Genomic DNA, 144,179 nt, shown 5'->3' with positions numbered 1-144,179 from the left:
TATAGTAACCAGTCATTTAATCAAACACCAATTTAGATGCTGATGTGAAGGTATTTTGTAGACATGATTAAGAGAATAGAAAATTCCAGGCAGCAGTTTCACATGACAAAAAGGAAACTGGTGAAATTGCTGCATAAGCTAAGGGCCAATAAAATCCTAAAAAACAGGATGTGGACTATGCTGGCTGGACCAACTGGACTGAATATGGCACTAGAATTAACCTAGGTTTCACCTAGAACCTCATTATATGCTCATTAACATACTAAACCGCTTATCTGCCAGCACCATGATTGTTCCAGGAACACTCATATTTGGTGCAAAAACGGGTGGCACCACAGTTGAGAAATCTTAACAGTTTTCCAGAAATGTTCATGAATATTCCACCCCACAGTTAAAGAAACCCATAAAGATAGAAACCTCAAACACTGTTGGTGCAACTCACTCTCTTGAGTACTCTCACACTCCCCTTTTTTGAGTGTGTTTTGCTTTGCAAAAAATCTCCATACTTTCACTATTTTCTGACTTGTCTTTAAATTCCTTCTTGCAAAGTTGTCAAGGACCCGGACACTGGCCAGGGTTGAGGTCCCACCAGTGTCTGGGGACCTCCTCTAGCCCACCAGTATCATTAAGATATAAAGATATACAGGTATAGATATGGATGTGTACGTATCATATTAGTTCTGTTTCACTGGCAAACCCTGACTGATACAGATCTTGGTATTGGGAAGTGAGGTGCTGCTGTAACAACTATCTAAAAATGTGGAAGTGGCTTTGGAATTGAGTAATGAGTAGAAGCTGAAAGAATTTTGAAGAGCTTGATAGAAAAAGCCTAGATCGCCTTGAAGAGATAGTTGAAAGTAATATAGATGTTAAAGGTGACAGGGTTCAGAGGGAAGTGAGGAGCACAGCAGAGAAAGCTTCTATCAAGTCAGAATACATATATCATCATGAATAGAATACTAGTAGAAATATAAATGTTAAAGGTACCCTGGTAAGGCCTCAGACAAATGAGGAAAATGTTTTTGGACACTGGAGAAAAGGTGATCTTTATTATGAAGTGGCAGAGAATGTGGCTGAATTGTGTTCTAGTGTTTCGTGGGAAATAGAATTTGTAAGTAATGAACTTGGATATCTAACTGAGGAGATTTCCAAGCAAAGTATGGGAAGTGTAGTCTAGTTTCTCCTTGCTGCTTAGAGCAAGACTCTAGAAGAAAGAGATAAATTGAGGAGAGAATTGTTATGTAAAAAGCAACCAGCACTTGATGATCTGGAAAATTCTGAGTCTATTCAGATAACAGCAAAACGTGAGAGAGTATGCTCTGGAAAGAACATCAAGGATGTGACTAGACAACCGCTGGGTAAAGAGATTATGGATCCAATCAACCATCTCAGCAGCAGCCAAGAATATTGATAGGGGTATCCAGGAAGGATCTATGAAGAACACTCATGTCTAATGGCTCGGAACCCTGTGAGTTTCATGGAAGGCCGACAAACTGTTGAAAATTTTAGACCAGCAGAAACACTGTTAAACTGAGAGGGACAGACAGGAGAATGCCATGTGAAGACAGCAACACACAGAATGTCATGTGAAGACAGAGGCAGAGATTGGAATGATGCATCTACAAGCCAAAGAAAGCCAAAGATTGTCAACAACCGCCACAAGTTAGGAAGACACAAGGAAAAATCCTCTAAAGCTTTCAGAGAGAGAGAGAGAGAGAGAGAGAGAGAATGGCTTTATCAGTACCATGACTTTAGACTTCTAGCTTCCAGAAATGCGAGAGACTAAATTTCTATTGTTTTAAACCACCCAGTTTGTGGTACTTCGTTACAGCAACCCTAGGAAACGAATACAGGAGATATCAAAAACACACATTGACTAGCTGAAGTTTCCTCTTGTATGGAACCTAGTTTGTTTTTCTAAGACCACCAGAGCGGGCACAAAAGAACCAGCGAGTAGGCAAGTGTAGGAGCAAAACTGCAAGTTTATTTTGGTCACCTAAGGTGTGGGGAAGAGGTCTGTCAGCCTCCGGCAAAGAAGGCTGACAGAGTCCCCCGGTGGGGCTCTCGGACGGAGTTCCTGCAGTCCTGACATCCCGACAGGAGTGGAGGACTGAGGAAGGCCGCGCGTGGCGTCCCTCCGGAGTGGCTTTTCTAGGAGTGGGAGGGCAATAGGCGGGGCACGGGCGTGTCGGGGGGCGTTCCGCAGGTGCGACCAGGTAAATCTTGGTCTCTTCGGATTGACGTCACCTGGTGCATGCCCAGTTGGTCTGCACCTTCCCAGGCGCAGGCTGCATTTTCGCACGCACGGGAAAAGTTGGTGAAGAAGAACCCGGAAGTGCACCATCTTGCCTCCGTTCGTCCAAACAGTCCAACCTTTTATTGGTAATAGTGATAAGGGGCGCCGTGGTCTGTCTGGCTACTTCCTGCTGTTAAGGGGCGTCGTTAAGGTCGGGGCCCATGGTTGGCATTTGGACGTACGGATGAAGAATAAAATAAGGCACAGTATTAGTATAGGAATGAGGAATGGAAGCATTTGTTGGAATAGGGGCAAAACCCAGAAGGAAGGTCCCAGCAAGGTTGAGGAGTATGAGATAGTTAAGAAAATTTAGTAAGTTTGAGGCGAATGGGGGAAAGCCAAACTGATTTCCACTGATTGCTTTCGGTAGGGGCCCTTTTTAGCTGGGAATGAGGAACGAGTGTGCAGAGTAGTTGTTGGCCAGGCATCAATTAAGGAGTGGAGTTTTTTTGTGGAGTGGATGGCTTTCCGTCTACTCCTACTACAGAGATATTGGATAGAAGGCTAGGTCCAGAGAAGGATGGCAAAACAGAATAGGTAGGCTCGCTGTTGATTAAAAAATTGTCTTACCCGCTACCAGGAGAGTTACCCGTGGCTCGGCGAGGGTGATGGGGGTCCCCGAGTCTCGGCACCTTCAGTTGTCGTCATCGTCCAGATGTAGGAGCTGGAAGGAGCTCCCAGGATCCTGGGAAAGGGGGTCACGTGGAGACGCAGCACCTGTTCTCAGGGTGGGGCAATCAGACTTCCAGTATCCTCCCTGCTGGCAAGCAGGGCAGGGGGTTGCTGGTGGACGAGGGTTAGGACATTCACTGGCCCAATGTCCTGATGCCTTGCACTTATAGCAAGGCTGCGTTGGGACTTGGGGACCCTGCGGACACCTGTTGGCATAGTGTCCTGCCTTGCCGCACTTATAGCAGGCTCCTTTCGTAGCCTTGGAGTCTGCGGAGTGTGTACTCTCTGGCCTGGGGTTACGACTGGGCTGTAAAGCCGCTGCTAGGAGCTGTAACTTCTGTTTGAGGCAAGCCTGCCGTCTCCTCTCTAGAGTTATAGACCTTAAACGCTAATTTAACCAGGTCTTGTATTGGTGTCTGAGGACCATCCTCTACCTTTTGAAGTTTTTTACGAATGTCAGGAGCTGATTGAGAAATGAAATAAGACGCCAAAATGGTGGCCCCTGTGGGGGAGGCTGGATCTAACCGGGTATACTGGGTTAGAACCTCAGTCAGTTTAGGGTAGAGGTTAGGATAACCTGGAGGTTATGCCAAGTTAAGTCATAGGCCTGACAAAGGTATCTAAATTCCTTTATGTATATGGTAGGATTAGCTGAGAAATCACCTAAACGCTTCTCAATTTTGGAAAGATCGGCCAATGAAAAAGGGACATGTACTCTGACTACCCCCTCCACCCCAGCCACCTCTCGCAAAGGTGCTAACACTGTAGGAGGGTGTGGGCAGAGATAGGGGACTCAAGACAGCCAGTTGGGGGCCCCAAAGGAGGCACGGGACTGAGTGGATTACTAGTAGGTAAGGAAGAGGAAGGAGGAGGAGTCTGGGCAGGAAGGGAGGGGTTGGAGAGAGCGGGGAGAGAAGGAGGAGTATAGGGACGAGAGCTTAAGGCCCAAAAGCCTTCTACGTAATTAATTTCAGACCACTCGCCTAGCCACTGGCAGAAATTGCTGAGGTCGATCACGCCACAGTGGAAAGGAAAATTAACCGCTTCCTCCTAAGGTCTTGTTCAAGCTGTAAGGTTTTTAAATTGGCTAGGAGGCACCCTAAGGGGGTGCTCTTTGGAAATTTGGACTGGGGAGTTTCCCGTTTGTTTCCTCTTTACTTACACAATGGACACAATGGAAATGGAAGTGGATCTCTGCCTGGCTTCAAAGCGTCCTTTGGAACCAGCAGAGACAGACTGGAGGCTCATGGAGCCAAAGTGGAGATTACCTTCAGGCGGACGTCTCCATCCTGAACGGGTCTCCCGAGCCACTTGGTGGCTCAAAAGTGGGCCTCGGACGTGCGCAGGATTTTTGGCCGAGGGAGGTAAAGAGGAGACTAGGGCACTTACCCCAGAGAGGCCGTAAGAGTGAGGGAAGCGGGTCTCAGGTCCTGGTCCGTCCGCCGCGTGGGAGCAGGAGGAGGTTCCTCAACCCTTAGAGGCCTGAGGAGGGGTCTCCTCCCGAGTTTCGGCACCAACTGATTTGTTTTTCTAAGACCACCAGAGCGGGCACAAAAGAACCAGCGAGTAGGCAAGTGTAGGAGCAAAACTGCAAATTTATTTTGGTCACCTAAGGTGTGGGGAAGAGGTCTGTCGGCCTCCGGCAAAGAAGGCCGACAGAGTCCCCCGGTGGGGCTCTCGGACGGAGTTCCTGCAGTCCTGACATCCCGACAGGAGTGGAGGACTGAGGAAGGCCGTGCGTGGCGTCCCTCCGGAGCGGCTTTTCTAGGAGTGGGAGGGCAATAGGCGGGGCACGGACGTGTTGGGGGGCGTTCCGCAGGTGCGACCAGGTAAATCTTGGTCTCTTCGGATTGACCTGGCGCATGCCCAGTTGGTCTGCACCTTCCCAGGTGCCGGCTGCATTTTCGCGCGCGCGCGCGGGAAAAGTTGGTGAAGAAGAACCCAGAAGTGCACCATCTTGCCTCCGTTCGTCCAAACAGAACCCACATGTATTCTGTACCTGCTTGGGGAACAGCAGATAAACACTTTAATAAACATTAGACTACATTAATTAAATAATTTAATTGCATGATTTCATTTAAAACCTGGCTTAAGATATTTTGAAAGTTATAGTACTTGTCATTTTGGTCTGTTTGCATCTTCCTTGATCTCCAATTTCCTCACTTCCCCTCTGTCATGATTGCAAAAATACAATATTTTTGTATGTGAAATCCAATGAAATAAACAACAGTGTTCTTTTGACAAACACCACTGCTCATTAGTAAGTGATTTAAATTCTGCTTGGGCTTTGTTTACATGCTGAGCTGATAATTGTCAGTCATTTTGATATGCACAGTGAACGACCACAGCAGTAGAAATTACCGAAGCAGAAGCAGAAGCACCACATTGATTAGATTGACCCTGGGTGTGGCTGCTGGAAGCATTCTCAAATGGTGGTGCCATGGCATTGGCTTCCAAATCCCTGTGACCTAAGTAGCTGGGACCTAACGGTCATCAAAGGTTCCAGTCTCTGAGTTCAGGTTCTGTTAATCAGGCAACTTTTTTCAGCTCTTGGAAGAGTCAGGATTTGGCTACATTGCACTCTTCTTTCAGGTCTTTAAAATGCAAGGAATTCTATTCAGCAGCTGATACTGATCCCACCAACCATTAATCACTCCCTCCCACAAACAGTTGTTTCCTGTTAGGGCCTCTGGGGATGTGGCCCATCTTCAGCCACATACAACGATGCACCTGAGTGAAAGAAGGCCGCTTGGATAACAGGATTCCTCAAACTACAGGTCATTACCCATTGATGAGTTGTAAAATCATTTGATGGGTTGTAAACAGATTTTTCTTAAAAAACAAAATAGAATAGGATAGATTACATGGAATAGAAAATATCAGAATGTGTGCCATAAAGTATTTCATAAATTTTTTTCCATTTATTTTATCATGTGTGTGTGTGTGTGTGTGTGTGTACTGGGTCATGACAAAATTATATGTCCTTCTGGGGATCGTGTTTTTCAAAGTTTGAAAAACATAGCTCTAGGGCATGATCATTATCTCAAAATTCCCTTCCATTTAAAAATGACCACTGGCCCCTTATACATTTCCTGTAGCCACCCTTCTACTTATTCTTATTAACATCATGTCCTCAGGCCATGAGGACTGATGACTGCTAGAAACAATGAATTTTAAAGACTCCAGTCCCCAGAAAACATAAAGAAATAGGCAAATGGACAATAAGAAGAGCTCTGTGACTTAGTCTCCTTTAAGAGCCTCATGATTTCCTTGAAACCTTGGGACTATGGTCACATGATTTATCTTCCTCCCTTTGCTGTGGCAAGTTTAGATACTAAAGATAAATGAATCATGGCTCTTTCTTATGGTGCTCCCAGATGTATTGTGAAGATAGACATTACAGATAATATCATTCAAGGCAATGTTTTAAGTGGTGTTGAGGGTGGGGTTAAGGAAAACAAGGATAAGATGTTCTTAAAATACAACTAGGAGTATGCCAGTCAGACAAGGGGGAGGAAGGGCACTTCAGGTAGAGAAAAAAATATATATGCAGGGTACATGAAATGAATGCCAAGTCCATAAAACTTGGTATATCATAGGATGGCATGCCATCATATGATGCAGCTAAAATGTTGGGTCACACAGCAGAATGGTGGACCATGGGTAAAGAGGGAAGGTAGAGACCAAATTACAGAGGGAAAGTCTTGGAAGTTATATTAAAGAGTTCAGACATTACCCTGTAGTTATGGGAAACCACTGAGGGGTCTAAAATTGTAATAAAGTAATCAGATTTGCAATACAGAAAGATCATTTTCTAAGGAGAGCTGAGTCAATCACTGGGAGCAGGGATGGTAAGCTGTCTGAAGGCAGGAAAATTCAATGGTACACTATTAGTGCCACAGATCAGATGAGACATGGTGGGGACCTAAGGGAAGTGCTGGGAAAGCAGAAGAAGGAATGAAAATAAGAGATTTTTAGAGATAAAAATTTTTTAAAGTGAAAATTGGTGAAGAAGCCAAAGTCTTGCATTACCCCTGATGCTTCTTGATTGAGTGGTTGCATGGGTGGTGGACATGAATATGGGAAGAGAAGTAATATATGAGGACAGATGAGTTTAGTTTGGCCCAGATTGAATTAATGCGCCTATAGGACATCCAGGTGAATTAGGATGTTAGACACTTGGATCTGGCATTCCTTTTCTTCTGTTTTGTAAGTGCTATCAAACAATCCAAGAAATGCACAGGCCTTCAGGCAACAAATTCTTTCCTTTAAAGTCATCAGGCTATGATTTCTACCATGTTCCTTTGAAATGAATTTCAGACAGAGAAAGTGTCAATATGCATGGAATACAAGAAATTCTGAAAAAATTAGAGCACAAATGCTGGTATCTTCAGATCTTAGGTAGTGCTGAAACTTGAATAAATTCTTGTCATTCCAGTATATGACAATCAAGTTTCATTATGAGAGCCAAGACGTTTGCATGGGTGGAGAAAAGTTATCCAGGTCAAACCGTGGTCCCGATCTCACAAATTTGTCTCTAACTCCAAGAAACCAACTAGCTTGTATACACAAAAAGAAATGGTTATGTACAATCCAGGCTCAAGCTCTCCCAAAAGGAATGATTTTTATTCCTAGGGACAAGGTGTACAGATCAACCAGGGATTTCAAGACCTGTATGTTGATTAGCCACAGGCATGTACTGTGCTGGGGCAAAGCAGAGATGCTACTGGGATTTCAGCCATAAATTTGGCATCAGCAAACGCTATTGCAGAACAAGGCTTCAGTTTAATCTATTATCTTAAAAAAACTCAGGAATTCCTTTGCCACTCAGTATTTTTAAATGATCACCATGTGTTTCTTCACCGATGAAGAAATTACATTTTGAAATGCCTTTTGAAGGGAAATTACCTAATAACAACTCCTTGGGTGTGTATGTGTGTGTGTGGAAGGGGAGGGAGATTAAGGAGGAGAAGAAACTCCAGCCAACTTTTTTCTTTCTTCTTTTTTTCTGGTTGGGGGAGGAGCATCACGTAGACATCAGAAAAGTTAAAATGAGGAAAATTAAAGTGACAGAAGTAAAAACTTATTACATCTTCTATCTTCAAATGCCATGCTTGTTTTCTACCCACAGCAGACAGACATAATGAACATATAATTCTGCTGATATGGATTATATTTCATCCTCTTCCAAATTTATTACCTGAATCCCTTCATAGATTGTTAAAGACCTAACCTGCCTCTGCCAATTTTCACAGGCTGCCTTGTACAAAGTTCAGAAAATTCCAAAAGCTAAGGCCTGCTTCTCAGCTCCACCACTTAACAGAACTAAGAAATCAAAGGCTGCAGTTTGGCAAAATGAACCAAACTTATGTTTCCCTGATCTATACCTCCAGTCCTGATACCACCCAAGCTCCAGTCCTGATTTTTCAGTGGCTTTTGGATATGTCCCCTGTATGTCACTCTGTCCCCTCAAACTCCACATGCCTCCATTGTATTTATCATCTCCTCCTTCTCACACTACTAGACACCACCACTTCTCCCTGAGCCCACCATTCCTGACTTCTCCTGATCTCCAAAAATGTGCGTGCATGAGTCGCACTCATAGGCTACATGATCACTCCTAAACACCAATATTTTACCTCTTGATTCACGTTTGTGCTTTAGTGATGTCATGAACCTCAAGAACACTCAAAACCAAGTGTGTTAAAGCTGTGGGTGCCAGTGTCTGAGGGTCCACAGCTTGCTACTCAATATATTTAAGATGGTGTCACACTGGCACTTGAAACTAACCACAGGAATAATTGAACCCATGGGCCTCTCCACCTGCACCCCAAACTATTCGTAATTCCTTGTTCCCTTATCGCGGAGAACACACCATCACCCCTGCTAAACTGCTCAAGCCAGCTTCATTCTCTCACTGACTTATTGGTCCATCTGGCTGCCAACCCCCATCAATCCCACCTTCTCAATAACTCTCAAACGCATTAGGGATGACACTGCTCTGTCTCAGCACAGGCATTTTGTATTTCCTTCTGGACTAAAAGTCTTATAACTATTCTCCCAGACTCCACTCTGCCCCTCTGACTGCGGTTAGAGTGATCTTTCTAGAATGCAGTTTTGAGCACGATGTTCTGCATCTTTCACCTTTCAATAACTTCCTTCTGCCCACATGATTCTTCCCAAGATCCTCCATTACATGGCCCGTTCTGACCGCTCTAATCCCTTTCACTGCAGCTCAACAACATTCCTGTACTCACAAGCTACTCCTGCCCACAAGGATGTCTAGTCCTTCTTATCCTTCTCAAATGCCTTGATACTTTATATTGCTTCCCCTTGTTCTAAAAATTGGTGAGTAGGAGTCCCACATCTAACAATGTGATTGTGTTACAGAAAATGCTAATCTGAAAACACATGTTTCTAAAGGGTATATACCCAGAGTAAATTGAGTTAAAGAGTGGGTTAGGCAAATTGTAGTACATATAAGTAAGAGTAAGGGGAATTATGAGTTTCAAAGGAGTGAAGTGAGAAAAGTTTGACAGAGAGGGAGTGAGGACCCTGAGAAAGGAGGGAAGAGGATAAGTTAGACAAGTGTGAAAATTAAAGAGAGCCCAGTACTGTGATGAGATGCTGCAGCCTGAGAAGAGAGACATGCATTGAGAATTTCCCAGGGATGAGGATGGCCAAAAGATTCTAGAGAACTGGAGTGCCTTTGATTCCATTTTACATGGCTTGTCTTCACTGTTCTGAGTTGTTACCCTCTCTATTACTCCTAAACCTTCTATAAAAATTTGTTTCAATGGCATTTTGTGTTCATGCAGAGAAATGTCCAAGTCAGAGGTAATACAGGTGTACCAAGAGCAGAGCTGGTATGGGAAGAAGACAGTAGCCACCATCATCTAAGGGGTGACAGGGAAGCAGGCCACAGTGTAGACTGACCACAAGAAAGTGAGATGCACACAGCTAAACAGACATGTTAGCCAGGGTGTTAGATTTTTTACAACCTGAGTAATTGTGTCTCAGGGAAGTTTATTTAACAACAGAGGAAAAGGAGACTCAATTCCTGTAAGGCTTAAAAAATTAGGAATTTCCAGACAGCTAACCCTTTGGTTATAGTTATAGCCCATACAAGAAAATCACAGAATTGCTATGAAGTAAATAAATACTTCTGTCAAAGTGAATATACAATGATAAATACATAAAATATACATTAAAATGAATACACTTATTGAAGGGTATTGGGAAAATCATGTCAGACTTGAGAAAAGAATTAACTTCACAAGATGACTAATGATTATTTAAAAATTGGCATTTATTTTCCAGATCCTTAATTTACAAAAAAGGTATATTGCTTCCAGTGGTGCAGATAAATAATAACACGGGTGGATTCAAACGAGAAAGAGAGAGAGGGAAGTGTGTGGAAGAAAAGGGAGAGGTTTATTATCACTGTCCTAGAATTTTCACAAACTCTAAGTTAGAAATTCACGAAACTAAATCAAATTTCCATTATATCTTACATAATAGAATGTATATAATAGGCAGGTAAAAGTCATCAAGCTTGAGATGTCACAATTCAGGACATATTTTAATGCCAACAGAAATCATTTCAGACATAAGGTGCATTTCCAAAGCCTAAAAAAATCTCTTTCACACAGAGCCCCAACAACTATATGTGAGAACATTTGGTACTTACTGCAGAGTCACCAGAGTTTTATGGAGGCTAACATTTCTCTTGGACTTCTATGCTAAACAGAATTTAAGAAAGCAGTGTGAAGAAATATGTATGAGAAATAATATATCATGATTGCTAAAGCAGAGGCTATATCTCTGAAATTTGGGAGTTCAAGGATTCCTGAAGAGTTGTTAATTAATTTTGATGTATTTGGATAAGTTAGGATATGCTGCAGCTATCAAAGTTCTCAGTGGTGCAGCATAACAAGATTATTTATTACTCATACAATGTCTTCAACAGATGTGGGAGACTGGGCAGGACTACTACTCTCCATGATGCTCAGATTCTACGGCTTTTCCATATCAATACACACTCCCATCATGAACTGCTTTTTAAACACATTAATCTGCAACTCACATTGTGGTTACATGACTATACTAACTTTAAGAAAGCCTGCACAAATGAAGAAAACAATATAAAAAAATCAATGAATCAAAACTTGGTTTTTTGAAAAGTTAAATAAAATTGAGAAACCTTTAGCCAGACTCCGAAAAAGAGACAACATACAAATAAATAAAATCAGAAATGAAAAAGGAAACATTACAACTAGGTAGTACAGAAATTCACAGGATCCTTAATGGCTACTATGAGCAACCATATGCCAAAAAGAAAAAAAAAAGGAAAATCTAGAAAAAATGAACAAATTCCTAGACACATACAACCTACCAAGACGGAATCAGGAAGAAATCCAAAACTTGAACAGATCAATAAAGTAACAAGATCAAAGCTGTAATAAAAAGTCTCCCAGTAAAGAAAAGCCCAAGATCCGGTGGCTTCACTGCTAAATTCTACCAAACATTTAAAGGAGAGCTAATATCAATCCTACTAGAACTTTTCCAAAAAACAGAGGAGGTGGGAACACTTCCAAACTCATTCTACAAGGCCAATATCACCCTGATACCAAAACAAGACAAAGACACATCAAGAAAGAAAACTGCAGGCCAATATTGTTAATAAATATTGATGCAAAAATCCTCAACAAAATATTAACAAACCAAATTCAACAGTACATTAAAAAAAAATCATTCATGATGACGAAGTGGGATTTATCCCTGGGATGCTAGGATGGTTCAGCATATGCAAATCAATCAATGTGATACATCATATCAACAGAGTGAAGAATAAAAACCATGGGATCATTTCAACTGATGCTTAAAAAAGCATTTCATAAAATTCAACATCCCGTCATGATAAAACTCCTCAAAAAACTGGGTATAGAAAGAACATACCTCAACATAATAAAAGCCATATATGACAGACCCACAGCTAGTATCATACTGAATGGGGAAAAACTGAAAGTCTTTCCCCTAAGATGTGTAACACAATCCCTCAGTGGACAAGGATGCTGACTTTCAACCACTGTTATTCAACATAGTACTGGAAGTCCTGACTAGAGCAATCAGAAAAGAGAAAGAAACAAAGGGCATCCACATTAGAAAGGAAGAAGTCAAATTATCCTTGTTTGCTGATGATATGATCTTATATTTGGAAAAACCTAAAGACTCCACCAGAAAACTATTAGAACTGATAAATTCAGTAAAGTAGCAGTATAGAAAATCAACGTACAAAAATCAGTAGCATTTCTATATGCCAACATTGAACAATCTGAAAAAAGAAATAAAGTAATCCCATTTACAGTAGCTACAAATAAAATTAAATACCTAGGAGTTAACCAAAGAAATGAAAACTATAAAACACTGAAGAAATAAATTGAAGAGAACACCAAAAAAATGGAAAAATATTCCATGTTCATGGGTTGGAAGAATTAATATTGTTAAAGTATCTATACTACCCACAGCAATCTGTAGATTCAATGCAAGCCCTATCGATACCAACAACATTCTTCAAAGAAATAGAAAAAACAATATGAAAGTTTATATGGCACCACAAAAGACCCAAAATAGCCAACGCTATCCTGAATAAAAAGACCAAAGCTGGAGGAAACACATTACCTGCCTTCAAATTATATACTACAGAGCTATAGAAACAAAAACATCATGGTACTGGCATAAAAACAGATACATAGACCAACGGAACAGAATAGAGAACACAGAAACAAATCCACACACCTACAGAGAACTCATTTTTGAAACGATGACATGAATATGCAATGGGGGAAAGACAGTCTCTTCAATAAATGGTGCTGGGAAAACTGGATATCCATATACAGAAGAATGAAACTAGACCCTTATCTCTCACCATATACAAAAATAAAATAAAGATGGATTAAAAACTTTAACACCTCAAACTCTGTAACTACTACAAGGAAACATTGGAGAAAGTCTTGAGGACACTGGTCTGGGCAAAAATGTCTTGAGCAATACCCTGCGAGCACAGGCAACCAAAACAAGAATGTATAAATGGGAACACGTCTAGTTAAAAAGCTTCTACAGAGCAAAGGAAACAATCAACAAGGTGAAAAGATAGCCCACAGATTGGGAGAAAATATTGGCAAACTACCCATCTGACAAGGGATTGATAACCAGAATATACAAAGAGCTCAAATAACTCTATAGGGGAAAAAAATCTAATAATCCCATCAAAAAATAGATAAAAGATCTGAATCGACATTTCTCAAAAAAAGACATACAAATGACAAACAGCCATATGAAAAGGTGCTCAACATCATTGATCATCAGAGAAATGCAAATCAAAACTACAATGATGGGAGGCCGAGGCGGGTGGATCACCTGAGGTCAGGAGTTCGACACCAGCCTGGCCAACATGGCAAAACCCCGTCTCTACTAAAAATATACAAAATTAGCTGGGTGTGGTGGTGGGTGCCTGTAATCCCAGCTACTCAGGAGGCTGAGGCAGGAGAATCGCTTGAAACAGGGAGGCAGAGGTTGCAGTAATCCGAGACTGTGCCACTGCACTCCAACCTGGGCAACAAGAGTGAAACTCCATCTCAAAAAAAAAAAAAAAAAAAACTACAATGAGATATCATCTCACCCCAGTTAAAATGGCTTATATCCAAAGGACAGGCAATAACAAATGCTGGCAAGGATGTGGAGAAAAAGGAGCCCTTGTACACTTTTGGTGAGAATGTAAATTAGTATAACCACTATGGAGAAGAGTTTGAAGTTTCCTCAAAAAAACTAAAAAGACAGCCACCATATGATCCAGTCATCCCACTGCTGGATATATACCCAAAAGAAAGGAAGTTAGTGTATCAAAGAGATAGCTGCACTCCCATGTTTGTTGCAGCACTATTCACAATAGCCAAGATTCAGAAGTGACCTAAGTGTCCCTCATCAGATGAATGGATAAAGGACAAAGAAAATGTGGTACATACACACAATGGAACACTATTCAGCCATAAAAAAGAATGAGACCCTGTCATCTGCAACAACATGAATTGAACTAGAGCTCATTATGTTAAGTGAAATAAGTCAGGCACAGAAAGACAAACATCATATGTTTTCAGTTATTTGTGGGATCTAAAAATCAAAACAATTGAACTTACAGAGATAGAGAGTAGAAGGATTGTTACTGGAGGCTGGGAAGGATATTGGGGGACTGGGGGTAAGTGGGGATGGTTAAAATGTATAAAAAAATAGAAAGAACAAATAAGACCTACTATTTGATAGCACAGCAGGGTGACTACAGTCAATAATAATTGTATATTTTTAAATAACTGAAAGAGTATAATTGGATTGTAACACAACATTCTCCATGATGTGATTATTAGGCATTGTATGCTTGTATCAAAACATCTCATATACTCCATAAATATATAGACCTACAATGAACCCACAAAAACTAAAAATCTAAAAATTTTTAAAAATTTTTGAAAACCATGTACACTCAAAGAAAAGTTCATTTTTTCTTTCTCTTTTTTTCCTATCTTTTTATTTATTTATTTTTTTTTTTGACACAGGGTCTTACTATCTTGCTCAGACTCATCTCAAACTCCTGGGCTCAAGTGATTCTCCCTCCTTGGCCTCCAAAAGTGTGGGATTACAGGTGTGAGCCACCATGCCCAGCCTAAGAAAAATTCATTTAGAGTTGATTTTTGTATATGGTGTGAGATACAGGTCCAATTTCATTCTTCTACTTGTGGATATCTCATTTTCCCAATACCATTTATTGAAGATTGTCCTTTCTCCATTATGTGTTCTTGGCAAAGTCATGCATTGTATATTTCAAAATTGCTAAAAGAGTAGATTTTAAATGTTTTCACCATAAAAAATAAGTATGTGAGTAGAGATTTAGTTGGCCTAATGTAATCATTCCACATTGTAAATATATATATCAAAGTATCACATTATACCCCATAAATATATAGTTATTATTTGATTTCACAGCCATAAAAGAGAAATCATATCCTTTGTAGCAACATGGATACAGCTGGATGCCATTATCCTAAGCAAATTAACCCAGGAACAGAAAACCAAATACCACATGTTCTCTCTTATAAATGGGAGTCAAACATTGAGAACTCACAAACATAAAGACAATGACAATAGAAACTGGGGACTATTAGAGTGGAGAGGGAGGAGAGGAGGCAAGGGTTCAAAAACTACCTACTGGATACTATTCTCAGTATCTGGGTGATGAGATCATTCATACCTCAAGCAACATACCCTTGTAACAAACCTGCACATGTACCCTCTGAATCTAACCTAAAAATTGAAAAAAATGTGTTTAAGAAGACTGAATAAAATGTACAAATAAAATAATAAGAAAAGAATTTGATGAACATAGATGCAAAAATTTTCAACAAAATACTAGCAAACCAAATCGAGCAGCACATCAAAAAGATAATATATGATGATCAAGTGGCTTTTATTCCAAGGATGCAAGGATAGCTCAACATGTGCAAGTCAATAAATGTGATTCACCACATAAACAGAATTAAAAACAAAAACCATATGATCATCTCAATGGATGCAGAAAAAGCACTTGACAAAATTCAGCAACACTTCATGATAAAAACCCTCAAAAAACTAGGCATAGAAGGAACATACATCAAAATAATAAAAGCCATATACAATAAACCCACAGCCAACATGATACTGAATGGGAAAAAGTTGAAAGCATTCCCCCTAAGAACTTGAATAAGACAAGAATGCCCACTTTCACCACTAGTACTAGAATTCCTAGCCAAAGCAATCAGGCAAAAGAAAGAAATAAAAGGTATCCAAAGTGGAAAATAGGAAGTCAAATTATCTCTGTTTACTAATAATATGATCTTATACCTAGAAAACCCTAAAGACTGCTCCAAAAGACTATTAGATCTGATACATTCACTAAAGTGTTGGGATACAAAATCAATATACAAAAATCAGTAGTATTTCTATACACCAATAACATTCAAGCTGAGAACCGAATCAAGAATTCAATCCCACCTATAATAGCCAGGTACACAAAAATAAAGTACTTAGGAACACATCTAACCAAGGAGGTAAAAGATCTCTACAAGGAGAACTACAAAACACTGATGAAAGAAATGGCCAATGCTACAAACAAATGGAAAAACATCCCATATTCATGGATTGGAAGAATCAATATCATTTAAATGACCATATTGCCCAAAGCAATCTACAGATTCAATGCAATTCCTATCAAAATTCCATCATTTTTCACAGAATTAGAAAAAAATCCTAAAATTCATATGGAACTAAAAAGAGCCCAAATAGCCAAAGCAATCTTAAGCAAAATGAAAAAAGCTGGAGGCATCACATTACCTGACTTCAAATTATCCTACAAGGATATAGTAACAAAAACAGCATGGTACTAGCATAAAAACAGACACACTCATTAATGGAACAGAAGAGAAAACACAGAAATAAAGCCACAAACCCTCAGCCAACTGATCTTTAACAAAGTCAACAAAAACATACAATAGCGAAAAGACTCCCTCTTCAATAAATGGTGCTGGGAAAATTGAATTACCATATGCAGAAGAATGAACCTGTATGCCTCTCTCTCACCATATGCAAAAATTAATTCAAGATGGATTAAAGACTTAATGTAAGACCTGAAATTCTAAAAATACTAGAAGAAAACCTAGGAAAAACTTCTGGACATATGCATAGGCAAAGAATTCATCATGAAGACCTCAAAAGCAAATATAACAAAAACAAAATCAGACAAATAGGACTTCATTAAGAAGCCCTAAAAAGCTTCTGCACAGTGAAGATGGGTGATTTCTGCATTTCCAACTGAGGTACCTGGTTCACTTCATTGGGACTAGTCGGACAGTGGGCGCAGCCCATGGAGGGCAAGCTAAAGCAGGGCAGGGCATCATCTCACCCAGGAAGTGCAAGGGGTCAGAGGATTTCCCTTTCCAAAGCCAAGGGAAGCTGTGAAAAACTGTACCGGGAAAATCGGGACACTGCCACCTACATATTGTGCTTTTCCAACAGTCTTAGCAAATGACACACCAGGATATTATATTCTGCGTCTGGCTCAGCGGGTCCCACGCCCACAGAACTTTGCTCACTGCTAGCACAGCAGTCTGAGATGAAACTGCAAGACCACAGGCCTGGCTGGCAGAGGGGTGTCAGCTATTACTGAGGCATGAATAGGTAAACAAAGCATCCAGGAAGCTCAAACTGGGTGGAGTCCACCTCAGCTCAAGGAGGCCTGCCTGCCTCTGTAGATTCCACAACTGGGGGCAGGGCATAGCTCAATAAAAGGAAGCAGAAACTTCTGCAGATTTAAACATCCCTGTCTGACAGCTCTGAAGAGAGCAGTGGTTTTCCCAACACGGTGTTTGAGCTCTGAGAACGGACAGACTGCCTCCTCAAGTGGGTCCCTTACCCCCGTGTAGCCTAACTTGGAGACACCTCCCGGTAGGGGCCAAATGACACCTCATACAGCCAGGTGCCCCTCTGAGACGAAGCTTCCAGAGGAAGGATCAGGCAGCAATATTTGCTGTTCTGCAGCCTCTGCTGATGATACCCAGGCAAACAGGTCTGGAGTGGACCTCCAGCAAACTCCAACAGACATGCAGCTGAGGGACCTGACTGTTAGAAGGACAACTAACAAACAGAAAGGAATAACATCAACATCAACAAAAAGGACATCCACACCAAAATCCCATCCGTAGGTCACCATCATCAAAGACCAAAGGTAGATAAAACCACAAAGATGGGGAGAAACCAGAGCAGAAAAGATGAAAATTCAAAAAACCAGGGTGCCCCTTCTCCTCTAAAGGATCACAGCTCCTTGCCTGCAACAGAACAAAGCTGAACAGAGAATGACTTTGATGAGTTGACAGAAGTAGGCTTCAGAAAGTCGGTAATAACAAACTTCTCCCAGCTAAAGCAGGATGTTCAAAACCATTGCAAGGAAGCTAAAAACATTGAAAAAGATTAGATGAATGGCTAAAAAGAATAAACGGTGTAGAGAAGACCTTAAATGGCCTCATGGAGCTGAAAACTATGGCACAAGAAACGCATGACACATGCACAAGCTTCAGTAGCCAATTCGAAGGAAGAAAGGGTATCAGTGATTGAAGATCAAATGAATGAACTGAAGCAAGAAGAGAAGTTGAGAGAAAAAAGAATAAAAAGAAATAAACAAACTCTCCAAGAAATATGGAACTATGTGAAAAGACCAAATCTATGTTTGATTGGTGTACCTGAAAGTGACAGGGAGAATGGAACCAAGCTGGAAAACACTCTTCAGGATATTATCCAGGAGAACTTCCCCAACCTAGCAAGGCAGGCCAACATTCAAATTCAGGAAATACAGAGAATACCACAAAGATACTCCTCGAGAAGAGCTACTCCAAGACACGTAATTGTCAGATTCACCAAGGTAGAAATGAAGGAAAAAATGTTAAGGACAGCCAGAGAGAAAGGTCGGGGAACCCACAAAGGGAAGCCCATCAGATTAACAGCAGATCTCTCAGCAGAAACTCTCCAAGCCAGAAGAGAGTGGGGACCAATATTCAACATTCTTAAAGAAAATAACTTTCAACCCAGAATTTCATATCCAGCCAAACTAAGCTTCATAAGTGAAGGAGAAATAAAATCCTTTACAGATAAGCAAATGCTCAGAGAGTCTGTCACCACCAGGCCTGCCTTACAAGAGCTCCTGAAGGAAGCACTAAACATGGAAAGGAATAACTGGTACCAGCCACTGCAAAAACATGCCAAATTGTAAAGACCATCGATGCTAGGAAGTAACTGCATCAACTAACAGGCAAAATAACCAGCGAACATCATAATGACAGGATCAAATTCACACATAACAATATAAGCCTTAAATGTAAATGGGCTAAATGCCCCAATTAAAAGACACAGACTGGCAAATTGGATAAAGTCAAGACCCATCAGTGTGCTGTATTCAGGAGACCCATCTCAAGTTCAGAGACACACACAGGCTCAAAATGAAGGGATGGAGGAAAATCTACCAAGCAAATGGAAAACATAAAAAAAAAAGCAGGGTTTCCAATCCTAGTCTCTGATAAAACAGACTTTAAACCAACAAAGATAAAAAGAGACAAAGAGGAGCATTTACATAACGGTAAAGGGTTCAATTCAACAAGAAGAGCTAACTATCCTAAATATCTATGCACCCAATACAGAAGCACCCAAATTCATAAAGCAAGTCCTTAGAGACCTACAAAGAGACTTAGACTCCCACACAATAATAATGGGAGACTTTAACACCACACTGTCAATATTAGACAGAACAACGAGATAGAAGGTTAACAAGGATATCCAGGACTTGAACTCAGCTCCACACCGAGCAGACCTAATAAACATCTACAGAACTCTTCAGTTCAAATCAACAGAATATACACTCTTCTCACTTATTCCAAAACTGACCACATAGTTGGAAGTAAAGCACTCCTCAGCAAACGTACAAGAACAGAAATCACAACAAACTGTCTCTCAGACTACAGTGCAATCAAATTAGAACTCAGGATTAAGAAAGTCACTCAAAACCACTCAACTACATGGAAACTGAACAACCTGCTCCTGGATAACTACTGGGTAAATAACAAAATGAATGCAGAAATAAAGATGTTCTTTGAAACCAATGAGAACAAAAACACAACGTACCAGAATCTCTGGGACACATTTAAAGCAGTGTGTAGAGGGAAATTTATAGCACTAAATGCTCACAAGAGAAAGCAGGAAAGATCTAAAATTGACACCCTAACATCACAATTAAAAGGACTAAAGAAGCAAGAGCAAACACATTCAAAAGCTACCAGAAGGCAAGAAATAACTAAGACCAGAGCAGAACTGAAGGAGATAAAGACACAAAAAAACCCTCCAAAAAATCAATGAATCCAGGAGCTGGCTTTTTGAAAAGATCAACAAAATTGACAGACTGCTAGCAAGACTAATAAAGAAGAAAAGAGAGAAGAATCAAATAGACGCAATAAAAAATGAGAAACAGGATATCACCACTGATCCCACAGAAATACAAACTACCATCAGAGAATACCATAAACACCTCTACATAAATAAACTAGAAAACCTAGAAGAAATGGATAAATTCCTGGACACATACACCCTCCCAAGACTAAACCAGGAAGAAGTTGAATCCCTGAATAGAACAATAATAGGCTCTGAAATTGAGGCAATAATTAATAGCCTACCAAACAAAAAAAGTCCAGGACCAGACAGACTCACAGCCAAATTCTACCAGAGGTACAAAAAGGAGCTGGTACAATTCCTTCTGAAACTATTCCAATCAATAGAAAAAGAGGGAATCCTCTCTAACTCATTTTATGAGGCCAGCATCATCCTACCAAAGCCTGGCAGAGACACAACAAAAAAAAAGAGAATATTAGACCAATATCCCTGATGAACATCGATGCAAAAATCCTCAATAAAATACTGGCAAACTGAATCCAGCAGCACATCAAAAAGCTTATCCACCACAATCAAGTTGGCTTCATCCCTGGGATGCAAGGCTGGTTCAACATATGCAAATCAATAAACGTAATCCATCACATAAACAGAACCAAAGACAAAAACCACATGATTATCTCAATAGATGCAGAAAAGGCCTTCAACAAAATTCAACAGCCCTTCATGCTAAAAACGCTCAATAAACTAAGTATTGATGGAATGTATCTCAAAAAAATAAGAGCTATTTATGATAAACCCACAGCCAATATCATACTGAATGGGCAAAAACTGGAAGCATTCCCTTTGAAAACTGGCACAAGACACGGATGCCCTCTCTCACTACTCCTATTCAACATAGTGTTGGAAGTTCTGGTCAGAGCAATCAGGCAGGAGAAAGAAATAAAGGGTATTCAATCAGAAAAAGAAGAAGTCAAATTGTCCCTGTTTGTAGATGACATGATTGTATATTTAGAAAACCTCATCTTCTCAGCCCAAAATCTCCTTAAGCTGATAAGCAACTTCAGCAAAGTCTCAGGATACAAAATCAATGTGCAAAAATCACAAGCATTCCTATACATCAATAATAGACAAACAGAGAGCCAAATCATGAGTGAACTCCTATTCACAACTGCTTCAAAGAGAATAAAATACCTAGGAATCCAACTTACAAGGGATGTGAAGGACCTCTTCAAGGAGAACTACAAACCACTGCTCAACGAAATAAAAAAGGACAAAAACAAATGGAAGAACATTCCATGCTCACAGATAGGAAGAATCAGTATCATGATAATGGCCATACTGCCCAAGGTAATTTATAGATTCAATGCCATCCCCATCAAGCTATCAAGGACTTTCTTCACAGAATTGGAAAAAACTACTTTAAAGTTCATATGGAACCAAAAAAGAGCCCACATTCCCAAGACAATCCTAAGCAAAAAGAACAAAGCTGGAGGCATCACACTACCTGACTTTAAACTATACTACAAGGCTACAGTAACCAAAACAGCATGGTACTGGTACCAAAACAGAGATATAGACCAATGGAACAGAACAGAAGACCCAGAAATAACACCACACATCTACAACCATCTGATATTTGACAAATCTGACAAAAACAAGAAATGAGGAAAGGATTCCCTATTTAATAAATGGTGCTGGGAAAACTGGCTAGCCATATGTAGAAAGCTGAAACTGGATCCCTTCCTTACACCTTACACAAAAATTAATTCAAGATGGATCAAAGACTTCAATGTTAGACCTAAAATCATAAAAACCCTAGAAGAAAACCTAGGCAATACCATTCAGGACATAGGCATGGGCAAGGACTTCATGACTAAAACACAAAAAGCAACGGCAACAAAAGCCAAAATTGACAAATGGGATCTAATTTAACTTAAGAGCTTCTGCACAACAGAAGAAACTACGATCAGAGTGAACAGGCAACCTACAGAATGGGAGAAAATTTTTGCAATCTACCCATCTGACAAAGGGCTAATATCCAGAATCTACAAAGAACTTAAACAAATTTACAAGAAAAAAACAACCCCATCAAAAAGTGGGAAAAGGATATGTACAGACACTTCTCAAAAGAAGACATTTATGCAGGCAACAGACACATGAAACAATGCTCATCATCACTGGCCATCAGAGAAATGCAAATCAAAACCACAATGAGATACCATCTCACACCAGTTAGAATGCGATCATTGAAAAGTCAGGAAACAACAGATGCTGGAGAGGATGTGGAGAAATAGGAATGCTTTTACACTGTTGGTAGGACTGTAAAGTAGTTCAGTCATTCTGGAAGACAGTGTGGCAATTCCTCAAGGATCTAGAACTAGAAATACCATTTGACCCAACCATCCCATTACTGCGTATATACCAAAGGATTATAAATCATGCTGCTATAAAGACACATGCACACGTATGTTTATTGTGGCACTATTCACAATAGCAAAGACTTGGAACCAACCCAAATGTCCATCAATGACAGACTGGATTAAGAAAATGTGGCACATATACACCATGGAATACTATGCAGTCATTAATAAGGATGAGTTCATGTCCTTTGTAGGGACATGGATGAAGCTGGAAACCATCATTCTGAGCAAACTATCACAAGGCCAGAAAACCAAACACCGCATGTTCTCACTCATAGATGGGAATTGAACAATGAGAACGCTTGGATAAGGGGCAGGGAACATCACACACTGGGGCTTGTCTTGGGGTGGGGGGTAGGGGGCGGGATAGCATTAGGAGAAATACCTAATGTAAATGACGAGTTAATGGGTGCAGCAAACCAACATGGCACATGTATACATATGTAACAAACCTGCACGTTGTGCACATGCACCTTAGAACTTAAAGTATAATAACAATAAAAAAAAAAAAGGTTGGTGGGGGGAAGAATCCCAAATCAAAAAAAGATGCCATAAAAGGTTAAAAAAAAAAAAAAAGCTTCTGCACAGCAAAATAAATAATCAACAAAGTGAACAGACTGATTAGCTCAATATTGCTAATCAGATAAAAGCAAATTAAAACCACCAGCCAGAATGGGTATTATTAAAATGTCACAAAATAACAGACGTTGGTGAGAATGTGAAGAAAAGGGAACACTTATACACTGTTAGTGAGAAGGTAAATTAGTACAACCTCTATGGAAAACAGTATGGAGATTTCTCAAACACCTAAAAATAGAACTACCATTCGATCCAGCAAACCCACTACTGAGGGTCTACCCAATGGAAAAGCAATCATCTTATCAAAAAGACACCCACAGTCATATGTTTATCACAGCACTATTCACCATAGCGAAGATATGGAATCAACCTAACTGTCTATGAACAGATGACTGGATAAAGAAAATATGGTACATATGCACCGTGAGATACTACTCAGACATAATAAAGAATGAAATAATGTCTTTTGCAGCAACATAGATGGAACTGGAGGCCATTATCTTAAGTGAAATAACTCAGAAACAGAAAGCCAAATACTGCAGGTTTTCATTTGTAAGTGGGAGCTAAATAATGTGTACACATGGACATAAAGTGTAGAATAACAGACATTGGAGACTACAAGAGGTGGGAGGTTGGGAGGTGAGTGAGGGATGAGAAATTACTTAATGTATCCAATGTACACTATTTGGATGATGGCTATACTAAAAGCCCAGACTTCACCAGTAGGCAATATATCCATGTATCAAAACTGCATTTGTATCCCCTAAATTTATGTAAATAAAAAAGAATTGAACAAATAAAATGTACAAATATAAAATAAAATAATTTTAAAAGGAGGATCAGAAATCTTGGCAAATATTAGTAATGTCTACACAGATACATAGAATATTTTTAGATTTTACTTGTAGGCAAAGAAGGACAAATAAAATACAAATGTTATATAGTAAAAATAAAATTAAAATATTTCCAGGTATTTTCAAGGATCAGAAGTTTTTTCCCACCTTCCTCCCACTTGTTTCTTGTTTCAGTCTCTTGTGACCAAGGAAAAAAAGAAATAAAAAATAGACTTCAAACACTTTATTTATTTTAATCCAAGCCATGTTGTTAATGAGGGAATGAGAGCTTTATTTAATCTATCACAGGGTTTCTCAACCTCGACATTGTTGACATTTTGAGCTGGATCATTCTTGGGCACTGTCCTGTGCATTGCAGGATGTGTTAGCAGCCTTTCTGGCCTCTACCCACCAGACTCCACTCCAGCTGTGAAAAGCAAAAGTGTCTTCAGACATTATCAAATGCTCCTGGCAGAGTGGAAACATTAATTCTGGTTGAGAACCACTTTTCTAAGTTTCTTTTGACCAGTAAATCATCTAAAAGGATGAAGATGATCTAAAATATCAAGTGGCTCATATTGAGGTCGAGTAGATCAAAGATGAAAGAAACACCTTCTCCCAGATCTACCACTTATTTCCCTGTGACTTTGGGCAAGTTTCTGAACCACTCTTTACCTTATCTATAAAATGAGAATAATGTTACCTAGCTCAGAAGCTTATTGTAAGAATTAAATGAAACACCATCTACTATTTTCTCTCTGTTTTGGGAAACTATTCCTATTATACACCCAGTTCCTATACAGACACAGGGAGTCTATTTCTGAACTTTCCGTTCTCTTCTATTTGTGTCTCTGCATATTTCTGTGAGAGTTCCCCGCTGTTTTTATTAACCATTATTATTATTAGCCCTCTATTATCCACAGGTGACTTGTCTGGGAAACTCAGCCATTCATACATAAAGAGGCTGGAAACTGAGAAGTGAAGAAAAGGGCATGTAGAAGGCCTGCACTAAAGGTCAGATACATTTCTCTCACCATAAAGCCCCCGAAGTTATTAAGATGGTTTATAAATTATTTCCTCCTCAGCCCCTACATCATCTTGTGCCTCGCATACAGGTATAGACACCCAATAAATGAGAAATGAAATGACCAATTTCAGATATAAGGTAAACAAGATTATCATTATCAGGCTTCTCTATATCACCAAAGAGGTCCCAAATTAGGTAGGATAGGGTTAGGGAAGGTGTTAATACAATCAGGACTGGTGTCAAGATGTCAGTAGTAAGAAGTAATAGGTCTGACATTAAAAGAGTAAATTAAAGGGCAGACATTAATTTAAAAATAAAAACCACATGCTCTGGAGAGTAAGCAGCCATAAACACCACAATAACCCCTTAGTTGCATTACATTGTCAGTGCATAATAACTGACATCCCTAATAATGACTCTGACATTTTGAAAAAAAATGCTAATTTCTGTTCACCATGTTCCATTTAAAAAAAAATCAGGGTAGTGTATAAGGCATTTGAAAAAGATTTCCATCACAGGCTTGTAAAATATGTGATTTGCAATGCACTTTAGGGATTCCCTAATCTAATTGTTTTCTAGATGAAGAAAGTCAGTTCCGGAAAGATGAAGTGCACTTGCCCAAGGTCGGGCACCAGAGAGACAGAAACGGAATAAAGGTCTTAGTTTGCCAACTCCACAGCAACTGCTTTTTCCACTGCTGCACATCTGCACAAACATAAATATATATTTTAAATTTATTAAGAGTACCAAATTTAATATTTGGCAACTCAACAGGAATAGACTTCAAATATTGGAATTTCCCTCACTGAGCTATTAATCAACTGGTCCTTACTGAGCCTTTGTATTGCTCAAAAAAATTAGATCTGATGGGTGGGTGTCAAAGGAGTGAGAAAGCATAATAGTTGACTCAGATGAATTTTTAGAAGGGAGGGTAAGATTGACATGTAAGAAGTCAGAGCTATGCAAAGCAGTAGGGAGAGTGGTGCCCTGGGAATGGAGGGATAGCCAAGGGCAACCCATGGCTGCTGGTCAAAGAAGGTACAGGGGTGGAATGGGGTGGGGCAGATCACCTGGGCTGGACCCAGAAGCATATCTGAGTTGGACCCAGAAGCATATGTAGGCCTTATTAAAAGAAAAAAAAAAGAGAGAGAGAGAGACTGTAGATGTGAAGAACATTAGAAAACACTAGGGGGGTTGGGCAGAAGCCTGGATCATGTTCCAAAACATTCATTCAAACAAACTATTTAATAAGTATGAGTTACTTATGAAGATTGGGGGGGGCTGTTATCGAAAATATTAAAAATTGAGGCTTCCCTGGAAAATCTAAGTTGAAGGGATGAGAGTATAAGGAAAATGGCCCAAACTGCTCTAGAATGGCACTATCTGCTAGAAATATAATACATGCCACACACATAATTTAAAGTTTTCTAATAAACCCATTAAAAAAGCAAAAAGTAACAGTTGACATTTACTTTAATATTTTAACTAACTCAGTATATCCAAAATGCTATTATTTCAATATGCAATCGATATACAAAAATTATGGAGATGTTTTACATTATTTTACTCATACCAAGTCTTTGAAATAGAATGTGCATGTCACACTTAAGCATATCTCAATTTGGGTACTAAATTTTCAACAGAAACACTTCATCTGAACTTAGATATGGTAAAATTTGCAACTGAAAAAGTGAATTCACATACTCAAGTTGTTCCAAACACACTTAAAACTTTTCCAGTAACTGCATCAAATATCAAAAAATCATCTTCCACTAATATTCAAATCCACACCGACGAAACTGCTTCAGTTTTTAAAATTTAAATGCCAATTAACTAACAGTAATTCAAAGTTCAGTTCTCCAGCCCCCCTGGACAAATTTCAAGAGTTGAGTCATACATGTGGCTAGTGGCTACGCATTAGGCAGCTCAGGTCTAGAAGGTGGGTTTTAGCGGTGGAGCAGGGTTGTCCCATGACATAAGGCCCTCGGAACATAGACCCAGAATGCACAGAGGTAGACTCTGTATATGAGCTAGTTCACAAAACAGAGCCACTCTATACTATCTAACACTTGGAGAGGATCAAGATAAAAATAGATTTCTAGGGAGGTTATAATGCAGCAGAACAGAGAAAAAAAAAAAAAACAGGGAAGCCAATGAACAGTTTTTTGTCATAAATAAAATGTGAAGTAATGAGAACTCAAACTGGAGGTGGGAAGGAGAAACGCAGGAGAGCTGAGAATCTGACAGGCAGCTGGATGGAAGAACCAACAAGACTGAAGAAGAGATAGGATACAGAAAAAGAGCCCCCAGCTAAAGACCTCAGAGGAACCTGATTTTTGTTTGATTGGTTGTTTGGGTTTTTTTGTGTGTGTTTGTTTATTCTCTATTCTCTCTTCTACACATATTTGATAGGAAAAATTATATAACCAAAGGAGTGAAGTACTGTAAAGGTCTGTTTCAAGGAAACCACTGCAAAGAGCACCCCATTTAATATCTGCCTGAATAGGCAATCTCTTACACAGCAATGACAAAGTTCTGCCATTTGGATGTCAAAATATTTCTGTTTCATTCTTTTGCCTTACGACTGCCCTGTTCAGGCCACGTCTTTTACCCAGATTGTTGCAGTAGCATCCTAACACTGCCTGCTTAGTATTGCTCCACTCCAACCCATTCTCCAAATGGTAGCCAGAGTACTCTCTCCAAACATAAAGCAGATCATGTCACTTTCTTGGTTAAAACAAGTCAGAGGCTTCCCATTGTCCCCCAAGTGAACCCTTTAACATGGTTTTGCAAGACTTTCATGATGCGGCCTTTCCTTCCATCTCTAGCCTTACATTTCACCATCCCCTGCCTTTCTCACCACTCAACTAACCTACCCATCCCTCTTCCCTAGTCCTATGCTCCTGGTTGGTTTTCTCTTCCTGGAAAACACTAATCTATCTCTCTTTCTCTATCTCCATCCCTCTGACTCTGCCTATGTCTCTCTTATTCCTCCTTCCCCTTCTCTCTCCAACTCTCACTTCCCAGCCTTTCCCCCTCTTGTTCCTCTGCCTGAAATAATCTGTTCTTTACTGGTATGCTTCCTACTTCCTTATGTTACAGTTGAAACCCATGTCATTGCTTTGGTGATCCTCCAAGACTGGGTTAGAATCATGTCTTATATACTCCCACAACTACTGAACTTTATTGTAATGTAATATCCATTGTGTTGGTATTATAATTATCCATGTCATTTTTCTTTTTTGTTTTCCAACTAGAAGATAAGCTCATTAAGGACAAGGACTCTGTAAGAGTTTAGCTGATAGGAGACACAGAATAAAAATGGGTTACATAAATAAATAGAATGTAATACAATTTAATATCAAAAGTAACTCTGACTTACTAAATGCAGAGTAGTGGCAAATAAATAATTTTGTTAGGGCATCAATCCAATTAGACCCAAATTTTACCTTCTTAAAGTTTAAATCTAAAAAAGATAACTGAGAAAGATAGATAGCAATGATCTCAGCTGTCCAGATCTTTATACAAAAATGGTATTTTTATTATTAAAATGCATTTTATTATAGTTATAGATGTTAACATAAGGAAAAGCTGGAGGAATGGTATGCAGGAACTCTGTACTATTTTTGCAACTCATTGAAAGCAAATCTAAAATGATCCCAAATTTAAAAGCTTTTTAAAATGATTTTGGATGCATTCTCTCCTTCTTAGGTATGTAATCCCCTTCAAAAAAGGAATTTCATGAAAATGTGAGGGCAAAAGAATGAAAATCTGAAAGCTTTCCAAAATAAATATTGATCATGGGTCTCAGATATATATTCAGAATGCCTAAAATATTCTCTTCATTGCATTAGTAAACATGTTATGATGAGTCTGGTCTATACAACTTTTTTTTTCTTGCTGTAAAGATAAAAGTAAATATAGAAAATTAAGTTTTTTTGCCATAAACTGCTTTGGTTCTCAAAAATGCTTTGATTCTCAAAATTCCATAATGCCCACAATGGCTAAAATACTATTCTTAGTTAAGAAACTGCCATATCAATTTAGTTGAAACACACTATAATTGTATCACAGTTCAGTAATAGATTATGTGTCTCAATTACAGAAAACCCTTAAGAGAGAAAAATCATATGAAAAGTGAAGCCCCATGCTGAGGGTATAAGTCATAAAAGCCAGTTAAGCAGGGAAAAGAGTCTATCCAATTTCATATTTTAATTATATTTTAAAATATTTGTTCAGAAAATGCCATCCTCTAACAAATTAACCCTCAGTTACACAGCTGACAAATAGTTAAGACATATGACATGACATAGACCCTAACAGAGTAAGACAAAACATTCAATATAATTTATGACATATATAACTAGTTATTTAAACAGATGATTATTCTGGTTCTCTTTCAGTCTGCTACAAATTCACATGGGGCTTTTCTTATCATCTGGGAAGTCCTATTAAGTCCCCAGAACTGAAGCCAATGGGCAACAAGTGTGCATTCCTTCTAAAGTCAGCTGCTAACTTAGTGAGAGGCTGCCAGACTGGTTTAGTAACCACCACCTACACTCAACTTATTTAGGAGAGACCCAGAGAGACAGAAAAATGAGGAGAGGTGATTCTCAAAGTGAGAAGAAATGAGAGCATCCTGGCATTTTGTTTTCTTCCTCACAGGGACATTCTCTCCTCCTTCAAGCTAGGTCAAGGGGACACTAAGAAAATCCTTTGAAGAGATGGGAGAAATGCTTGTCAGAAGGGAAGAAGAGCATCTCACTCTGCAGTTGGTGCTTGCTGAGCTGCACATATTCACAGGTTTGCCCTGTCCCGCCAGACTAGAGGGCGAGATGATTCTTAGGAAGACCTGATAGCAATCATAGACCTTTAAGGAGCACCAAGACTAGTGCCAGACTGTCCTTTGGAGAGGTCTGAGAGCTGCCCCCTGACAGCTGGGAGAGAAGGAAGCAGTGCAAGCAACTGTGCTTCCTGAGATTCAGGGGCACAAGGGTGACTGGTTTCTCTATAGGCCAAATAGATGCTGTGGGAGGTAGGTAGCCAACTCTGCTTGATTGCCTGATCCTCCACTGATGCCGTGGGGGAAAATGGAACAGGGTTGGGGTACCCTTCACATTATCACTAAGGGATTGAACACTTGAAAGTTAATTTCATTTTGACTTGTGGTCTTAATCAGCTGCCCTGACAACTGGCAGCTCAGCTCTCTCTAGCTTGCCTGAGCTCCTGACAGAAACTGAGGCCAATGGAGGCAAAGGAACTGGCCTAGTATTCTTAACTAGTATGTGGTGGATCCCAGATTTGAACACTGGCCATTTTCTTTTTTATTTATTTATTTATTTATTTATTTATTTATTTTTATTATACTTTAAGTTCTAGGGTACATGTGCATAACATACAGGTTTGTTACATATGTATATTTGTGCCATGTTGGTGTGCTGCACCCATCAACTCGTCAGCACCCATCAATTCATCATTTATATCATGTATAACTCCCCAAGGCAATCCCTCCCCCCTCCCCCCTCCCCATGATAGGCCCCGGTGTGTGATGTTCCCCTTCCAGAGTCCAGGTGATCTCATTGTTCAGTTCCCACCTATGAGTGAGAACATGCGGTGTTTGGTTTTCTGTTCTTGTGATAGTTTGCTAAGAATGATGGTTTCCAGCTGCATCCATGTCCCTACAAAGGACGAAAACTCATCCTTTTTTATGGCTGCATAGTATTCCATGGTGTATATGTGCCACATTTTCTTAATCCAGTCTGTCACAGATGGACATTTGGGTTGATTCCAAGTCTTTGCTATTGTGAATAGTGCCGCAATAAACATACGTGTGCATGTGTCTTTGTAGTAGAATAATTTATAATCCTTTGGGTATATACCCAGTATTGGGATGGCTGGGTCATATGGTACATCTAGTTCTAGATCCTTGAGGAATTGCCATACTGTTTTCCATAATGGTTGAACTAGTTTACAATCCCACCAACAGTGTAAAAGTGAACACTGGCCATTTTCTAAAAAGTAGTCTTTACTTTCTAAGAATAATATACATAACTAGCGGAGAGTAATTAAACCCACAAGATTGAGCCCTTTCAAGCAGAGTTCACAAAATGGTCAACTTTAGCAGAAGACTTGTTACTCATTGCAAATAACACAAAGGGTTCTGGTATTAATTTCCAATCTGACCTCTCTTGAAACCAGGTATGTGGTTGAGGGAAATAACTTTCTTCTGGTTCTACAAACCCTAGAAAATTCCTATTAACTTTATTTCTAGATTTGCTTCCCTCTAACGGTTTTGAAAAATGTTTGTTGCTCTTTTTACCTGAAAAGAATTCTCTCACTAATCTGAACCATGGTAGTTTTTTATTTTGAACATGGGGATCACATTATATTTGGTGTTAACTTAATATCTGGATATATTCACTAGTTTTTTTACACATTATGTTTATGAGATTAATCCATGTCTTTGTTCTGTTTTATTTCTAACTAGTATTCCATGGTAGGAACACAAGTTCCACAACTTATTTATTCTGCTATTAAAGGACATTTAGGTTGTTTCCTTCAGAGGCTATTACAAATAAAACTATCACAAACATTAGTGTACAGGTGTTTCTGTGGACAAATATTTTCATTTATTTTAAGTAACTACTTAGGAGTGCTAAGTCACAGAGGTTTCTATTAACTTTTGGTGTTTGACTTATAGATCACAAAACACATTATTGTATTACATTATTGTATTACATCATAATACAAATAATTTTTTCATTTTCCTGATTCTTCTAGAATGTAGTAACTTAAAATCTACTTGCTGTCCTAAATTCTTTTTGAGTGTTGTTCTGCATTTTAGTTCCGCAAATAAAGTCAAGACACGGCAATTACTGTCTTGTAAAGAAATTATTTATATTTACATACTACATATATTTCATGTGTTGTTCATTACCTCCTGCATTTCCATGTTCTGTCCAGTATCATTTCGTTCCTAATATCTCTTGTAGAGGAGGACAGCTGGAAAGGAATTCCCTTGGTCTTTGTCTGAAAATGTCTTTATCTTTTCCTTATTTTTGAAGCAAATTTTTGCTAGGCATAGAATTCTAGGCTATTTGTTATAAGCAGTTTTAAAGATATTAATTCCACTGCTTTTGGGGTTTGTTTCTGACAAGACATCAGCTGTCAGTTACACTGCTGCTTCTTTGAAGGTAATCTTCTCTCACCACTTTAAAGATCTTCTCAATGACTTTGCCTTTGTTTATCTGCTGATTTTCCATGAAGTGCATAAGTCTGGTTTCTTCTTTTTTTGCTACTTGGGGTTTTGTGAACTTCATTCTCTGGGTTGATGTTGCTCATCAGTTTTAAACAAATTATCGGTTATTACCTTTTCAAATAATGCCTTAGCCTTATTCTCTTTCTCCTTTTCCTCTGGAGCTTCAATTATGTTTATCACATGTCTATCATATGCTAGTCTTTTTCCCACTTTGTTTTCCCTCTGTTTCTGTTTAAGTATTTTATATTGATCTATATCTCAGTTTACTAATTCTGGATTCTGCTATGTGCCCTCTCCAGCTAAACTCATTCATTATTTTTAATTTTAGATATTGCATTGTTTAGTTCTAAACTTTCTGATTATTATTTAAGTATTCTGATTGCTTTCAATTTTCATCCTTTCATCTTTTGTCCTTTCCTCTATTTTGAACATATCATTTAACATATTATAACTATCTGCTAACATTAATATCTGTGGATCTGCATTTTTCTCTTTTCATTGTCTTTCCTCTTTACATATCTAGATATTATATTGTGTGCCAGACATTGTATATAGAAGAACCATAGATGTTCCAGATAATTTTATCTTCCACCAGAGAGGATTTCTCTTTTACCCCATTAGGCAATAAGAGTGGCTAATCAACTTAATCCAATCAGAATTTGTGCTTAATCAGAAATATACTGCAAGTTTAGTAAGATTCAAGTTATCTCTGGTATGTTCATGCTCCTAAATCCTGAAGGGTATACATCGCCTTAGCACTGGAAGTTAACAGAGACAGTTCTGTCCTTCAAAAGTTTTCAGCTTAGCTCTTTTGCCTCCTACTTCATTCAGTTTCAAAACTTGGCAAATGTCTTGAAAGGGACACCAGCCATGTGTTTTAAGTAGAGCTCCTCCCTGGCAGCACTGTACAATTTAAAGAAATTTCAGTCTGCCTTTTAGAAGTTTTGGGGCTAGCTCTCCCATTTCTTGTGTAACCACAGAACTATGAAAATATTCCAAAATGAAAATTGTTTCTGCATTTAAGGCTCCTCAATATTTTAATTTGTCATGACAGCACCATACAGCTGCTAAAAGGTTGCTGACTTCTGTTCCCAAGCAGAAGCACTTTCCTCGGACTAAGCCTGATTCACAGCCTGTCCCTAGAGAAACAGTGTAGTTATCAAGTTACTTTGGAAAAATTCTCCCTTTTCTATAATTTTAGCTCATCTAGACCTTATTTTCACAGTTCTCCGTTGCCTTTAAGATGATTTCTGTAATGTATCCAGTTTTGTCTAGTGGGAGAGTATGCCTGTAGCAACCTATTTTATTTCACTCTTAAGTCATTTTTTCAATGTAATTGAAATCTTCATTTCACTTGAGTGAAGTTGCACATGTTAAGAGTTCACTTGCATATCTTTTTCTGTTAACTATTTTTAAGTTTCCTTGCCCCTTTTTCTATTGACTCTTTTCCTTTATCATTTTCAAGACATTTTCTCTGTATTTTGGAGGTTACTTCTCTGAGATAGGAGTCATAAATAATGTTTTTCCAGTGTGTATCTTGTCTTTTGACTTATGTTGTTATTTTTAAATTGAAGACGTTTTGGCTTTTTGTATGTGACTGAACTTCATGGCTTCTGAATTTTGTGACAGATTGATAAGCCTTCCCTACTCCAAGTTAATAAAAAAGTTATCCCTTGCTTTCATCTAATATTTTTGTTTCATTTTTTTAAATTTGAAATTTTGTTCTATTTCAAATTGATCATGCTGATAGGCACATTCTTTCCTTTCTCCCCAGATGGCTAATTAGATTTCCTAAGATCATCTTTCCCTCACTAAAGTGGAATGTCATCATCATATGCTAAATTCCCATGTGTATTTGATCCTATTTCTGAACTTCCTGTTCTATTGTAGCAGGTATCTATTTGCACACTAGAAACAAACTTTTATTGATATTATATATTTTAATATCCAGTACAGTGGATCTCATTTCCCCACATGCTTTTCTTTTTCAGAGTTTTCACAGCTTTCCTGGCTTGCAAATTTTTCCACAGAATTTTAGAATCAGCTTGATTTGTGCCTTAGATGGCTTATTGGTATTTTTATCAGGAGTGGGTTAAATATATAAATTAACATAGAGAGAACTGACAGTGACATTTAGTTTTTCTATCCACGAATATGGTATATATTACTATTTTAAAGCCATTTTTTGAAATATTTTGGTATGGTGTTTTTCATTCAGATCTTACACATTTCTTGTGATGAGTACGTTTTAGTTGTTAATGTAATTATATTCGCTTTCTTATATAGTCTCATTTTGAAGACAATAGACTGGAATGAACTTTTCAATACCTGAAAATGAGATTGCTCTTCAGTACCTAAAAGTACCAAAGAAGCCATAGTGATGAAACAGAATTACTATCTGAGTGTAAAGAAAGAAGGCTTCTCTCATTGAGGTCAGCCCATTAATAAAAATTGTTTTCACAAAGTGGGATAGATTTACTGAAGGAATTCAAACTATTCTTCTAAAATCCTCTATATAATTTAATCCAAAATAAAAACCTGGGAGTACTCCTTGACTACTCCTGCTCCTTCCACTGACCATCTCATGGTTTTTAACTAAGGATGAGCACCAAAATCACATTTGTAGCTTTAAAAAATACATATAGCTAGGCCTTATTCTTGATGATTCTGGTTCAGATATAAAGCAAGTCTAGGCATATATAGGAATACCTCCAAGACATTTTGGGTTCAGTTCCAAACCACCATAACAAAACAAATATTTCAATAAAGTGAGCCACATATTTTTTTGGTTTCCCAGTACATATGAAAGGTATGTTTAAATGTTTAAATTATACTTTAGTCTACTAAGTGTGTAATAGCATTATGTCTAAAAATCGTACTATATATATATACATTAATTTAAAAATACTCTATTCCTAAAAAAAGCTAACCATCACCTGGGCCTTCAGCGAGTTGTGATTTTTTTTGCTAGTTGAGGATCTTGCCGTGATGTTGATGGCTGTTGACTGATCAGGGTGGTGGTTGCTGAATACTGAGGTAGCTGTGGCAATTTCTTAAAATAAGACAACAATGAAGTTTGCCATGTTGATTGGCTCCTCCTTTCAGGAAAGATTTCTCTGTAGCATGTAACGTCATTTCATTGCATTTTACCCACAGTAGAACTTCTTTCAAAATTGGAGTCAATCCTCTCAACCCTTGCTGCTGCTTTATCAACTAAGTTTATGTATGTATCTTTTGTTGTCATTTCCATAATGTTTACAGCACCTTTACCAAGAGTAGATTCCATCTCAAGAAACTACTTGCTTTGCTTATCCATAAGAAACAACCCCTCATCCATTCAAGGTTGATCATGAGATTGTAGCAATTCAGTCACATCTTCAGGCTTCACTTCTAGTGCTAGTTTTTTTGCTATTTCCATCACATCTGCAGTTACTTCCTCCACCAAGTCTTCAATCCCTTAAAGTCATCCATCAGGGCTGGAGTCACCTTTTCCCAAACTCCTGTTAAAGTTGATTTTTTTTTTTTTTTTTTTTTTTTGAGACAATCTGTCACCCAGGCTGGAAGTGCAGTGGAGCAATCACAGCTCACTGCAGCCCTGTCCTCCCAGGCTCAAGATATCCTCCCACCTCACCCTCTCGAGTAGCTGTGACCACAGGTGTGCACCATCATACCTGCCTATTTTTATATTTTATATTTTTTATATTTTGTAGATACAGGGTCTCCCTGTGTTGCCCAGGCTAGTCTCAAACTTCTGGACCCAAGTATTCCTCCTGCCCTGGCCTCCCAAAGTGTTGGGATTATAGGTGTGAGCTACCATACCCAGCTGAATGTTGATATTTTGACCTCCTCCCATGAATCACAAATGTTCTTAATGGCATCTAGAATGTTGAATTCTTTCCAGATGATTTTTAATTTACCCAGATCCATCAGAGGAATCATTATGTATGGCAGCTATAGCCTTACAAGATGTATTTGGGTGTCCAGGAACATTGTCAATGAGCAGTAATACTGTGCCAGAAATCTTTTTGTTCTGAGCAGTAGGTCTCAACAGTGGGCTTAAAATATTCAGTAAACCATGTTGTAAGGAGATGTGCTGTCACCCAGGCTTGTGGTTTCATTTATAGAGCACAGGAAGAATAGATTTAGCATAATTCTTAACGGTTCTAGGATTTTCAGAATGGTAAATAAGCATTGTCTTTAAGTCATCAGCTGCATTAATCTCTACCAAGAGAGTCAGCCTGTCCTCTGAAGTTCTGAAGCCGGGCATTGACTTCTCTCTAGTTATGAAAGTCCTAGATAACATCTTTTTCCTGTAGAAGACTGTTTTGTCTGTATTAAAAGTTTGATGTTTAGTATAGCTACCTTTATTTATGACCTTAGTTAGATCTTCCGGATAACTTGCTGCAGCTTCTATATCAGTACTTGCTGCTTCACCTCACATTTTTGTGTTATGGAGACGGTTTCTTTCCTTAAACCTCATGAACCAACCTTTTCTATCTTTCAGCTTTTCTTCCAACTCCCTCACTTCTCAGCTCTCACAGAATTGAAGAGAGTTAGAGCCTGTTCTGGATTAGGCTTTGGCTTAAGGGAATATTGTAATAGAAGAATGTTGATCTATCCAAATTACTCAATCATTCTCCATACCAAAGATAAGGAAGGCTTGCTTTCTTAGTATGTTTCACTGAAGTAGCACTTTTAATTTCAAGAACGTTTCCCTTGCATTCATGGGTTGGCTAACTGTTGCAAGAAGCCTAGCTTTTAGCTTATCTTGGCTTCCAACTGCTTTCCTCACTAAGCATAATCATTTCCAGCTTCTGATTTCAAGTGAGAGACATGCAACTCTTCCTTTCACCTGAATACTCAAGAGGCCACTATAGGCCTCACTTCAATATTGTTGTGTATCAGGGAATAGGAATGTCCGACGAGAGGGAGAGAAACAGGGTAACGGCCAGTAGGTAGTCAGAACACACACGTTGATCAATTAAGTTTGCCATCTTATATGGGTGTGGTTTGTGGCACCCCAGAACAATTACAATAGTAGTGTCAAAGATCACTGATCATAGAACACCATAACAGACATACTAATAATGAACAAGTTTGAAATATTGCAGGAATCACCAAACTATGACACAGAGACACAACATGAGCACCTTAGGTCAGAAAAATGGTGCTGGTAGACTTGTTTGATGCAGGGTTGTGGAGCTTTCAATTTGTAAAATATGTAATACATGTGAAGCACAAAAAAACAAGGTATGCCTGTTATATGCATGTCTTTGTGTACATGTACATACACACATATTTAGCTCCAGTGATTCTGGCTCCCCACCCTTTAAAAATCATTAATAAAAGAAAAACTAAATCCAATTGACAATCATTAATAAAAGAAAAACTAAATCCAACTGACAATCATTAATAAAAGAAAAACTAAATCCAATTGACAATATATCCTAAATATCTCTGCAATACACTTCACCCTTACCTTTGTGAATTTAAATCAATACTTCATCTACTCACACCTAGACCACTCTAGCAATATCCTCATTCCAGAATCTACTTTGCCCCTTACGATCCTGCCTCCAAACAGATGACATGGTCACCTATGTAAAACCAAAAGCTGACCATGCCATGTGCCAACATAAATTCCTTCAAAATTATCCTAAATATTGACCCCTATTGACGGATGCCCATCCATACCTTTCCACTAGTGTGTTGCACAATGAGACTGAGAAAAATAAAGACAATGTGATTTTTCCATGAAACCAAATGTATTCACTTTAGATTATCTGTATTCTATGATTACACATTTAGTATCAATACATTCTTTGTTTTATGAAATCATGGTGGCAGAGGTAGCATTTTTAAATGTTCTGACCTGGCAAAACGAAAAGGTTGTGAACTTTGTTAGTCTCCACAGTGTTTAAAATGACACTTGCCAATGTGATCAAAAATTCTGGGAACCACTGACTGCAGAATGAAGTACAAGCTCCTTAATGGACCCTCATCTCTGACACAAAGACTAGCCCCTTACTTTCTTAAAACAGTAATACATTTCATTCATTCATGTTGTCTTGAAAAAATTACACTAACATTAGTTTACCACCTACTACATGCAAAGCATTATGTTAGATGGGATACAAAGATGATCAAGATAGAAAATGGGCTCTGCCTAAAAGGAAGTTAGAGTACTAGGGGTTTTACATTTTAGAGTCAACAAGCCATGATTTCAAATTGGTGTTAACTATATGACCTGTCTATAATTATTGTTAGCTATTAAATTATAACTGTGAACACTGGAAAGAAATGAATCAGAGCTGAGAGGTGAGAAATGAATGGGTATAAAACTAGGTGAATGGGGAAGTAGGATTGAAGAGAAAGCAGTATAAGCAATGGAAACTGCCTGTCCAGAGTTTGAGGTGGGAGGCAAATCGCTGGTGCTTGAACTGAAAGGATGTCAGACTAGAGCCCACAGAGATGGGGAATGGAATCTTAGACTCATGAGGTAGGCTAGATGACACCATATAGGGAATTTGATCTTCATTCTAAAAGTAATGTGAAGTCATTGAATGAACACTGAAACAGTAGAAAGATGATGAATAGTTTTTCAGCAGTGCACGATCAGACTTCTGCTTTGAAAAAACAACTGTGGCTGCAGTTTGTAGAACAAGACTGGAAGAAAGCAAGAGGAAAGACAAGGAGACAAGTTGGGAAGCTGCTGAAATAGTCCAGTTAAGAAATAATGGTAGCATGAAGTAGGGAGTAGCAACGAAGACGAGGAAAACTAAAAAAAAAAATGTAAAGATATTTAGAACAGACTGACCAACTACAATCATGTTTATAGTCCCCTGGAAACATCATGGTGTTTCATTTTTTGTTGCCTTTAGAATGACCTACCCTCCTTCTTCCAACATACCCTTGATTTTCTAATTTCTAAAAGTAATGAATGTTGTACTAGTTTCCTAGGGCTGCTGTAATAAAATACCAAAAACTGGGTGGCTTGAAACAACAGAAATTTATTGTTCCTCAGTTCTGGAGGCTAAAAGTCTGAAATCAAGGTGTTGGCAGGGCCAGGCTCCCTCTGAAACCTTTCTTACCTCTTCCTACCTTCTCGTGATTTACAGGCAATATTTGGTTTGCAGCTACATAACTCCAGTCCTTGCCTTGTCATGAGCATTTTCTCTGTGTCTCTGTATTAACATGGCCATCTTCTTAAAAGGACACCAGTCATTGGAATGCAGCCCACCCTCCTCCAGTATGACCTCATCTCAACCACATCTGCAACAACCCTATTTCTTTCTTTTTTTTTTTTTTTTATTATTATACTTTAAGTTCTAGGGTACATGTGCATAACGTGCAGGTTTGTTACATATGTGTACTTGTGCCATGTTGGTGTGCTGCACCCATCAACTCGTCAGCACCCATCAACTCGTCATTTACATCAGGTATAACTCCCAATGCAATCCCTCCCCCCTCCACCTTCCCCCTCCCCATGATAGGCCCTGGTGTGTGATATTCCCCTTCCCGAGTCCAAGTGATCTCATTGCTCAGTTCCCACCTATGAGTGAGAACATGTGGTGTTTGGTTTTCTGTTCTTGTGATAGTTTGCTAAGAATGATGGTTTCCAGCTGCATCCATGTCCCTACAAAGGACACAAATTCATCCTTTTGTATGGCTGCATAGTATTCCATGGTGTATATGTGCCACATTTTCTTAATCCAGTCTGTCACTGATGGACATTTGGGTTGATTCCAAGTCTTTGCTATTGTGAATAGTGCCGCAATAAACATACGTATGCATGTGTCTTTATAGCAGCATGATTTATGATCCTTTGGGTATATACCCAGTAATGGGATGGCTGGGTCATATGGTACATCTAGTTCTAGATCCTTGAGGAATCGCCATACTGTTTTCCATAATTGTTGAACTACTTTACAATCCCACCAACAGTGTAAAAGTGTTCCTATTTCTCCACATCCTCTCCAGCACCTATTGTTTCCTGACTTTTTAATGATTGCCATTCTAACTGGTGTGAGATGGTATCTCATTGTGGTTTTGATTTGCATTTCTCTGATGGCGAGTGATGATGAGCATTTTTTCATGTGTCTGTTGGCTGTATGAATGTCTTCTTTTGAGAAATGTCTGTTCATATCCTTTGCCCACTTTTTGATGGGGTTGTTTTTTTCTTGTAAATTTGTTTGAGTTCTTTGTAGGTTCTGGATATTAGCCCTTTGTCAGATGAGTAGATTGCAAAAATTTTCTCCCATTCTGTAGGTTGCCTGTTCGCTCTGATGGTAGTTTCTTTTGCTGTGCAGAAGCTCTTTAGTTTAATTAGATCCCATTTGTCAATTTTGGCTTTTGTTGCCACTGCTTTTGGTGTTTTGGACATGAAGTCCTTGCCCATGCCTATGTCCTGAATGGTACTACCTAGGTTTTCTTCTAGGGTTTTTATGGTATTAGGTCTAACATTTAAGTCGCTAATCCATCTTGAATTAATTTTCGTATAAGGAGTAAGGAAAGGATCCCGTTTCAGCTTTCTACTTATGGCTAGCCAATTTTCCCAGCACCATTTATTAAATAGGGAATCCTTTCCCCATTTCTTGTTTCTCTCAGGTTTGTCAAAGATCAGATGGCTGTAGATGTGTGGTATTATTTCTGAGGACTCTGTTCTGTTCCATTGGTCTATAGCTCTGTTTTGGTACCAGTACCATGCTGTTTTGGTTACTGTAGCCTTGTAGTATAGTTTGAAGTCAGGTAGCGTGATGCCTCCAGCTTTGTTCTTTTGACTTAGGATTGTCTTGGCAATGCGGGCTCTTTTTTGGTTCCACATGAACTTTAAAGTAGTTTTTTCCAATTCTGTGAAGAAACTCATTGGTAGCTTGATGGGGATGGCATTGAATCTATAAATTACCTTGGGCAGTATGGCCATTTTCACGATATTGATTCTTCCTATCCATGAGCATGGTATGTTCTTCCATTTGTTTGTGTCCTCTTTGATTTCACTGAGCAGTGGTTTGTAGTTCTTCTTGAAGAGGTCCTTGACATCCCTTGTAAGTTGGATTCCTAGGTATTTTATTCTCTTTGAAGCAATTGTGAATGGAAGTTCATTCATGATTTGGCTCTCTGTTTGTCTGTTACTGGTGTATAACAATGCTTGTGATTTTTGCACATTAATTTTGTATCCTGAGACTTTGCTGAAGTTGCTTATCAGCTTAAGGAGATTTTGGGCTGAGACAATGGGGTTTTCTAAATATACAATCATGTCATCTGCAAACAGGGACAATTTGACTTCTTCTTTTCGGAACTGAATACCCTTGATTTCTTTCTCTTGCCTGATTGCCCTAGCCAGAACTTCCAACACTATGTTGAATAGGAGTGGTGAAAGAGGGCATCCCTGTCTTGTGCCAGATTTCAAAGGGAATTTTTCCAGCTTTTGCCCATTCAGTATGATATTGGCTGTGGGTTTGTCATAAATAGCTCTTATTATTTTGAGGTACGTTCCATCAATACCGAATTTATTGAGCGTTTTTAGCATGAAGAGCTGTTGAATTTTGTCAAAGGCCTTTTCTGCATCTATTGACATAATCATGTGGTTCTTGTCTTTGGTTCTGTTTATATGCTGGATTACGTTTATTGATTTGCGAATGTTGAACCAGCCTTGCATCCCAGGGATGAAGCCCACTTGATCATGGTGGATAAGCTTTTTGATGTGCTGCTGGATCCGGTTTTCCAATATTTTATTGAGGATTTTTGCATCAATGTTCATCAGGGATATTGGTCTAAAATTCTCTTTTTTTGTGTGTCTCTGCCAGGCTTTGGTATCAGGATGATGTTGGCCTCATAAAATGAGTTAGGGAGGATTCCCTCTTTTTCTATTAATTGGAATAGTTTCAGAAGGAATGGTACCAGCTCCTCCTTGTACCTCTGGTAGAATTCAGCTGTGAATCCATCTGGTCCTGGACTTTTTTTGGTTGGTAGGCTGTTAATTATTGCCTCAATTTCAGAGCCTGCTATTGGTCTATTCAGGGATTCAACTTCTTCCTGGTTTAGTCTTGGAAGACTGTAAGTGTCCAGGAAATTATCCATTTCTTCTAGATTTTCTAGTTGATTTGCGTAGAGGTGTTTATAGTATTCTCTGATGGTAGTTTGTATTTCTCTGGGGTCGGTGGTGATATCCCCTTTATCATCTTTTATTGCATCTATTTGATTCTTCTCTGTTTTCTTCTTTATTAGTCTTGCTAGTGGTCTGTCAATTTTGTTGATCTTTTCAAAAAACCAACTCCTGGATTCACTGATTTTTTGGAGGGTTTTTTGTGTCTCTATCTCCTTCAGTTCTGCTCTGATCTTAGTTATTTCTTGCCTTTTGCTAGCTTTTGAATGTATTTGCTCTTGCTTCTCTAGTTCTTTTAATTGTGATGTTAAAGAGTGTGGATTTTAGATCTTTCCAGCTTTCTCCTGTGGGCATTTAGTGCTATAAATTTCCCTCTACACACTGCTTTAAATGTGTCCCAGAGATTCTGGTATGTTGTATCTTTGTTCTCATTGGTTTCAAAGAACATCTTTATTTCTGCCTTCATTTCGTTATGTACCCAGTAGTCATTCAGGAGCAGGAACAACCCTATTTCTAAACAAGGCCACATTCTGAGGTACCAGGAGTTAGAACCTCAGCATATCTTTTGGGGGGGGGGACATAATTCAACCCATAAATAAGTGCCTACACAAAAAACTGCAGTAGTAGTAAACAGTGAAATGTGAAGTCTCCTTCTCTATCTTCAAGCCTAAGCCAATTAATACAGGGTATTCAACTGGCCACAGATAATAGTTCAGGATTGAATGTGTGAATGAACGTGGGGCAGTAAGACATGAGGGAAGATTTTCCTTTGGAAAAGAAGGTTCCTCACTCTTCCATAAATCTCTCTTCTGGATGGGGTGGTGTGCAAATGTGTATCCTGGAAGTGTTGCAGCCCTTCCATAACACGTGGGGGGACAACTTTAGGAGAAAGCTGACAATCTCCTTAATATCCTGCTGAGCTGCTGAATCAAACTGACTCAAGCTTGAATGCTTTCCACTGGTTACAACCACCATTATTTATGTCTTTCATGTGTAAATTTGTTGAGTTGGGTTTTTTTTAGTGTAAGTCTTAATGAATAAAGGATATTAGGCATTGTACAATCATCATCTTCCCATTGCTTCTGCGTTCAGAATAATTTCTCAATTTAGGAATTAAAGAAAACATATCCTTCCTTCCACAATGATCATTTACATAAGGCATGAACAATAACCTAAATGGTAAAATGTAAAAATAGAAAAAGATTAAGTTCATATATCTTTTCATTTTCCTTTCATCAGCAAAGATGCTGGAACACAGATAATGCAGGGAAATACTTTTGTACAAAATTTCTATCAATGAAAGCACAACACCAACAAAGATGGATTACCTTATATTTATCCATTCAGAGAACACATCGGATGGTGAGGACTTTTTGGAATGACAACAAAGCTCTATTTGAATACTCGAATTTTCCCCAAAACAAAAGCCCTGACTTTGATGAGGGTTACTTATTGAGTCTCAAAGTGTGGCCCATGAACCAGCAGAATCAGCATCAACTGTGAGCTTGTCAGAAATGCAGTCTCAGGCCCCACCCTAGACTTACTGAATCACAAAGTAGATTTCAACAAGATCTCCAGGTGATAGTATGCATGTTCCAGTTTGAGAAGCACTAGCATATTACATTGTTAAGACAATTATGCTACTAAAAATGAAAAATCTGTGAAGCCCTGCGCCCTGAAATGGTCAAGCTGATTGTACAGCAGTGGCTCTTAACCCTGGCTGTACATTAGAATCACCTGGGGAGGCTGGGTGTGGTGGTTCACACCTGTAATCCCAGGTAAAATCCCAACACTTTGGGAGGCCGAAGTGGACGCATCGCTTGAGCCCAGGAGTTCCAGGCCAGCCTGGGCAACATGGTGAAACCCCGTCTCAAACAAAACAAACCAAAACAAACAAACAAACAAACAAAAATTCTATATATATATATATATATATACACACAAAAATTAGCTGGGCATGGTGATGTGCACCTGTGGTCCCAGCTGCTCGGGGGTGCTAAGCTGGGAGGATTGCTTGAGCCCAAGAGGTGGAGGCTGCAGTGGGCCGAGATTGTGCCACTGCACTCTAGCCTGGGAAACAGAGTGAGACCCTGTCTCAAAATAATCATCATCATCATCATCATCATCATCACCATCATCATCATAACCTGGGGAGCTTTTAAACTGATGCTAAGGCTCAAGGCAAAACCCCACTAAACCACATGGATCAAAATTTTTCTTTGAGTTGGGCTTAAGATCAGAAAAACATTTTAAGAAGCCCTTGGGTGATTCTTTTTTTCCTTTATTAAAATAGTGAGTTTTATTTCACTTGTATATTTCTGTCTCCCCACCATTTCCATGTCTGACCACTGCTACTAATACGTCATAACATTCCATACATACTTAAAATCAAGCAAAGAGTGGAGTTCCATCTTTAAGAACTAAACAGGCATTTTGGACAACATATTCTTGGCAATGGAACCTGGACAACATTTATCAAACATAGTAGGGAAAGTTCTCACTCTGTATTATAAAAAGGAGAGCCAGGTATCAACTGTTACGGAAATGAAATAAGATGGAAAATTGTTAAAAAATTGTCCAAAATATTTTCTTAAAGAGACTTCCTCCACTGCTAGAGATCCTGAATAGCCTCCTGGTCAGTCATCCAGAAGCAATTCTTCACATAACTGATGAACCTGGCTTCCACTCTGGGAAGAGAACCACCTTTTCTATACTTGCTTGCATTTTTGCTTTAATGTCTTCTACAGAACTAGGTCCTTTTGGTGTTTTAGGAGTTTTTTCCTGTTTTTTGAAGGATTCTTGTCCTTTTGCTCTTGGTGTTGATGATGGTTTTGAGTCTTTTCCATTCTGATTTGACTTGTGTGCATTTTTGGCTGGAGTATCTCGTATAGATTTCTTCACTGGTGTGGCGCTTTTTCTTCAGTTCCTTCTTCATCAAAATCATCATCATCATCATCATCATCATCATCATCTTCATCTTCATCAGCAGCAAGTATTACTTTCTTCTGTGGAACCTTGCTATCACTTCCAGGGGCCAACCACTTTCCAGATATACTTAAGAGTTTCACATCCTCCTCCTCTTCATCTTCTGACTCGGCATCTTCCTCCACAGTTACTAAGTGCTATCCACTAATATGCACTGGCCCTGAACCACACTTCAACCATAAGAGCACTGGTAGTGTTATTTCAAAGCCCCCAAGGGAAACCGTTGGCTCTACAGACATTTTCAAAGTGGCCAGTGTTACTTTAATTGGACTGCCTTCATAATTCATTGCCTCTGCTTCAACAATGTGCAATTCATCCTTTGCACCAGCCCCTAAACTGACTGTTCTTAAAGATAACTGGTGCTCATTCTCATCATTATCCACCTTAAAGTGATCACCTTTGTTGGCCTTTAGTTCACAACTGAAAAGATAGTTCTGGGGACTCAGGGGGCTCGTGTCCACGTCCATCGAATCTTCCATTGGGTAGCTACACACACTTAGGTGGGAGAGAAGGTGGACAGAGACAAACGACCCCACTCAAGAGAACAGCCACACAGGACAGAATCACACCTGGGCAGGTGATTCTTATATGCAACTGTGGCTGAGAATTATTAGTGTAAAGCAGCAGTTCTCAAACTTGAGTGTGCATCAGAATAACCTAGAGGGCTTGTTAAGATACAGATTACCATGCCCAACTCTCAATTTCTGATTTAGCAGGTTTCAGGTAAGGCCCAATAATTAGCATTTCTAATAAATTCTCAGATGTTACTGACGCTGTTCCTCCAGGACCACACTTTGAGAACCACTGATGTAGAGAAAAAAAAGTGACTGAACTGGAAACTCAAAAGGCTGCCCAGGGTCTCTTAAAGGCAAAATAATTCATTATCTCATACCCATTAGGATGGCCACTATCAAAAGAACAGAAAATAACAAGTGTTAGGATGCAGAGAAATTGGAATCCTTGTATACTGTTGGTGGGAATGTAAAATAGTGCAGTTATTATTAAAAATAGTACAGAGGTTTCTCGAAAAATTGAAAATAAAATTACCATATGATCTAGCAATCTCACTTCTGTGTATATAGCCAAAAGAACCGAAAATAGGATCTCAAAGAATTATTTGCACACCCATGTTTATTGCAGTATTATTCACAACAGCGAAGAAGTGGAAGCAACCTAGATGTCTAACAGATAAACAGATAAACAAAATGTCATATATGCATACAATGGAATACTATGCAGCTTTAAACAGAAGGAAATACTGTCACAAGCTATGACACGAATGAACCTCAAGGACATTATGCTAAGTAAAATAAGCCAGGTACAAAAATATAAATACCCTATGATTCCACCCATATGAAGTATCTAAAGTAGTCAAAATCATAGAAAGTAGAAAGGTGGTTGCCAAGAGCTGGTGGAAGAGGGAGAGGGAATTAATGCTCAATGGGTATAGAGTTTCAGTTTTGCAAGATGAAAAAGTTCTAGAGATCTGCTATACAACAACATGAATATACTTAACACTATTGAACTATATGCTTAAAAATTGTTAGGATAAATGTAATGTTTTTTCAACTACAATAAATAGGGCAAAATAATTCAGATAATCACTTTTTAAGTTATTTGCTTTAATGTACATGCATATGTTATTTAAATTTTTACAACAAATTTTATTCTAAAAAGCTTCAAATATAATTATTTTACAGTTCCCCAATAAAATAAACCAAATTTTCAATCAAGAAATACTTCAAAATCATGATTTAAATATTTTAGACCCCTTTTTGCTATTCAAAGTGCTTTGGTTTGAACTCCTTTGTGTAGACATTTTTCTCTGAGATTCTCTCTAAATGATGAGGTAAAAACACCACTACATTAAAATACCACTTTAATCTTACAACTGCCCCAACATGAACTCCTTAGCTTTTGTCAGAACCCCAAAGAGTCCTCTTATCCAAAATTAAGAACTCCTGCTCTCACAGGGTATCCCTACTGGGTATAGTGCCCTATAAGGGTGTTCCCATGGAACTGCAGTAAAACTTTGTGTTAATTACCTCAGTGTCACCTACAACTCTGCAAGCTTTTTGAAAACCAAGAAGAGTCTTAAATTTATCTATCTTTGGCACCTAGATGTGCATGAGAATGTAGATTGAATAAAAGATCTCTATATTCCCTTCCACTTTGTACACTATTGATAATTTGCAAGAGGTGAAACGCTTTCTACAGGCATATCATTTGGAATGATTAGAGCAGACAAAGGGTACAAATAGAAAACAGAATTCTATCTCCTTTTCTTCTCAAGTGCTATAGTACTCATAGAGAATAAAGATGTAAATCTTCCTGGCTAGACACCTTGTACCTTTCCCTGGAATTCCAAGCCCTCAACCGCAGTGATCACCAGCCACTGACAAACACTTCAGAGATTCTCAGGACTTAGACATGTCTCAAAGGGAAACTACATAAAGGGCTATTTAGAGAACTGACACTTTCATTTTAAAAATCCCCAAAGCACGAACCAGCAATGGTAATGCAATAATTCTGGAGACTGGTGGTTCTAACAAAGACAACTGAGAGGAAATAGGGAACAGATACATAGGCATTTAGACATAATTGGAGGGAAGTAGTCAAGAGCTAAAACTCAGCTGGTGCCATCAACCAACTCTAATAACTTGTTCATTACAGGATTTAGGATGATGTGGTCCACATTCTCCCTGACAATTCAATTATGTTAACAGATTTATACTTTTATAGAATTGTGTATTACATGCGACTTTCCCTTTTTAACAAAAAATGCATTTTGGTAATATAAAACTGTCAAGACATGATAGTGTTTTATTACAAATTGACTTTATACACAGAATAGCATAGTGGTGAAAGAGCAAAGGTTCTGTAGCTAGACTGGATGATTAGAATCCTGGCTCTGTTCCTTACCAGCTATGTGACTTTGGATATATTATTTAACCTATCTCAGTCTCAGTTTATTTATCGATAAATAGAGTTAGTTAACAGTATACATTTTATAACATCATTGCCTAATATAACTTTCTGTGATTATGGAAATGTTCTCTGCAGTGACCAAATGGTAGCCACCAGCCTCACGTGGCTACTGAGCAGCTTAAATGTGACTAGGATCAACTAAGGAACTAAATGTATAAACTGATTGTATTTTAATTGATTTAAATATAAATAGTCCTATATGACTCATAGCTACTATCCTGGGAAGCACAGTTTTATAGGGTTGTAAGGATCACATGGGCTACGCATTCAGATCAATGTCTGGCACACAATAATCAATAAATATTCACTATTGATATTATGCACCATGTCATAGAAAATGGATAGGCGAGTATGGGTTATAATTTTCTTTAACACTTTTCCTAAATCTTGTGGATAATTCTTTTTCCTACTATTTATATTTACCGGCTAATTCCCCTTCCAGCTAGCACCGGCTTCAGGAAACACCTGACTAGCCTGCACACCAAGCCCTATCCACCCTTCCTGGGCCTAACGCATGTGCTGCATGTTGAGTTTTTCTTAAGATTTTGCATACTATTAAGAACACATTTGATCCTGGTCTCCTTCACATTCTACCACCAGCGTTACCCCCCACCCCCATCCCACCCCCAATGTTTTTACTACTTTTACCAGAATCTTTCAAGTATTAAAGCATATTGATTTCCTATTGGGATAATTTGTAAGATGATTTTATTATTGTACTTGACATAACCAAATTACTCAGTCATTCTAAATCTTAAAACATCTCATCAGGCTCACAAAAAAACCTACTAAAATTATAATCACCTTGTTTTTTAATGAGGTTAGAATGAAGTTAGAAAGGTTATCTTTTGTTTCCTAGTATATACTAAAAGGCAACCACTCATGTTTTAGCACGTATATGTTATCATTGAAAAGGTTATAAGCTCTAATTAATAATACTCTGCATCTCTTTTTATATAGCAATACTATTCTATTTCCTAAACAGTCCCATGACATTAAACCAGTTGTTTCTAGCAGAAAGATTCCTAGAACAATACAAATTGATAAAGATTTCCTTCTCTTCCTACTGGAGAGGATATAGCTAGAATATGAGAATGGCTGTCAGGAGAAATGAGAACTGAGGCTGGGCATAGTAGCTCACGCCTGTAATCCCAGCACTTTGGGAGGAGGTCAAGGAGGGCGGATCACCTGAGGTCAGAAGTTCAAGATGAGCCTGGCCAACATGGTGAAACCCCATCTCTACCAAAAATACAAAACTTAGCCAGCAATTGTGACATGCGCCTGTAGTTCCAGCTACTTGGGAAGCTAAGGCAGGAGAATCACTTGAACCCAGAAAGCGGAGGCTGTAGTGAGCCGAGATCACGCCCCTGCACTCTAGCCTCGACAGAGTAAGACCCTGTCTCAAAAAAAAAGGAAAGAAATAAAGAAATGAGAACTAAAAGTCTGAATTCACATATCTAAGAAACACACTAGACAGATATGGCCCTTACATTTATAATTTTATATTCTAAAATATGAAATATTGAGAAACAAGTTAAATAATCTGACATATGCTTCTACCCAATGAGGAAGGTATAATAAATCAACTGGCCTCATGTAATACCAGAGAGAAGCTAAGAAATAAAGAAAAGAAGATACAAAAAATAATTAAAGCATCTATTTTCAGGTATATACTACTATCAAGTATATAATAAATTGAATTATAAACTCAAAAAGAAAAAAAGCAAACCACTGCCCAGAAATAAAAGGGGCATATGGGGGTGGTGAGTGGATGGTTCTTTACTACTCTTTTAAAGGTAAAAGCATCCTGTTTCTGTAATAAACTGTTTCTATCCTGGGACTCCCCATGCTTTGTTCTCTGGGATTCTTTTTCCCATTTTTAACAGTTAGAAACAATTTTAACTACAAGTAATGGAAACCTTGAGTTCTGTTACAAGGGATTTTTTTTTTTTTTTTTTTGAGACAGAGTCTCACTCTGTCGCCCAGGCTGGAGTGCAGTGCAGTGGCGCAATCTTGGCTCACTGCAACCTCCACCTCCAGGGTTCAAGCAATTCTCCCGCCTTAGCCTCCCAAGTAGCTGGGACTACAGGCGTGTGCCACCACACCTGGCTTTTTTTAATTTTTAGTAGAGATGAGGTTTTGCCATGTTGGCCAGGCTGGTCTCAAACTCCTGACCTCAGGTGATCTGCCCACCTCGGTCTCCCACAAAGTGCTGGGATTACAGGTGTGAGCTACCACTCCTGGCCAAAGAATTTTTTTTTAAGTTATCAGCAGTCTGGGAAAAGGGTGAGATTTAGATTTGATTCTGGGGTACAACAATAAAAAAAATTTGCATTCTACTGTGTCAATTCCATTCTAAGGCTTGATTGCCTTGTGATTATAAGGTAACGCTCAACTTTTTAAATAAGGGCCACCTACCTTCAGTCCGACATAGTCTTTTTCTCAGAAAGAACCAAGCCCTTCCCCTCGGTCTGATTAGACCCATTTAGGTCTTGTGTCTACCCCAGACCAATAACAGCCGCCAGGGAAAGGTCTTGCACTAACTGGCTTAGATTAGTCAGGACTAATCTCCGGAATTTGGGATGGGATTCACCTCCCCAATCACATGAACTATGGGAAAGGAAGTTCCCTGGACAAAACGAGAGTTTCAGTAAGAAAAAGAGTGAAACAGATGTGGAAAAGGTAATCAATAGACTGCACTTCTCTCTCCTGACTGACTCGCTATCTAGTGTTAAATATTTTGACTGATTACTAATAGCATGCTTTACTGACTATAGCACTGCTTGTACATTTAGTGGTGAGTGGCTGTTGCTGGGGAAAATGAATAATTAAAGATAAAGTTAAGGATGCTAAAGAAACTTTCTAGCTGAACCTAAGGCCATCACGAGTCACAGTTATGCACACAGGTACTTTTGTCCAGTATAGGTGCTCACAGGTGTAGCACAGCAAAAAAATCTGAATAGTCAAAGCATGGTAGGGGTCTGATTTACCGCCCTTACTAAAGTTCAGGACCTGAATAGTATGACACCCTTCTGAATAAAAAGGAAAGGCAGGATCATTGAAATAAGGCCCTAGAAAGTGACCAGACCATTAGCATTGCAAGGATATTCATTATAGTAGGATCTTACAGGACAGGGCTCTTTCGTTGAGGCAGTAAAGCAATACAGTAACAAATACAGAAAGTCCAAAATGGAAAACAGAACAAACCCTTGAAGAATTAAGAATACTGTTTATGTATCAGCATTCTTTCCATTGCACCACACTGTCTTTAGCAGAAGCCTAAAATTCTTCAGATGGGTTACACAAGAAAGATGTTTCACTCCCAAATTCTTAGAGTGGAAAGTAACATCTTTGTAATTTAGAAGACAAGGAAGAAAATGGAATCCTCTCAGTTTCTGACACTGTCCAAGCTTTAGGCAAAAAGGAAAAAGAAAGCAAAGTTTTACACAGGTTTCTAGCCAAGAGAGTTGGAAGTTTTTGTTTCTACTGGGGAGAGCAGGGAGAGATGTAAGTTAATAGCATCTTTTCCTTTCTAACACTAGAAAAAAATGAGTAGTCAATTCTACATGGTATAAAGAGATGCTCTGAGGACAATAAGAGATTCACTTGTGTACTATTAGAATTCTTAAAGGGTCTACAGTGTTTGAAATAATTTGCAACAAGAGTACAGGATCAAGGTATTTTCATACATCTCCTTAGCTACATTCCAAAACAGAATTCATTTTCAGTTTGGCAGTGTGGATTTGGGAGGACTGTGTTTTTGAGAGGAGTCTCAGAGTTGTGACCAGGGTAGTAGTCAATAAAATATGCTTGTAGATGCAAAGAGACAACTGAATCATCAAAGTTGCAAGAGTGTCATTTCTTCAACTTTGGCTTTTCTAGTTTGTAGTAAGTTAAAAAAATTACTGGAGTACAAAATTCACTTGTAAGTAATTTGGCATATCTGTATCTTTTGGTTGCATTGATAATTAAAAAATAAGCAATATGCTATTTTTAGTATCTTAACTTCCCTACACATAAACTATTACAATTAAATCCTGTTTAGTTTTTTTTTTTTTTCTAAGCAACTCTACTAACATGACTGTTTAGTTTTTTCACCACTTCTACTTTACAATTTACTTCCTGTATTATACATTTGGTTGTTCTTTCAGAACATGTCATGGGCAGTTTCAACAGATAGCACATGACATATATTCTTTCCAGATTTCTACAATTAATCCTGAATTTATTCCATTTCCATTTGGAGAAAGTCTGAAATATTTTCCATTGACATTTCACGGGGATACAGCTATAGAGTTCTATCTCAATTTGCAACGGATTACTAGGAAAGGAGGTCCCTTATTTTATGTACCATCATAAAAACCAAGACAAGAAACTAATAACCTATATTCTCTAAAAATCATGTGCATCACAAGATCATTAGGTATAAGCATTTGTAAGGCATGAGAGAATTAGCACTTCACAGCTACAAGCACAAGATGCTACATTCTATAATCATCTTTCTTTCTTTCAACTGAGATGGAAACTTGCATCTCACTTAAGGATTTTAGAGTAAAAAGGATCAGGAACATTTATTTTGGCCTGTATCCTTTTGTGTCTTTTCTTTCTCCTGAAGCTCTCTTTTTAATCCAGTATTCTTATTTTTCAAAGAAAAGACTAGCTTGAATTTTTATCCCTTTGAAATGTATCTCATTGGACCCCTTATAAATCACTTCTTAACTGAAGTGTATTTTCAATTATTTTTAAATTTCTCAGTCCCTAAGGAGTACCATATTCTTTACATTACTTTAGTTAGAATTTTATATTTTAATTTTGCCTAGAGTTGGAATTTCAGATAGTTTAAAAGCATTTTCATTGTTTTTTTTTTTTTAAACAGTGGCCTGTAAGGTATACTCAGCCTTTTGAAAGAGATATGCTTTTCTGAAAAATGCCTTACAATTTTTACATTCTTATAGACTTATATGATTTCAGGGCAGCTTTGTAATAACATTCAAATTGACAAGGGTTTCAAAAACTTTCATTTTAAAGGTCTCACCCAGACAATCTGCCATTTAAATTTTTGTAGGAGAAATATTGATATTTACAGAAACTTGTGGATCTTTACAACCTTGCTTAATTTATCTATTTGAAGTTGATTTTTACATGCTAGGTTTTACTAAGCAGAAAGCAAGAAAAAAAATGAAGTTTTTAAAAGATTTAGACCAAAATACTATTATGCCACTTCAGTCTTCACTTAAGTAACTCTAAGACAGGATTTCTCAACCTCTGCATTACTGACATTTTGGGCTGGATAATTCTCTGTTGTAGGGGGCTGTCTTTTGTATAGTAGGATGTTTAGCAGCATCTCTGGTCTCCTCTATCCACTAGACACCCACAGCACCTCTGCCTCACTCCTTCCTGACCCCACAACTTCTGACAACCAAAAAAAAAAATATCCCCAGACATAGCCAAATGCCCCTTAGGGGTAGAGGAGAGGGAGACAAAATGGCACTAGTTGAGAACTGCTGCTGTTTATTTTGTGCATCATCAAAACTAAAGATTCTACTACAGTAAGCCTCAGTGTTTATTTTTACAAAGGAGGCATATAGCAAGTAGAACCAAAATCTTATATGGTGGTGAAAACATATTTTAAAATATGATCAAATTGAAATTATAATTATAAATTACTCAGTTTCTGTGCAGCGAAGTCTGATTTCAACTGAACCTCAGCTACTTTTAAAGTTATTTCCCTGTAAAGGGTACCACTCACTTTTAGGTTCGTTTGCAACATTTTCTTCTTTTCTCTCTGAAGTTCTTTTCTGTAGGGATGGATGTTTTCCCTTCTGTCTGATAAAGCACCCACGACGACACTACTCTTTCCTTTGCTCACTTCACACCTCTGCATAAAATTGCTTTCATGTTTAGCTATGGCAGAAGAAACAGAACTAAGGGTGACTAGTTCCTTCTCCAACGTAAATGCCATATTATCAATTAGGAAATTCTCACTTCCTGATTTTAGATTTTTGAGGAAACAGTTTATAGGGAGAATTCTGATGAGATTATGAAGGCACTGGAACATAACTGTTTGATTCCTAAAATAAAAAACCAAACAAAATATTACAAAAATTAGGACAGCACAAAGCAGTGATGTACAATATATTGCAGTAATCAATTAATATTCATTTATAAACACCATAATGATAAACAGAATCAATTACGTATGTGAAAATTGATAAAATTCAGACTACAGCAATCAAATATACATATCCCATATCAACTCAGTTAATATTAATCAGATTGTTTCCAATTAAATTTTTTTTTGCTGAGTAATAAGGTCAATATAATATTTTTTAAAATTTTACTGTGGCAGAGAGGTAACAGGAAATCTCAAAATAATTACTAGGCACTAAAAAAAGCCAAAAACAAATATAAAATTAAAGCAGAGATCTTCAGTTTCTAAATGAAGCCAATGTGTTCATTCATGCTAAGCCATGGCAATAATACAAAACCCATGCAGATCGCTGTTGAACCACACATTGATCACACTCATACACACTAACTTCTCTGGACTGATTACAATTTAATGCGCATTACCTGGAATAGATTATTAAAATCCCTTCAAATGGTGTTCTCTGTTTCCAGGTGAAGAGTGTCCCATAGAAACTTCCCGGCCTTTCACAAAAGTACACTTCTGGAAATTCTTTGATTATTTCACATTTCATATGTTCTAAGAGCCACACCTTCATTGAATTCAGGGCATAGCCAGGTGACGTGATTTGAAAACAAGATTTGTGGAATGCTGTGAGGAGTGCAAAAAGATCTTCCATGTGCTCTACAAAAAAAGTCACAAGCTCTGTCATTAAACTCTGTCCATTATCAGATAAACAGAATTCTTAAAATTTTCTAATTCAATTAAATATATAATCTAAAAGTGCCAACAAAATTACCTATAGGTTTCTTCTTTGGAAACGTCAGTAGGTACTTCCCAGTTGAAAGATCTTCTAGACTTAAAAACACTCTGCCACATACAACATAACGATCTTTGGGACAGTTACCACTCTCTCTCTCCATAATGTGTAGCAGTACAGTGCAACAAAATTTACTGAATGCTAAAAGTGGTGAAAGAGATGTTACAGCAGTAATTATCTGTACACACTCTTTCTTAGATGGGTGTTCACAAACAAAGCTTTCCTCTTTCTTGCTATCAGGGGTCAACTTGACCCTTTTTGCTTCCAATCCTATTTCACATGGCTTCAAGTATGGTGCTGGGAAAGGATTTGTACTCAACTTAATCACTCTATTTTGACATTTAAGAAGCCGAAATCTGGAGTCATGGGCTTGATCCATTAACAATGATAAAGTCACATCATTCAGGGACCTGTAAAAAACCCAGACTTTGGTTTAATCTAAAAGCTCATTCTTTAAAATCAAACTGATAATTAAATGTCATATAAACAACAGTAAAAAAAAATATTTATTCTTTCCTTTCCTGGAAAACATCATTTCAAATGTAAAATATATCAGAAAGTTAAGAGTAAAAGCCAAACACATTTTTAAAGGTCCTATGATAGCACCTCTCTTTAAAAAGGCAAGCAAAAACATTGTAAATATGCTAGGGTTTAGGAAAGTAAAATTTTTAAGATAGAGGAATGGTATTAGGAATGATAGTAAGAGAAATTAAAGAAAAAAAAATTTAAGGTAAAGGAATGGTAAAATAATGCCTGGATTTTATTTTTTAAGTAGGTCTTTTTTTGCCTCCTCTTTTTAAACAAGAAAAAATCTACTCATTATTTTTTAAGAGTTTATTTTAGTAATACTTCAGAATGCAAATAGCTCTAAACTAAAAATTGTATTTTTTGTTCCTCTAAATGACTTGAATAAAATGTTTTTTCAGTCAGAATATTGTTTATCCCTCAGCAATTCTTTCCATATCTACATTTATAATAATTTACAAATATATACAGGCTTATTGTAGTACATTCCAGCATTGTCAAACAGGTAAGAATGGTGACATGACCTAATACAGAAAACTCCTTTAGTACAGGAATTTGACCATGTCTAATGAGTTATACTAAAGACTTTAAAAGAACTCAAAAATCTTCATTTGCACTAATTGAACTACTGTTTTGTTGGGAATGCCGTTTTATCAACACTACATATATACTGTAGAGTAATTATGTAGTAGGTACAACAGAGAATTGGAATTATCAACAGGGGAGAAAGACGATACAGAAAGAAGAAGATATATCATAATGATAAGCAAAAACCTTGAAGTTTTTACATCATGGTGATAAGTAAAAATGTGAAGTCCTTAATCTGAAGTATCAGCATGGACTTACAGTATATTTTATCTCTAAATAAACCAAAACCACAACAAACCAAACTAACAAAACACATTATTTCCTACCTCTGCTTACTAAAAAGGCCCAGAAACAACAACCCACTCAGGATAAATAAGTACCTCTTGCACTCAAATTCTGATTTCTAAATTACAAACTATATTTGAGGGTCTAACTAAATAATTGATGAGAAGAGGTTTCTCTTTATAGAAGTATTCCAGGTAATAAATAAAGAAGCAATAATAGAATTAGAATACCATCATGTTGTAAAATGTAATGGAACAATGAAACTAAGCAATGAGCATCAATAGTTGCTAATATCACAAAAGGAAAATGACCACACTTTATATACTTCCCCATGGAAGAAAGCAATACTATGAAGTATTCTGTTAACAAAAATCCAGGCATTATTCTGACCCAGTCAAGATCTAACCATCAATTTGGAGGAAATACAGGAGACAGGGAAACATGTTAAGCAATACCACAGGAAGTAATCAGCAAAATCCAGTCTATAGAACTTCACAGGGCAAACTGCCTGGCTTCTATAAAATATACTTTGCATTAAAAAAAAAAAAAAAAGAAAAAGGATACCTACAGACTACAGATTACAAAGGACTCAGAGATAACAGTCAAGTCCAATTTATAGTCCTTATCTGACTCATGATTTGAAAAAATACTTTTAAATTCAGAAATGGGAAATTTGACCATTTACTGAGGGAATTACTGTTAATTTTGGGGGGTAATTATATTTTTTAAGTTCTTATTTTTTAGATACATACACTGGAATAGTTACAGATGAAATAATATAATGCCTTTGAGTGCTTCAAAATAATCTGGGGGATGTGGGTGAGGAGTGCATGGAGGTATAGATGAAACAAGATTAGCAATGAGTTGATAATTACTGGAGCAGAGTGATGGGCAGAAGGGTTCACCACACTATTCTCCTTGTATGTTTGAAATGTTCTATACATAAAAACATTTTAAGTAATTCTGTTTAGCATATGAAAAAAAAAAAAAGACAAGACAGAAAATAGAGAATAAAAAATTACCAGGCAGATCTAAAAAAGAAAGAATAAAACTTATGATAATACAAATAATAATAAAACTTAGAAACTCAATGACTGGATTAAATAGCTGAATAGAAAGAACTGAAGATATAATTAGTGAAAATAATATAGATCAGAAGAAATTATCTAGATGAATAGAAAATATGAAACAGATGTTAAGAGACATAGAGTATGGAATGAGAAGGTCTAACAGAGTACTAACTGAAGTTCCAGAAGGAGACAGATACTGGAGAAAGTTAGGAAGCATCAGTATGTTGAGAATTAAGAATTAAGAATTTTTTGAATTGCCAGAAGAAAACAAAACAGTCTGAGGAAGCTCAACAATCTAAAGGAGGAAAAAAAAAAAAAAGAAATCTGCACTTAATCATGTCACTGTCAAATATTTAGAAAAAGAATAACAGAATACATCCAAATAAAGTAAAAGTAAATAAAAAGGGATCAGAAATGAACAGGGAATACACAATTGAAGATCAACAAAAAATTTAATTATTTGAAAAGATCTAATAAAATGGATGAATCTCTGGCAAGATCAAGGAAAAAGAAGACACAAATAAGATTTGGAATAAAAAGACACTGACAAACACTAACAATACAGTTGATAAATACCTAAAGAGGATTTTAGGAACAACTTATGCTAATAAATATAATAATTGAAAAATATAAGCAAAATGTATTCAAGAATAAATAAAAATGTGAATAATCCTATAACTAAAGAAATTGAATCAGTAGTTAAAAGTCACCTCACAAAGAAAATGCCAGATTTCTACTGCACTCCAGGCGACTACAACCAAATATCAAAGAGCAGGTAATTCCAAATTTACATAAACTGCTCCAGAGAACAGGAAAAAAGGAAATATTCCTCAATTCATTTATAAACTAGGATAGCCTTGATACTAAAACCAGGCAAGTATCATTCAAGAAAATTTCAAGCCAATTTCACTCATGAATTTAGATACAAATATTCTTGACCAAAGGATAGCAAACCAAATCCAGTGACAAACTGTTTATCACAAGAATGCGAGACTTATTTTACAATATAAAATTGATTAATACATTAAAGAGAAGAAAAACCCAGATGATCAACCAGCCCAAAACAGCTTAGAAATTCACTGAAACAAGACAATAAATCCGTATCTCAAACCCACGAGATAAGTAGTCTGGCTCCCTTACTGTGTTAAGCTGATCAAATATACTGCCATCACCTATTACAAAGCACTATCTGGTTTCTCTCTATTTGTGTATCTGTGGTTCAAATTCAATGTAGTTACTGTAATGCCTGTATTTAGCCTGTTTTGGCTAAAAAGCTCTTTGCTAGACTGCAGATATAGATGGCATGCACATTACTTCTGTATCCGTGATTTCAACAGCCCAAAAGAGAATATTGTCTGTTATCAGAGGGAGATACTTTGTTATTTAACTAACCTTTTATCTATTCACTTTGGTCAATAGTCTCTAAGTATCCCTAATACCTCTAAATGTTTTGATTAAAAAGTTCTGTACGCTGTTTGATTATCTCCACCGTGAGACTACAGTGTCTTAATTTCATAAACCTCATCCTCTTCATATTATTAACTCAATGCATTTGTGTAAAAGAGATACTTCTAGAGCTGTGCTGGCCAAGAGAGTAGCTATTAGATATATGTGGCTATTAAGCACCAGAAATGTGGCTAGTTGGAATTGTGATATGTTATACATGTAAAATACACACCAACTTTTAAAAACTTTGTATGAAAAAACAGATGCAAAATATCTTATTAACAATTTTTATACTAATTACATGTTAAAATGATAATGTTTTGGATATATTGGGTTAAATAAAACATATCATTAAAATGGCCAGGCATGGTGGCTCATACTTGTAGTCCCAGCATTTTGGGAGGCCGAGGTGGGTGGGATCACTTGAGGTCAGGAGTTTGAGAGCAACCTGGCCAACATGGTGAAACCCCGTCTCTACTAAAAACACAAAAACTAGCCAGGCATGATGGTGCATGCCTGTAATTCCAGCTACTGGGGAGGCTGAGGCATGAGAATTGCTTGATCCCAGCAGGTGGAGGCTGCAGTGAGCCGAGATCATCCCATTGCACTCCATCCTGGGCAACAGAGTGAGACTTTGTCTCAAAAATAATAATAATAATAATTTCCCCTGCTTCTATTTACATTTTTAAATATGGCCTCTAGAACATTTAAAATTGCACATGTGGCTTACATTAATTTCTATTGGACAGTACTGTTCTGGAGCATCAAGATAGTGTTATCATGTTGGAATTTACTTACAGCTTTAAAGAAGATGTAGTTTTCACTCCAACAACCAAGCTATCATCCATTACACGATACCATATCTTCTCTACTAGCTGTTCTGAATCTTGAAAATTGTCTGATAACTTTTCATCTGAGATATGGACAGAATTTTCTTCTTCACCACAAAGAGGAACAAGACATTCCTTATAAAAAAAAAAAAGTTTAAATAACTAATTATAAAACATGTACCATGTGTAGCAAAACTGAAAAAAAAAAAGTTAAGTGTGCTTTTGGCTAGGGCTTATGACCTAAATATTTAAAAACAAATCATAACATATCATATTATAGATTATACACAATTTACTAATATGAAATGTATAAAATATATAAAATTCCCTATCTATTCGGATGGGGTATCCAACAGAGAGTCAAAAAGGAGGTAAACCTGGAGTCCATTTTGGGAAAAAAAAAAGTCTGATAATATGTACCCCAGTTATACTGAAAATAATCCAGTCTGTATTTTATCAGTGACTTGCACTAAGCCTATAACTGTAAACTTTTGTATGAATAAAACTGATTAAACTATCTTTCGACTACTTAGAGCTTATTGCTAAAATTTTATTCTTAAAGTCCAAGCCATACTCATTTCCACACACATATGGATATACAACATTAGAAACAGTAGTAATAATAGTAATGATAATAATAATATACAACATCTATTGAGTGCTTGCTTTATGCCAGGCACTGTTCCAAATGCCATTTTTGTATCAATTCATTTAACCCACACAATAACCCTAGTACCCTAGATCTGTGGTATTATCATCTACATTTTACAGATAAGAAAAATGAGGTACAGGAAAGTTATGTAACTTGCCCAGGGTCACACAGCAAGTAGCAGGGCTGGGATCTCAACTGAATCCAACTGGTCCCAGAGCCCATGCTCTTCCTTAACTGTTACCCTATACTGCCTCTCTATGTGGTAATTACTGAAGAAAGATAGGGGCATTCACTCAATAGGAGACAAAATACGTTCCCAGGAATCTGACACTTCTGTCAGTAGTTGTGAGTTCTGAAGCAGGCTATTCATCTGAAACCTGGGGAAATTTTTACTACCTGCCAGGTTTGCTTTTAAAACTAACAATGTAAAGGGCCAAAAATGGGGCCTTGCACATAGTGGTTTCAATATATTAATTTCTAAACATTCCTTCCCCTTTCTAAAATTGGCAAAATCATTGAGGTGAGGAAAGGAAATGGTGTAGCAGTTTTAACAATGACTTTCATGAGGTTTCCCAGGAAATTAGAACAGTAATACAGAAATGCAACACAATGTGTTTTTGTTATGTTTTATTACATTAACAAGATCATATTTTGGACCCAAATCCTTATATGGCGAAGACTGGAATACAAATACAAAGCATAGCCCATGACAAAAATGGTCAATCCAGAAGGAAGTCAGAGCTAGGCACTACAGTGACTTGAGGGAATAAAAAGCAACATTAGTTCAGCTCTTACTGATTTACTTCTAGTGTCGCCATGTGTGTCTTTCTCACTATGAAATTAATGTGCATAAATATTATTTTTATGAAGTTTCAGCAGTTTTTACTAACTTCCTACATTAATGTACTGACATAAGTTACCACATAAGAGACCTGAGGAAGTTCTTTTTTTTTTTTGAGATGGAGTTTTACTCTTGTCACCCAGGCTGGAGTGCAATGGCAGGATCTCAGTTCACTGCAACCTCTGGCTCCCAGGTTCAAGTGATTCTCCTACCTCAGCCTCCCAAGTAGCTGGGATTACAGGCACATGCTACCACGCCCAGCTAATTTTTTATTTTTAGTAGAGATGGGGTCTCACCATGTTGGCCAGAATGGTCTCAATCTCTTGACCTCATGATCCACCCATCTTGGCCTCCCAAAGTGCTGGGATTACAGGCGTGAGCCACCACACCCGGCCCTGAGGAGGATCTTATTATAATCAGCCACAAGGAAAAAGAGAGTAAAATTATAAAAAGCAGATAGAAGGACTAAAAAACCCATAGCAGTGTAGGAACACTTGCTAGAGGGAAAAATATCCTTAGAAAGAAACAATCCAACAGACTAAAAGAACAATCATTATACTAATAATAAAATTATGTCATCACCAATACAAAGTTAAATAATACTCAGTATATTCTATTTAAGAAGTCAGTAAACACATAATTCACTTACGAGTAATTTCTATCCAAACAATACAAATAAAAAAGTTTAACAGTTAAATCTGTAAACAAAAGGACTTGTTCCCCAAGGTTCCTGATAACTGAAACTTTAATATGCTACAGAATTACATACAAATCGATAAAATATTGGCTCCTTAATCAAATATTTTTCAAAGTCATAAAAGTCCACCATTATAACCTCTGCTGCTTTTCTTCTTGATCCACTGAGCAGCATTTTCTAATATATTCTAATATTCCAATTTAAATAACTTTTCAATAGCTCACAGATTTTCAATTCATAAAATGATAAAATGGTCACATGATTACTTTTACCTCCTCTGCACTTGATGTATTATCATCTTTTCCTTGAACCAGGTTTATCAAAGCTTTGTAAGATTTTGAAATAATTTTTTCCTTAAGAAAGAGATGCTGCCGTAATTCCCGAAAAGAAGAAAAACAAACCTGTAAAGTAGAAAGAAAAACAGCTGCAAGAAACATGATTTCAAATGAAACCAGACATACCAATAATTCAGGAAGTACTTTCTCCAAATGTGCGTATCAATTCATTTTTCTACAGAAAATAAAATACTTCTCAGAGCAAAACTGTTTTGTTTATAGATTTTAAGTCTCTAAGTTTAAAAAATGTATCTTCTTTCAAAGGAAAATATAGAAAACAACTGCAACATAGAGTTTATGTATCAAATTGAGAGAGTGGCAATATATTAGCATGTTTCACTAGTGAGTCATTAAGTAACTTCGAATCAATGTGAATAAAAATCAAGGCCTACAAATACACTCACCCCACACAAAATAACTTTTTCTTGCTGAAATAATTTCTGCTTCATAAACAAGGCATCCACATAAGCAAAGACATCATAATGAATAGAAATTATCACTTTTAATCTGATACTGTTTGAAATTTTCTGTTCATGTAACCTTTATAGCAAAATTTTTAAATAAAATTAAAATTGTAATAGCTCCCAAACTATGTTTATTTTTGTGCTAATAAACTCGGTGCTAGAGTCTACTGAAAACTACTGAAAAAAATAACAATTTGGCTCTGAACCGGGCATACAGCAATCTATTCCTTTCATGACACCAGATAACTAGATTTCAGCACTAAGGATGAAACATTCACAGAATATATTTTGCTACTGAAAATTTAAAGAGTCATGTTATTGAACTGATAGAAGTTGTTTCATTTCAGGTGGTTATCTGAGGCTGTTTAAGTATTCATCTGGCTTTTAATGAAACATTTTTGTAGATTTAAACAACAAAATGCATCACTTTTGGGATTCTTTTCTCTTAAATTACATTTCAAGGCAAGTAAATTATTTTTCTTTTAATCAATGAATAGAAATTGGAGAATGAAGACTGAATTATTCCTATGTGTCCCCTTATTGCGCAAAGTATGTGAAGTGTCTAGCTAATGTTTTAAAACTTCCTATGTTGACCTAGTTCTGTGGGCTGCACATGATTCACACTCCATCACTCAGTAATTTGTGACAGGGAGAGGCAGATGTACCCATCAAAGGTATGTAGCCACAACTGAGCTACTGGAGGGGTGGGGAGTAGAAGAAAAAACTGTGTGGGCAGACTGAAATGCACCCTCGAAAATTATCAGCGTTCACTCTTCCTTCCTCCTTAACATGCCCCTTACTCCAGGACGATATAGTGATTCAGTCGAGTAGCTAAATAATCTTGGCTGTGAAGTTTTGCTACAAAGCTACAAAAATAAATTAGACACATGGTAAGAAACTTAAACAATGTGAAAAAGTACACCTCACTTTCTCTTCCTAGATGCTCAATCCCATTTGCAAAACCAATAGATTGTGTACCTTCCCAGAACTTTTCCATGTGCATGTTAAGGAATGCTTTTTCCTTTGCACAAACAAAAACCCACCCAAAACCAAATACAAGGAGCACATCGTACTGCATGACACTGAACCTTGCTTTTTTGTTCTTTATTGTGATCTCTATCATACATGCAGAAGAATGCACACTACAAAATAACATTTTACAGACTAATAATGAGGCCGACACCCATATAATTCCACCCAAATCAAAAAGTAGCAGTCCAGGAGCTGCCCAGGGACCCTCCACAATCACAATTGCCCTTTCTCCCCTGCAGTCAATACTACCTGGGCCTTTTAAGATAATTTTCTTACCTGTCTTCAAATTTTACGACCTTTGCATGAATTCTTAAGGAGTATTTTAAGTTTTTTGTGTGTTTTGCTTCTGAACCTTTTATAAATGGAATCATTCTGCATGTATCGGGCTTTAGAGCTGCCCATGTTGACACTAGTAGCTGTAGTTCATTCCTTCCACTGCTTACACTATTCCATCATATGACTGCCACAATTTACTTCTCCATTCTCCAGCTGATGGGTATTTGGGTTATGCTCAGTTGTGCAGTGTTACAAACAATGCTGCTATGAATATCTGTGTACATGTGTACAAGATTCTCTAAGGTCCTGGTCTCCCCATCTCCCCTTCCAGTAACTGATTGGAATACAAATTTCAGGGGAGAAAGAACAGTGAAATGGACTCTAGTTCTAGCTCTGTAAGTCACTTAACCTTTCTGGCTCTCTATTTGTTACATCATGTGCAAAATGGTGCAAAGGTAGGCTTGCTCATCTCTAAAAGGCCTTCCAGCATTTAGAACTTTATTATCTACATTGAAAGCTACTGTTAACATGTGGATACTTGAAACAAAATGGATATTCAACTATCTCTTATCCACCACCTCCATTCCTCCCTTCCTTCCCTTAATGTTGTTTAAAGTCTTTCATACTTTCCTTGTCTCTGTGCTACACATTCTGGATAATTTTTCTCATATATTCGGGTTCACTAATTTGCTCTGTATCTCTTTTATCTCTTTAACTGTTAAAGTCATCTATTGAGTTTTTTATTTCAGTGTGTTTTTGCTTGAAACAGATGCTGTTTGGTTATTTTCTGTGAATAATTACCATGATGCCTTTTTTCTTTATGTGTTTAGTTATTCTGTGGACAGCTCATTTTCTTTGAAAAATTACTTGTGAGATTTATGAGGGCTAGGATGAATGTGTGTTTCCAGAGAGGATTTTCTGTTTGTTTCTGTCAGGTGCCTGGGGCACCACCAATTTAAGTTCAATACACATGCTCCCAGGGCAAAAGTAGCATCAGTGTTCTGCTTATCTCTCTGGGTTCCAGCCTTTAAAGTTTGATTTGATAATTTATTCTTACAGCGTCAGCTTTTTGAAGCTTCTAAGAGGGTTTTTAAAGGAGACTTCATCTATCATTTTCAGTTTTAATCAGGAGAGTTGATTCTGCTTCATAAAGTAAACCTTTCATAAAGTCATGCTTTCATAAATTAAAGTACTTTGGCATCATTTCTAAATCAGTATAAAAATATGCATTATTCTCTTTGACAGCTACATAGTATTCCATGGTTCAGGCACATCACAATTTACTTATCATATGCCTTATGATGTATGTTTAGATTTCGGCCAACATTGTAGTTTATAAATGCTACATAAACATTCTTGTAAAATCATCTCTATCCTTAGAAGAGATTTCTAGAAGTGAAACTGCAAGAGTAAAAAGACATGAGTAATGCATCTTTTAGTAACTATAATAACTTTACCTCTGAGAAGGCTGAGCCACTATACATTCACAAAAATACAATAGAAGAATGTACATTTATATTAAGAAAATTAATATTTTGTCATTTATTACAATTTCTTTTTTCACAATTTGTCTTATTACTTTTACTTTGTTCAGGGTACAAAAATTTTGAATAGATCAATGTCTTTATTCATGGTTCTATGTCTGTTATGATGTTTTATTAATCTGTTATTCAAATTCATGTCTAATACATGTTCAATAAGCATTTATTAAAGTAAACTCACTCTAATAATGAAATAGTTGCAAAATAATTTTAAAACAACCTGCAAAGTATAAATATTTGCCACCTGGCCCTTTCCAGAAAATGTTTTCCAATCCTAGGCAAAGAGGAAAAAGTTCAATAACACAGCAAGAAAAGAGACAAATCCAAAAGAGAGGACACAACTAGCATGGCCTCCTCTTTAGCATAATTTTAAAAGGGGAAAAGGGGAATTATTCTAGATAAAAAGACCAATAAGAGATATAATCAAATGCGAGTAAAAACTTTGATTGATTGGATCCTGGAAAAAACAGTTATAAAAGCATTTTTGTGATAACTGAATATATTTGAATATGGACGAGATAGCAAATAAGATTAAGGGATCATTAATAATTTTCTAACTTTGAAAATGGTATTGTAGTTGCATGAGGAGAACATCCTTATTTTTAGGAGATTCCTGCTGAAATACCTATGAGTGAAATATAACATTTGCAACTTTTAAATGGTTCTACAAAAATATATACACACACACACAAACACAAACAAATGAGGCCAACAAGATTTTTAAAAGTAACAAGAGTTGAATGTATGTGGGGATACAGAGATAATCACTGTATTCTTGGAATGTTTCTGTATATTTGAAAATGCTATAAACAAAAAAGGCAGCTTACAAAAGAACATACATCTTATAATCACATTTCTATGTAAATTTGCATAAATTCATTTAAAAATCTGCAAGAATATACATGCCAAAGTGTTAAAATTGGTTATTTCAAAGAAGTGGAATCACAGACAATCATTAGCTTTGTTTTGTTTTGTTTTGACATTTATTTGCAAAGCCTCAGTATTTTATAGGGAATGTGCATTACCTTGGTACACTTGGGAAAAATCAAAAACAAAAAACTCTTTTAGGGAACTTCTTATGGAAAATATGAGAGTAAATTGTTCATGTCTGAAATGTATTATGATTTATCATATTCACTGCTACTCTAAAAAGATACTGTGGTATACTGATCCCGGAAAGAATGTGTTTTCAAAAGTGAGTTGCTTCTATTTTCTCTCATGAGGCTTATTAAATCTATATAGTCTTACTACAAAAAAGGTATCATGTTCAGACGATACATTTATAAGTAGTATCATAATAGTTTGTACACAGGTGCCAAAAAAATAAAGATCCTTTAAAATACCATTTTTCCCCAAGCACCAAGTTGCTTATACTTTAAGGACCTTTCTTTCAATGTTCTTTCCTTCATTTAGAATAACACTAATCGAAAAGCAAAAGAAGCAAACAGACACTAACTTTCAGTCCTGTTTCTAGAGGTGGAACCACCAGGTAACGATTCTCTTGTCTGTCTTCAAATAAGTCATCTTCATTGCAATCCGATGGTTCACTCTAATAAATAAATAAATAAATAAATACACTAAGACTGAAATTTTGAAATAATTGAAAATTCATAAAACTAACAAAACACAATTAAAGTATATCCAGTCAGAACAGTTTCCCGTGCTATACACTATTTTATAAAAGGCAAACTATAGGCCGGACGCGGTGGCTCACGCCTGTAATCCCAGCACTTTGGAAGGCCGAGGTGGGCAGATCACCTGAGGTCAGGAGTTCAAGACCAGCCTGACCAACATGGTGAAACCCTGTCTCTACTAAAAACACAAAAAATTAGCCGGGCATAGTGGCACGCACCTGTAATCCCAGCTACTTGGGAGGTTGAGGCTCCTGCCTTAACCTCCCAAGTAGCTGGGGGTGGAGGTTGCAGTGAGCTGACATTGCAACACTACACTCCAGCCTGGGCATGACAGAGCGAGACTCAGTCTCCAAAAAAAAACAAAACAAAACGAAACAAAGGCAAACTATATATTTTCCCCATCATCTTCTTGTAACTAGAAAAAAATTATTACAATTCCTACTACTACCACCTAACATTTATGTACTGCTTTAAAAATTATCAGCTGGTTAGCTTTCTTTTTAAAGAGCAAACATTTTTCCATTTATTTATTTAAGAGACAGTGTCTTGCTCCCACACCCAGGTTGAAGTGCAACATAATAATCACAGCTCACTGCAGCCTTGAATTCCTGGGCTCTCATTAGCTTTTTAAAAAATCCTAAAATTCCATAACTGGAGAAAAATTAAATTATGCTATTTTTACTAATGAAAAAACTGAGGCTTTGAGAGATTTTTTATTGATTTGAAACTTCAGGGGCATAATTTCCCTTATGTCCAAGATCTCAAGATATTGTGAGCTGTTACTTCCTTTAATAAAGCAGTTTTGCTTCATTTTATTCCTTATTTAATCCAATATTATATTTATTGGGATAAAATGTGATTTTCAGAAGTAAGAATAAAGTTAATTTATAGTATTGCCATCACTTAAGTGATCACCAAATGTACTATAATTCAAATTTATATCAAAAGCATGGTCAATTTGTGTAACATTTGTTGAAAGGAGATTCAATGTCTATATTTAAAAGATTCAATCTATATATTTTTAAAGTTCAAAATTTTAAGTATAAAACCACAAATATTTAAATGATAGGTCAAAGCTTTTGAGCACTTAAGTTTTCTAAAATAGTTCTTAAAATACCATATAATAAGTAAATAGAACTTACTGAATAGTTTATTTTTCCAAGATCCGTTATTTTAAATGAAGTCAGGCAATCTGAGTTCAAGGAGTCCTTAAAAAGTAGGAGTACTTGTTCAGTTCCACTTCCAATGAAGTCATCTATCAGTACTAAGCTAAGTTTTTCCCACTTAGCAGCAACCTAAAAGAAAGGGAGCATTATAGGAGGAATAGACAAGAAAAAAATCAAATGTGAAATAAACAAATTAAGTCCTTTTGTTTCATGTAGTTGTAATTTGTAAAATTCAATCTTATAAATGAGTAATGAAAATAGCAAAAACTAAAAATAAAGATATTAGGGGATGAGAAAATATAAGAGTTATAACAACTTTATAAACAGCAAGGTACTTAGATTTAATATTTTATTCAGGTATGTCCAGGGACTGTCACGTTCTTGATTTCTATATTAACATTTTATTGTAATCTCTAAGTTCTAACACTTTTCATGACTAAACCTTTGGAAATTCTAACATTTATCATGAGTCAAACTCTAGTGAAGATTCTTTCTCTCACACAGCTAATTTAAGGAAGACCCTCATTCCCATAACTCTTAGTAGATATATATTTATGATCAGACAAATTACCCAAAGAATTCAGTTGCGTTAGATAACCAGACAGTACTAGTAGACACCTTAAGAGCTCTTAATGCAAACTCACCTATAGTAGAATCAAGATGAGCTTAAAACCTTAAACCCTGATGTGGGTGTGGAGGGGAATATAGCTAGTATCGGGTACACAGGTGAGGGGTCCTAAGAGTGGAACAGCCAGAACCGTCCTAGCCTCATGGAATGATTTGGTCAGTTTATATCAGAACCTGAGACCTCACGTTTAAAATAGAGGACAACTTCTTAAAGGTACATATAGCTGAAAGCCTCAAGATTGGTCCCAGGGAAAACTAACACCATGAGGATCAAATCCCCCTTCTCCCTGAGACAAAAAAGCTAAAACCCCTTCTCAGAATTCCAGGAGCACAGATACATCATCTAGATGACACAGGAGGGTAGCTCTCATTACAGCAAGAATGAAAGTAAGGCTCTTCAACCCACATACCCAAATATCAATCTTCCCCTACAAGGCTAATTTCCAAAGTTGATTCTTCACTTGTGCAGAGAGACAATTTATCTGTAAACCCATATCCTCCCTTTCTCCCACCAGTATCATGGAGTATAATGGACTATGGGAAGAGACATTAGTAATAAGAATGTGTTTGGCAAGAAAACAGCACAGAACTATATATGCATGCATGTGTGCACACACATATTTGCAATCTATAGCTCTAGAATAGTGCCATCCAATAGAAAGGTAAGTGAGCCCCAAACACAAGGCATATAATTTTAAATTTTCTGGTAGCAGTAAAAAAATGAAATTTTAATATATCTAACACAATATATCTAAAATATTGTCATTTCAATTCAATGTAATCATTAAAAAATTGAGAGATGTTACCATTTCTACTCATCTTTGAAATTTGATGGTTGACATTTATAACATGTTTTAATTCAGACTAGCCACATTTCAAATGTTGAATAACTACATCTGGATAGTGGCTACCATATTAGACAGCACAGCACCAGAACACATTAACCTCTATTGACAACACACCAATAGCTATGCTTCCGGTATACTTGACAATGACCTCAATTTTATTGACACGGACTTTTTTTGAGACAGGGTCCCATTCTGTTGCCCTGGCTGGAGTGCAGTGGCACAATTATAGCTCACTACAGCCTTGAACTCCTGGGCTCTAACAATCCTCCCACCTCAGTCTCCCAAGTAGCTGGGACTACAGGCATATGCCACTATGCCCAGCTAATTTTTTAATTTTTTGTACAGATGGGAGTCTCACTTTTGCCCAGGTTGGTCTCAAACTCCAGGCCTCAAGCAATTCTCCTACCTTGGCCTCCTAAAGCACCGGGATTACAAACGTGGGCCACCACACCCGGCCTATGATCTCAATTTTGAAATGCCTGCCACATAGTTTCTTGTCAAAACTTGCAGAGACAATTTCTACTCAAGAGAGAAAGCCGAAGAAGAAAAAAGCTAATCATGTATTCCTTTAGATTCACCTCTGTTTCCAGTCCTATTACCACATTAAACATCATACCTCGGGCTTTTATGAAGTGTTGATCTGGGAAAACACTAACCTTGATTTTCATTATTTACTCTAATTTATGCTTGTTTGTATTTTACCTATTTTTGTAAGCTGGCTTAATTCCTTCTTGGAATGAGGTAATAAAAGGATAGATGGATGGATGATAGCCAACCCAAAGGAAGACGGCTTCTATCGCTTTCTATTTTGGGGGAAAACTGCTATCAAAGACCCACCTTATTATTTAATAAGGTATTCATCTTATTACTCAAAACCTTTTACAAAATATCACAAACAGTAAATTCTTCTCGGAACTTAATGTTAGAAAAAACCTTTTCCCTTGTAGTATGTTACTTTCAGTTGTAAAACCCACCATATTTATTTTTTTGTCTTAACTGTTAAAACTAAATGTAATTGTTCAAGTGTAATTACTTCTCTTAACCTGGGTTTTTGGCATAATTATTTCTACTCCCACTTTATTTCTAGATTCTTAGCTCTTATTTCTGCTTTTTTTTTTTTTTGGAGACAGATCTTGCTCTGTCAACCAGGCTGGAGTGCAGCAGGGCGATCTCAGCTCACTGCAACCTCCACCTCACAGGTTCAAGCGATTCTCATGCCTCAGCCTCCTGAGTAGCTGGGACTACAGGCATGCACTATGTTGGCCAAGCTGCTCTTGAACTCCTGGCCTCAAGTGATCTGCCTGCCTTGGCAGCCTGAAATGCTGGGATTACAGGCGTGAGCCATCGTGCCCAGCCTTATTTCTGTTTTTAAAGTAACTGAATATTTTACCCTAAACTAATATTTCCCTTTTTTTTTAAGAAGTTGAGTATAAATGTAATACCAAGATAGAAGCAGGACCTGAATATGCCCAAAGTGGCAGGGTTAGAGGCAACTTTGAAGCACTTACTTGTAGATATCAGGGTGAATTCCAGAGTTTTTAAAACAGGGCATTTGAGAGCAGGTTAGCAGTACAGAATTCCTGAAGAAGCAACTTAGGGGGTAAGTCAGTAGGGACTTAGGGAAGCAATGTGTGGAAAAGATAGTGGTCCATTGTAGAGAGAGTGCCCTAGAACACAACTTCGGGTCAGGGAAGCAGCAGTTATAGGTCCACCTACAGGGAACGATGCAGTCTCCTGCCTTGAGTAACATGTTAGTGGCAAAGCTTTACAGGGTCCAAGCAGGAGACCCACTTCAAGAGAGTGAGTACTACAATTAATGACATATAAAGGAATTGTTTTTCCCTTATCTTGGTGAATAGGGGATCTTGAGTAGATGCAAATAACTGAGGACAGCCCTGACTTTTGTCTAACAGTAACATAACAGAGTAATACCTGCTACTTACTAAGTTCCTCCTGTGTGCCAAGCTCTGTGCAAGACACTTTATAATGTCATTTGACTTAATTCTCCCCTCTCAGAGTCAGGATGATCCCAAATTTCATAAAGGAGGAAAATGAGTTCACAAGAATGACATTCCTTAAGGTAACACCAGTAAGTGACTCAGTTGGGACTCAAACCCCGGCTAAGTGTGTTCTTTCTATTATATTACCTTGACCACAGTAAAAGACTATAGAGTATACCAGATGTTTTCCCTCTACCATTTCTTTAAAGGAAAAGAGAATAGAAAAAGACAATTCCAAATAACTTTCAAGTAAATGTATAATGTGCTTTTAAAAGATTGTTTTCAAAATAACATAGGATAGCTTTCAAATTATTTTCCTTTTGTATTCTCTATGTATTATAGAGGATACATATGTATTACAGAGATTCAAAATAATCCCTATTAATATAAAAGTACTTGGTAAGGCAAAGCCTGATTCACAATTCCAACTTGACATTCCTCCCCCCACACAAACAATAATGATTCACATTTAAAAATGAATTTCAAACTTTCTAAAACATTTAACAGTATTCCATATAGAGGTGACAATATGATAAAAATTTTCATTGAGCTTCTAATTAAATGGACAGGGCACACAAAATAAGGCAATATCTGCTTTTTTCTCCTAAGTAGCACAAAAACTAAAAATTGTACAGTGTACTACTTTTGGAAGAGACATTTCTAACTAGTAATGATTTGTCTTAATTCGTAAACACTTCAAATCACATAACGGACTACATTTTAAGCCAGAAGGATGCAACATTACCCAAAAAAAACAGTCAGAGAAATATTATTGGTGGAGACACTCAGTTACAAAACTCTAATTTCCTATTGGTTTTCTGTGCCTTTTTACTTGTTATTTAACACTCAATACCAGTAAATATTTTAGAGCAATTTCCAAACTGACTTTAAAAGAGAATACTTGCTCAAAGGTCAGTTCTGCATTTCAAAATATAACATAATAAAATCTCTGAGCAAGTTTTTTAAAAAAGTAATGCTTACCACTTGTCTCTGGAGAACAATTATTTGTCTCTCCAGATTTCTAGGAATTTCTCTATATTTCACTTTCAGAAATGAATCAGAGACAAGTAAATTTAAACAGATAAATATCAATGTTTAAAAAGTTGGCCTGGCATGGTGGCTCATGCCTGTAATCCCAGCACTTTGGGAGGCCGAGACAGGCGGATCACTTGAAGCCAGGAGTTTGAAACCAGCCTGGCCAACATGGTGAGACCCTATCTCTATTAAAAATATAAAAATTAGCCAGGCATGGTAGCACATGCCTGTAATCCCAGCTACTTGGGAAGCTGAGGCAGGAGAACCACTTGAATCTGGGAGGCGGAGGCTGCAGTGAGCCGAGATCACGCCACTGCACTCCAGCCTGGGTGACAAAGCGAGACCCTGTCTCAAAAAAATATATAAAAAATAAAAAATAAAAACATGAAAAACTGATTCAAATTTTCCAGGAAGGCTTATCTATCTAGTCAAATCACTAATAATCTTATTGTAAGTAAAAATGCACATCTACTATATTAATAAAAATTAGAAAGTTATACTAACAGGAAAGTAAATACATAATTATAGTTACATACATATTTACACATTTCCAAACAACTCAAAGGCTTTATGACTCAAAATGGCAAGACAAAAAATCACCATCAGGTTGTATTCAGGTAACCTTAAGAAAAAAGAACAATGTAATATACATTACTTCAAGTACAGAACTGAAAATTGACTTAAATAATAAGACTCCAGAATGAACTCTATGAAGTACAGACATGTTTAAAAGGTCTGAGACCACCAACTGAATTATTATCACAATAAGTGTTGTACCTGAAAGTTCTCTTTCCATACAGCACACGCATTATTGGACATAAAGGATACAATGAAAAAGAGGTTTCCTCCACCTGAATCCATAAGTTGAACTGCACAAGGATCTCCAAATGGAAGCTGGCACACACTTTTAGGAGTTCCATTCTGAAATGAAATCAGCTGATTCCTTCGAGTAAGGGCAATGAGAGATATTCTTAACTGGTTGTTGATGATCTCAGTTGCACAAATATGTATACAAGTCACCACACTGCTATAAGCAGGAGGAATAATGTATGTATCACTTAATACTTCTTGACTTTCAAGAGAATATACACAAAATTTGGTATTCCAAACTGCATAATCTGATTTTGAAGGCTCTTGAGTACATTCTTCCTCAGATAAACAACATTCCTTTAGTCCCAATAAAACCTTACCTAAATTTTCAATCTCCCCTGCCCACTGAATAGAGGAAAAGTTACCTGACACACTAGCAACTTTGCCAGTTTGAGAAGAGATAAAGAAGAATGTTTTGACATGCTTCCATAAAATTAAAGGGCCATTAAGGACCCTTAGGCCATCCTTCATCTCATAGCCTAGTTTAAAACTCAAACGCATTTCAAATTTATTGGTACTGTGAAGGATCAGTAAAAAATATTCAAAAACATTATTCTTTTTATTGTTTTGTATCACAATGTAAGGGAGGTTAATTCCAGTTCTGAAATCTGACACACAGTTGCAACACATGATTTTTAAATGAGAGTTTTCTTCCTTTATGGTAAAAAATCCAGTGGACTTCTGAACAAATACTTTTGTTCCTCTGTCAAATACCATTCTTCTGACATGTAATATGGGTGTTTTTGCAGGCTCTTTATCTGCAAAATTTCCTTTAGACAACTGGAAAACAAGGACTTGCCCATTATAACACAAGAGCCTTTCTTGTTTGTTAGATGACATTGCTTGTTTGCTAGTCATTCCACAATATCAAGTCTTTGTGCTGATCTAATTTTCAAATGCAAATTGATTCCAGTTGATGTTTCCAAACCTAAAAAAGAAATGAGGAAAAACTGCCATGAAGTAGGAAAAGTTGAAAAGAAAACACGTTTCTGTTAGAGAACTACAACATAGGTAACTATACATTTTATTAAGTAAACATTTTAAGCTTTTTATACTATTTTGACAATATCATACGTATCAAAAAAATCCTAAATACTATTTCTCTACACCCTTTAAAAAAGTTTGCTAAGAATACAAATAACCATATCAAAAAAGATAACTGAATGTATTAGCAGCATATATTTAAAGCTTTAGATGCTCTATTAAAAGTGACTTCAGATATTTGTTCTGGCTCAGAAAATTGCTTAAGGGTTATACTTCTCTGTTTCAAACCTAACAACTCTAATGTGGTTTCCCACTCTCTGCCTTAGCCCCTTTAGAATGACAATTCAATTAGTGGTTTACTTGTCTTGTAACTCACTCTCCCCAAATACGGTGATTTTCGATTATACTTCTCCCACAGCCCAGGCAATTGGACTTCTGCTTTCTAGAGACAGGAGCCTATACATGCTCTAAGACAAAGAAGAAATCCCAGGAATAAAAATAGGAGATGCTGTAACAAGGCTTTAAAAAAATCTCCATAGGATTAATACAAATAAATCTTAGTTTACAAAGGCAATGCATTTGTATGCATTTGTATGACCCAACAAAGTCACTATTCTTATTCAAATTAGGAAAAAAATGGAGGATTAACACAATTTATTATAATGAACACAAGAATTAAACAATAGTTATCAATCATTCAAGCTTATTATATGGCAGGTACAATACATGCATTATTTAATTCTAATAACTATTCTCTTAAAATAAGTACTCTTATTATTCCACCTTTTAAGCAAGAAAGCCTTATTTTAAAGAAGATAAGAACATTTTCCAAGGTTACAACACTAATCCACAGTTAATAGTAATCAGCAATGGTGCTAGTTTGGAAAAGGGGCCTTCTGACTCCAGAGTCTACACTTTTAACTACCACTCTGCCCTGGCATGCATTCCCTTATTCCGAACAAACTCATTATAAGAAAGGCAACTTGAAATAATCAGTAAAATAAAGGACAAAAGAATATCCTCAATATTGAACACACGTATAAAAAAAGTTGTTGATCTCTCTTTATTCAGTCTTCTATATACTGCATACAAGAAATCCTAGCCAAAACAATTAGGCAAGAGAAAGAAAGAAAAGACATCCAAATTGGAAAGGAGAATGTAAAACTGTCCTTGTTTGCAGATGCCATAATCTTATACAAAGAAAACCCTAAAGACTCCACCAAAAAACTGTTAGAACTAATAAATTCAGTAAAGTCACAGGATACAAAAATCAGCAGCATTTCTATATGTTAATAAGCGAACTATCTGAAAAAGAAATCAAGAAAACAATTCCATTTACAAAAGCTACAAAAAAAAGATAAATAGAAATAAAGTTAACCAAAAAGGTCAAAACGATCTCTACAATGAAAACTATAACACACTGATAAAAAAAATTAAGATGACACAAACTAATGGAAAGATCCCATGCTCATGGATTGGTAGAATTAATACTGTTACAATGGCCATACTACCCAAAGCAATCTATAGACTTAGTGCAATGTCTAGCAAAATATCAATGACATTCTTCACAGAAATAGAAAAAAACAAGCCTGAAATTCATATGGGACCACAAAAGACCCCTAACAGCCAAAGCAATACTGAGCAAAACGAACGAACTTAAAAGCATCATACTATCTGACTTCACAATATACTACAAAGCTACATTAACTGAAACATCATGGTACTGACATAAAAACAGACACATGGACCAATGGAACACAATGGAGAGGCCATAAATAAATTCATGCACCTACAACCAACTAATTTTTGACAAAGGTGCCAAGAACCACATATTGGGGAAATGACAGTCTGTTCAATAAATGGCGGTGATGGGAAACTGGATATCCACATGCAGAGACCAGACTCCTACCTCTCACCATATAAAAAAATCAACTCAAAATGGATTAAAGACTTAAATGTAAACCTGAAATTATTACACTACCAGAACAAAACACAGGGGAAACACTTTATGACACTGGGCTGGGCAAGGATTTTTTAAATAAGATCTCAAAAGCATAGTCAACAAAAGCAAAAGGAGACAAATGAGATTACATCAAACTGAAAAGTTTTTGCACAGCCAAAAAAAAAAAAAGTAAAGAGATGACCCACAAAATGTAAGAAAACATTTGCAAACTATACATCTGACAGGGGATTTATATCAGAATATATAAAGAACAGCAATATCCCAATTTTTTAAATGGACAAAATAACTTAATAGACATATCTCAAAAGAAGACACACAAATGGTCAAAAGGTATACAAAAAAAAAAGCTCAATATCACTAATCATCAGGGAGACACAAATCAAAACCACAATGAGATACCATCTAATTCCAGTTAGAATGGCTATTATTAAAAAGACAAAGGATAACAAAGGTTGGCAAGCACGTGGAGAAAAAGGAACACTTACACACTGCTGGTAGGAATGTAAATTAGTATAGCCACTATGAAGACAGTATGGAAGTTCCTCAGAAAACTAAACATAGAACTACCATATGATCCAGAATCCCACTACTGGGTCTATATCCAAAGGAATGAAATCAATGTCAAAGAGATGTCTGCACCCCCATGTTTATTCAGCACTATTTAGAACAGTCAAAATATGGAATCTACCCAAGTGTTCAACAACGAATCAATGGATTAAAAAACTTGGTGTATATACCAATTTTTGGTGCATAGTATGGAATACTATTAATACAACCACAAAATTAAATGAAATCCTGTCACATGTAACAACATGTATGGACTTGGAAGACATCATGTTAAGTGAAATAAACCAGTCACAAAAAGACAAATACCACATGATCTCACTAATATCTGAAACCTAAAATTTTTTTAAAAAGAGTTGCTATCATAGAGGCAGAGAGTAGAATACTGGTTATCAGAGACTGGGGAAAGGAGAGAGGATGGGAGGATGGGGAGGGGTTGCTCAAAGGGTAGAAAGTTACAATTAGGAGGAATATGTTCTAGTGTCCCATTGCACAGTAGGGTAAAAATAGTTAACAGTAAGGTGTAATTTATTACTTATTACAAAATAACTAGAGGTTTTTGAATGTTCTTACCAGGAAGAAAGGATACATTCATGAGGGAAGGATACACTAAATACCCTGACTCGACCATTATACAATATATGTATGTATCAAAACATCAAACTGTACTCTCTAGATATATACAATTACAATGTGTCAATAAAAACAGGTAAATAAAGAAGAAAAAAGAAGTCATTGGCTTACTGGTTTGTTGTTAGGCAATTAACAGAAAGATCTGGGACAATAGCCATCACAAAGTAGTTTTAGCTTCATCAGTAAAGAAAATAGGGTAGGTAAATCAAAGGTGTGGCTTTTACTTATGACACTATAGTTTAGAGAAAATAAATGTATTAGTTATATTCCATCAAAATGTACGAATAATAATGTATTTACCAAGGGTCCCATGTCAGGTTTCCTAGATTTCTAGAAAGGAAAAGCATGAAAATTACACATTCTGAGGTAAAGCTCTAAGAATTCATCATCTTTTACTACCTAGTCAAAGTTTTTCAGATTTCTTAACATCAAAAGCAAACAAAAATCACCTCTGTATGAATTTTATTATTTTAATGTTAAATATCACAACTAATGTTTAATCAGTACAATGCTCTGGTTCACTTACCAATAACTTAAGTGTGATAGGAGTAAGGAAAATCTGATTATAAAATGGTCAGAATTTAGGAAAGTTAGGCCCCTTACATTTTGTTCTTTAAATGTTATCATCAAGTTCCCTAAGTTAGAAACATCTAACTTTCAACTCTCTGTTCCAGTTGCCACTACTATAGTTCAATCTGTGATCTCTCAGGCTGAGGTAAAAGCTTCTTAGTCTTCCTTAATCTAATCTCTCTTCCCTCCAAAACATCAACTCATTTATGCTATTTAATACATCAGTTAATTGTTCTAAAACATACACTTGATCCTGTCACTGTCCACCCCCTAATCCAAAAGCTTGCATGTCCCTTGCCTTTCTCAATAGACCTGTGATTCTTGAATTACTACCTGGAAAAACAGATGCTAAACACTGTGTATTGAACATATGAATGGTGTAGAGAAAAAAAGCTTGCAAACCATTGCTATGAAGCTTAGCATGGCATTCAAAACTCTGTTGTATAATCCTAATTCAACCTGCTTTCAATATGATCTCCAGGCAAAAAGCAAACTTATTCTCATGAACTTAAACTGATCTAAAAACATAAATGACTATTGAGTGAAAAGTTTTTGCAAGACTTATTGAATTTACATATATGTGCATACCCACTATATTTTATACTAATGCAACATGTTTCTAATCTCGTTTGTTTTTAATGTTTGCTGTTTATTATATCTAATTAATACTCAATCATTAAAATTTAATTCATTGCTAAAATGAATTTTAACTTTTTTCCCAGCTTTATTGAGGTGTAACTGCTAAGAGAGTAGATATTAAGTATTGCTGCTGCAACGTCTATTTTTAAAGTTCTTGGCATATGTTCATAAAACCTGCAGGCCATGAAATAACTGGCATTTTTTAAAAAATAGAAACATATCTGGAAACAAATCAAACCAATGTTCAGTTTAGAGGTTCTTAGTCCAATTATAAGCAACCCCTCACTATTTTAAACCCTGATTATCAGGGCGCCAGGTTTACTATTCTAGCCTATCAGTTATTTGACTTTTTACTTAACATTGTAACAGTGGCTGCAGAAGATACAGAAGAAGTAACTAGGGATGGCGGTGTGGGGCAGGGTGGCAGGGCAGGGCGTGGAGACCAGAAAGCAGATTATTTATAAAATACTACATAATCAATTTGAGCTTTTCCTGTTCTATATTACCATACATCAAAGTTGACTGTATCTATTTTATATATAAAATTACATATGTAACAAAACTGTACGTTATGCACATGTACCCTAGAACTTAAAGTATCATAAAAAAATGAAAAAAAAATGAAAAAAATAAAATAAAATAAATAAAATTAAATTAAATTAAAACAGATGTGTGTGTATACTAGAAAAATGATAATATATACAAGCATATGCTAACACAACAATAGTAGGCTGGCAATAAAATTATTATCCTCATCTATTCTTTACTGTGCCCCACCCCCACTTAATAAACATGTTGTTCATTCTCTTTAAATGCTCATAAATCATTTTGGCCCTATAAATGTGATAATTCTTCAAATAAACTATCAGTGTGGTTCCAGATTATCCTCGAAGAGCAGATGACATCCAAAAAGTCTAAGAAACCGTATCAATTGTGACCAAGAGAAAGTATCCTTGGGAAAAAAGTAGAATTAAGACACCCAACTAAAATGGCACCTAAAAACAATGAACATAATTTTATGAAGATAATAATGATAGATACTGTTTTTCCAAGACATATGACATTGTTAACCAAAGTAAATTAACATTCCTACAAAATAGGGCCACTGTTAAAAGCTTTTTTCTCCCTACATAAGTTATTTATTGGGCCCTATACAGAATTCATCTCACCTTTTTCAACATTATCTAATATACCTGAAATGTGAGTAAATGTGGGAGAATGGCGATCAACTAAATTAGAGAATTTGGGAAGACTACATTAAAGAAGATTTTTATGTCATATTAAAGACTTCTAAATTTCTCATATAAGTAATGAGAAACCACTGAAAGACTTCAAAAACAGAAATCACAGGACTGTACTTTTGGGTTATAAAGATCCTGGTGACAGTGTTAAAGATGTGAGTGAGATCAGACTGGAAAAAGAGCTAACAATTAGAAGAAAATTATGAGTACTTAAATAAAAGGGAGCGATGACCCTGAAGGTAATTTGGCAGTCAACTGAAATGCATATATCCAGTAGTTTCATTTGTAGATAAAAACCCAGAGACATAATCCCACATATGAATGAATACATTGCTCTAGAATGCTCACTGTGCTGATATTTGCAATATAAAAAAAGTACAAACCTCAGTGAACACCAATAGGGGAATGAGTACAGATGGACTATCATAGGAGAGTTAAAAGAAACGAATTAGATCTATCTATCTATATGTATATGTATATGCATATATATATATACAATCATGGTTAGATTTCAAAAATAAAATGAATTAAAAATTAAGTTGCAGACAAATGTACACTGCAGTATATTTACATAAATTAAAACAAATAAAACAGCATTATATATGTTCTATTTACCTACAATGGCTACATTCCCTGAGTGCTTTCTCAAGAAATAGTGCCATGTACTATATTTTTTTTTCCTGAAGAAACAGTGCCAGGTACTGTTCTAAGCACTTTCGATTAACTCATTTCTTCCTCACAACATCCTTAAGACACAGGCACTGTTACTATCCCATTTTATAGATGGAGAAACTGAGGCATGGAGTTTCAGGATCTTCTCAAAGGCTTACAGATAAGAAGTGACAGAGCCAGGATTCAAACCCAGGCAGTATGATCCAAAATAAAAAATGTAAAACTGTAAACATTTCATGCCAAATTCTGAATGACTGTTGATTCTGAACAAGGAAGTGTCCAGGATAGGTGAGTAGAGGTAGAAGGAGACTTTAGTTATATCTGAAATATCTTTTAAGGATGTAGTCAAACAACGTTTAGACAATGTGTTCATTTTTTACCAAAAAGTGTAAATATATTTAAAAGTCTAGGACAAAAGATGCTAACATGCCATTCTGTCATGGATGACTACAGTTGATGGAAATATGGGGGACTATTCTTTCAACTTGTTTGTAGTTTTCAGTATCTTCCAACTTTAAAAAAGGCAATACTGTATGCGCAACTATTTTCTTTCAATCGTTTTTAACTGACGAACAAAATTTGTTCTGGTCCCTTTAATTCGAAATCTTTCTCAACCTTGACACTATTGACATTATGGACTGGATAACCGTTGTGAATTTTCACGTACACCGCAGGATGTTTGGCAGCGTCCCTGGTCTCTATCCACTAGAAGCCAGTGAGCATCTCTTTTGCCCCCGGCCCCCAGCAGTGGCGACTAAAAATGTCTCCAGACGTTGCCAAAGGTCCCCTGGGTGGTAAAACCGCCCCCCATATCCCCCCGCCCCCCGGCTGAGAACAACTACCTTAATTAATAAGCCGAAAGACGCTTTTATCATTTAACTTTATATAACGATTAAAGATTTCACAGATATTTTGCTCATTAAGCATCTCATCAAGCATGCTACCCACAGAATAGGCCCTCCAATGCTGGAACGAGTTCTTATCCCAAACTGTATCTCGCAAAGTACCTGTGAGTCCAGAATTGATTTATTGGTTGAACATTCTGTGTCCAGACGTCACAGATACTTGAGTTGTCAGGTACTTAACTGAATATTTAATACTTGTATAGTAATTTTGTAAAACATACGGAATAACTTATTGTAAATATGTAATTAAATAAGGATTTAATTTTGCTCATTAAGCATCTCACACTCCAAGTTGGAAGGATACTGAAGGGATGAAAAAAAGCTTCAAGAGAAATAACCCCCGAATGTAGCACTTAAAATCCAATTATAGGGCCGGGCGCGGTGGCTCAAGCCTGTAATCCCAGCACTTTGGGAGGCCGAGACGGGCGGATCACGAGGTCAGGAGATCGAGACCATCCTGGCGAACACGGTGAAACCCCGTCTCTACTAAAAAAATACAAAAAACTAGCCGGGCGAGGTGGCGGGCGCCTGTAGTCCCAGCTACTCGGGAGGCTGAGGCAGGAGAATGGCGTAAACCCGGGAGGCGGAGCTTGCAGTGAGCTGAGATCCGGCCACTGCACTCCAGCCCGGACGACAGAGCGAGACTCCGTCTCAAAAAATAAAAAATAAAATAAAATCCAATTATAATTCCAAGGAATGGCAGACCCAGGTCTCGGCGCAATGCGGGGACAAGGGAGAGGAAATCCAGCCCTATTGCCCCCTCTGCAAAGTCCCGGGAAGGGAAGACTTGCCAGCCCCATCCTACCTCAACGCAGCGGCAACATACCGAATGCCCTACGCGGCTACAGTATCCATGGGCTCCAAACCTCCCGCCAGCGCGCTGCATCCTGGGAGGCCGGGCGGAGGCTGCGTCGAACGCAGAGGAGGCGGAGCCTAGAAGCCAGCCAGGAGACGGTTGCCAAGGGAGGCTAAGGAGGCGGGGCCCTGGGGAGTGTTGTGAAAGCAAATAGCCGGCAAGCTCTCTAGGGCGGAGCTCCGCAGGGGAAGCGCCGGCGATCTCCCGGCTGGCGGGGGCGGGACCGCAGTGCGGGGGATGTCGTGGGGCGAGGCCGGACGAGAATCGAATGGGACCTAGGCTGAGGGCCTGGTCCCGCCTCCAGACCCAGGCGTCCGCATTGGATTGGGCGGTGCGGCGGCACTTCTGTCCGCCTTCCGGTGTCACGCGACCGCCTCCCCCTCCCACCCTTCTCTGTCTACCTCTGGGCGGGACTCGCGGGTGATGAGATACTCGGTTGGCGAAGATAGAACGGGCGACGGCGACAACTGCAATCACTTCCACGACCGTGATCATGGCCGAGGTGAGGAGCCTATTGCACCGCCGCTGGCCCCCCGGACCCGGAAGCCGCCTCTAAGGCCCGGGGACCGAGCGCTCGTGTGCAGGTGGGCTGGGTTGAGGGTAAACGGGTTGATGGAAGTAGTATCTAAGGTCCGGTCATGTCTCCCATCCAGAATCACGCCCAGAATAAAGCCAAGCTCATCTCTGAGACCCGGCGGAGGTTCGAAGCTGAGTATGTGACAGGTGGGTACTCTGTTCCGGGTGTTAAGGAAGGTGTGCAGTGAGCATCCCCAACTTTGCTGGAGTGTTTGTGAGTGTATTTGTGGGAGGTGTTAGGGACCCTTTCGACCCTCACAAGAATGATGCAGGGCACGTCTCAAAGGTTTTCCTCTCCATGACAAGCCGTGTGCACTGCTTCAAATGGTCAAGTGGTGTGTCCCATGCTCCCTTTAAAGGGTTAATGTAAGTTGGAAATCGGTTAAGTTTTTAGCATGTCCTCGTGTTTATGGAACTTGCAGGATACTTGTTAGGCCCACAAGACGGGTGACATTGTCCAGTCCACGGTTCCACTGCTGGCCTTTCACCAGCAACACTAGAGAAAATGTACCTGGAAACTGCCATAATACTATTGATGTGTACTTAATTGGGTATACAAATTCCTTGGATATTTTGCTTGATCTCGCTTTCATACAACCCAGCATGCTACCCACAGAATAGGCCGTCCAGTGCTGGAACAAGTTCTTATCCCAAACTGTATCTTGCAAAGTACCTATGAGTCCAGAATTGATTTATTGGTCGAACATTCTGTGTCCAGATGTCACAGATACTTGAGTTGTCAGGTACTTAACTGAATATTTAATACCTGTACAGTAATTTTGTAAAACATATGGAATAACTTATTGTAAATATGGAATTAAATAAGGATTTATATGTTACCTACCTTAAGATTGATTATAATCCTGACCCTGCCACTAAATAGCTTGTCTATTCAGAGCCCCTGTTTTCATATTTATGAAGTGCAAATAATATAGTAGGATTAATTTTTTTAGAAAAACATATATCAAACCGTCTAGCATGTCTTAACATATAGTAGAATCTCCGTGAATATTTTGCCTCAGTTGTCATTTTGGTTACTGTGAAAGGAGTGAAGCTTCTACATCTTGCCTAGTATTTAGCAGAGGTTTCCTGCAACTTTAAACCATCCTAGATTATGCATCAGTTGATGACAGAACAAATTTGGAAATCGGTTTCAAATGCTTGTCAGTAAATCTTTTCATACCTCCTTGCCAATTTTCTTCACACCCCAAACTTTGTTCCGGAGAGTTGCAAAAGCACTTGATTCACTTTTCACCCAGAGTTCCCACTTCTAATAATATAGCTGGTTCCAAAAGAGATCATTCTTCAATTGCTTTCTACAGAAATGTAACTATTATAGCAGTTAATACATGGTTTATAATATTTTAAGAAGTAACTCAGAATTAGACCTAATGAGCTAGTAACACCCCAATAGTCATTTATTTATGCCGAAGGGAGGAAGCAGAATACAGGCAGAAATTAGGCAATAAACAAAATCTTAAAGGTCATCTTGGGGCAACCTTCTCGTTTTTAAAATGAAGAAAGTGAGGTCTAGAGAGATTAAGAGATTTGCTCAAAATCCCTGATGTTATTGGCTAGGCCAGGACTAGTGTTCATGTCTTCTGATTTTCACTACAGTAATCTTTTGGCAATACCCTGATGTCGGATTAGATCATGTCACTCTCCAGCTTGAAACCCTTCAGTGCCTTTCCAACTGCGTTTAGAATAAAATCTCAATTCTTTATGGTGGCCTATAATTCAAGGCCATGTGTGATCTGGCTCCTGCCAGCCCTCCACCCCCTATCGTCATCTGTTACTACTCTGCTTGCTTAGTGCAGATTTGACCACGGTTCAAAGTAAGATACATGTTATATGTTGCAACCCAGTACAAACATGTGCAAACTCACATAACTGAAACAAAAGTTCATTAAAGAATACTTCTGAAAACATGTGACTCTCTGATGTATTTTTTCTATTTGACTTCCTTTTAAAAAATGGAATTACCCACAAACTTAACATCGCAATTTAAAATGTGACCCCTAGTTTGAAAAACCACAGCTAGCCACACTGCCTTGTTTGTGTTCCTTAAACAGAATGGGGCTGTTTCCCTCTCGGACCTTTCCACTTGTCTTTGCTTGGGAAGATTTTACCCAGGTATTGTGCATGGCTTGGTCCTTTTTTCTCTTCAGTGTTTAAATGTATCTGAGAGGCCTTCACTGATTATTGAATGTCTCTGTGTCTTGTTTATTTTCTCTGCTTTACAGCCCTTATCGTAATCTGTAATTATCTTGTTCATTGGTTTGTATGTTTTTCATTTTCTCCAGTAGAATGTACATGGGTTCTCTAGCAGCCTATAGACATTTAGAGCAGAGGCCTTGTGTGTCTTACTCACTTCTGTATGCCCAGGACAGTTCTCAATATATACTGAATGAATATAGCAATACTTAAATATGTACATAAAAAGATTAGTCCGATTTTAAAGATTTGCATGGAAAAAGGAAATAGAAGCCTTTGAAGACCTTCTTACCTTAAGGTTTCAGTTGTTTCCTGGAATATGGCAACAGATAAAGGTCGAATTGGAAAGTGATGATAAAAGGGGTGTTTTTTTGGTTTTTTCTTTTAGTTTGCCTGTGTTTTCCCCTTAGAATTTGCTTTTAGAAATTAACTCAGGTGTTTAGAACATCCACTTTCCTTCTTTTTCTTTCACCCTTTCTATTGTCATTAACAGTATTTGGTTTCAGAAGAGGCTTAAGGCAGACTTAAGCAAAGTTGATGAAAGGAAAATATTTATTTTCTGCAGGTGTGTCACTTCAAGCACAAACTGTATTCCAGAAATGCTTTTGGAGGTAGGTTCTTAGGAATGCCAAGCAGTTCTGTGTCCATAGAAACGAAGTTATCATTATGTATAGATTTTTAGCTGGCAAAAAGAATAAAATATTAGCCCGTAATTATGGTACTTGTTTCCTTATTGTTTCTGAGAAATTCCATGCTGAGTCTCAAATGAGAAACGTTTCCCATTCTTTCTTCCTCTTTCTCATGCCCAAGAAAAGAGACTAATCTCTTGTGACAATAATTTATTAAGTTCCTTAAGTACTCATTATATGCCTAATTCTGGGAAGCAGTGTATCAGTATTAGAGAAAGAGCAGAGGAAGGATAGAGCCGCTTCTCAAACTACTACAACCTGGTAGAGGCATTAAAACAAAGATAGCTATTAAAATTAAGGCAAATTATATTAAGAGTAATGGTGCTGAAATATTTTCTGTAGAAATCAAAGAGAGAAATAACATCTGGATGGGGTGACTAGTTTAGCACAGAGTTGAAAAACATTCATTAAAAAGGTGGTGTTTCTCATGAACTTCGGAAGATGGTAGAACTCAGCCGGGTAGAGAAGGTGATCCAGGCAGATTGAATAGTCTGAACTGAGGCACTGAGGTCAAAAGGTATGGGGCGGCCAGGCGCGGTGGCTCAAGCCTGTAATCCCAGCACTTTGGGAGGCCGAGACGGGCGGATCACGAGGTCAGGAGATCGAGACCATCCTGGCTAACACGGTGAAACCCCGTCTCTACTAAAAAAAAATACAGGCCGGGCGCGGTGACTCAAGCCTGTAATCCCAGCACTTTGGGAGGCCGAGACGGGCAGATCACGAGATCAGGAGTTCAAGACCATCCTAGCTAACACGGTGAAACCCCGTCTCTACTAAAAAATACAAAAAAAAGCTAGCCGGGCGAGGTGGCTGGCGCCTGTAGTCCCAGCTACTTGGGAGGCTGAGGCAGGAGAATGGCGTAAACCCGGGAGGCGGAGCTTGCAGTGAGCTGAGATCCGGCCACTGCACTCCAGCCTGGGGGACAGCCAGACTCCCTCTCAAAAAAAAAAAAAAAAAAAAAAAATACAAAAAACTAGCCGGGCGAGGTGGCGGCGCCTGTAGTCCCAGCTACTCGGGAGGCTGAGGCAGGAGAATGGCGTGAACCCGGGAGGCGGAGCCTGCAGTGAGCTGAGATCCGGCCACTGCACTCCAGCCTGGGCGACAGAGCCAGACTCCGTCTCAAAAAAAAAAAGGTATGGGGCATGTTCAGAAGCAGTAGGAAGTCTGCTTTGATAACCTTAAGGAGGGTAAGCACACATGGCCAAATACAGTGGAAATATAGTGTAGAGAGCCTTGGGCACCAAAGTGATGTGTTTGTACTTTAGTTAATATGGAGAGCCATTGAGAGGTTTATGGGTTTTGTAATTAGGTTTGTTGTCTGGCTTTACAAGTATATGAATTCATTTAAATTAATTTAGGTCATACCAAAAATATCTGAAGAAACCCCCATAAAGTCACCACTCAGAGATAGGTCTGATAACAGTGGATACATTGTTTACGGTCTTTTTTCTTTTTTTTTTTTTTTTTTGAGACGGAATTTCACTCGTTGCCCAGGCTGGAGTGCAATGGCACAATGTCGGCTCACCACAGCCTCCACCTCCCAGGTTCAAACGATTGTCCTGCCTCAGCCTCCCGAGTAGCTGGGATTACAGGCATGCTCCACCATGCCAGCTAATTTTGTATGTTTAGTAGAGACGGGGTTTCTCCATGTTGGTCAGGCTGGTCTCAAACTCCTGACCTCAGGTGATTCGCCTGCCTCAGCCTCCCAAAGTGTTGGGATTACAGGCGTGAGCCATTGCACCCGGCCTACAGTCTTTTTTCTATACATTTAAGAAAACAAAATTAGAAGACTATTCTGGGCTAGGCGCGGTGGCCCACGCCTGTAATCCCAGCACTTTGGGAGGCTGAGGCAGGTGGATCACGAGGTCGGGAGATCGACACCATCCTGGCTAACACAGTGAAACCCCGTCTCTACTAAAAATACAAAAAAAAAAAAATTAGCCAGGCGTGGTGGCGGGCGCCTGTAGTCCCAGCTACTCGGGAGGCTGAGGCAGGAGAATGGCATGAACCCAGGAGGTGGAGCTTGCAGTGAGCAGAGATCGCACCACTGCACTCCAGCCTGGGCAACAGAGCAAGACTCCATCTCAAAAAAAAAAAAAAAAAAACTATTCTATATATAGTTTTGTGTGTTATAAAATACATTTTTATTGACATGATTTTATTTCTCCATATTTATGAAGTAAACAACATTGTATATAGCCATTCAATATTTGGTTCTATAAATAAAAGATAGTTTTTTTATTTTTTGTCTTAGATTGTCCCTTTGTGGACATTTAGATTCTTTCCAGTTCATTTAATACATTTTTGTGTGTGTGCAGTTGTTCAGATTATTTCCTTAAGATTCATGTTCAGAAATGGAATTATTGGTTTTAAGAGTGTTTATATTTTTCAGGCCTTTGGTCATATGTGCTAAACCTCCTACATGGAAGTTGCACCAATATTCATTCCTGCCCGCTTGTAGGAGGGTGTTAGTCTTACCACACCCTTACTCACATTTACTGTTGTTATTTCTTCACTGATGGTTGTTTTAGTTTGCTTTTGATTGCTAATAAGGGTAAATTATTTTCATGCATTTACATCCATTTGTAGTTTAAACTTTTTTTATTAGTATGAGTTTTAATATTGGTCTGGGCTTTTCTTGTTTATGTCACTTTTACTTTTTTTTCAGTTTTTGAATATATTCAAAATTACCCATTCCTTTGTGGTTTCTTCTATAGGTATTAAGTTAATAGGTTGGTGCAAAAGTAATTGCGGTTTTTGCCATTTAAAAGTGACTTTCTAGTCTTTTCATTTTTGTTTTGTTTTGGTTTACTATTTTTTAATTTTGAGTTTTGGAATTCTGTTTACGTACAAAACGTATAAAACGTGAATAAAATAAATACCCATGTGACCACTACTCAGCCAAAGAACTAGAGCCTCCCAGTACTTTAGAAGCCTCCTGTGTATCCCTGTGCCTGCTATTCAGGGAACATTTACTTTTTCTGCATTTGATGTTACTCATTCTCTTACTTCTCATTGATTTTACAGCCTATGACATATTCCTCACCAATACTTCATTAGGTTGTGCCTCTTTTTGAACTTTTTATTAAAGCCGAATATATTTTTTCATGATTTACTTCTGTTGCTCAAAATTCAGTTATATTGTCAGATATGACTAATTTATTACTTTTTATGGCTGTGTAGTAGTTCATAGAATGAAGATACCAATTAACGGGTCTGCAGTTGTTTCTAGGTTTTCGTATCATGTACAGTATAGCTATGAACATCCTTATATATGTCTGGTGCACACATGCAAGAATTTCTCTTGGGCAGTGGTTCTTAAAGTTGGTTCAAGAACTGGGGTTCCTTGAGGCCATTGCAAGGAGTTTGAGAGGTCAAAACTATTTTCATAATACTAAACTACCATTTTCCTTTTTCACCTTCATCCTCTCACAAGCATATGGTGGCATTTTCCAGAGGCTGGGTGGCATGTGATGATGCCATTGTTCTGATGGCTGATAGACTGTGTACTTTATGTTCTCATGTCTAATTCTTTTTCTCAATTTTCATACCTAATACAGTAACTACCAATAAATATAACCCATATCAACAAAGAAGCTTTTGGAGGGTCTGCAATTATTTGTAAGAGTGTAAAAGGTGTCCTGAAACCAAAACGTTTGAGAACTGCTGCTCTAGGGTTTGTTCCCAACAGTAAAATGGGTAGGTGGTAGAATAAGCACATTGTTTCTTGTTCAACTTTAGTAGGTAATGCTGAACTGTTTCCCAAAGTGATTGTACCAGTTTTCATTTTAACCAGCAGTATTTGGGCATCCTTACTTTTCTACACCCTAAAAATAGGCACTGCAAGTTAAAAAAAACTAGTAATTACCCATCTGATGGGTATGTTGGGAGATCTCATTGTGGTTTTAATGTCTTTGAATACCAGTGAGATTGAGCGGTTTGTTTTTTTTTTTTTTTTCATACCTTTATGATGGGACCTTTGGTTTCTGCTTCTGTGAAAATTACTCCTTCCGACTCTTCTTGGTCCTTATTTCTTCCATGTAAACTTTAGAATCAGCTTATCATGTTTCTGCAAAACAAAACAAAAACCACTTTTGCTGGGATTTCAGTGGTATTATGTTAAATCAGAATATAATTTCATGGAAGTTGACATTATCATGGTTCAGTCTTTTTATCCAAGAACCTGGTATATATTTGTATCTGCTAAAGTCTTCCTTATTGAAAGATTTATAATTTTCCTTATAGTGGTTAACACAATCTTTTGTTGTATTTCTTCCCAAATACTGTGTGTGTTTTATTTTTGTTGTTGTTATTTAAATGGTATGTCTTAATATATATTTTCTAAATGATGGTTGCTGGTTTATGGGAAATACAGATGACTTTTTTGCATTAATATTGAATTTACTCTTATAAATTCTGATAATTTACCTGGGATTTTTTATGTACATAATAACCACCTTGAAATATTGATCGTTTTCTTTCTAACTTTCCAATTCTTAAATCTTTCAATGCTTTTCCTTTACTACCTTGGCTGGAACTTTTAGAACACTGTTGAATAGAACCAGTGATAATAGCCTACTTATCTTATTCCTGATGATAGAAAGATAGCTCTGAACATGTCACCATTAAGTATGATCTTTGTATATACCCTTTATCAAAGTGAAGACATTTTCTTCCACTTTTGGTTTGCTAGTTTGGGTTTTTTGTTTGTTTTGTTTAGTTCCGATCATGATTGATTATTACGTTTTACTAAATGCAGTTTCTTCATCTGTTGCACACATTTATTGTATTTGATGACATTTTCATTTGGTATTTCTCCTTTACTCTGTTAATATGGTAGATTACATTGATAAGGTTTTTAAAATAAATTGCTAAATTCAGTTTACTAATAGTTTAAGAATTTTACATTTGTATTCTTTAATTGGCCTATAATTTTCCTTTCTAGTGTTTTTCTTGTGCAATATTAACACCAAGATTATCTAAGCTTCAGAGTGAGTGTTCCCTCTTTTCTATTCCCTGTAAGATATGTTCATTGTTTAGCACAACCTGATTCCCGAAATTCACCACTCCCCCAATTTATTATTGTTGTTTTATATATCAGTGTTTGTTTACTTACCATGTATTTACTACTATTTTCTTCCTGAGTTTCAGATCTTGTATCCTGGGTCATTATTGTTTCAACTAAAGTATAACCTTTAGGTTTCTCCTGGTGGGATCTGTTGGTAGTAAACTTTCTTGATCTTGAAAATACCTTTATTTTGTCCTTGTGTGTGTGGTTTTTTTTTAAGTAAGCAATTAGCTTTGAGGAATGCCTTCATTTTATTAGGCTAAAGGAGACAATGTGGTTAGAGAAGTAGGAGAACCAGGAAACTTTATTATTGTGGATAACAAAAAGGAGAATTTCAAGGACAGGAAGATAAGCAGTAAGTGGAAAAAACTCCTGTAGGGTAAAGGGAACATATAACAGGGATTGTCCTTATTGATTACTCTTTCTTGAAAGGAAAATGACATTTAAAATATAACTATACTACTGGAGAGTTTGCCTGTGTGTCTAGATTATGAACCACTCAAGGGACCAGCTCAGGCTCCACTCATCTTTGCATCTGCAATACCTGGCTCTTTTAGGCTAGCATCTGGCAGGTGATCACAGATTAGTGCTCATAACTAATAAGTTATTATTATTTCCAAGTGAGGAAGCCTTTAAAAGATAAATAAACAGACACACTTAGATTTGCTTAAATTCTGCTCCATCATTAACATTCTCAAGATCAACCTTTTTAAAGTTGTCATCATCAGAATAAGAAGAAAAGATTTTAAGAGGTTATGAGATGAATGGATAAAGTCAATGTGGTATATATGCAGCCATAAAAAAGGATGAGTTCATGTCCTTTTTAGGGACATGGATGAAGCTGGAAACCATCATTCTGAGCGAACTGTCGCAAGGACAGAAAACCAAACACCGCATGTTCTCACTCATAGGTGGGAATTGAACAATGAGAACACTTGGACACAGGGTGGGGAACATCACACACCGGGGCCTGGCATGGGGTGGGGGGAGCGGGGAGGGATAGCATTAGGAGATATATCTAATGTAAATGACTAGTTAATGGGTGCAGCACACCAACATAGCACATGGATACATATGTAACAAACCTGCACTTTGTGCACATGTACCCTAGAACTTAAAGTATGATAAAAAAAAAAAAAAGGAAGAAAAAGAAAATGTGGTATATATATATACACACACACACACACACACACACACACACACACACATACATACAGTGGAATACTATTCAGTCTTCTAAAAAGAAGGCAAACCTATCATTTGTAACAGTTTGTGTGAACTTGGAGGACATGTTAAGTGAAATAAGTGAAATAAGCCAGTCCCAGAGAGACAAATACCACATGATCTCACATAAATGCGAATCTTTTAGATTTTTAACGTTGAACTCACGCCAGTAGTGAATAGAATGGCTGTTACCAGGGGCTGGAGGGGTGAGGGTTGAGGCAGGAGATTCAAGAGATACAAGTCAAAGGAAACAAAATTTCAGTCAGACAGGAGGAATAAGTTCCAGAGATACATTGTACAACATGGAGACTATAGTTAATACAATGTATTGTATACTTGAAAATTGCTAAGAGTGTAGATTTTAAGTGTTCTCAGTACAAAGCTAAGTATGTGAAGTAATACATGTCAGTTAGCTTGATTTAGCTATTCCACAATATATAAATATCATGTTGTATACCATAAATATAATTTTTGTCAATTAAAAACATTTTTTAAAAGAGTTATCAATTTTTGTCCTTATTACATATCTAAAAATATCAAGACTGCTTTAGAGAATATCAGATTGTAACTTCACATTGGAGACTTGAGTGATAAATTTGTGTTGGGATAGAGAATTGGTAAACCTATTTATTTTTTAATGTTCTTTTCAGTAATGACTTTTTGCAGTGCCTAGCGAATACTCTTTTTTTTCTTCTTTTTTCACTCATCTCTTTAAGTTGTTTATACCTGTTCTTCATATATCCTCATTCTGAATGGTTAGGGAAATGTGCAGCTCTAAAGAGTCTGTTACTAGGGGCCGGGCACAGTGGTTCACTCCTGGAATCCCAGCACTTTGGGAGGCCAAGGCGGGTGGATCACCAGGTCAGGAGTTCAAGACCAGCCTGGCCAAGATGGTGAAACCCTATATTTACTAAAAATACAAAAAATAGCCGGGCGTGGTGGCAGGTGCCTGTAATCCCAGCTACCCGGGAGGCCGAGGCAGAGAATTGCTTGAACCCGGGAGGTGGAGGTTGCAGTGAGCCGAGATCGGGCCACTGCACTCCAGCCTGGGCAACAGAGTGAGACTCCATCTCAAAAAAAAAAAAAAAAATAGAGTCTGTAACTAGAATACTGTCATTTCTAAGGTATCAGTTTGCTTTTAGTCATTGTCATTTGGAAAGCTTGCATGAGAGGAGTGGTCTGTTTACCAAATCTACTGTGTGCTCTTGATAGTAGTACTCTATCATATGAATGTTTTTCATTACTGAAAATTTACCCTCTAACAAGAATTTTGGTTTGATAAGATCTCTAGGAGATTGAGTAGTGCTCACAGAAATTCCTAAAGGATTTTTTCTTCCTGCAGCCATTTTGCAAGGAATAGGAGGACAAAAGTTTGCTACATTTCAATCAAAACTAGTTTAAGCTGAATTTGTAGTGACTATAAAGATTTGACATATATGTGTAGAATTTTCTTTGATATTAGAGTACTTACTAGTTGGGCCACGATTTGCAGAAGCTTTTCTTTACCCATTATACTGCTATATATTCACAACTGACATAGGACATTCATACACAATTTTAAAGTTTTTCCACAAGTACTTACTCTATACCCAGATCATTGGAGGAAAAAAACAGATAAAAATGTGTAAGGAAAAATAAAAGGCATGAGAAACCCTATATACATTTAATCAAACTTCCAGAAGGAAAAAAAGAGTGCTATTAGAAGAAATAATAATTGACAGTAACCCAGAATTTATAAAAGATATCAAATCCTCAGATTAAAGAACCATAAGAAAATCTGAGCATCATAGAGGAAAAGAAATTAATCTCAAGGCTTATTTTAGTGAAACCAAAAAACACCAAGGACAGAGAAAATCTAACAACCCAAAGAGAAATGACACATTATCCACAAAGAAACAAAAATCAGACTGATACTTGATTTCTCATCAGTAACAGTATTGCCAAGAAACAGTGAAATAATTTTCTGAAAGCGCTGAGGGAAATAACTGCTCACTTAGAACATTTTTTCAAAAGTGAAGGTAAAACTTTTTAGGCATTGTAAGATTGACCATTACTGGGGGGCGGGGGGGTGGGGAACAACTACTCGTTTACTTCACTAGTAAGTAAATAGTACACCAAAGGAAGCAGAGGGATGCAAGAAGTAATGAAAAGCAAAGAAATGGGTAGGCAAATTAGTAAATAAAAAATCTAACTGTGGATAGTAAGAAAAAATAACAGAAATAATAATAAGAGTAGAAGAAATGGAGGTAAAGTATTACAAGGAACTTTCAGAATGACAATAGAGGTATTAACTTCAGATTTTGTTGATTTCAATGTGAATACTTAAAATAAGGGTAACCCTTGAAAGACAGAAATAAAGTGTTTGACTTCCACACCAGTGGAGGAGTGAAAAGGGGAACAGAAAAAAAGTCCTCTCCAGCAAGAAACAGAAAAGGAGAAAAAAAGCAGCATGGTTACTAGAAAACACAGAGGAAGGATTTTTAAAGATCTTCATTGCATGCAGTCTAAAAGAGACTAACCTAAAATAAATTAATGTAGAAAGGTTGAAAATAGATGGAAAAAGGTATACAAAACAAATATTAACCAAAAGTAATCTTGTTTCGGCAGTACTTTCATTAGGTAAAATGTTAGTTAGGGTGAAAGACATTAATACATATAAAAAGGGATACTATTCGTGATAAAAGGAACCATAAAAGTGTATAACACCTAGGAACTAACAACATAAAAAACTACCTAACCATATAACCTTAAAATACTCAAAGCAAAAGCACCCAGAATCATAAGGGAACTCAAGAAATCTACAAACTTGTTGAATGATTTTAACAACCCTCTTTCAGAAATAGAACTAGCAGGCAAGAAATATTTAAGATTTAGAAGATTTTAACACTACAATGAGTAAATTTGATTATAGATATATATGTGTATGTATATGAGTATATAGACTCTCCTGCCCAACTAGTAGAGAATATATACTTTTTGAATATATATTTGTACTTTCAGAGTCTTTGCAAACATTCACCACATACTAAGTCATAAAGGGGGTCTCAGAAAATTCCAAAGAAGCTACATCATACAGACCATGCTCATACATGATTAAGCAACTACATCAGAAGTCACAATAACAGGTACTTAAAACACATGTCATATGATAGAAAACTAAAATAACACACCTCTAAATAATCCATGGATTACCAACTTCTCAGCAATGTGTGTAATTCTTCTGCTGAATAGCCCATGGGTTAAAGAGGACATCACAATGGAAATTCCAGAGTACTTAAGGTTAAGTGTATCTTCTAAAAACCTACAGCAAATGTCATGTTTAATTGGGGAACTTTAGAATAATTCCCATAAAGTCAAGAAAAAGACAGTGATTTCTGCTATTATTTCAATAATTCTACATTATATAGGATAACTTAGTTATGAACATGGCAGGAAAATATGAGGTATAAAGTTTGCCAATCTTATCATAGGCTTATGATAACAACACAAAAACTTCTAAACTGCCTAATCTAGCAAAGAAATGTAAGGCTTTTATGGGAAGATGAAGGGTAACTTCAGCTTTATCTATGACATTCTAGTCCTTTTATTTAAAAAAAAACTGAAGCCAATAACTTAATATTTGTTAATTTTGGGCTACAGCTACATAAGTATTTGTCAACATCATTTTCTGTTCTATAATTTTTTAACTTTTCAAAAGAGAAGGAAGAAAAACAGTTTGTTAGTGAAGTTCTGGGTCCTCAGTGAACTCAAGATCTACTAGGGGATAGACTTGTACATGGCTAATCATTCAGTAACAAAGATTTAGCATGTACTTACTGTATGTTGGGCAGAGTTGGAGGGAACAGGGTGTGACTTTTCAAAGTCCCTGACCTCGTGGAGCTTAGTAGAGGAGACAGCATCAGTCCCTCTCCTCTCAGGCCATCCCCTATTTGAGGAGCTCCTCTCAAAATGACTGACTCTTACTATTATTCTATTAGTTTTGATGAAATTGGCCTTACATTCTCCCATTTGACCAAAATGAGCCAAGTGAATGATTATAGATAGTGTGCTTATGCCAAGACCTTGAGACAGAGTCTGTAATATACAGGAATAGACCAAGGTCCATTATATCTAATTAACCTGGATAACTGACTGGTGACTAATGAGGACCTGGGGAACAGTTTTGAAAGTTTAGCTTTGCTTGTTCAAGTGTACTAAGGAATCCAGCTCTTGAAGGATAAGAACTGAAACAGAAAGCACCTTGCCTTTTTGCAATAGACCAGAAATCAACAAAGTCCTGTTTTTGTATGACCCTTGAGCCAAGCCTTTCCAAGGTTGTTACACACACACACACACACACGAGAGAGAGAGAGAGAGAGAGAGAGAAAGAGAAAGAAAGAAAGTAGAAAGAGAGAGAGAAAGAAAGAAATCAGCAACAGAGAATGTAATATGGCCCTCAGAGTCTTAGATATTTGCCATCTGGGCCTATACAGAATAAGTTTGCTGGCCCCTGCAGTAGAACAACAGTTCTCGAAGTGTGATCCCTGACCAGCAGCATCAGCAGTATGTAGGAACTGGTTACAAATACCAATTGTCAGATCCCACCCAGAATTAAACAGTCTAGGGGTGGGGCCCAGTAATCCCAGTTTTAATAAGCCCTCCTAATCATTCTGATATGTGCTGAAGTTGAAGAATCATTGCTACAGCCCAATGGCTTAATCCCATTATAAAAGATTACCTGTCTCTCAGTCTCACCAGTTTCACAAAAAAGTGGAGATTCGGAATAGGTTGTGGCCAACTAGCAGAGAATAATCTTGAGGGAACATTTTGTTCTTTTGTCTTGATCACACCCATTACTGACATTTACACAGTCCAGCTAATAGAAATAGTCCATCCAATACAAATGCTCTTTTAAGGCCCTAGAAGCACTTTCAGTGGATCTGTGCTCAGAGTCATGGAGAAATAAGAAATCCTAAGATGTTTTAAACTACTATAATGATCTAGAGTTATATGTTTGCTGCTTTGGAACATTAACTGTTCTCTAGTTTTCATTATCAGAATACTTTCATGTTTTTTCAACCTTTATCTGAAATTTAGGCACATTTATAATAACAATATACTTCCAAGATTTTCCTTACTGGTTAACTTATAGGTAAATTTGAATTTAGTCTTCTTTTCATGGTTAGCATTCTATCATATGTTGATAGAAATTCATTTGTATAGTGTTTAAGTTTTTCAGTGTTCTTGATCTTTCCAAGACTGTAGGTAGACAGACCTCATTTTCATTTTACAGAGAAGAATAGAAAGCCTAGAGCCTGCTTAGCTTCACTATACATAGTGGCATGGGTCTTCCAAGTCCATCATTCTACTCTACATCCTGAATGTGGTCAGAAATTTTCTCACGTTGTTGACCTTAAAACACAGTTTCTGACCTGTTGGTAACATCACTAGCCAACAAATGCAAGAGAAAAAAAAGAAAAGTTTATAATAAAGTTTACTATTTTACAAGTAAGAACTATAGTTTCTTTATCTTACAACACAATTTTTTAAAAATATTAATTTTTTTATTTAAAAAATCGTATGTGTGAGAGAAACAGAACATACACATGCATGTGTATGGAGAGACGTGAAAAGCTGAGACAGGTCATCTTTACCTTGGAACATTTAATACTGTGTGTTCTTAGAGACATATCACCATTGTCTTGTATCTTTAATTCTTTCTCTGCCGAATTATGGACTTTACAATTTATTTGGTGGTAATACACTTGTATAAATGTAAGAACAATTTACAGAGCAAAATTCATGTTAGAACAAATAAATAGTAGAAAGGGCCAATGAACCACAGGGTGCTGATAGTTCATTAAGAAGGTTTCTTCATGAAGGATTGGCTGAAATTAGCTATTTTAAAGAAATACAGAGATGAGGCTTAAAAATCCACCACTTGGAATTAATGTTGTTTTTGATGCGGTTTTCACCATTATTATGAGACAAAGTATCATTTGTGTATGAGGACAAGTATTGGGAGAATATATATACACACACACACATACACACACATATTTCTTTTTATAAAACTGATCATATTCTATTCTATTCACACCTTCTGATATGCTTTGGCTCTCTCCCCACCCAAATCATCTTGAATTATAACCCCCACAATTCCCATGTGTCGTGGGAGAAACCTGGTGGGAGGTGATTGAATTATGGGGGCAGGTCTTTCCTGCGCTGTTCTCATGATAGTGAATGAGTCTCACGAGATCTGGTAGTTTTAAAAATGGGAGTTTCCCAGCACAGCCTCTCTCTTTGCTTGCCACCATCTGTATAAGACATGACTTGCTCCTCCTTGCTTTCTGGCATGATTGTGAGGCCTCCCCAGCCACGTGGAACTGTAAGTCCATTAAACCTCTTCTTCTTCCCAGTCTCAGGTATGTCTTCATCAGCAGCCATTATGAAAACAGACTAACCCAGTAAATATATATATATATATATATATATATATATATATATATATATATCCTATTAGTTCTGTCCATCTAGAGAACCCTGACTAATACACCTTCTCACCCTCATCTCTACACTTTAATTGTTGATAAAGTTTTTCAAAAAAAATGTCCTAGGTGTGTGTGTGTATGTGCATTCATGTGTGTTTTGTTGTTGTTGTTGTTGTTTTTGTTTGTTTGTTTGCTTTTTTTGAGACGGAGTCTCGCTCTGTCTCCCAGGCTGGAGTGCAGTGGCGGGATCTCAGCTCACTGCAAGCTCCGCCTCCCGGGTTTACGCCATTCTCCTGCCTCAGCCTCCCGAGTAGCTGGGACTACATTAGCTGGGACTACAGGCGCCCGCCACCTCGCCCGGTTTTTTTTTTTTTTTTTTTTTTTTTTTTGTATTTTTTAGTAGAGACGGGGTTTCACCATGTTAGCCAGGATGGTCTTGATCTCCTGACCTCGTGATCCGCCCATCTCGGCCTCCCAAAGTGCTGGGATTACAGGCTTGAGCTACCGCGCCCGGCCTCATGTGTGTTTTTATATCTTTAACCTTTTTGAGTGTACATCTTTAGCATCTTTCTGTAACATCTTGTCTTAGTCAATTTTGTGATGCTATAACAAAATACCTGAAATTTCTTCAGTCTTAGTCCATTTATCTTGCTTTAAAGGAATACCTGAGGCTGAGTGATTTATAAAGAACAGAACAGGGTAATTTATAAAGAACAGAAATGTATTTTCTCAGTTTTGGAGGCTAGGAAGTCTCCGATCAAGGTGCCAGTATTTAGTGTCTAGTAAGGGCCTTCTTGCTGTGTCCTCCTGTGACAGCAAGTGGAAGGGCAAGAGGAGGACACTGCTGCATGAAGCCTCTTTTATGAGGGCCTTAATGACATTCATGAGGGAGGAACCCTCATGGCCTAATCACCTATTAAAGACCCTACCCTTAATCCTGTCATATTGGCAACACTTGAATTTAGGAGAGACTTGCTTCAAACCATAGCACATCTGAACTTACCAAAGGACTGGTTTTCTGAAATTTCCAATCACTTGAGGGCTCAGTTGTCTGTAGGCTGTGTGTGAAAGCAGCAAATTGTGTTGACATAAGCACAATTAATTATCACCCTTGGCCTTGTGCTTCCAGGCCATGTTTTCCTTACCTTCAATGCTCATTGTATTATGTTTCTTTCTCTGCCTCTTCTGTCTTTACCTCCCTCACCTTTCTCTTCTCTGTGTCTCATTCTATCTGTCTCTCCCCCTCTCTTCCCCCTCACCCCTCTCCTCTGTCCTGTTGTCCTCTGTCCACTTCTGCCTCTACTTTTCTCCTGCCTCTCTCCCCCAACCCCCATGTGCCTAGCTCTCAAACCTTTATCTTCTCTTTTCTTTCCCCCACTCTGATTTCATTTCTATTTGTCTAGGAGTAAATGGTCAACAACTAGCATGTTATATGTAAGAACAGTAATAAAAATCATTTTAATATAAATGGGGATTTCTAATTTCAAAGATCAACATTGCTGAAAGCTATCAAAGAGCCATGGACTTTAAATTTCTTAGTAATGGGCATTCATTTGTTTATGGTATCCCTAGTGATGGTACTAGCAGTGGTGGGAAAAATGACAACAACAACAATAGTGTTTTATTCTTCTTAATATGGCTAATATTTGCTGACTTTTTAACCACTTGCCATATATTGTTCTAAGTAATTGGTTTTTAGAATATATCTGGGGACCCTCGGGGATGGCCAAGACTTTCAGAAAGCTATGAGGTCAAAACTGTTTTCATAATAATGCTAAGATATCATTTGCCTTTTTCACTTTCTTTACATTTGCACAGAAGCAATGGCGTGTAATCAGTACTGGTTGCTTCACCCAAATCAAGGCAGGTAGTCATTGTAGTCTTCATTGTCAGCATTCTTAGTTTAAAAAAAAAAAAAAGCCAATTTTATTTTAGAAAGTCCCTGATAAAACAGTAAATTGTATTAAGTCTTGACCCTTGAGTACATGTCCTTTCAATGTTCTGTGTGACAAAATGGGGAACTATGCATAAAACACTTCTACATGCTAAATATGTTTGAGTTGCCAACTGAATTAGTCATCTGTTTCACAGGCCACCCTTTTTATTTGAAAAAAAATTTTTTAAATGTCCTTTGAATACTGATGAATTTTCAAATAGCAGAGCTAAACAACAATGTCTAAGATTACCTACCACAAAACAACTCATTTTATAGATTAGAAAAATACAACCCAGATATTAAAAGCCATATCCAAGACAACACTCTTACAGATGCGTGATTTATGGCCTCATCTTATATTTTATAATGCCTTAAATTTCCAAATACTTTCATATATATACACTTTTTCATCCAATCCTCATACAGCATTGTGAGTATGTAAAACAGCTTAAAGATAAGGAAATTGAGACTCAAGGAAGACAATTCTCTGAATGCATTTTATGTTTTCCTGGCCTTTCAGCTATTATCTCTGAGGGCCTGAAGTAAGGCAGTGCAAATCAAGAAGAGATAGAATCCATAAAACCTGGCAACTAACTAGATGCAGAAGAAAAGGAAATGAAGGAGCCAGGGAATTCCTGACGTTGTTTTGCTTTGTTTTGTTTTGTTTTTTTGTATGAACCTTCGGAGGGTATGACTAACTGAGAAAAAAATGAAAAGGAATAGATTCCATCAACAGATGTTTATGGAACGCCTCTTCATTGGCACTACTGTAATCTGCTTTGGAGGATGCTTAGATGTATAGACTGTCTGTTTCTACTGTCTATTTGGGAGATATGTCTTCCATGCCAGTAACTCTTATTTCAAGGTAAAAGTGGTAAGCACCTTAAGAAAAGCTTAGTTCAAGTCCCATAAAAGTAATTGCTTTTGCACCAACCTAATACTTGTAGACTCAGGGAAAATTTTATGAAAAGGGGAGCATTTGAAAGGAGACTTGCAGAATGGTAGCATTTGGATGTGCAGAGACAAGGGAAGTTCAGTTACAGAATAATAGAGCAGGGCAAGGAAGGAGGAATGTCTGCTATGCAAATTAGTGGGAATATAGTGTGTGTGAGAGCAAATGATGAGAAATTATTGTTATTAGAAATAATTTTTCCAAGAAATTATTGAAAATGTTGGCCAGAGTCTGAAAATAGTAAATACCATAATATGGCATACATGATCGGTTTTCCATAGGTACTTAATTTTTTTTTTACTGTTTTTTTATTGTTGTTGTTGTTTTCTTTTTTTGTCCTTATTTTTGTATTTAATTTTATTTATTTATTTATTTATTTATTTTAGACAGAGTCGCACTCAGTCACCCAGGCTGGAGTGCAGTGGCACAATCTCAGCTCACTGCAACCTCCGCCTCCCGGGTTCAAGCGATTCTTTTGCCTCAGCCACCCAGGTAGCTGGGACTACAGGGTACGCCACCATGCCCAGCTAATTTTTGTATTTTTAGTAGAGAGGGGGTTCCTCCATGTTGCCCAGGCTGGTCTCAAACTCCTGACCTCAGGTGATCTGCCCGCCTCAGCCTCCCAAAGTGCTGGGATTACAGGCATGAGTCACCACACCCAGCCTACTTAATTTTTTTTAATGACACTTGCCAAACAAATGTCTTTTTAAAGTACAACTTAGTTATTTCTTTACGTATGAAATTTCGTTATTTTTCATTGACTTAAGAATTTCAAGTTCAGATAACATAATTGATCTTCCCAGATGTTGGTGTATAGTTTTAGAGAGGGCTGTACCAAATATTTTACTCTGGTGTAATTTTTAACATCTGTAGTGGCTTATTTAAACCTGCAGTCTTTGGATAACTGTATTCTCCTCACACTTGGAAATTCCATCAGTCTTAGTCCATTTGTGTTGCTATAAAGGAATACCTGAGGCTGAGTGATGTACAAAGAAAAGAGGTTTATTTGGCCCATGGTTCTGCAGGCTATGCAAGAAGTATGGTGTCAGTATCTCCTTCTGGTCAGGACCTCAGGAAGATTCCACTCATGACATAAGACGAAGGAAAGCAGGCATCACATGGTGAGAGAAAAGGCAAGAGAAAAAGGAGGAGGTGCCAGGCTCTTTTCAACAATCAGTTCGAGTGTGAACTAAGAGCAAGAATTCAGTCGTTGTCATGAGAATGACACCAAACCACTCTTGAGGGGTCCTCCCCATGACCCAAACACCTCCCACCAGGCCCCACCTCCAACACTGGGCATCAGATTTCAACAAGAGACTTGGGGGAACCAAACAAACCATATCCCAGACAATAGCACCATCAATCTTTTAAATGGCACTTTTATCTGAACTACATCCCTGAGTCTATCCTCAAATAGTTTAACTTTGTCTTTGAAGTCTTTCTTCTCTTTTGCCATTAGTGGTTATTTTTCGCTGCAGAATTAATCTGACTTGGATGTTTATTCCTGTTTTTTCCCTAGATAAGTCAGATAAATATGATGCACGTGATGTTGAAAGGCTACAACAAGATGATAACTGGGTTGAAAGTTACTTATCTTGGAGACATAATATTGTAGATGAAACACTGAAGATGCTCGATGAGAGTTTTCAGTGGAGGAAAGAAATTTCTGTCAACGGTAAGCTGTTCAATTTAACCTTGACTGTAATATATCCTGTATAAATGGTATTGTTTTACATTTATCTAATCATGTATTTGCACATACTCCTAGCAGTCATCATAAACACCAAAATATAATTATTTATAAAGACCCAGTAATACTTTCAAAGGAACAGCTTATAAGTCTTTTTAGTAGGAACGTTCATAAGGAAATCAGATCACCAGAGAGCAGAATCACACTCAGATTCTTCAGTCACAGCAGAGTTTCCTAATCTGTGTTTAATTCAGTACCATTAAGCAATAGCAAGATAGTAGCTTTGCTACTAGGCCTAGAAATAAGGAGATACTGTCCATTTTTCTCAATTATTTCCTATGCCCTTCTCTATCCCCACAGTTCCTTGTGCTAATAGGTTAATAGGTGCACCATATAGAATTGTTAAATGAATGAGAGTCACCCCAAAAATGCAAGCTTATCCCCAGGGAAGCCTATCACAGTCTTCTCTTTATATTGTTTTTATTTTTGTCGGTACATAGTAGATGTATATATTTTGGGGTACATGCAGCCTTAGCTTCTTAATTTCTAAGTCTGCTACTAGATTGAATTTTTTTCCAAAAATGGGAGTTTCAAGTCTTGTAGTTTTATAGTGGTCTTCAAGTATATGATGACCTGTTAGTTCTCTCCTCCAAAAAATTGAATAAGAAGAAACTGGCATAACTTCTGATTTCAGTTAGGCATAAAGCAGAATTTTCTGTCCTTGAGGATTATAACCTCTGAAGTGACTTGAATCTGAAGACTTAACACAAAATGGTCAACAAATAAATCTAGAGCAGATACTCTCCTCACTCTTCATGCTTGCAGAAGGAATCCCTGAAAAGGGGAGTAGTAAGAAATAACGTGATTGGAAATTTAACAACCGTAGGTAATTTCAACAGTGAAGCATTTATTAACCAAACAAAGAAATATAAATCTGATATTTCTAAATGAATTAAGTACCCAATAAATATTTAAATTCAACAATGTTTGTTTTCTTACATAGAATTGCTATTTTCTGGTGGAAAATAACAGAGATCTGGTAAAAGGGGATGGGGAAAGATAAATCTTTGAAAGATCTTAAGGTACTGCTGGTGAATGAAACAAAAGCATTGGCATTTGCTGCCTTGCTATGTTGATCCTTAGCCTCCCCAAAAACTGGAGAGGCACTCTGTTTGTTCCTCCTGCTGAAGTTCAAGTCCTCACATTTTTTGTTTTCATTTCTTATTTTCTCTTTTCTTTCTTTCTTTTATTTTATTTTGAGACAGGGTCTTGCTCTGTCACCCAGGCTGGAATGCAGTGTTGTGATCATAGTAGCTCACTGCAGCCTTCAATGCCTGGGCTCAGGTAAGCCTCCCACCTCAGCCTCCTGAGTAGCTGGGACGGCAGGCATATGCCACCATGCCTGGCTAATTTTTATTTATTTATTTTTAATTTATTTGTCATTATTATTATTATTTTTGAGACGGAGTCTCCCTCTGTCGCCCAGGCTGGAGTGCATGGCGCGATCTCGGCTTACTGCAAGCTCCGCCTCCCGGGTTCACACCATTCTCCTGCCTCAGCCTCCCAAGTAGCTAGGACTACAGGCGCCCACCACAAAGCCTGGCTAATTTTTTGTATTTTTAGCAGAGACAGGGTTTCACCGTGTTAGCCAGGATGGTGTCAATCTCCTGACCTTGTGATCCACCCGCTTCAGACTCCCAAAGTGCTGGGATTACAGGCATGAGTGAGCCACCGCTCCCGGCCTAATTTTTATATATTTATCTTTGTAGAGAGGGAGTCTCACTGTGTTGCCCAGGCTGGTCTCGAACTCCTGGCCTCAAATGATACTCCCGTGTTGGCCTCCCAAAGTGCTGGGATTTTATGAGTCACCATGCCTGGCCATTTTTCTTGAAGTATTTTCCACTTTCCTAAAGGTTTTTAAATGTATTAAAGTCTACTAGATAACAAACTTCGTATTAGATTGGTGCAAAAGTAATTGCAGCATTTGCCATTATGTTTAACTGCAAATACCACAGTTACTCTTGCACCAACCTAATAGAAAAATACCATTTTACTAAAGAAACCAAAGTGATGTTTTTCTACTAATCCTGAGGCTGCAATGTGGATATTTACTGGAATGTTCTCTTGAAACTCTGATAGTGATATTTGTTTGCAAGTCATTATGTGAAACAATCAAAATGTGGAAATGTATACACATAAATAATGACCTCTCAGGGGAAACGGAGTTTATCCATTTTGGTCACCTGTGTCATTATTTCGTTTGTTTCCTTGGTAGGAAACACCACTTTATATTGCCAGAGACTTTCTTTTTGAATGTTTGGGTACATTATATCATTTTTAAATATCAGAACTACTACATAACATTATCTTTACATTATGAGTTTTATTTTTAAACCCCTAAATTACAACTACTGATCAAAGCTTACCACTTTTTAGACCTTAATGAATCCTCCATTCCCAGATGGTTATTGGAAATTGGTGTTATTTATCTCCATGGTTATGACAAAGAAGGTAACAAATTGTGTAAGTATATTTATGTTCTGGCTTTTCAAGATTTTGAGATTGAGATATCTATGTCAACTGAATTAAGAATTAGCAGAACTTTCTCCATCTGTAGCACTCCTCAAGTCTACTGCAATGAGGGATTGGTAGAACTGTTTTTACAGAGTGTTAGATACTTAGTAGCTGTGCATACTGTTTGCGTTATAATAAAGTAGGCAATAAAGGCAAGTGCTGCATCCTACAGCATAAACAAAGTTATTTAATTCAGAGTCATTATCTTCTTTCTAATCTGACTGTGATATTAAAACTCAACTTAGTGTTTTTATGGAGAATTTTTTTTGACAGTCGCTAAAGGTTGCTAAGTAGGCCTTTTCCTTTTCAAGTCTCTCATAATCTCACTCTAGCTTTTTCTGAAATGTGCATTATAATGAAAGGAACAGTAACAATCATCTCTTTTGTTCCAATGACTCCCCTGTTATACCTCTCTCCCACTGGCCCCAAATCCAGCCTGGTTTTGTACCCGGGATGCAACTTGGCAGGCGAGTTTGAGCCCCATACTGAACAGATGTCCTGCACTCATCTTCACTTCTCCATAGCATGTTATCTGTCCCTGTTTCAGCAATACTCTTTTTGCATTTTCCTCTTACTGCCACCGCTTCCTTTTCAACCTTTTTTTCTCATTTTTCTTCTTCCTCCTGTCCCTTAAAGGTGTTTCCCAGGCATTATTCCTTTCTTACATCTTTTACTTTACAGCTGATACAGTGTCCTTGGGTGATCAATCACGAGCATCTTAGCAGCTTTAGCTACCTCCCCCAGCACAGTATTGACCCCACACTATCCCCGGGACACATGCACATACCTAGCTACCCACTGGCTGGCCCCACCTGCCTGTCAGCAGCCTTTAGCACAACACACTACTGAACATCCATGCCCCTCCACTTGCTCACTTTCTGTATTGCCCACCTCAGGCCCACTCATTGGCTCTTCCTCTAATATAGCTTCAATTTGGCCTTTTTTCCATCCTCACCAGCTACTTCCTCAATTCAGTTTCTAACTACTACCCCTTTGCCCCAGTCCCTTCCCAGGTCATAACCTGGTGGGTTTCCTTCTCTGCCTCCTCCACTCTATCCTCTGTGCTATTGCCTGAAAGGTGTTCTAAAATAGGAAAATCAAAATGCCCTAGAGTTTCATTCAGAGTCCTTCAAGTCCAGTTCTTTCCTATTTTGCTTCTCCTCTCACCACTCATCACATTTTGTCTTAGCTACCACCACCTGAACAGTTTACCGTGCTCCACACACATGCGCGGCACTGGCTCATGCCTCCATCGCCCTGTGTCAGTATCTTTCCTCTGGATGGAACATTTTTTCCAGTGCTCGACAAAAGCAGTGATTTTCTTTTTTGTTAAGCACAATGCAGAGCACATTTAGATTATTATCAAATAGTGTTTGTTCATCTGTATTTTCTTTTCCCTCTTACAAGTGAAATTTGTTTATTTCCTAAGGGAAAGAAACAGTCTATCTCTTTGCTACTCTTTAAGGCTCCCAAGTGCCAACTGTTTCTCACTGAAAATAAGAAAGAGATGTTTTTGATCTAAGAAACAAAATGAATTGTAAATGAAAAATGTCAAGGGAAAGACAATATATATGTATAATAATAATATAATGCCATAAGTCTTGTTCTTATTTTTATCTTCTGCTTAAAGTCTGGATCAGGGTGAAGTATCATATAAAAGACCAGAAAACCATATCGGACAAAAAGAAGCTCATAGCATTCTGGTTGGAGCGTTATGCTAAGAGGGAAAATGGGAAACCTGTAACAGTGATGTTTGACCTGTCAGAAACTGGAATAAATAGCATTGTAAGCATTTTTCATTCATTCCAAATCAGTGTTTATCATGGCTTCCTCCCTTTCTCCTGTCCTTGCTGCCAACCACATATTGCTGTAAAATTGAGGTAACTAACTTATATTAGGGATTTATTTTTTCACCTTGCAGCGTGAGTGTAGTCAAACATGGAATAGGGTTTGCAAAGAATTAAATTTGTTTTTGTATTTGGCGTTGAAACTGTTGATTTCCTAGAAATGTTCCTTGTCTGAGACACAGGATGGGGAGGTAGCATGTCAAGGCTGGCAAGGTATGAATCGATGTGATAACTGTGAACTTTGATATCAAAGCTAATATCCTATAGCACCTGCCCTGGTGTGTGCCACAGAGTAGTATATTCAGGAAATATCAAGTAAGGTAATATACCATCTCGAATTTGTTATATTCATACCATGTTTTACAGTTGCAAGATGTTCACATGAGTTTTGCACATATAACACTTTGTGATTTTATTGAGTGTTTTTGTTTGCTTGTTTGGATTTGTTTTCTATCTGTTTGATTTGGTTAGCTTTGGATACCAGTTTTCTTCAGGTGATTTTGCCAAGCTTGAAAAATAAGTAAAACCTACCTGTCTTTAATCTGGGTCCTTGTGACCTTAGTGATACCTACAAATCCTTCAGCAGCAATTGAGATTACTTGGCACATTTATTCTAACTACAGTCTCTTATATTTAATCTGTGGCTGATTCTGATAGCAGTAATGTCGTATTCCCAAACGTGCTCAGGGCAGTGTTGAAATCTTTTCGGAATTCCATTTGGCAAAGTATGTTAAGAACCTTAAAGTGTTTGTATTTATACTCTTTGCCTGGTAACCAACTTCTGGAAATCTATTCTAAAGAAATCATCCTGAATACAGAAAAAGCATCATATATCAAAATATTTTCTCAGTGTCATTTAAAGTAATGAAAAATTAGAAAAGAAATGTAAATGTTCAACATGATGAAATGGCAGATTATGGTATATCTAATTGATGGAGTATATATAGCTATGTAAAATGTTGTTTATAAGGAATTTATAGTAATATTGGAGAGCACACTTTTTTCTGAGATGAAAAAAGCTGTTTGATTACACATACTGTAATATGCATGTGTACTATACCATGGTGATACATAGCCCAACAAAGGAAACTGTAGACATTATAACAAACACAAAATAGGCTAGAGAGAACTGCTAACAAGAGTTTTTTTGCAGTGGCAGGACCACAAATTTTTTTTCATGTTTCTATTTCTCTTTATTTTTCAAGGATCCAATGCCCTGGAGTTTTCCAACCTAGTTTCCTTGTCAATGGGTTTTAAATTAGAGAGAGTGAATTATTTTATATCCAAAATCAAAATCAATTTGCCTAGATAAATAAATATTCCATAAAAATAAATCATGATTCTTTTATCCTTTGGATATGATAGTTTCCTAATTATAACCCAGAATCATGAAGAATAAATGTTAATATTTTTGTTGCCAAGTATAAGAGAATTGACTTGAACTGTTTTATTTTTTCAAGCTACTTATATCTCACCATCTTTAATTTGTAAATAAGGTGTATTTGCACTGCTAAGAATTTAAGTCATTATTAATGTTTTAAAATACTTGAATCTTGCTGAATAATTTATTTTGATAAATGACCCTTTCATGATTCACAAAGAATTTAAGTGAGCTTATAAAGATGTCTACAAAATCTCAACGCAAAAAATAAGAAAATCATTTGCTAGAGTTGGGACACCAGTTTGGCTCTAAGCTTTCAGCTGCCTGGCTGAAAGAAATGTAATCATTTAAAATTATTCAGCAACCATCCTTCACAACCAGTGTCTTAGAAGTATATCCATTCCTAATACTTGAACTAGAAAGTCTTTCATGGGTCCTCAAAAGGACGTTTTTTACAAGATAATGAATAATAGCCTCGAAAACTTCCTTATATAATGCTGAGCAATAGGGTTGATGGAGCTATTTCTTGTAGTCCCCATTAATAGAATATACCAGTGACATCTTATCATATCCACTTGAATTAGCAGTAACTCACCATTTTACGAAGAAGGATATTCAATTAAATAAATGATAGAAACAAGAGTGTTATACCAAGACTATTTAGACAAAGTCTCTGGGGGCCATAAATTATAAACTAGGTAAACTAGGGTAACCAAATTTTTATATAACTGGTTCTTTTCAGCCATTTTCTTTGACTGTTACTTAACTACCAATTATGAAAACTCCATGCACAGTGGCTATAATGATTAGTTACAAAGGTATTATTTTATATACATATATACACACACACAAAGGTATTATTTTATATATATATATATACATACACACACACAAAGATATTATTAGATATATACCCATAACAAATACTTAAGATAGTTAAGGACGCTTACTTTTAGTTTACTGCAATTAAAGATGCTGCAACTAACATTCCAGGGATGAATTTATAGACTTTCATCTCTAGGACAACCCACCTTTCCAGTAATTTTGATGGATTTCACTTTGCTTGGTTATATCTTTCATTCCATAGTCTTTATAAGATGACCAATCGGAATTAGTGAATCAGTATGTGGCCATGGAGTAAAATGACCCATGGAAATAATAACCTTAATGACCTAATTTACTGTTGCTGTGCTCAGAGCAGTAGAACCAACCAGATAGCTATGTTTGTAGTCTCCCAGAAATCAGAATCAGTGAACAACACTGGAATATAAACTGAAAAACTAATTATAGGTCTCTAAATAAAATGAAAAAAGCCAGAAGTGGAGTAGATACAGCAGGCCAATGTGATTAGATTAAATATTGTCATTAAAAAAACATTGATAAAATATATTTTATTGACACTGTTATGAGGTGTAAAAATTAGGATTAAAAAGCAAATATATGAGAATTTACATACATGTGTATTATCATTCCAAGTAGTCTGATTATAAACTGTTTACTTGTTTCAATAATTCTTTAGTTATTCAACAGAATTTTAGAATTTCTCTATGGAGATTGCTTTTAGATCCATTTTATGCCCCGTTGCCTTAGCAGCCTGAAGTATGTAACTAGTTTGAGGTAATGTGAATAATTTTAAAACATCACTAAGCATCTGGTTTCTTCAAGTCAGTTTTAGGGCTGATTATTATAAATAGCTTAATGACCTAAAACCTTAATCCTTGAGAATATAGATATTTACATATGAGCTTACTTTTTAAAGAATTTAATAATTGTCTCATTTGTATTTAATAATTTCTCACCTTTAGAAATGTGCAATTTTAAGTTACCTAATGTGGACAGTCTTAAAGATTTAATCTTTATTTTAGGACATGGACTTTGTACGCTTTATCATCAACTGCTTTAAGGTTTATTACCCTAAATACCTCTGTAAGTAACTTACTCCTTTATAAAAATATAACATATTGAAACTGTAGACAATGTCTGAGAATTGTGGAGCCTTATAGTATTATAGACTTTCATACCTGAAACTTTGTTTTCTGATGAAGAATTTTAAATATGTTCATAGACATTATTCTAACACATACAGAGGACAGTTTTTCATAAGTATTCATTGTCCTTCACAGTTAATTTTAAGAGTTTAAGTTCTAAACCATATGTATGGCATCCTATAACACACACACCCACTCACACACATAGGTACATAAAAGCATACATTTATTTCAAAATTATCTCATTTTTACTAATATTTCAATTTAGAAATTCATTTCAAATAGTATTTATTATATGAAACAGATAAGCAGTACTGATAAAGTACACTGTATGATAAGCAGTATTGATATATAAAGTATACTGTTACCAACTGCTATTTAAAAATTGTCATTAAGAAAATACCTGACTAGAAGGTACAACATTTGAATCTGGCATTTGGAGTTTGTTTGTTTTCCATTGTGACTATTCCATTAATTACCTAAATGAACTCCTAAACCTTATATAGTCCATTTTTTACTTGTTGAATTTGTATGATGGGTTCCCCCTAGGGAAGCCAAGATGCCAACTCACATAAACAGTCAAGTATATTTAACCCCAATGGTTTAAAAGTAAAAAGACAGAAGAGAGGCAACAGGGACATCAGAAAATGGGAATTTACAGATCTGCCTGAGCGTACTCCTAGAAAACAGCAAATTGGGTCTTTTGAGACTTGTGATTCAGGTGACTTTAGCATAAAATCCCTAAATTGTCTTAATTTGGCATATTGATTTTACTGTTGTTAATGAGAAGTGAGGAATAGACAAAAAAGCATAATGGATATCAAGAGTCAGTGCCACCCCTAGCTCTATACTCTCATCTTTTCAGAGAGAGTATTCATGAATATTTTTAGGTGAAAAGAATGATCAATAGTGTCCAGTTTGGGGAACCTGTACTATCTTAGGTTCCTTATGGATTTTTTCCTGTATCTGGCATGTACCCTGATTCCTTAAGGCCTCCTGAGCAGTGCCAGTCATTGGTCAGTAGGAAATCACTACCCCATAGTTTTAGTTTGTTGCTCTTATGGACAAAATGAAAAAATATCCACTTGATCATTGAAATATCTAAAGGAGTTTGTGAAGAGCCACTTATCAATAGTATAAATATTATTATTACTTTGTAAAATACATCTGAGATTCTTTTGAGAAAACTATTAAAAAGTTAATAGATCTATATAAAGATGAATTATAATACCATTCATCTTAATTAACTAGAGATTATATATACATATATACATATATATATGTGTTCTACCTACATAATGAGCTTTGCAGACATTGAATTTTGTGGAATCTTAATTGATTATTCTTCAAAATCTGTCATGAAGAATAACTATTGTATCTTAAAATCTTGAGTCCACATTATTTTAAGCGTATCCCAGATGAAGACTGCGGTATTAAGCACCAGGGTGCTTCTTCACAGATGCCTTTTTCCTTATATGTACTTTACTTGTCCTACATTAATACAACAACTCTAGGAGGTTCTCTGCTCAGAAAAGAGTGAAATTACATTTTGATTCCTCTGGAATAGAAGAATGAATTGAATCTCAAAATTCTTCTTTGCAGTTTCTGTTTCTTTCTCACAGTTGTCTCATTTGTTAATAGGGCTGTTTAGTATCTTCAACTCAGTGTGTAAATAATACTTCTGTATACTTTGGAATTATTAGCTTCCTGGAGCTCATGATATAAAGTAGAAATAATTTTTGCTTCTGAAAATGTAGTGATGTATTAAAAGGGGAGGGGGCAACTGTGAGACTGGTTTAACAATCGATTTCTCTAGAAACTTGTAATTGAAACCATAAATTAGAACTGGAAATGATTTTAAAGTTCAGTGGCCTCAGCGCTACTATGACATGCCACATCCAAAGACTCCATTTATCCACTTAACTGTTTTCTTTTGTACCTCCCTGCAAACAACAAAATCAGTGAATGACAAAAGAATAGGCTGTTTACCAGAGGACAGTGACAGTGCACTATTGATTTCCCACAAGTCCTCCTCCTGGGCTGGCACCTCACCATTGTGACATGCTAGTTCAGTTCCAGCACCACATGGAATACTATTCATGATACTATACACTTCACTGAATTAGAGCTCAGACAATGAGCTTGGTTTTTACTTACATTTAGATGACCAGTTTTTTCTAGGCCAGTATAAGTGATATTATTATAGAGGTACTGATTCACATTCAATGAATTTTTTTTCATCTTTCAGCAAAAATAGTGATCTTTGATATGCCTTGGTTAATGAATGGTGAGTATATTTATACTTTCTTAAAACAAAATGTCTAATTTTCTTTGCCAATTTAGCCATATTTCTACAATTGTTTAAAATAATGTTTATATTGTCCTTTGCATGCACTCTTAAGAGACTGGAGCTAGAACACTCAAAGGCTATTCCTAAGAAAACAGGGCTAAAATTCTATACCCAGGATCTGGGGGCACCCATTAGTCTTCTTTAAAAACATCCTTGCCAGGCATGGTGTTGCACACCTATAGTCCTAGCTACTCAGGAGGCTGAGGCAGGAGGATCACTTGAGCCCATGAGTTTGAGGCCAGCCTGGGCAACATAATGATACCTTTCTCTTAAAAAAAAAAAATTAACAACAGCCTCAAAATATTCAACCATTAAGGTACTACTGTAGTCAGAAGCCTGACTTTGACATGCACAGATAAGGTGTGTCACAGAACACAGGCCTTGTCTAGGTTTTCTCGTGGGCTTCAGGTGTTGAGAAGGAAGGTGGAATCAGTCTGAAACTCACCCCAAATCACTGTAGTGACATGACCCTTTTGACAGTCGTGATATATTTTTTGGTAAATTTTTTTTGAAAAAGCCATTGATTGATAAACTATCTTGACCAACTTTAAAAATACTATAAATTTAATGTTATTTTCAGAATGTACATTCTCATTTGTGTTTGCAAAAGTCAGTTGTTACATAGAAAGCAATAGAGAAAATCAACAAATCCAAAACTTGGTTCTTTGAAAAATGCAACACAATTGACAAACCTTTAGCTAATAAAGAAGAAAAGGAAAGACTCAAATTATTAAAATCTGTAGTGAAAGAAGGGACGTTACTATTGACCTTAAAGAAATAAAAAGGACTATAAGGGGATACTGTGAATAATTATATGCAAAGAAATTAGGTAACCTACATGAAGTTAACAAATTCTTAGAAAGACACAAACTACTGAAACTAATTCAAGAAGAATCAGAATAGAAATATAAAAAAGGAAGTTGAATTAGTAATCAAAAAAACTTTCCACGAAGGAAAGCCCAGGCCCAGATGGCTTCACTGGTAAATTATGTGAAATATTTAAAGAAGAATTAACATGAATCCTTCACAAATTCTTCCAAAATATAGAAGAAGAGGGAATACTTTCCAACTTACTTTATGAGGCTAGTATAACGATAATATCAAACATCACAGGAAAAGAAAACTACAGACTAGTATTCCTTATGAAAATAGATGCAACAGTCCTCAACAAAAATTGAATCCAACAGCATATAAAAAGGATTATACACCATGACTAAGTGGGCTCAACATATCAAAATCAACTAATGTAATCTAGCATATTAATATAATGAAGGGGAAAATGATGTGATCGTCTCAAGAGACACAGAAAAAACATTTGACAAAATCTAGTACCCTCTCATGATAAAAGTACTCAACAAACTAGCAACATAAGGTGCAAAGAGTTGAAACAACTGCCAAGTTAAACCACAGTAGTCCACACAGACCACCCCCATTTCTGACACAAACTGCAAGTTCAGGAGGTGCTGAAAATTACCCTTAGGTTTGATAATTCTAGTGAAGGACTCTGAGAACTCACTGAAAACTATTATACTCACAATTATGGTTTATTACAGGGAAAGAATTTAGATTAAGGTCAACCATAGAAAGTAAGGTGTAGGGCAGAGTCCAGGGAAGTACCAAATGTAGAGCATGTTACTTCACTGGCATCAATATGTGGCAGTGTGCATGGAGTATGTCAACCTGGGAAGCTCACCCCAGCCTCAGTGTTCAGAGTTTTTATTGGAACTCCATTATGTAAGCATGATTGATTGCCCGTGTGGTTGATCTTAGTCTTCCCCCAAGGTCTACTGATACCGTGTAACCCAAACCCCTACCCTGAATCACATTGTTGGTCTTTCTTCCATGGCCAGCTCCTACCCTAAGTCATATTGTTCCATTGTCACTCAAGGCCCCCAGACAAAGACAGTCTTATCAGGCATGAAGATTACCTCTCAGAAGCTGAGGGCAAAGGCCAGACCTCTCTTTGGGTAAGGCTAATCCTTCACAGAAAAGAACTTCCTCTGCCTGTCTATAAAGGGCATATATGAAAAACCTGAATCTATGAAAACCCACAGCTAACATCTTACTTAGCAGGGAAAGAATGGATGCTTTCCCCCTAAGATCAGGAACAAGACAACGCTGTCTGCTCTTACCACTTCTATTAATAAAAGAAGTTCACGACAAGGACACTGAAAATTACAAAACACCATTTTAGTAAATTCAAGACCTACATAAATAAAAAGACTTCTTGTTCATGGATTGGAAGACTTAATACAGTCTCTCTTCAGTATCCATGGGAGACTGGTTTCAGAACCCCTCCCCCACCACCACCACAGACTCCAAAATCCTTGGATGCTCAAATCCCTCATATAAAATGGTATAGTGTTTGCATGTAACTGACACACATCTTCCTGTATACCTTTTTTTCTTTTTTTTTTTTTAATGAGTCTCATTCTGTCACCTAGGCTGGAGTGCATTAGCACAATCGCAGCTCACTACATCCTCTGCCTCCCAAGTTCAAACGATTCTCTTGCCTCAGGCTCCCAAGTAGCTGGGACTACAGGCACCTACCACCACACCTGGCTAATTTTTATAGTTTTACAGACACGGGGTTTCACCATATTGGCCAGGCTGGTCTAGTCTTGAACTCCTGACCTCAAGTGATCTGCCTGCCCCGGCCTCCCAAAGTGCTGGGATTACAGGCATAAGCCATCACACCTGGCTCCTCCCATATACTTTAAATCATCTTTAGATTATTTATACTACCTAACACAGTGTGAGTGCTATATAGTTGTTCTACTCTATTGTTTCTCATATTTTTGTTGTATTGGTTTTATTTATTTTTTAATATTTTCAATTGTGGTTGGTCAATCAAAAAATCCATGGATGTGAAATCTGTGGATATGGAGGGCCGACTGTATTGTTAAGAGGTCAACACTTCCCAAATTGATCTACTGATTCAGTGCAGTCCCTATCAAAAGCCCAGCTGCCTTTTTTTGCAGAAATGGATATGTTTGTCCTAAAATTCATATGAAAATGCAAGAAACCCAGAGTAGTTAAATCTTGAAATAGAAACACAAAGTTGGAGGATTTAACACTTCCTGATTTCAAAATTTACTACAAAGCTACGACAGTCAAGACATTGGGCATGTATGGGCATAAGGATAAACGTATAGATCAGTTAAATTGAATTGAGGGTCCAGGTATAAACCCTAGTGTTTATTATGGTCAGTTGATTTTTTTTTACAATGGTGCCAAGACAATTCAGTAGAGAAATAAGACTTTTTAAATAAAAGGTGCTAGGACAACTGGGTATGCACATTCAAAGGAATAAAGTTGGACCCTACCTCACATCATATATAAAAATTAACTCAAAATGGATCAGAGACCTAAATGTAAGAGCTAAGTCTCTTAGAAGAAAACACAGGATTAAATCCTCGTGCTTGGAATGGGCAATGGTTTCTTAGGTATGACAACAAAAGCACAAGCAACAAAAGAAACAGATAACATTGGACTGCATTAAAACGGAAAACTTGTGCCTTCAAGGACACTATCAAGTAGGTGAAAAGACAATTCTCAGAATGGAAGAAATCATTTACAAACCATACATTTGATGAGGGACTTATTCTAGAATATATAAAGAACTCTTAGAATGCAACGTTAAAAAGACAAGTGGCCGGGCATGGTGACTCACACCTGTAATCCTATACTTTGGGAGGCTGAGGTGGGCAGATCACCTGAAGTCAGGAGTTCGAGACCAGCCTACCTAACATGGTAAACCCCGTCTCTACTAAAAACACAAAATTAGCTGAGCATGGTGGCACAAGCCTGTAATCCCAGCTACTCAGAAAGCTGAGGCAGGAGAATTGCTTGAACCCAGGAGGCAGAGGTTGCAGTGAGCCAAGATTGCACCATTGCACTCCAACCTGGGCAACAAGAGTGAAACTCTCTCTGAAAGAAAAAAAAAAAAAAGACAACCCAATTAAAAAATGAGTGAAAGATTTGAATAGATGTTTTTCTAAAGAAGATAAACAAATGGGCAATAAGCACATAAAGAGATGCTGAGCATCAGTAGTCATTAGAGAAATGCAAGTCAAAACCAAGTGAGGTGTGATTTCACACCCACTAGGGTGGCTAGAATCAAAAAGACACAATAACAGGTATTGGCAAGGATGTGGAGAAATTGGAAGCCTCGTACACTGCTGGTGAGAATGTTAAGATGGTCCGGCCACATCAGAAAACAGTTTGGTAGCTAAACATAGAATTACCATATGACCCAGAATTCCACTCCTTAGTATATGCCCAAGAGAAGTGACAACATATGTCTACAGAAAAATTTGTACACAAATGTTCATGGCAGCATTATTCATAATAACAAAAAGTGGAAACAGCCTAAATATTCATCAGTTGCTGAATGGATAAGCAAATATTGCATATCTATAAAATGGACAGTTATTCAGTCATAAGAGGGAATTAAGTACTGATACATGCTACATTATGAATGAACCTTGAAAACATGCCAAGTGAACAAAGCCAGTAGAAAAAGCCACGTTGTATGGTTTCATTTATATAAAATGTCCAAAATAAGCAAATCCATGAAGACAGAAAATAGATTGGTAGTTCCTAAGGACTTGGAGAAGGAGGCATAAAGAGACATTGCTATATGAAGGTTCTTTTTGGTGTGATGAAAATGTTCTACATTAGATTGTGGTGGTGATTGCACAATTCTGTGAATATACTAAAAACCATTGACTTGTATAAAGGGGGGATTTTATGGCATGTAAATTATATCTCAGTAAAGTCATGAAAAATCAGATTTATCAAGTTAAAGTAGCATAGTTTCAAATATGTCAACTCACATTTTAAATTGAAATTAATGAAAATTTAAATGTTATGTAAAAAACTTATAGTTAGCTAAAATAAAAAGATACTTCTCTAATGTCTATCATGCTGTTCTTATTTTGTTTTTTTTTTTAATTGACAGTTTTACAAATTTAATGCAGTATTTCTAATGTAATGTCTTAAAAATGTACTTAGGTTGTCGCAGTGAAAATTAGGTTTAAAAATTAAGCATAAATAAGAAATGACATGACAGAACAAGATTATAATTACCAAACAGCTGTGTTTGACAACAGAACAGTGCAGTTCGTGCCACTGCACTCCAGCCTGGGTGACAGAGTGAGACTCTGTCTCAAAAGAATTTTTTAAACCAGTTTATTTTTGATATTCTGTAAGTTCCCCACAATTATATAAACTGCAAAGCCTGGGAGAGAGGCAGAGAAGTATAGGGTTAGAAAGGAAGTCTGGATCCAGCTCACACTCATAATAAGAAGGGCTGTTTCTTTCTTTCTCTTCTGACTCGCTGTTTGAGAAGGTTTTTCAGATAGTTTGTGAGAACCATACGGTAAATGACTCTTTCCATACTATTGTGCAGTTATTTCCTGAATCATATTGCTGTTTGATTCAGTGTCTGGAAATCTAAATAGTTGGGATCATTGATGGATTTGTTCAGAGGCCAAAATCCTGATAAGTTTATTAATGAACATCAGGGTAATTTAATCTTCCTGAATCTTCATGGAACATTTGAAACCCATAAGGGAGAGCCACAATGTAAACGCCTACAGAAATTAGAGAATGTTAATTAAGTACATCACGTAAAGATAAATATTAACAGATTATAGCCCAAACTGATTTCAGAAGACCTGGGTTAGCATTTATGGTAAATTAATTGAGAATAGGAATGAAGAGAATTTTAATGAAGTGACTGGTTTTTCTTCAGCTGCTTTCAAAATTGTGAAAACCTGGCTTGGTCCGGAAGCAGTGAGCTTGTTGAAGTTTACAAGCAAAAATGAAGTTCAGGACTATGTCAGTGTAGAATACCTGCCTCCCCACATGGGTGGAACTGTAAGTATAATATTTGAAACTTGTTTATAAAACCATACTGGATAATGACACATTAGGCTGTATACTTTCCTCAAGGAAAAAAGAAAAGTAGTATCATAATATACAAAGAAGTATCACAGATACCCTCAAAATAGCAAGTAGTGTTACACACATTTTTAAAGTTTTAAAGTTGTTGATTTTTTATTTTTTAATAGGTAATATATTTATGTGGTTCTAAACTGAAGAATATTCAGAAGAATAATGAGAAATAAGTCTTCAGTAAAAATATCTCCTCCTACTTCTATTTCCAATCACCATATTCCCTGCCCAGCTGAATTTCTTATATTAATTTCCAGGGATATGTATTACCTGTATAAACAAGTATAGTATATAATTCTTCCTCCCTCTCATCTCTTCTGAACAGTCAGTGCATTTATGTGCTACTGTGCATCCTGCTTTTCTCTTCACAGCATGTCTTATACCAAATCAGTATGTAGCAGGCTCTCATACTCCTTTACGGCTACATAGTATTCTACTATCTAGACATAAGTTAGTTAATTTCCTCTTGATGTCGCTTCAGTGTGCTTCCAGTTGTTTGCTGTTCAACAATCTTTTTAGTTAAAAAGATACTGTTAAGCATATACTGTCAAGATGTTTTTGAGCTGATTTTTACTACTTACAAAAAACTGTACAACTTATGGACTTGGTACACTTTGGGTTAACTTGATAATATTTCACTTATTTGATTTTTTTGCCATCTATTTTTTATACTGCCTGCCTGGCAAAATTGTGTTCGATCAGAACTAGCAAGAGGAATAGTTTTGATATGTCCTTCTGTTTATTGTCTTTGATTAGAAAAGACCTGAACCAATATTTTTAATTTGAAGTCTTCTTCTTTCTTATTCTAAGGCTTTATTTCACGTTTTCACCTAGAAAAACCAAATACACTTCATTTCAGGTGCTATGCTTGATTTAAAATTTTGTTTATTTTTAATAACTTGCTCATAAAATTGTTATATCTTAAACAATGATAATTAATATAATTCATAACATTTTAAATTATATTAATTTTATGTATAGAAAAGGTTATTTTATTTCCCCTCTCTGTTCTTAGTGACATATTTCTTCAGAATTACCGTCAAAATTATAGCAGGACTATTTTTTAACGTTAATTTTTAAGTTTTTTTTTTCAAAAAGTAATACATATACATGATTTTTTAATAAAGTAAACACAGTACCAGAGATTGAAAAGTGTAACAGTACCATGAAAACTACATCTCCCTTCCCAGGTCCTTGCCCACTGCCACTCCCTAGAGGCAGTCACCATTAAGTTTTCTATCCCTCTGGAGTTATCTGTTACAGTTTTTTACACAAATGGTCACATACCATATATATTGTCCAGTTGTGCTTTTTTCACATCTTTTATTTTGTAGGTTATACCATATTGATTCACATAGGTCTATCTCATTTTTAAACCATTCCAAAATATTCCATTATGTGGATGGATATAACATAATTTATTTAATCACTCCTCTTTTAAAGGACTGCAGTGATAATTGTATTCTAATTTTTTGCCATTACTAGTTTTGCTGCAGTGAATATCCTTGTAATAACTCTTGATGTATGGGTGCAGCAAGAATGCATACAGAATAAACTCCTAGAAAAAAATTCAGTGGGTATAGTTTTTAATTCTGATAGCTGTTGCCACATTTCCTCTAAAGAGATTGTGCCCATTTACCAATAATGTATGAGAATTCTTGAACCACCGCCTTGCCAGCATCGCATATTCTCATTTTTGTAATCATTGCCAGTCTCAGGTAAAAAATATTTCATTGTCATTTTAATTTGCATTTCTTTAATTATAAGTGATGTTGAAAACTTCCTTATGATTCAAAAGACAATTTTCGTTCTTTTTCAGTGTATTCTATATCCCTCTTTTGTATTGTTACAGAACTTATATGGTTCTTAAAAACACACACACACACACACACATACACACAAAACATATACATTTAAAGCTGTTATCCATCTGAAATTCTTTTTGGTGTAGAGAGCGAGCTAGAGATCTAAGGTGATTCTGTATAGATGGCTAGCCAGTTGTCCCACACCACTTATTGCTGCTTTTCTTTCTGGTTTGAAATACTTCCTTTATTTTAAATTTCATGATCTAATTAAGTCTATTTTCTTGGCCAAAGTAATGAATTGTAAATCTACTAAGAGAATTATTTCTCCACCCACCATTTAGTAGGCTCATGTGAAATTATTTTCTTTTAGGATCCTTTCAAGTATAGCTATCCACCACTAGTAGATGATGACTTCCAGACCCCATTGTGTGAGAATGGGCCTATTACCAGTGAGGATGAAACTTCAAGTAAAGAAGACATAGAAAGTGATGGCAAAGAAACACTGGAAACAATTTCTAACGAAGAACAAACACCTCTTCTTAAAAAGGTAACTTTATAAATAAAATGAAACTGAATCACAAGTTATGGTCTATCCCCAATTCTGCCACTAGCCAGCTATGTGATTTTGGGTAATTCACTTAACCTGCTACCCTTCCACATTTTTGTGTGTAAAAAGAAAGAGAAAGGATGTGATTAGCTAACCAGAAGCACCACTTTAGTGTATTTAAGGCTGATTCCAGGCCAGGGCCTGTGTCTTATATCTGTAATCCCAAGCACTTTCTGAGGCTAAGGTGGAAGGATCGCTTGAGCATGGGAGTTTCAGACCAGCCCGAGCAACATAGGGAGGCCCTGTCTCTACAAAAAATAAAAAATTATCCAGATGTGATAGTGCACACCTGTCATCCCAGCTACTCTGGAGGCTAAGTTGGGAAGATCGCTTGAGCCCAGGAGGTCAAGGCTGTAGTGAGCCATGATTGTGCCACTGCACTCTGACCTGGGTGACAGAGTGAGACTTTGTCTCAAAATAAAATAAAGGCTGATTCCATGCTTTTGTATAAAGACTAGCAAAACACATCTAGAAGTAATTGTTTTATCTAAATTTTTTTTATTTGTCTAAAAGTAATAAATTTAAAACTGATTTAGTTCCTTTCTCTAATTTTTAAAAGAGCACTTAGTAGTTGTCACTCTTTTTACAGGTAATCAGGAACTTGATAGATGGATAAATACAATGTTATATTTTAGAAAAATTTAAAGACTCTTAAGGGAAGGGCCATGTTGTATTTTCTACAGTAACCTATGTAGGCACTAAAATAGATGTTAATGGTCATGTTAATATATGCTAAATAGTTATCCTTTTTTTTTTTTTTTTTTTGTCTTTAGATTAACCCAACCGAATCTACTTCCAAAGCAGAAGAAAATGAAAAAGTTGATTCAAAAATGAAAGCTTTCAAGAAACCATTGAGTGTGTTTAAAGGCCCTTTACTACACATCAGGTAATCGCCAAATATTTTATTAGCTATAATTTTATAACGTATCTTGATCACCTTGAGGGAGCCACAAAATTAAGAAAACTTCTCTTTGGTTTTTGAAACTGTAGAAATATAAAACCAAGAGTTATCTGAAGACTTACCTTGGTTTCCAGACATAGTGGATATTTTTAGCTACCTTTCTATTACCATGTCGAGTGTCTTTAAAGGGCTCTTATCACACATCAGATAACAAAAGTAAATATTTATATATTAGTGAATCTGAATGGCAGTAGTTTCCTCACATTACTGATACTATTAGACTTGCCCAAGTTCGGGAATGCCAGAAATGACGCGAAGGATTTGTTGATTTTACTTTCCAAAAGCCAAAGATGAACTAGAAAAATAGGTTTGTGACTAAAGCCAAACTTCAGGACATCTCTGTTTTTCTGCTAGGTTATTTGATTCAAAAGATTCCAGGTTTCTTTCAGCATTGTATAAAGTGTATAAAGACCTTTTTCTCACTGATGTTTTTGGTTGGTAAATATATTTTGCCTTACGTTAAATTGCTACACCAACTTCATGATCTCATGTAGCATTTTCTGTCCCTTTACTTGAAACCTTTCTATATAGCTGCTTTATGTATGTCTCGTATGAACAATACAGCCAGACTTTTAAAAAATCTAATCTGACATTCTCTAATTGATAATATTAGTTTGTGTACATATATTTTGATTACTGTTATATTTGGATTTATCTCCGCCATCTATGTGTATGAAAGCCAACAAACAAGAGAGACATAGATGCGCATGCATTTTCTATTTTTCATCGTTTTTCTTTCCCATTTTCTCCCTTCGTAGTTTATCTTTTTTGTTCGTTTACTTGTTCCCTTTTTTCTCCCTACTTATTTGGAAGTTACACATTCTGTTTTCACTGGAAGCCTGTCACATCATAGGTCCTTGCCTGTAATTGTAGAGGTATGACAGGAAAAGCAGGCTAGGGAGAAAGCCATACAGCTTCTCAACTGCGTGTCGGGCTCTGCTCCTCCCTTCCTCCGCCCCCAGTGAAGTCCCAGAGCTGCTCCTACACGTACATAAGGACCTAACCAACCTCTGTCTTCCTGGAGCTGCTCAGTTTTCGTGCTGGTTACTAAGAACAATGAGATCCATAACCTTGTGTTTTTCTATGACTTACTTAAGATTGGGTTCTAAAAGGAAGCCAGCAACCATGCAAAGTTACCACCTTGTCCAAAACTAGGCAAAGCCCTTCTGGGAGAGCTCATTCTTAAAAACATGTGTTAGTTAGATTAAAAAACACCCCCAAGGTACAGACATTCCTGATATAAAATTAACCTATTTAAAGATGTATCTCAAAATCAAGGGCTCGCTGAAAATCCACTTTAAATTATTCACCTTTTTATATAAAACAAAAACACTATTCTTCCCATCGTTTTGAGCCACCTGATACAATTTGGATAGTGTAATTAAACTACACAAACTTTGCTTGAATCTTTTTAAAATTTTTTTAGGTCATAGGCATTACAATGGAAAGTAATAGTAAGATTTAAATTTTGAAGCTCACTGATTTTACTGTTTAATAAGTTCTTCCTACAGCTCCCATCCCAAATTTACTTTTATGTTTATTTCTCTCCTTCCCTATTACTTAGAAAAGCTGCTATATAGTAAGAAATTATTCTGTTAAATACATTCCTAATCATCTTTCTTTTTAAGTTATGCTCTTTCCTGTTGGTGTATAGAAATATGCCTCATTCTAATTATTTGTAATTAGGTAAAGTTGAAGCAGCAATGCCTTCTTTGCTTTATTATCTATAACCTTCTAAATAGCTTAAATCAGTGCACCTTAAGATAGTGCTGATTATGGGATTAATCAGAGCCTTCGTCATTCTCTCTTCTGTTCTTCTTGGTTTGCTTTTGATCTTGGGGAAAACCGTAGGACTTTTTAAATAGTGTGCATTGAATCAGTAAGATTAAAATACAAAATTGTATTAGGTAATTGTTTTGTAAGTCTTTTTTGGTGAAATGTCTTTATACAAATGAGCCTAAAATATTAACTAAATATTTTTTCTTCAGGCTAATGATTAGATTGTCATTTGTTCTGATTATTACAAATGTTGTATGTTTTTGTCACTCCCTAGCCCAGCAGAAGAACTGTATTTTGGAAATACAGAATCCGGAGAGAAGAAAACTTTAATAGTGTTGACAAATGTAACTAAAAATATAGTGGCATTTAAGGTAAATATCTCAAAGTTACAATAAATTATGTTTGAGAATTTGACATGGAAAGTGATTTTAGACATGTTCTAATTGAAAGATTGAAAAATTTGAACTTGTACAGTGTTTTAATTTATGACAATAGGCATGTAGTACTCCCTTCTGGTTCTAACCAAGTGGCATAGCTTATCAAAAAATTTTCCCTGAACTCTGTATCTGAATCTTTTATGTGCAGTAATAGGCTAATGTCTAAGTTAATACAAGGGTTTAATGTTTGTTGTAAATAACAACCCAAGAGAAATTACTCTTTACTATGTGAATAATTTAATTTATAATAACAGTGAAACATAAAACTGTAAAATTGATAGTGCATTTTCCCCAAGTGTGGTATATTCTGGAATGTAGTTTATATCGGATATTAACCTGATACTGAGCATTAAGTGTAAGAAGACTGAGTCCGTCTCTACCCCATATTGTAGGTTTTCCTGCCTTAAATCTATTTAATTTAGATGTAACCACCAGGATGTTCCTGATGTGCTTTGATTATCTACTGTTTTTTAATTTCTGAGCACCATTGTATTAATTACGTGCAATCTAATGTGCATTGTTTTTGTGAATTTATGTCATTAAATTCAGGCAATTAACAGGATAAATATTTAACAGATGGATTGTTTTATTTAAGAGGGAGTCTGAATGACAATTTGACTTACAAGTATCTTTTTAGCTAGGTCCAGATGCTTTCTTCCTGTTAGTGGGGAAAAAATCTATTCTATGCATAACATCACTGTTACTTTGTAAACTCTTTGTTATTGATTATTCACTGCTAATTTTTTTTTAAAAAGTCATTCTTAAGCCATTTCCCGCCCCCCCCAAAAAAGCACAAAGGATGTTATGTTACTATTGTGTTTATAAACAGGTGAGAACAACAGCTCCAGAAAAATACAGAGTCAAGCCAAGCAATAGCAGCTGTGACCCGGGGGCATCAGTGGATATAGTTGTGTCTCCCCATGGGGGTGAGTTGTCACTTAGTAGCCACAGCAGATGTTGAGTGTAGGGGGGAAGGGGACCTGGAGCTGGGCTCTGAGTCATCAGAGATGTCGGGCTAGAATCTAGAAATTAGCAGAGTATCACGAGTCACCTCACCTTGCTGTAGATATCTATTTTCCCACATGTGAAATGGGATGGTCAAAGAGGTCTCTAAAGCCCTTTCCAGCATTAAAATGTAATTGTTTCTAACAAGTAAAATTGTTTAAACTGACACCAATTGAAATTGAATTTCAAAGGAGAAATTCCTCACTTTTAGAACATTTTCCTTTTTAAAGATATTTCCATTTTCTTCTTTTTCCTTAATGTTAAGTTCCAGAATAATGCTTTAAACCACATGCATATCCAACCCCTTTGAAGGTTCCTGTTTATATGCTGAATTACTCTTTTGGAATGCAGGTTTAACAGTCTCTGCCCAAGACCGTTTTCTGATAATGGCTGCAGAAATGGAACAGTCATCTGGCACAGGCCCAGCAGAATTAACTCAGTTTTGGAAAGAAGTTCCCAGAAACAAAGTGATGGAACATAGGTAAGCTTTTTCCTCACATTCTTCTCAAATGTAGTGGGAAGAATCAGAAAGAGAAAAGTGCCTCCTTGGACCAGGTGGCCTCCCTTTCTTCTTACATCTGCTGGGTGCCCTGCAAGGCTCTGGGGATGCCCAGATGAAAGAGACCTGGTGTTGCTCAAGGAGGTCACTAGTAGCAGAAACTCACTTGCAGGTCAGTGCAAGAGTCTGGATCTGTCCAGATCACAAACACAGATTGTCTCAGCAGTTCTCCCTGTAGGAACGCTCACCTTACATACTAGAATGTTTTTTACAGCATTGTTTGTAATAGTGAAAAACTGGAAAAAAAGAATCTAAATGGTAACCAGTAAAGCAATAGTGAGATACGTTTGAGTATATCCACACTAAAGCGTGCTGCAACCACTCAGAAAGGCACAGCAAGTCTATTTGTTCTGACATGGAAAGACATCTGTGATATATTTTAGAAAACAAATCTAGTGAGAAAAATTGGTTATGGACATTATCCTACTTAAGAGGAGGGAAAGCGTGTGTATATAGATATATACATGTATGTGCATGTATATAGATATATCAGGTTGTGACAAATTTCTTGAAAAGATGCATAGAAAAGGAGAATAGAAAAGACTGTATTGTAGTTTTATTTTGCTTTTTTTTTTATTGGAATTGTGGTTTATTGGAGTGTTCCCATTTTTTCCCACCAGGGGACATTTGTCAATGTCTGGAGACAATTTTGGTTATCACAACTGGGGGATGGGGTACAACGGGCATCTAATGGGGGCAGCATAGGGATGCTGCTAAACCACTAGCAGTACACAGGACAGTCCCATCCCCCAAAAATGATCTGACCCCAAATGTCCATAGTGCCAAGGTTGAGAAATCTTGCTTTATAGGGTAGTTAAGGATGACCACTCCAGTGACATTAGAGTAGGCCCTGAAGCAAGCCACATAGATAACTGGACAGAGACCTTTCCAGACAGAACAACAAATGCAAAAGGAGTGTTCTTGGCCTTTGGGAGGAACAACAAGGAAGTCACTGTCTCATGACTCCACTAAGGGAGGAGCATGGTGAGAGATGGGGACAGAGATAGTAGGATATCAGATCGTCCCTATGGTGAGGACTTCTGAGTGAGAGGAAAAACTACTAGGCGGTGCTAAGCAGAGCCATGAGGTGATACGGGCTTATTTTTTTAAAGGATTCTTCTGGGTACTGTGTAGAAACTAGACGGTGGGCAGTGATACCAAGTTCACACTACAGTGGAATTTGCTATATGCCAGCACTGTTCTAGATGCTTTAGACATACTGATTCATTCAGTCATGAAGACAGCCCTGTGAGGGAAGAAGGCATTTTTCCTACTTTATAGAGGAGAAGCTGGGAAACCTGATAATGGCTATGGTTGAATGAAATCTTCGGGGCTGGCCACAGTGGCTCACACCTGTAATCCCAACACTTTGAGAGGCTGAGGTGGGAGGATTGCTTGAGCCCAGGAGTCCAAGACCAGCCTGGGCAACATAGGGAAACCTCCTCTCTACAAAAACTCAAGAGCTTAGCTGATAGATCATGAAAATAGTTTATGAACAGTGAAATTCCTGAGAAGGCTGAAAGTGTGTGGGGGACCAAAGCAGGGGAGATTAGCCTTAGTCCAGAGGAGGGAGAAGCAAATGGAGGTCAGCAGCCTGCCTTGTTTTTACATGTAATATTTAAATTTTCAAATTCTATTACAGGAGGGCCTACTTTCTGTTTTTATCAACAGTTTTTCTTTTGTTCAAAGACATGGTTATGGGAATATTTTGAAAGGGTAAGAAACACTGGTATAAAAGGTGTTGTAGATTAATTTGAAGTTCTTATGAAACAGTCTCTCAAAATGAAGGGTGATTTTTGGTTTTGTTATGTTCGAGTTGCTTTGTTTGCTTTGTTTTTTGCTTTACCAATTACTGATGGTTTGCTTTTCTATGACTGTGAGAGGAGATCACTGCCGCAGAAAGTGGGAGGGAGGCTTGGTGGTGGGGTACTGAAGCTCAAGGAAAGTACCTTTCTCCTACCTAGAAAGGGTGATTTCCTTCAAATCATAAGATACTTTGATGAATTCTACTGAATACCATATAAAAACTTTCATTTGAATTTTACTGAATGGGATCTGCCATATGTTGTGTTCCTTATACGTACATTAATTAACGAAGCTGGAAGATACCTATACACAGAGCAGCTGTCTTAGGTGAACCTGGGGAAGAGGAGTGAGGGTTTTCACCTCTGTTACATAGTCTTCTGTGTTTAGCTGTTTTCATTTTATATTTTACTTTTATAAGAAAATTCATTAACATTTTTAAGAAGTTATGTTTTCTTTGGATTTTCATAGGTTAAGATGCCATACTGTTGAAAGCAGTAAACCAAACACTCTTACATTAAAAGACAGTGCTTTCAACATGTCAGATAAAACCAGTGAAGATATATGTCTACAAGTAAGTGTACTTTCTTCCTACCCAGACAAAGTTGTTAATGCTGATCAACATTAGAAATCCCTTTTTTTCTCACAGACATAAGGAAAAACCTTTGGCATAGACACAACAGAAATACTGTCTTCTTTGTGAAGAGATGCCAAATCAGAAATGGTAGGCAGGCCAGGTGCAGTGCTGCCTGTAATCCCAGCACTTTGGGAGGCCAAGGCAGGAGGATCACTTGAGCCCAGTATTTTGAGGCCAGTCTGGGCTATAATATAGCGAGACCCTGTCTCTACAAAAAAACTGAAAATTAGCCAGGTGTGGTGGCACACATCTATAGTCCCAGCTACTCGGGAGTCTGAGGCAGGAGGATTGCTTGAGCCTGGGAGGTCAAGGCTGCAGTGAGCCGTGATCATGCCACTGCCCTCCAGTCTGGGCAACAGAACAAGACCATTTCTCAATAAAAAAAGAAAAGAAATGGTGTAAGAAGTGAGTTATTTTTGGAGATCTACTAACCATTTGAAAGCTTTGGCCATTTTTAGCAATGCACAAGGTGCTTTGGGGAGTATCAAATAATTCAGTCTTGCAGAAAAAAAGTGCCAAGTAGTGCATTTAAATTTGAAAGAGACTGAGGGGCTCTCTGAGTAGCTGAACTACTTAAGGGTTTCTGTACCTCCAGGAACTGACTGCTCTGCTCCTGTCTCAGCTAGAAATTTAGACCTCTCAAAATGAGAATAAGCAAAGATATATCTGTCCACCAAACAAATCTAATGCCCTGTTGCACTTCCACCTCCTTCCACCAGCCTTACAGAGTAGTGGGCCCCATCCTTTCAGTGTTTGGATTTCTAGTATTCCTGTTTGTCGTGCCCATGATTAATGACTGTTTTATTGATATAAATCTTTCATCCCTTTTTCCCTCTTCAGCTCAGTCATTTACTAGAAAGCAATAGGAAGCTTGAAGACCAAGTTCAGCGTTGTATCTGGTTCCAGCAGCTGCTGCTTTCCTTAACAATGCTCTTGCTTGCTTTTGTCACCTCTTTCTTCTATGTATTGTACAGTTAAAGAAGTGGTGCCGAGTAGGAACCACGGCTCCTTCGTCCATTAGTTGGAAAAAGTAACAGACCTAAAACTCTTCCAAGCTACTAAAAACATTGCACATCTGTGCTTCCTAAAAGGAAATATGCAGCACTTAGAGGGGAACACATACATGTCTTGAAAATAAACTGCTAGAATAAAGAAATGCTGGAGAAATTGATTATAAGAGACTATAGCTATTTAGTAAAGTAAGTAAAGGCATATCCATTGTGTAAATTAATAGTTTAAATATAATTTATTTTTTCCTTTTGATCTGAATACTTTTAAAGCTTAAGTTTTATCGTGTAAATACATTAGCTAAACTGAAAAGTATAAGTAACATGCTTTGTTGCAGCCAAAAAATGTAATCTGCTTTTTTATGACAGAATTATTATAGCTGAGCTGACTTACTAGCTTTTCTATACTATGTATATAGAAGAACATGTATATTGAGAAAGAAAACATACTTATATAGAGGAATTTATGTAACCATGACTTTGTAATTTTGAGAATTCCTCCCAGGTGATGGTCAATATTCTTTTGGAATGTAAACCGATTTAATGCCAAACCACCTTAACCCTTGTTTCTCAGTGTTCCTTAACAGCCTGCCTTTTATTAATCTCAGGCTTTTTTATGAACACTCTCATTTCAGTAGAATTTGGAAAACTAAGTGTGGTTGGAATTTCTTTGAATTCTGTTAGTAATGCCCAAAAGAAAAGTCTCAAGCAGTCCCCCATCCAGTCATTTTTATGGAGTTTCATGTTGTCCACTATAGCTGGACACTGAACCTTTTGCCTAATTTATTAAAAAGCCCTGACCTTCTGTTGTCCCATCTTCACCCCCATTCCAGAGCAGAGGAGTCTCTGTGGACCATGAATTGCACTGTCTCCCTCCTCATTTCTAAATGAAAGGTGTTAGATATAAATGTTTTGAAAAGTTAGTTGTATGAGATGCTAAGCAGGATAATAAATTTAGATTTTAAAATGTTCCTTGTTAAAGTCAGCCCATGACAAGGAAATTTACAAAATACTAGAGTATCTAAAAAGGTGAAAAGAAAGAAATAAAAAGAAACATAGATGCCCAGGTGTCAGCTCTCCATTTAAAGAATGAAAAATGTAACTCACGATGATCTGTGAAACCTTCAAACTAGGACCAATTGACTTACTTACTTGATATTCTGCCTTTGATATGGTAGTACCCACCTGGTATTCCTAAAATCCTAAAAAGATACACCTTGCAGTAGCAGAGGCGATGAAATTAGTTTGTTTTCTCATTAATATGGCCAGTTTGGGTCTATGTTGCTTCACATGTACATCTACTTTATTTGAAAGAAAAAACAGTCTGCCTGTAAAATGTTGAGTCTCGATTGAGCCATGTTTGGAGATGTTATTACTATTCTGAAGGGTAGTATTGTTGGCTTTCATCTTCAAGAAGTTCATTCCAAAACTGAGTTATGAAGAATGATATAACAGAATTCCTTCAAAATTGGCCTAGAAAATAAAACCTTAAAAGGACACTGGTGTGCTACTTTGTCTTAATTTGGGCTTTTCTGTTTCAGTTTGCCACCTCCAGCTGTGAAACGGACTGCAGTCCACCCTAAGTACTGTGCACAGTATCTCCCTGTATGTGTGCACAGTGGCTTCCCCTTACATGGTAGATTTTTGGCCTTAATATAATCTAATCCCAAAGTAGTTGTGTATGTTTTCTGTTCCTTGGCAAATAAATGAGGAAATAATTAGCCAAGATTGAAAATGCATTGTCCTAACGGTGTCCCTTTAATGTTTCATATGAAAAATTATGTTGACCCACTAAAATATCCTTGCTCAATGTCTGGTCAGTTGAATTTAATAACATATCTTGTTAATGTTTGTGTATCTATTAAATGTGACTAAGCAGGATTACTGAAAATTAACTATAAAATCAAAGGCATCTAAATGTTTGTACTTGTCTTGATTAATCATATATTTACACTTGATTTTATTCTGTCTTCATTTGTTTTTATTTAATCATAATTGCATGATTATTTTTGGTACTCTAATCAGTAATTTTATTTTTAATCATGTCATTACCTAGTCATGACCAAATTACCAAGGAACCAACATTTAGATTTAGATATTTGTTTTCACTTAGGAATGGAAATTAATAGATTTTCCATGGAAGCATTCGTGAAATATCATGACCTTGATCTGCAAGTAGCCTAAAAATGCGATTGCTGGTAAACCTGGCCTCAAATTTCATACTACCATAACTGTTTTTATATATCGCCACTAATTTTGACTGGATTTAATAGCACTTTATTGTACAACTACAAAAAAAAAATATATTCCTAGAATTGTTGCCAGTGTAATTTCTCTAATGTTCTGGTGCTTTTCATATATTTTCAGTATTTTTATTACTATATTGGTATTTTCTTTGTATAAATTGATTAAAAGAACATGTTTTCTATTTTAATATGTTTTAGAAAAATAATTACATTTATGAAATAAATATCATCAGGAAAAAAAAAACCTCTGGTCTCTAATTGATAAAGCATCTTAAAGAAAATCAATATTCAACCTCACTCTGACCTTTTAAAGATCATAGTAATTTTGGATCTGCTTTGCATTTCTATGAGGACAGCACTGCAGGCCTCCAAAGATGCAGTCCAGTGTCAGGTTAGCCTGTCCTTTAGTGTGTCCTGTTTCTCCTTGTCCCCATGTCAGGTGTAGCTGCTCTTCAGTGTAGTTCTTCGTTTTCCCCAGACATAGCATTGGACCCACTGTCATGCTTAGAGCTCATTGTGGAGCCTGTTGTTGAAGCTGCAATGAGTCAGAATTGCCACGTAGTTTCCCCAATCCTAGTATCCACACATAGTGCTCTCTAACAGGAGCAAGCAGGAGGCAGGCTAACAAGAAGTCTGCCTGACTGCCAGACACACAGGGAAGATAGCAGTGTGGCACTGATCATTCTGAAATCAGGCACATGCTCAGGACCTGGGACCTGGGGGGTGTTGCAGAGGGGCAGCAGGGAAGCCCAGGATGGTGATGTTAGAGGTTCTCAGGGTCTGTCACCAATGAAATACACAAATTCCCAAATGGCAGCTACCTCTCCATAAAAATAGCATGAATGGGACAGGTCCCTCTTCTACACTGAAAAATAATCCTGGAGATAACAAAATCAGGTGGTTAAAGAGTCCCAACCCTCTGATAAATTCAAAATAGAGCCACAAAGAATGTTAACCTGCCAACAAACACCATACTGACCTGGGATGTGACAGGGTGGTCTCCGTCCCTAAAGGGCACAATTTTCTAGGAGACTAGAGCTCCTGTCAGGAAACTCTCCAGCTAGGTCGGAAAGGATTGGTTACTTTACAACAGTCTTCAGCTCTTTCTCCCCTAAATGTTTACCATCAACTCTAGGTTTCCTGATATCAGAACAATATGGGCCCTCGAAAGCATAGGGCTCCCCTTCTCTCCCTGGCCCAAAGAGACAGACTAGAAATCTTCTGTTCCAACTGAAACAGTGGTTGTTAGGAGTGAGGGCTCTGAGGTAAGACTACCTGTGTGACTTGGGAAAGTTAAGCCAGTTTCAGCCTGCTTCCCTAAGTGATAATCATAGTACTACTCCACAGGTTAGGTGTGAGAATGAGAGGAAATAATGCGTTTAAAGCATCCACGGAGTGTAGCCTTGCTTTGCTGATGCATTGCCTCCACCTCCTTGTCAATTCTCCAAACTTTTTCCTGTCTTTTATCCACTCTTGCATTCTTGGCACCTCAGTAAAATTATCAAATCAGTTCTTTCACATCTGCATCTTCATTTGTCCTTATATTGAATAAAAATTATCTCCCTGTAATGTCCAAAGAGTCTATACCTTCCTTATTCCCCACACATGTTGCCTGCCATGAAGAGTGAGACCAATCTCTTCCACGTGTTAACATATTTGAAGACAACTGGTTTAACTGACAAGAATACAGAAAAATATCTCCCTGACCCATAGGGACAAGATTTGTGCACATTTTCAAGTCTTCCTGGGGGGAAAATTTGAGGGGTCCTTGAAACCAGCAGTTTTCCCACGCTCATCTTGAGCAGTCTCGAGACAAAACATACTTGTCATAACACGCAAATATGGTTAAGCAGCTTGGGTCAGATACCAAATAATCTTTCAGTCATAAGTGGAATACATCATAACATACTGTCTTTTATAGATAAGGAAACCCAAAGTAACATGACTAGTTGGTGTCAGAACAAAGAGTTTAATCTTTTAAGTCCAATGCTGTCATAACTGCCCGGAGCTGCCACATTGGAGCAGTAGGTTAAAATGCTGAACAGGTACGTCTGAGAGCTTTACTTTCACCAACAGTATGAGAAGAAAAGAGAATGAAGATAAAATAGGTGACAAAGTAGAATAGCCACTCAGGACCCTTGGCTGGAAGTTTCTTGGTATTCTAAGCTGTAGACAGACTGTATTAGTTCATTCTCACACTGCTATAAAGAACTACCTAAGACTGTGTAGTTTATAAAGAAAGGTTTAATTGGCTCACAGTTCTGCAGGCTACACAGGAGGCATGGCTGGGGAAGCCTCAGGAAATTTAAAATCATGGGAGAAGACAAAGGGGAAGCAGGCACATCTTGCATGGCTGGTGCAGGAGGAAGAGAGAGAAGAGGGAGGTGCTACACACTTTTAAAAAAACCAAATCTCATGAGAACTCACTATCACAAGAACAGCAAGGGAGAAATCCACCCCCATGATCCAGTCACCTCCCACCAGGCCCCTCCTCCAACATTCCCCAATTTGGCATGAGATTTGGATGGGGACGCAAATTCAAACCATATCACAGACCTTATCTTCAAAAAGGTTTTAAACATACAGATTAACATATGTTTGCTTTGTGGAGTGGTTTGATGTGCAGCATCAACCTTCAGGGAGGCTTATTCAACTCTCGGTAGAAGGGCATATAGTAGGGTGTGCTACCACCAGCTGTCTGAGGAGCCATAGTCTAGTAACCTGAACAAGTCTTGTATTTAATAAAATCAGAGCACATATGTTAGTTTTCTATTGCCATATAAAAATTTCCACAAGCTTAGCAGCTTAAAACAGCACAAATTTATTATCATCTCACAGTTTCTGTGGGTTACACCGGTACAGCATGACTGGGTTCTCTGCTCAGGGGCTCAGTAGTCTGAAATCAAGATGTCAGCTGACTACATCCTCCCTGGAGGCTCCACTAGGTAAAGATCCACTTTCAAGTGCCTTCAAGTTGTTGGCACAATTCATTTCCTTGTGGCTATAGGACTGAGGTTGTCAATTTGCTAGCAAAAGGGTCTTTGTGGCTCCCCACCCCTATAGGCAGTTTACAGCATGGCTGTTGCTACCACCAATCTTCCTTCAGAAAGGACCCAGTTACTTTTAAGGACTCACCTGATTAAGTCAAGCCCACCCAGGACAATATCCCTTGGGATTCACTCTAAGGTAGTTTATCCAGAACCTTAATTATATCTGTGAAGTCCTTCTTAATCATGGGAGTGACATCCCATCACATTCACAAGCAACACCCCCACTCCGTACTCAAGAAGAGATGCTGTGTGTGTGCTGGGTGGGACCTGCAAACTCATCCAATTCAGTCCCCCAGGAAACAGAGGGTTGAAGAACTGAACTCAACCTTAAGCAGTGTGATTGACGGCTTTGAATTCACAGATGTTCCACACCTGAAAGGAAATAGACTAGAACTTCTTTATTAGGCACCAAATGGCAGGTGTTGAGACCATATATCTCTATCTTGGTTGGCTTTCTCTAGTCTCGTAGATTCAGTTCACACAAGTATTCAAACTTTTGTGAGTAAATTGTTAGAGGAAAGTATGTCACCACTATTTTAAACATGTATTCAATCATAAAAAGCGCTTAAGAAAGATTATCACAATGAGTTAATTTGCTAGGACAAAGGATACTTCCAGTAATTGTGTTCTTTTATAAATGAAGCTCTAGTGAAAGCAATTAGCTTTTTTTAACTTTCCCTTTTCTTTTTTTTTTTTTTTTTTTTTTTTTTTTTTTTTTTTTTTTTTTTGAGGCGGAGTCTCGCTCTGTCGCCCGGACTGGAGTGCAGTGGCCAGATCTCAGCTCACTGCAAGCTCCGCCTCCCGGGTTTACGCCATGCTCCTGCCTCAGCCTCCTGAGTAGCTGGGACTACAGGCGCCCGCCACCTCGCCCGGCTAGTTTTTGTATTTTTAGTAGAGACGGGGTTTCACCGTGTTAGCCAGGATGGTCTCGATCTCCTGACCTCGTGATCCGCCCGTCTCGGCCTCCCAAAGTGCTGGGATTACAGGCTTGAGCCACCGCGCCCGGCAACTTTCCCTTTTCTTTCCGAATAATCCATTTGCATCAGTTAATTTGAGTTAGTTTTCTTAGACATAAATATGCTCTGTGGATGTAAGTAAATAAGAAGGATAAAACTATTAAACAACAAAAAAGGAAACAATTCTTACAGAAACCTGCATCATGATATCCAACATTTATACTCTCTAATTTACTTTGGATTAAATTCTAGTGCCTTGAATTCTATTATTTCAGAAAGTCCTCTGCACATTTTCAGGTTGTTCTGGAGCTATGTATACATGTATATGTGTTTAAAAATCTCACTGATTTCCTGGTTCATTTTGGAAATCATGTACATATGTGTGTATTCTTAGTAAGTTTCTGAACGCAAGAAACTTCCAAAAATCCTAATATTATGCTTGACCCTTTCCCTTGCTGAATCTGAGACCATAACAAACCACGAAGTCAATCATTTGTGTTTCTCAATCCAGTATCCATTTATCCTTTTCTGCATCAAGTTTTCACTCTAATACTACAATACAGATTCATTCAGTAGAACTTATGAAATTTGCCCTGAACTGCCTTCACCCACTACCATGCAAATATGGTTGAACAACTTGAATCAAATACCAAATAACTGTTTTCAGTCATAAACTAAGTGTCAAAAATGTGTTTTGGGTACTTTTCCAATATTCTAGATTCTGTGACTCCAGCTACTTCCTTTTAGTGGGGGTGCAGAGGAAGGAAGCTATTATTAGAAGCAATAACAATAGTATGACACAGTCTAGCAGAATTTAATTTTTTTAAATGTGACTGAACTGGTAAGTTACTAAAAAGGATAAGTGAAAGGAAATTGACGTAAAAAGCAAAGCTTCCTTGCAAATCCAGTATTTACTGCTCTAGGATTTCTTAAACTGCTTAAGAACTTAGTCATTAAAGGTGGAGGTGCATCTTATACAGGAGCTATATTCTAAAGTCAGTGCTTAGGATAGAATTGAGTATAGTTAGAATTGTTCTTTAAAAATCATTAGGAAGGTGTCAGCCAGACACCGTGGCTCATGCCTGTAATCCCAACACTTTGGGAGGCCGAGGCTGGTGGATCACCTGAGGTCGGGAGTTAGAGACCAGCCTGACCAACATGGAGAGACCCGCCTCCACTAAAAATACAAAACTAGCTGGGCGTGGTGGTGCATGCCTGTATTTCCAGCTTCTCGGGAGGCTGAGGAGGAAAATTGCTTGAACCCAGTAGGTGGAGGTTGCTGTGAGCCAAAATCACGCCTTTGCACTCCAGCCTGGGCAACAAGAGTGAAACTCCGTCTCAAAAAAAAAAAATAAAATAAAATCAATCAATCAATCATTAGGAAGTGCCACAACCGAAATGGCCATAATAACACCTATCTTGGTCAATTAGACATTCATTTTTAACACCAGGTAAAGTATTTGGCTTACTTTTTATTATTTTGCCAGGAGGAGGGGGTCATGTAGTCTAATAAATATATGTAATATGTCTTTAAAACTAGAATCACCATCAGCAAGATTCTCTTGCTTTAAGAAGACAAGAGAATTGAGAACGAATGAAAGACAAACATTATTATTTACCATTCTACATGTGTAGAGTGGAACAGACCTTCTTCATTCTAAGAGTTAAGATATAAGTGAGGTCACTCACATAGTTAGGGCCAAACTCCGAACTGAAATCTGATCTTCCTCTTAGACAAATCTCTAAAAAGGGCCCTCAGGACATTTCCACTTGCATCCCTCTCCTTGTCATCGCACTCCATTCTATTGTTTACATCCATCACTCTGGCAAAACAGTACCGTGTACTTGCTATGGCCCAGCAATGACCTCCTTGTTGCTTCTTCCAATGGACCCACTTTGACTTGAGTCTGAAGTGAGTTCTTGCAACAGCATTTGACTGTATCAACCACAAGTTTCATAAGACAACAAACTCCTGCTTTTTTCTCCCAGTGATATTCTTCAGTTTCCTTTACTGGCTCGTCTTCCTTCACCAAGTCTTTAAGATGTTAAAGTCAGAACTGAACTCTCTTAGACGGGCATGGTGGCTCATGCCTGTAATCCCAGCACTTTGGGAGGCTGAGGCAGGTGGATCACCTAAGGTCGGGAGTTCGAGACCAGCCTGACCAACATGGTGAAACCCCGTATCTACTAAAAATACAAAAATTAGCTGTGCATGGTGGCCGGCACCTGTAGTTCCAGCTACATGGGAGGCTGAGGCAGGAGAATTGCTTGAACCTGGGAGGCAGAGGTTGCTGTGAGCCGAGATCACACCACTGCACTCCAGCCTGGGTGACAGAGCGAGACTCCGTCTCAAAAAAAAAAAAAAAGAACTGAACTTTCTTTCCTCACTGCCCTTTAGGTTAACTCCTCCATACCCATGGCTGCAATTACCATCAATAAGCCATTAACCCTTGTATATTTCTAACCCAGACTTCCTGTTTTAAGTCTAGACACATGTACCCAGTATCAACTCAGTAGTTCCAGGTATCTATCAGAAAATGTCAAAACCAACCCGTAACCTTGTCTTCCATTCCCATCTCAATGGATGGTAGGCTAGACTAGGCTCCCCCCATGTGGCAAGTACTATATTATGCTATGTGCTGGGGACTAGATGGTGAATACTTCATGGAGTTTATAGTCTAATGGGGAGTGAGACATTAATAAAAATTGTACAAATTTTTAAATACAAGCTGTAATGAGTGTTATGAAGAAAACATGGTGGTGTCATGGGAGAATCTAATAAGGGGACCTCCATCCATTTACACCAGCTAGAAACTGAACTCCATCCTTGACGCCACAGAGTTCACCCTCTTCCAATTCTACCTCTTCATTGCCACCTTCACTTCAATCCACAGCTCTGTCACTTGAACTACTCCTGAAACAACCTCAAGAGGTCTCTGGGCATCTTCTAGAAGCCTTTCTCCATACTGATTCAGGAATATTCAGGGCCTATCGAAACTGCACATCCAGTCATATCTCTCTCCTGATTAAAAGTTTCAAGTGGCTTTCATGGCTTTTAAACAATGATTAAACTTCCTAACTTGTCCTACAAAGCCCTGAATGATCAGTCCTTACCTGCTTTCTGGCCTCATTCCCCTTGCTCCCTCTTCATTGTTCAATCCCATTCTCTGCTTGGAATTCTTCATCTCAGCCTTTCACCTTTACCCCTTCAGGCTTACTCTCAGCTCATCATTTGCTCAGAGAATGAATCCCTCATCCCAGGAATCTAGGTAGTCAGGTCCCCTTATCAGATGCTCCCACGATGCCACCATGTTTTCTTCATAACACTCATTACAGCTTGTATTTAAAAACATGTACAATTTTTATAATGCCTCACTCCCAATTAGACTATAAACTCCATGAAGTATTCACCATCTAGTCCCCAACACATAGCACAATACAGTACTTGCCACATGGGTGGAGCCTACCTGATGAAAATATTCCTGAAATTCTAAAAATAGACTATTTTTAAGTTCTATTCTAGCCTTCCTTTTCTTCATTTCTAGCTTTTTGCCTCATGTATATCAGTCAACTCACATTCATCAAGCACAGTTTTAGGCAAAGCATATAACTTGGTGTTCTAGGGGGAAAAGCAACTATAAGAGACAGTGGCTGTTCTCAAAGAATCTGGAATAGCTGGTCTGCAGCTCTAAGGGAATTATAGGTCAGTAGAGCCCTGGTCTCTCCAAGACTTGCAAAAACGTTTCTTCTGTCATAGACTCACTACAGCAGGATAGTGTTTGGACTCACCCAGATGTTTAATGAGCAGGGAGCTTCCCCCAGCTTTTCTTACCCTCTACTCACTTCACAGCAGGGACAACTATGCCCCATTAATATGCTAGAGCAGTTTTTCAGGCGCTGTTTTCTATCTCTGTAGGCCTGCATTTTCTCAAGTAGGTCCCTTAGAACACTTAATTCCATAGTTTACACTGGGCCAAAAAGTTTCCCTTGCCATGTAATTTTGAGAAACATTGCGTTAAACAAAATTAAAGTTTTCCCCCATAGAATTTCTCAGAATCTTTAGTGTACTAATGTGTATGACAAATCTCTGAGAATATTATGTATTTCCCAAATTTATAAAACCATGGAATCCTCTTTTCAAGCACTATGTTTTGGGACTAAATATCCTGAGAATACATTGTGTTGGGGGTTTTAACACAGAGTTGAAGGGTCCCTGTGTGCCTGTAAGCCCAACCTGCAACAGAAATGTAAAACAGAGCTGAAGGTGATGGTCAAAGTTAAAATTCCACAACACTGGTAAATAAAGGAGAGGAGATTTATAGCTAAAGCCCAGGATAGATCTTTGTATTCTCATTTTCTTAATTCCATTTGTAAAATTAATTGAATGTGACAGCATGTGTATTTTAACTAAAAGCTGCATGTAATCTTGAAGACCTTTCTGTGGATTTGCATTTCTGTGTCCTATTTTGCTCACTACAGCAATTCATAGTTTAGTCAGGGCCAGATTGCACACATCTGACTCTCTCTTCCTTCTTATCCCTATATGGACTGATTTTTGTCTGTCATCTTTCTGTGGATTGGTTAAATATGTGAAACGTGTTTGAGACTCTCTGGGATGGAAGTTCATCATGACAACCAGCCATTATTGCTCTCTGCTCGCTGCTCAGCAGGACTTCAGCCAACCCACACACACCTTGGAACACAAGCTCCTGGCAGTAGGCAGTTATTATCTGCAGGACATACACCTGCCTTTGGCTTTCATTGATTTAGGGGCAAATCCAAGTAGACCTCAGGGGCATTATGAGGTTCCTATGTATTTAGGGGACTTCATTATAGATCCTAAATGTAAGTATGCAGATAATACTTGCTTAAAGCTAGTGGTATTTTGTAAGTATTGGCAGACTTGGATTTAACTGCATGTAATTCTTTCATCTCAGCCTGCATCTCTGTGTATGTTAATAGGATTTCCTTTTTGAGTCTTCTTTTCCATATTGCTGTTTCTCTGAAGACAGAAATTCTGCTGAGTTCTTCACCTTCATTCCAGGAGTATTTTCTTCTTCACTTACATCTTTGAATTTGAATTTGTAGCACTGAGTTTTGGCTAATTATACCCATTAATGCTTTCATTTCATGACTTAAAATCAATATACATTTTTATTAAAGAGTCCAGGAAAAAAAAGGTAACTCTGAGCTTCCTATATCCAAACACATTTTATTTACCCCGGTCACATCTTTCTGCTACTTATTGAATCTAATGTTCTTTGACTAGATTACACATGAAATTTCTGAGTGCCTTTTCTTGCCCGTGGGACTCATTAGCCAATATTGTATTTTCCTGACCTCCAGTAAACAGCATGTATAATAGTATTACACTGCTTGCTAGGCAGTCCCAAAGCAGACACGCTTGAATCAAAGGGACTGAAAGTTCAAAGTTCTATGGTTTCAGAAAAAGTAGGAAGAAAAATGTGCCTTGTGTACCCTTAGCAATAAGCTTGGACAAGCCAATCAATTATAATGGAGATATAGAGCTATCAAAGAAATACCACTTCTTAAGCAGGGCCAGGTAACCTTAGAGAAAGATCAATAAGAAGTCCTTGGACCTTTGCCAAGAGTGTTTTTGAAGGAATCATTGAAAAAGGAGCCAGAGTCTGATTTAAGAAGGGCTGGGATAGAGCTGTAGATCCTGTATTTCTAACAAACACCTAGGTCATGCTGACGCTCAAGTGCCTAGACCACACTTTGAGTAACAAGCCTTTAGAAATTTTAGAAAAGGCACATCTCAGGACTCATCCCAGATGAATCAGAATCTGCATGTTCACAAGATCGCAGGTTCCCAAGTGATTCATATGCACATTAAAGTTTGAAAAACATTCATCCAAAAGACTCCTACCTTTTATTCAAAAGTCTTTTTTTCGGCCGGGCGCGGTAGCTCAAGCCTGTAATCCCAGCACTTTGGGAGGCCGAGACGGGTGGATCACGAGGTCAGGAGATGGAGACCATCCTGGCTAACCCGGTGAAACCCCGTCTCTACTAAAAATACAAAAAACTAGCCGGGCGAGGTGGCGGGCGCCTGTAGTCCCAGCTACTCGGAAGGCTGAGGAAGGAGAATGGCATAAACCCGGGAGGTGGAGCTTGCAGTGAGCTGAGATCCGGCCACGGCACTTCAGCCCCGGCGACAGAGCAAGACTCCGTCTCAAAAAAAAAAAAAAAAAAGTCTTTTTTTCTCTCTCTTTTTTTGAGACAGGGTCTGTCTAGCTCTGTCTCCCAGTCTGGAGTGCGATGATCTTGGCTCACTGCAATGTCTGCCTTCTGGACTCGAGCCATCCTCCCACCTCAGCCTCCCAAGTAGGTGGGACTACAGGTGTGCACCACCATGCCCAGCTAATTTTCATATTTTTAGTAGAGACAGGATTTTGCCATGTTTCCCAGGCTAGTCTTGAACTCCTGGGCTCAAGCAATCCTCCCACCTCCGTCTCCAAAAGTGCTAAGATTACAGGTGTGAGCCATTGCACCCAACCTAAAAGTCTTTTTTTCTTTTTTTCTAAGTGACTTCTCATTTTATATGACTGTTAAACATTTTCTTGGCTGCAATAATTGTGGTTAAAACTGTTATGATCTTGTGTGGGTTTTGCTAACCAAGTAGTTTACGGCCATTTATAAGTGGGTTATGTTATGTATGTATATTCTTTAAAATAAATTAAATATTTATTGAGTCTTTTCTAGGTGCTGTGTGCTGTGCTGGACATTGTTACAAAGAGGATTAAGATGTGCTGTCTGTTCCCAGGGAATTACAGCTGTAGGGTGAAATGATCCTGGCCCAGATTTAACATAGGATATCTCTCTAAGTGTCATAAGGTGGGGAGTGGAGAGACACTATTTTCACAAAAGGAGCTATTTTTGTCATGAAACATCTTCATTTTATACCATGATCACTAAAAACGCCATTTACCAGCTGACCATTCTCCAGAAATTCACAGATTCTAGGTGTGTTTACCATAAATAAGCCTAGACAAACCTGGTATATCTTGACAAAAGCATTCTATAGATAAGGACTCCCACTGGCGATTACCATCAGGAAGTCCAATTAGCAAATTCACAAGGACATGTGACTGGTCATTTCTCTCTGGTGCGCCCCCTGGGTAAGAAAGGCTGGATTGCAGATCAGCTGTTAACCCTTTCCTTCTCACTTGCATAGATATGTCACGCGGGGAGCTAGCTGATGAAGTACACTATTTAGAGGGTGGGCTCTTAGTAATGGGGAAAGAACAGGCGAAACAAATTTCTAAGAGGTTTCTGTGGAAAACAAGCTTACTGTAGTCTAACAAAACACACCCTGTAAATGTAGCATCTGAAAGAAGATAGGCATGCTATAAACATTCATCAAATACACAAAAATGCAAATCTTCTATAGGGCAAATGACTTAGAACACCAATTGACTCAAAACACACACCTGCATCATCTTGAAGACATTAATGATTAATCCACTTTCACACT

At 37.4% G+C, this 144,179-nt stretch overlaps 2 protein-coding genes and 1 pseudogene across 3 annotated transcripts; 1 reads left to right on the top strand and 2 right to left on the bottom strand.

Moving 5' to 3' along the window:
* Positions 1–44,814: 44,814 nt before the first annotated feature.
* Positions 44,815–45,667, bottom strand: LOC104653826 (annotated as a pseudogene).
* Positions 45,668–53,151: 7,484 nt separating this feature from the next.
* On the bottom strand, positions 53,152–82,927 carry FANCB (FA complementation group B). The gene is made up of 9 exons (XM_030933458.1): positions 82,862–82,927; positions 73,793–74,813; positions 68,482–68,634; positions 67,162–67,254; positions 62,330–62,458; positions 59,836–60,002; positions 55,103–55,533; positions 54,750–54,987; positions 53,152–54,247 (listed from the first exon to the last, which is right to left on the bottom strand). The coding sequence occupies exons 2-9, from the start codon at positions 74,741–74,743 to the stop codon at positions 53,833–53,835; spliced, it is 2,577 nt and encodes an 858-aa protein (XP_030789318.1). The 5' UTR covers positions 74,744–74,813; positions 82,862–82,927; the 3' UTR covers positions 53,152–53,832.
* Positions 82,928–83,281: 354 nt separating this feature from the next.
* MOSPD2 (motile sperm domain containing 2) lies at positions 83,282–132,762 on the top strand. 2 transcript variants are annotated; one of them, XM_010352887.1, is made up of 15 exons: positions 83,282–83,414; positions 83,566–83,635; positions 103,561–103,716; positions 106,168–106,254; positions 107,936–108,090; positions 111,399–111,459; positions 113,770–113,808; positions 119,630–119,754; positions 122,008–122,184; positions 123,018–123,130; positions 125,259–125,355; positions 126,251–126,347; positions 126,778–126,907; positions 129,260–129,362; positions 130,266–132,762. In XM_010352887.1, exons 1-15 carry the CDS (start codon positions 83,406–83,408, stop codon positions 130,401–130,403), a joined length of 1,557 nt encoding a protein of 518 aa, XP_010351189.1. In that variant the 5' UTR covers positions 83,282–83,405; the 3' UTR covers positions 130,404–132,762. The 2 variants fall into 2 exon arrangements, with proteins under 2 accessions (XP_010351189.1, XP_010351190.1); XM_010352888.2 differs by having other exon boundaries at positions 131,974–132,350.
* Positions 132,763–144,179: the final 11,417 nt, after the last annotated feature.

This window comes from Rhinopithecus roxellana, chromosome 7, assembly GCF_007565055.1.
Source record: "Rhinopithecus roxellana isolate Shanxi Qingling chromosome 7, ASM756505v1, whole genome shotgun sequence".
Lineage (NCBI taxonomy): Eukaryota > Metazoa > Chordata > Mammalia > Primates > Cercopithecidae > Rhinopithecus > Rhinopithecus roxellana.
This window is presented reverse-complemented; position numbering and strand designations above follow the sequence as displayed.

Bases quoted from the DNA above. Each gene is read 5' to 3' on its own strand.
- FANCB (XM_030933458.1), bottom strand. From the start codon at position 74,743: ATGACTAGCAAACAAGCAATGTCATCTAACAAACAAGAAAGGCTCTTG. The intron at 68,635-73,792 runs GTACAACACTTA...CCTTTCTTTTAG, and splicing joins TATGGAAAGAGAACTTTCAG to GTTGCTGCTAAGTGGGAAAA. The intron at 54,988-55,102 runs GTAATTTTGTTG...CTTTTTTTGTAG, and splicing joins TCCAAAGAAGAAACCTATAG to AGCACATGGAAGATCTTTTT.
- MOSPD2 (XM_010352887.1), top strand. The intron at 108,091-111,398 runs GTAAGCATTTTT...TCTTTATTTTAG, and splicing joins AAACTGGAATAAATAGCATT to GACATGGACTTTGTACGCTT. The intron at 126,348-126,777 runs GTGAGTTGTCAC...TTTGGAATGCAG, and splicing joins AGTTGTGTCTCCCCATGGGG to GTTTAACAGTCTCTGCCCAA.